The sequence below is a fragment of the Chrysemys picta genome, chromosome 4 (genome assembly GCF_011386835.1).
Source record: "Chrysemys picta bellii isolate R12L10 chromosome 4, ASM1138683v2, whole genome shotgun sequence".
Lineage (NCBI taxonomy): Eukaryota > Metazoa > Chordata > Testudines > Emydidae > Chrysemys > Chrysemys picta.
The window spans coordinates 57675574-57797469 of NC_088794.1; the positions used below are offsets into that span (position 1 = coordinate 57675574).

Below are 121896 nucleotides of genomic sequence, written 5' to 3' on the forward strand. Positions count from 1 at the left end.
AAGTGTGAATTGGGAGTGCTTTGTTCCAGGTGGGCCTTGAGTGGGCCTGACTGGTATATAAGGGCAGTCAGCAGCGAACCAGCTGAGCGGCGAACAGCAGAGGCTAACAGCAGGAGTTTGCCTGGGAGCTGTCCAAGAGGAGGTACGCTAAGTGCTGCATTAGGGGGGCTGTGTAGGTGAGTATCTGAGTGCCTGCTGCTGGGACAGTTGGTCAGTTTGACCGTGTGCTTGATTGCTTGCTTGTTTGTTTGAAAAGTGTGAATTGGGAGTGCTTTGTTCCAGGTGGGCCTTGAGTGGGCCTGACTGGTATATAAGGGCAGTCAGCAGCGAACCAGCTGAGCGGCGAACAGCAGAGGCTAACAGCAGGAGTTTGCCTGGGAGCTGTCCAAGAGGAGGTACGCTAAGTGCTGCATTAGGGGGGCTGTGTAGGTGAGTATCTGAGTGCCTGCTGCTGGGACAGTTGGTCAGTTTGACCGTGTGCTTGATTGCTTGCTTGTTTGTTTGAAAAGTGTGAATTGGGAGTGCTTTGTTCCAGGTGGGCCTTGAGTGGGCCTGACTGGTATATAAGGGCAGTCAGCAGCGAACCAGCTGAGCGGCGAACAGCAGAGGCTAACAGCAGGAGTTTGCCTGGGAGCTGTCCAAGAGGAGGTACGCTAAGTGCTGCATTAGGGGGGCTGTGTAGGTGGGCCTTGAGTGGGCCTGACTGGTATATAAGGGCAGTCAGCAGCGAACCAGCTGAGCGGCGAACAGCAGAGGCTAACAGCAGGAGTTTGCCTGGGAGCTGTCCAAGAGGAGGTGGGCCTTGAGTGGGCCTGACTGGTATATAAGGGCAGTCAGCAGCGAACCAGCTGAGCGGCGAACAGCAGAGGCTAACAGCAGGAGTTTGCCTGGGAGCTGTCCAAGAGGAGGTACGCTAAGTGCTGCATTAGGGGGGCTGTGTAGGTGAGTATCTGAGTGCCTGCTGCTGGGACAGTTGGTCAGTTTGACCGTGTGCTTGATTGCTTGCTTGTTTGTTTGAAAAGTGTGAATTGGGAGTGCTTTGTTCCAGGTGGGCCTTGAGTGGGCCTGACTGGTATATAAGGGCAGTCAGCAGCGAACCAGCTGAGCGGCGAACAGCAGAGGCTAACAGCAGGAGTTTGCCTGGGAGCTGTCCAAGAGGAGGTACGCTAAGTGCTGCATTAGGGGGGCTGTGTAGGTGGGCCTTGAGTGGGCCTGACTGGTATATAAGGGCAGTCAGCAGTGAACCAGCTGAGCGGCGAACAGCAGAGGCTAACAGCAGGAGTTTGCCTGGGAGTTCGCGTGGGGAGAGCGCACTGAGGCTTTCATCTGCAGGTTTCTCTGAGTAGTTCCTGCAAGAGGTGAGGAAGCTCCTAAGAGGACGGTGATATGGAAGGTGAGCGATCAGCTGTTGTAACCTGCACAGGTTGTGCCATGTTTGTCTTTCTTCCGCAGGACAGAAGTGACTTTGTCTGTACAAAGTGCAAGCTGGTCTCCATATTGGAGGAGAAGGTTCGAGGGCTGGAGAAACAAGTATCGACTCTGCGTTGCATAAGGGAAAACGAAGATTTCCTGGACAGACGTCAGGAGATGCTTCTACGGCCACAATGTTCTGAAGATTCAGAGCAGGCGCAGCAGGGACAGAAGGATTGTGAGGAGGTTTGGCAGCATGTGACCTCCAGAAGAAGAAAGAGGAGCGTCCATGCACCAGCAATGGAGATACAGGTGAGCAATCGTTTCCATGTTCTCTCTACAGGTGCTAATGCGGAGAGTGGACTAGATGGCCCATCTGAGGGAAGGGAGCAGAAGGAGACTCCACCGATTGGAAGGCAAAAGATGCACTGTCCTAGGGATGGGGGTTCCACGACCACCACTCCCAAGAGGAGGAGGAGGGTGGTGGTGGTCGGGGACTCCCTCCTCAGGGGGACTGAGTCATCTATCTGCCGCCCTGACCGGGAAAACCGAGAGGTCTGCTGCTTGCCAGGAGCTAGGATACACGATGTGACGGAGAGACTGCCGAGACTCATCAAGCCCTCGGATCGCTACCCCTTCCTGCTTCTCCACGTGGGCACCAATGATACTGCCAAGAATGACCTTGAGCGGATCACTGCAGACTACGTGGCTCTGGGAAGAAGGATAAAGGAGTTTGAGGCGCAAGTGGTGTTCTCGTCCATCCTCCCTGTGCAAGGAAAAGGCCGGGGTAGAGACCGTCGAATCATGGAAGTCAACGAATGGCTACGCAGGTGGTGTCGGAGAGAAGGCTTTGGATTCTTCGACCATGGGATGGTGTTCCAAGAAGAAGGAGTGCTAGGCAGAGACGGGCTCCACCTAACGAAGAGAGGGAAGAGCATCTTCGCCAGCAGGCTGGCTAACCTAGTGAGGAGGGCTTTAAACTAGGTTCACCGGGGGAAGGAGACCAAAGCCCTGAGGTAAGTGGGGAAATGGGATCCTGGGAGGAAGCAGAAGCAGGAGAGCGCAAGAGGGGAGGACTCCTGTCTCATGCTGAGAAAGAGGGACGATCATTGAGTTATCTTAAGTGCCTATACACAAATGCAAGAAGCCTGGGAAACAAGCAGGGAGAACTGGAAGTCCTGGCACAGTCAGGGAACTATGATGTGATTGGAATAACAGAGACTTGGTGGGATAACTCACATGACTGGAGTACTGTCATGGATGGATATAAACTGTTCAGGAAGGACAGGCAGGGCAGAAAAGGTGGGGGAGTTGCATTGTATGTAAGAGAGGAGTATGACTGCTCAGAGCTCCGGTATGATACTGCAGAAAAACCTGAGAGTCTCTGGATAAAGTTGAGAAGTGGGAGCAACAAGGGTGATGTCGTGGTTGGAGTCTGCTATAGACCACCAGACCAGGGGGATGAGGTGGACGAGGCTTTCTTCTGGCAACTAGCAGAAGTTGCTAGATCGCAGGCCCTGGTTCTCATGGGAGACTTTAATCACCCTGATATCTGCTGGGAGAGCAATACAGCGGTGCACAGGCAATCCAGGAAATTTTTGGAAAGCGTAGGGGACAATTTCCTGGTGCAAGTGCTGGAGGAACCAACTAGGGGCAAAGCTTTTCTTGACCTGCTGCTCACAAACAGGGAAGAACTAGTAGGGGAAGCAAAAGTGGATGGGAACCTGGGAGGCAGTGACCATGAGATGGTCGAGTTCAGGATCCTGACACAAGGAAGAAAGGAGAGCAGCAGAATATGGACCCTGGACTTCAGAAAAGCAGACTTTGACTCCCTCAGGGAACAGATGGGCAGGATCCCCTGGGAGAATAACATGAAGGGCAAAGGGGTCCAGGAGAGCTGGCTGTATTTTAAAGAATCCTTATTGAGGTTGCAGGAACAAACCATCCCGATGTGTAGAAAGAATAGTAAATATGGCAGGCGACCAGCTTGGCTAAACAGTGAAATCCTTGCTGATCTTAAACGCAAAAAAGAGGCTTATAAGAAGTGGAAGATTGGACAAATGACCAGGGAGGAGTATAAAAATATTGCTCAGGCGTGCAGGAGTGAAATCAGGAAGGCCAAATCACACTTGGAGTTGCAGTTAGCAAGAGATGTTAAGAGTAACAAGAAGGGTTTCTTCAGGTATGTTAGCAACAAGAAGAAAATCAAGGAAAGTGTGGGCCCCTTACTGAATGAGGGAGGCAACCTAGTGACCGAGGATGTGGAAAAAGCTAATGTACTCAACGATTTTTTTGCCTCTGTCTTCACGCACAAGGTCAGCTCCCAGATTGCTGCACTGGGCAGTACAGCATGGGGAGAAGGTGACCAGCCCTCTGTGGAGAAAGAAGTGGTTCGGGACTATTTAGAAAAACTGGACGTGCACAAGTCCATGGGGCCGGATGCGCTGCATCCGAGGGTGCTTAAGGAGTTGGCGGGTGAGATTGCAGAGCCATTAGCCATTATTTTTGAAAACTCATGGCGATCGGGGGAGGTCCCAGATGACTGGAAAAAGGCTAATGTAGTGCCCATCTTTAAAAAAGGGAAGAAGGAGGATCCGGGGAACTACAGGCCAGTCAGCCTCACCTCAGTCCCTGGAAAAATTATGGAGCAGGTCCTCAAGGAATCAATTATGAAACATTTAGAGGAAAGGAAAGTGATCAGGAACAGTCAGCATGGATTCACGAAGGGGAAGTCGTGCCTGACTAACCTAATTGCCTTCTATGATGAGATAACTGGCTCTGTGGATGAGGGGAAAGCAGTGGATGTGTTATTTCTTGACTTTAGCAAAGCTTTTGATACTGTCTCCCACAGTATTCTTGCCACCAAGTTAAAGAAGTATGGGCTGGATGAATGGACTGTAAGGTGGATAGAAAGCTGGCTAGATCGTCGGGCTCAACGGGTAGTGATCAATGGCTCCATGTCTAGTTGGCAGCCGGTTTCAAGTGGAGTGCCCCAAGGGTCGGTCCTGGGGCCGGTTTTGTTTAATATCTTTATTAATGATCTGGAGGATGGTGTGGACTGCACTCTCAGCAAGTTTGCAGATGACACTAAACTAGGAGGCGTGGTAGATACACTAGAGGGTAGGGATCGGATACAGAGGGACCTAGACAAATTAGAGGATTGGGCAGAAAAAAACCTGATGAGGTTCAACAAGGACAAGTGCAGAGTCCTGCACTTAGGACGGAAGAATCCCATGCACTGCTACAGACTAGGGACCGAATGGCTAGGTAGCAGTTCTGCTGAAAAGGACCTAGGGGTCACAGTGGACGAGAAGCTGGATATGAGTCAACAGTGTGCTCTTGTTGCCAAGAAGGCTAACGGCATTTTGGGCTGTATAAGTAGGGGCATTGCCAGCAGATCGAGGAACGTGATCGTTCCCCTTTATTCGACATTGGTGAGGCCTCATCTGGAATACTGTGTCCAGTTTTGGGCCCCACACTACAAGAAGGATGTGGAAAAATTGGAAAGAGTCCAGCGGAGGGCAACAAAAATGATTAGGGGTCTGGAGCATATGACTTATGAGGAGAGGCTGAGAGAACTGGGATTGTTTAGTCTCCAGAAGAGAAGAATGAGGGGGGATTTGATAGCAGCCTTCAACTACCTGAAGGGGGGTTCCAAAGAGGATGGAGCTCGGCTGTTCTCAGTGGTGGCAGATGACAGAACAAGGAGCAATGGTCTCAAGTTGCGGTGGGGGAAGTCCAGGTTGGATATCAGGAAAAACTACTTCACTAGGAGGGTGGTGAAACACTGGAATGCGTTACCTAGGGAGGTGGTGGAGTCTCCTTCCTTGGAGGTTTTTAAGGCCCGGCTTGACAAAGCCCTGGCTGGGATGATTTAGCTGGGAATTGGTCCTGCTTTGAGCAGGGGGTTGGACTAGATGACCTCTTGAGGTCCCTTCCAACTCTGATATTCTATGATTCTATGATTCTATGATCATACTAGGAGCTGACAGAGAGGTAGATGTGGTGTCTGGAGAGAGATGGATACAATAATAATGGTACACCTGGGCCTCAGATACCATAGTTCCGGGAGGATCAGCAACCTTCCTACAGCCAGCACCTGCAGCTCCTCATCAACCTTCAGAGGACGTACATTACAAGTTGTTCAACTGGTGTGAGCTCCAGAAAGCAGCTTTCCTAGTTATGCAGCCCCAAGAGGAGAGGAAGGAAAAATGCAGAGTGCCTGGAGCAGAGTGAGAACCAGTCAGATGCTGGGGCTGATAGCGTTTCTCTCTGGTGGTTTTATGGGGCTTCAAAGGTTATGTCTTTGATTAAGTGCTTTGATGGCCCGTTAAGAGAGAGGTTCTCCGCTGACTTTGCTCTCTTCCTGTTTACATGCCTCAGGAGCTCGACAAGCTGAGAATAGGAGCACTGGATTAGCCTTCCCAAACTGGGCCACTTGCCTATCAAATATGATATCCTGGCTCGGACCATAGCCTGTACTTGATGCTTCTCTGGAAGGTAAACTCCACCAGCCCCCATCCTGCATTTAGGGCCCAATCCTGCTCCCACTGAACTCAAAGGGAGCTGGATCGGCCTTTTAGAGCAACTGGGCCATGATAATCACCGGGAGGGGATGGGGATAAAATTCTTCTTGACCTGTATAGGTGACCAGCTTGTGCCCTGGAGCATGAGATTCCATTTCCCTTTGTTATCTTAGCTTGAAAAAATGAGCCTATCTCTTAAAAGCAAAAAAAGTCCACTCAACAGTAAGTGACTCAATGATTTCCTGTGACAGCGAGGTCAGTTTCACTATACGTCGCATGAAGAGCTATTTCCGTTTGCCAGCGCTAAGTTTGATAACTCTGTGCTTGTTCTGTTGCTATGGTACAAAGCAAAAAAAAAAAGATTGATTCAACCTCCAGCATTTTTCATACTTAGAATAAAGTTTCCGCTCTTGTTGGACGGGTTAGGAAGAGGGACGTTTTATCCTGCTTATTCCACAGAGTTTGCGCATAGATAGGAATGTTCCCAACATGCAGGGCATTTAGCGCTGGGCGTTTGGTTTGGAGCCCCATGTCTCAGAGCACGACCCAATGATTCTGAGCACCGCCTCCACTTGCACAGGGGCTACGGGATAGCACTAGAAACTGGCTGTGTTGGGGAGCAGAATGAATGGCTTTGGGAAGGTTGGCGTAATGTGGAGGAATGGGGCAGGATCCCTTTAATGTTTGTGATCCCTCTAGTGGTGCTGACTGTGTGCGGGGTGGGTGTCTCTGTGTGTGAATAGTTAGGGTTTGTCCACACAGGAAGCTATTCTGGATTAGCTATTGGAGTCATTTTTGTCCAATAGCTGTTGTGGTCAATTTCCCCATGTAAATAAGGCCTTGGTGATCATGACTATCTGAGACCCAACCATGCCCATGTGGTTTTTCTCAGATTGTTCTGTTGTATGAAAAACACTGGGTCTAACAGCGAGACTCCACACCCTGGAGCCGTGTGGCTGAGCTGCCCCCTAACCTAGGGCGCTTTCATAGAATCATAGAATATCAGGGTTGGAAGGGACCTCAGGAGGTCATCTAGTCCAACCCCCTGCTCAAAGCAGGGCCAATCCCCAACTCAATCATCCCAGCCAGGGCTTTGTCAAACCGGGCCTTTAAAACCACTAAGGATGGAGATTCCACCACCTCCCTAGGGAACCCATTCCAGTGCTTCACCACCCTCCTAGCGAAATAGTGTTTCCTAATATCCAACCTAGACCTCCCCCACTGCAGCTTGAGACCATTGCTCCTTGTTCTGTCAACTGCCACCACTGAGAACAGCCGAGCTCCATCCTCTTTGGAACCCCCCTTCAGGTAGTTGAAGGCTGCTATCAAATCCCCCTCACTATTCTGCAGAATAAATAAGCCCAGTTCCCTCAGCCTCTCCTCATAAGGCATGTGTCCCAGCCCCCTAATCATTTTTGTTGTCCTCTGCTGGACTCTCTCCAATTTGTCCACATCCTTTCCGGGGGGGAGGGGAGGGAATGGGGGGAGGGGCAAAACTGGACGCAACACTCCAGTTGTGGCCTCACCAGTGCCAAATAGAGAGGAATAATCACTTCCCTCAATCTGCTGGCAATGCTCCTAATAATGCAGCCCAATATGCCGTTAGCCTTCTTGGCAACAAGGGCACATTGCTGACTCATATCCAGCTTCTTGTCCACTGTAATCCCCAGGTCCTTTTCTGCAGAACTGCCACTTATCCAGTCCGTCCCCAGCCTGTAGCAGTGCATGGGATTCTTCCATCCTAAGTGCAGGACTCTGCACTTGTCCTTGTCGAACCTCATCAGATTTCTTTTGGCCCAATCCTCCAATTTGTCTAGGTCACTCTGGACCCTATTCCTACCCTCCAGCGTATCTACCTCTCCCTGCATCTTAGTGTCATCTGTGAACTTGTTGAGGGTGCAATCCATCCCATCATCCAGATCATTATTGAAGATGTTGGGAGGAAAAAACGGCCCCAGGACTGACCCTTGGGGCACTCCACTTCACACCGGCTGCCAACTAGACATCAAGCCATTGATCACTACCCGTTGAGCCCAACAATCTAGCCAGCTTTCTATCCACCTTATAGTCCATTCATCTAGCCCATACTACTTTAACTTGCTGGCAAGAATACTGTGGGAGACCATATCAAAAGCTTTGCTAAAGTCAAGGTATATCACATCCACCGCTTTCCCCATATCCACAGAGCCAGTTATCTCCTCATAGAAGGCAATCAGTTTAGTCAGGCATGACTTGCCCTTGGTGAATCCATGTGGACTGTTCCTGATCACCTTCCTCTCCTCCAAGTGCTTCAAAATGGACTCACTGAGGACCTGCCTCATGATTTTTCCAGGGACTGAGGTGAGGCTGTAGCTCTCCAGATTCTCCTTCTTCCCTGTTTTAAAGATGGGCACTGTATTTGCCTTTTTCCAATTGCACAGCTTTAGTCTCTTAATATGGTTTAATGGCACATGAATCAAACTAATCACACAAACAGAAAAATCAAAAATCTGCAGTGTACTACTGATCTGGATAAACTTTTCATCCACGTTAAAAAGAATGCAGCCGTCTTCTTTCGTATGGCATTCGAGAAGCAACAGGCTGGGATTATAATTGAATGTTAAGATTCTAAAGCCATTCTAATGCTTTTAGAGTATCTGTGCGGATCCCTTTGTCCCACCACTGTAAGCATGAACAGGGCAATTGTTCTGTGATACATCGCAGGGTTTCAGAGTAGCAGCCGTGTTAGTCTGTATCCGCAAACAGAACAGGAGTACTTGTGGCACCTTAGAGACTAACAAATGTATCAGAGCATAAGCTTTCGTGGGCTACAGCCCACTTCTTCAGATGCATAGAATGGAACATATATTGAGGAGATAAATATACACACATACAGAGAGCATGAACAGGTGGGAGTTGTCTTACCAACTCTGAGAGGCCAATTAGGTAAGAGAAAAAAACTTTTGACGTGATAATCAAGCTAGCCCAGTACAGACAGTTTGATAAGAAGTGTGAGAATACTTACAAGGGGAGATAGATTCAATGTTTGTAATGGCTCAGCCATTCCCAGTCCTTATTTAAGCCTAAATTGATTGTATCTAGTTTGCATATCAATTCCAGCTCAGCAGTCTCTCATTGGAGTCTGTTTTTGAAGCTTTACTGTTGTAAGATAGCCACCTGCAGATCTGTCATTGAATGACCAGACAGGTTAAAGTGTTCTCCCACTGGTTTTTGAGTATTATGATTCCTGATGTCAGATTTGTGTCCACACCACCACTGAACAAAAACACTGACCCAGGAACCTATCATTGCAACAAAGCCCGATGCCAACTCTGTCCACATATCTATTCAAGTGACATCATCATAGGACCTAATCACATCAGCCATACCATCAGGGGCTCGTTCACCTGCACATCTACCAATGTGATATATGTCATCATGTGCCAGCAATGCCCCTCTGCCATGTACATTGGCCAAACCGGATCGTCTCTATGCAAAAGAATTAATGGACACAAATCTGACATCAGGAATCATAATACTCAAACTGTCTCCTATTCTTATCGCAGGGTTTGTACCTCAACATGTGGTTGAATGCAGTTCACTGCCTACAGGGAAAGCAAAATCCTGGGACTTAAAGGACTTCCTGGTCATAAAACAATGGCAATAATGGCCCATACCTTACCTCAAATAGGCCCATCACTGTGAATTACGCAGCTTGACATCGAGGGCCTATCCATCCCAAAGTGCGATTACACCACAATGATCCTGCAGATTCAACACACCCATGTCCTTGTGCTACAAGAAACACACCTGGAGAGCGAAAACCACCAATCGAACGGAAAGAAAGCAGTAAAAACATTATAGACAGGGCCAGTTCCGGGCACCAGCCCACCAAGCATGTGCTTGGGGCGGCACCTGGAGGGGGGCGGCGCAGCACGGCGCTCTGGCCCGAGAGCGGGGCCGCGACTGGGCTCGCCACCCTCCCCACAGCGCTCCAACCGCCGGGGAGAGCGGAGCTGCAGCGGGCTCGCCGCCCTCCCCCGGCGCTCCGGCCGCCAGCGGAGCCGCGGCGGGCTCGCCGCCCTCCCCCCAGTGCTCTGGCTGGTCGGGGAGAGCAGGCCCGCGGCCGGGCTCGGCACCCTCCCCTGCCACGTTCCCCGCGGGGGGGGGGGGGCAACGGGGGAGCGGTGGGGGACGGGGGGAGGCTTTTTTGCCTGGGGCGGCAAAAAAGCCAGAGCCGGCCCTGATTATAGCTTTTAAATCAAGTCCCCATTTCAACATCCAATTATGTGAATGCAAACATCCTTTTGTTCCCCAGACAACTGAGACACACCCTAATCCTACTGGTGGGGTAGGAAGTAAGAAAAACAGAAGGAAGGGAACAGGACAGTACAAAATTCTCAATCCCAGTATAATACTGAACAAATTACAAGATCTGAAAAATTAGATCCTTTATGAAAACTCAGACATTCAGAAAAATACACTATAGATAAGAGATGCTGTCCTCCACCTTTCCCTTGTTTTTTTTGTACTTACTGGGTGCAACTCTGCTATTGCAATAAGACTGGTGGGTTTTCTCTGTTTCTGAAAGAAACTGTTGCAACAGTCAAGCCCTCAGTATAGCTTCCAGTTGCAGCTAGGGAGGCAAGGTCCAGGTTACTTTGCAAGTATGAGCTGCTGAGGTCAGAGCCTTCTACAATATTATTTCTGTTCCCTGCCATAACCACCATGGTTTGTTGGGGATATTCATGACCAACAGCTCCAGGCTGGGATTCAGTCTGTATGATTCCAGGTTGGAAGGTACTGTCAGGAAGAGTTTCTGTTTCCTTCCCTGCTTAGGTTGATTTGTTCTGCTGATTCCACAGGATCGCTTGAGGAAAAGACCTCACTGACGGCCACAGGGTTGCTGGCCCCTTTAAAGGGAGTCAGGGCCCACCCTATCCACAAGGACCTCATTTAAAGAGAACAAGCTCAACTAGGCAGCTAACTGACTAAGAAGCACCTGGGCCTGTTACAAAGCCAACAGGGGTAAGTTGCATAGAAGTGCTCAGCGGGAGCACCCCTAAGGAAAGGCAGCTGCTGTTGTCCTCGCTGCCAGTGCCTGTTAACTTCTGCAAGCAGACAGGTCAAAGCCGTGAGTAGATGGATACAGCTGGGGAGAAGCTGAATAATCCAGCTCCCGGAGGAGAGCTGGGGACTCCTTATCTGAGGAGCATGAGTTGATTTAGCTGATGACCCAGCTCCGGGAGGAGGGCTGAGGACCCCTGGTTCAAGAAACTGAGGCTGTGAATTATAACCCACCTCCAGCAAGGAAGGCCGTGGGCCTCCTGTGTCCAGGATGGAGAAGCCTGACAGGAAATCCCCTCAGCCCTGAGAAGGAGAAGGGGAACAGTGTTGAAAGATTCTGGGTGCAAGTGGCTTATTTCTGAACCCTGAGGGAGCTGAGGGTGGGGTTCTTGCAGAATCACACTGTGCCATTAGTGACAATGATTTGGGACGGCCTCTTCTTACACTGAATGTATCTTTTTTTTCTGCTGAGTCATTCCACCCACTGTTCCTAAGTTTAATGAAAAGTGAGGACTCTCCTGTTCCTTATGAGCTGGGTTTTCTTTAAACAAATTGCAGCAGAATTGTAACCTGGAATCTAAACTGACCAATACGAGGGCTCTGACCCTTTTGGTTGTGATGCTCTTTTTCAAAACGGGACCCTAATATAACAGAAGCGGTGATGGCTGCCTGAGTCTGCAGGCAGCCTGAGATGATAGCTCTCTGTGACAGGAGTGTGTCTTGTTCCTGTTCATCTCAATGGAATGTTAACTCTGAAGTCTAATGATAATGACATCTATTTCACTGATGAACTCTTTGGCAGAACTATCAAGCGAATGTGCTGTCAGGGGTAGTGACAGATATTGCAGTGGCGTGCTGTGGGCCAACCAGCTCCTGTTCATGGCAGCTCAGGTGTGTGGTGAGGAATCCAAACCTTTATCCCCTCCAAATTCATAGTCAGCCCCTGACACCTATCCTCAGTATTGGAACTGGAGATAATGCCTCCTTCAGAATACCAGAAACTTCAACTGCCTCCTAGCTACTGAAATCACCTCCCACACAGTCCTTGGGTGTAAAAGACTCAACTGTTTCCTGTGCAGCTGCCAAAATCTACAGCTTCCCCCTCCTCCACCTGACAACTCCTATGACACAGCTAGTTTTGCAATACAAAAATTAGGGCTGTTGATTAATCGTAATTAACTCACACAATTAACTCAAAAAAATTAACTGTGATTAAAAAAATTAATCATGATTAATCGCACTGTGAAACAATAGAATACCAATTGAAATTTATTAAATATTTTTGGATGTTTTTCTATATTTTCAAATATATTATTTTCTATTGCAACACAGATTACAAAGTGTACCATGCTCACTTTTTATATTATTATTTTTATTACAAATATTTGCACTGTAAAAATGATAAACCAAATAATAGTATTTTTCAATTCACCTCATACAAGTACTGTAGTGCAATCTCTTTATCGTGAAAGTGCAACTTACAAATGTCAATTTTTTTTGTTACATAACTGCACTCAAAAACAAAACAATGTAAAACTTTAGAGCCTACGAGTCCATTCAGTCCTACTTCTTGTTCAGCCAATTGCTAAGACAAACAAGTTTGTTTACATTGACGGGAGATACTGTTGCCTGCTTCTTATTTACAATGTCACCTGAAAGTGAGAACTGGTGTTGGCATGTGTCATAACTATAAAGGGAAGGGTAACAGCTGTCCTGTGTACAGTACTATAAAATCCCTCCTGGCCAGAGACTCCAAAATCCTTTTCCCTGTAAAGGGTTAAGAAGCTCAGGTAACCTGGCTGGCACTTGACCCAAAGGACCAATAAGGGGACAAGATACTTTCAAATCTTGGTGGGGGGAAGGCTTTTGTTTGTGCTCTTTGTTTGGGAAGTTGTTCGCTCTTGGGACTGAGAGGGACCAGACATCAATCCAGGTTCTCCAAATCTTTCTGAACAAGTTTCTCATATTTCAAACTTGTAAGTAAACAGCCAGGCAAGGCGTGTTAGTTTATCTTTGTTTTCTCAACTTGTAAATATACCTTTTACTAGAGTGTTTATCTCTGTTTGCTGTACTTTGAACCTAAGGCTAGAGGGGGGTCCTCTGAGCTCTTTAGTTTGATTACCCTGTAAAGTTATTTTCCATCCTGATTTTACAGAGATGATTTTTACCTTTTTCTTTAATTAAAAGCCTTCTTTTTAAGAACCTGATTGATTTTTCCTTGTTTTTAGATCCAAGGGGGTTGGATCTGATCCACCAGGAGTTGGTGGGAGAGAGGAGGGGGGATGGTTCATTTCTCCTTGTTTTAAGATCCAAGGGGTTTGGATCTGTATTCACCAGGGAATTGGTGAAGAGTTTTTCAAGGCTTTCCAGGGAAGGGAATTAGCTTTGGGATGGTGGCAGCGGACCAGATCTAAGCTGGTAGTTAAGCTTAGAAGTTTTCATGCAGGCCCCCACATTTGTACCCTAAAGTTCAGAGTGGGGAAGCAGCCTTGACAGCATGGCACTTTTGTAGCCGGCATTGCAAGGTATTTACGTGCTATATATGCTAAACATTCATATGCCCCTTCATGCTTCAGCCACCATTCCAGAGAACATGCTTCCATGCTGCTTGTTAAAAAAATAATGCGTGAATTACATTTGTGGCTGAACTCCCTGGGAGAGAATTGTATGTCTCCTGTTCTGTTTTACCTGCATTCTGCCATATATTTCGTGTTATAGCAGTCTTGGATGTTGACCCAGCCCATGTTCATTTTAAGAACACTTTCATAGCAGATTTGACAAAATGCAAAGAAGGCAGCAATGTGAGATTTCTAAGGATTGATACAGCACTCGACCCAAGGTTTAAGAATTTGAAGTGCCTTCCAAAATCTGAGAGGGACGAGGTGTGGAGAATGCTTTCAGATGTCTTAAAAGAGCAACACTCAGTTGTGGAAACTACAGAACCCGAAGCACCAAAAAAGAAAATCAACCTTCTGGGTGGCATCTGACTCAGATGATGAAAATGAACATGTGTCGGTCCTCTCTGCTTTGGATCGTTATTGAGCAGAACCTGTCATCAGCATGGATGCATATATTTTGGAATGGTGATTGAAGCATGAAGGGACATATGAATCTTTAGCACATCTGGCATGTAAATATCTTGCGATGCCGGCTACAACAATGCCATGTGAATGCCTGTTCTCACTTTCAGGTGACATTGTAAACAAGATGTGGGCAGCATTATCTCCTGCAAATTGTTACCAAACTTGTTTGTCTGAGCGATTGGCTGAAGTAGGACTGAGTGGACTTGTAGGTTCTAAAGTTTTACATTGTTTTATTTTTGAATGCAGTTATTTTTTGTACATAATTCTACATTTGTAAATTCAACTTTCACGATAAAGAGATTGCACTACAGTACTTGTATTAGGTGAATTGAAAAATACTATTTCATTTGTTTTTTACAGTGCAAGTATTTGTAATCAAAAATAAATATAAAGTGAGCAGTGTACACTTTGTATTCTGTAGTTGTAGTTGAAATCAATATATTTGAAAATATAGAAAACATCCAAAAATATTTAAATAAATGGTATTCCATGATTATTTAACAGTGCGATTAATTGCAGTTAATTTTTTTAATCGCTTGACAGCCCTAACAAAAATCAGTGGCATGTTGAAAATAGGAGGGCAGCGTGACACAGCGTGAGCCCAATTCACAGCTAGAGTAAATCAACATAGCTCCGCTGGCGCAAAGCTGATTCATAAATCTGAAAATCATTATGGTCATCTAGTCTGACCTCCTGCATAGCACAGGCCAGTGTTTCCTCACTCAGACCAGCTGAGGATCCACATCAAATTAAATCGCTGTTACAAATGATACTGGATTGACTGGAGAGAAAGTGCTGCTTAATCCCAGAGTGCTTCCTTCGTAATGGAGGTCACACAAAAGCTTGGATATTCATAGATTCATAGATTCTAGGACTGGAAGGGACCTCGAGAGGTCATCGAGTCCAGTCCCCTGCCCGCATGGCAGGACCAAATACTGTCTAGACCATCCCTGATAGACATCTATCTAACCTACTCTTAAATATCTCCAGAGATGGAGATTCCACAACCTCCCTAGGCAATTTATTCCAGTGTTTAACCACCCTGACAGTTAGGAACTTTTTCCTAATGTCCAACCTAGACCTCCCTTGCTGCAGTTTAAACCCATTGCTTCTTGTTCTATCCTTAGAGGCTAAGGTGAACAAGTTTTCTCCCTCCTCCTTATGACACCCCTTTAAATACCTGAAAACTGCTATCATGTGCCCTCTCAGTCTTCTCTTTTCCAAACTAAACAAACCCAATTCTTTCAGCCTTCCTTCATAGGTCATGTTCTCAAGACCTTTAATCATTCTTGTTGCTCTTCTTTGGACCCTTTCCAATTTCTCCACATCTTTTTTGAAATGCGGTGCCCAGAACTGGACACAATACTCCAGCTGAGGCCTAACCAGAGCAGCGTAGAGCGGAAGAATGACTTCTCGTGTCTTGCTCACAACACACCTGTTAATACATCCCAGAATCATGTTTGCTTTTTTTGCAACAGCATCACACTGTTGACTCATGTTTAGCTTGTGGTCCACTATAACCCCTAGATCCCTTTCTGCCGTACTCCTTCCTAGACAGTCTCTTCCCATTCTGTATGTGTGAAACTGATTTTTCCTTCCTAAGTGGAGCACTTTGCATTTGTCTTTGTTAAACTTCATCCTGTTTAACTCAGACCATTTCTCCAATTTGTCCAGATCATTTTGAATTATGACCCTGTCCTCCAAAGCAGTTGCAATCCCTCCCAGTTTGGTATCATCCGCAAACTTAATAAGCGTACTTTCTATGCCAATATCTAAGTCGTTGATGAAGATATTGAACAGAGCCGGTCCCAGAACAGACCCCTGCGGTACCCCACTTGTTATGCCTTTCCAGCAGGATTGGGAACCATTAATAACAACTCTCTGAGTATGGTTATGCAGCCAGTTATGCACCCACCTTATAGTAGCCCCATCTAAATTGTATTTGCCTAGTTTATTGATAAGAATATCATGTGAGACCGTATCAAATGCCTTACTAAAGTGTAGGTATACCACATCCACCGCTTCACCCTTATCCACAAGGCTCGTTATCCTATCAAAGAAAGCTATCAGATTGGTTTGACATGATTTGTTCTTCACAAATCCATGCTGGCTGTTCCCTATCACCTTACCACCTTCCAAGTGTTTGCAGATGATTTCCTTAATTACTTGCTCCATTATCTTCCCTGGCACAGAAGTTAAACTAACTGGTCTGTAGTTTCCTGGGTTGTTTTTATTTCCCTTTTTATAGATGGGCACTATATTTGCCCTTTTCCAGTCTTCTGGAATCTCTCCCGTCTCCCATGATTTTCCAAAGATAATAGCTAGAGGCTCAGATACCTCCTCTATTAGCTCCTTGAGTATTCTAGGATGCATTTCATCAGGCCCTGGTGGCTTGCAGGCATCTAACTTTTCTAAGTGATTTTTAACTTGTTCTTTTTTTATTTTATCTGCTAAACCTACCCCCTTCCCATTAGCATTCACTATGTTAGGCATTCCTTCAGACTTCTCGGTGAAGACCGAAACAAAGAAGTCATTAAACATCTCTGCCATTTCCAAGTTTCCTGTTACTGTTTCTCCATCTTCACTAAGCAGTGGGCCTACCCTGTCTTTGGTCCTCCTCTTGCTTCTAATATATTGATAAAAAGTCTTCTTGTTTCCCTTTATTCCTGTAGCTAGTTTGAGCTCATTTTGTGCCTTTGCCTTTCTAATCTTGCCCCTGCATTCCTGTCTTGTTTGCCTATATTCATCCTTTGTAATCTGTCCTAGTTTCCATTTTTTATATGACTCCTTTTTATTTTTTAGATCATGCAAGATCTCGTGGTTAAGCCAAGGTGGTCTTTTGCCACATTTTCTATCTTTCCTAACCAGCGGAATAGCTTGCTTTTGGGCCCTTAATAGTGTCCCTTTGAAAAACTGCCAACTCTCCTCAGTTGTTTTTCCCCTCAGTCTTGATTCCCATGGGACCTTACCTAACAGCTCTCTGAGCTTACCAAAATCTGCCTTCCTGAAATCCATTGTCTCTATTTTGCTGTTCTCCCTTCTACCCTTCCTTAGAATTGCAAACTCTACGATTTCATGATCACTTTCACCTAGGCTGCCTTCTACTTTCAAATTCTCAACGAGTTCCTCCCTATTTGTTAAAATCAAGTCTAGAACAGCTTCCCACCAGTAGCTTTTTCAACCTTCTGAAATAAAAAGTTGTCTGCAATGCAGTCCAAGAATTTGTTGGATAGTCTGTGCCCCACTGTGTTATTTTCCCAACATATATCCGGATAGTTGAAGTCCCCCATCACCACCAAATCTTGGGCTTTGGATGATTTTGTTAGTTGCTTAAAAAAAGCCTCATCCACCTCTTCCACCTGGTTAGGTGGCCTGTAGTAGACTCCTAGCATGACATCTCCCTTGTTTTTTACCCCTTTTAGCCTAACCCAGAGACTCTCAACACTTCCATCTCCTATGTCCATCTCTACCTCAGTCCAAGTATGTACATTTTTAATATATAAGGCAACACCTCCTCCCTTTTTCCCCTGTCTATCCTTCCTGAGCAAGCTGTACCCATCCACACCAACATTCCAATCATGTGTATTATCCCACCAAGTTTCAGTGATGCCAACAATGTCATAGTTGTATTTATTTATTAGCACTTCCAGTTCTTCCTGCTTATTCCCCATACTTCTCGCATTTGTATATAGGCATCTAAGATACTGGTTTGATCTTTCCTCCCAGTTTTGTCCTGACCCTCCTTTCTCTCTGCCAATATAGCCCACACTCCCTCTCATTTCTGACCCATCTCCCAGGTCTCCATGTTCCCCACTTACCTGTGGGCTTTGCTCACCTGTCCCCGTCGAACCTAGTTTAAAGCCCTCCTCACTAGGTTAGCCAGTCTGTGTCCAAATAGGGTCTTTCCCCTCCTCGAAAGGTGAACGCCATCTCTGCCTAGCAGTCCTTCCTCGAATAGCATCCCGTGGTCTAGGAAGCCAAAGCCCTCCTGGCGACACCATCTTCGCAGCCAGGCATTCACCTCCATGATGCATCTGTCTCTGCCCGGGCCCCTACCTTTGACAGGAAGAATTGAAGAGAATACCACCTGCGCTCCAAACTCCTTCACCCGTACTCCCAGAGCCCTGTAGTCACTCTTGATCCGCTCAGTGTCACACCGCGCAGTATCATTTGTGCCCACATGGATGAGTAGCATGGGGTAGTAGTCAGAGGGCTGGATAATCCTCGACAATGCCTCCGTAACGTCTCGGATACGTTACGTCTCGGATACGGGCTCCCGGCAGGCAGCATACCTCCTGAGATGAGATGTCAGGGCGACAGATGGGTGCCTCCATCCCCCTCAGCAGAGAGTCTCCGACCACCACTACCCTACGTTTCCTATTCGCAGTGGTGGCAGCAGACCTCCCAGCCTTAGGGGTACGAGGCTTCTCCTCCTTTACTGTAGGGAGTGATTCCTTCTTTCCTGTATCAAGAAGAGCATAACGGTTACCTATTACCACGGCAGGAGGGTTCGGAGCAGGGGTGGAGCACTGCCTGCTGCCAGAAGTAACCAGCTGCCAGTGTCCACCCTGAGCCATCTCCTCCTCCACCAGTGGTGTATCAGCAGTCCTGTGTACTGGGACAGCTACCTCAGCTGTTTCCACATGGACACTGTCCAGGAATTGCTCGTGGATTTGGATGCTCCTCAACCTAGCCACCTCCTCCTGTAGCTCTCCCACCTGGCCTATTGCCAAGGCTATTCTGATCATCCATTTGGACCTTTGCCTTAGCACTCAGTGATTCCTCCATCAAGCCCATAACTTGTGATTGCGCTAGAGCGGATCTTTTAGAAAGAGACATCTGCTCTTGATTTAAAGATGTCAAGTAATGGAGAATCCCCACCCCACAAGCCGATCCAGTAATTTATTACACACACACCCGTCTTTGAAAAATGGGCACCTTTTAATGAATAAACATCCTTTGCTAGGTTGTGTTTTCAGGGGAGAGGAATAGCTCAGTGGTTTGAGCATTGGCCTGCTAAACCCAGGGTTGTGAGCTCAATCCTTAAGGGGGCCATTTAGGGATCTGGGGCAAAAAGTCTGTCTGGGGATTGGTCCTGCTTTGAGCAGGGGGTTGGACTAGATGACCTCCTGAGGTCCCTTCCAACCCTGATATTCCATGATTCTATGTTCTCTCCCAGGTGGAGGACCAGTGTTAAAGCTCAGTAGGGACCATGTCTCATGGCGAATGGAAGAAAATACTCAACATGGGCAAGGTATGTCATGAACGTGCTGCACAGGCTCCTAAGAAGCCAGTTGGTCAGGATGAATTCCTGGAATGTGCAGGAACTGCTGGTTTTTGGGAAGTGATCCTAATTGCATTCCCAGCAGGCTGTGATGTGCAGGATGGGGGGGAATCGGACTTCAAAAGCAGACAGAACAAAGTGAATTACCAAGTAAAATAAAATAGAACATGCAAGTCTATGTCTAAGAAAACTGAATACAGATAACACCTTACCAGTTCCAGTAAGCTTCCTTTTACAGACTAGTCTCTTGCTAGTCTGGGTCCAGCAATCACTTACACCCCCTGTAGTTACTGTACTTTGTTCCAGTTTCTTTCAGGTATCCTTGGGGGGTGGAGAGGCTCTTTCTTTAGCCAGCTGAAGACAAAATGGAGGGGTCTCCCGCAGGCTTAAATAGACTTTCTCTTGTGGGTAGAGCCCCTCTCCTCTCTCCTACACAAAGTCCAGCTCCAAGGTGGAGTTTTGGAGTCACACGGGCAAGTCACATGTCCATGCATGACTCAGTTTTTACAGGCAGCAGCCATAGCTTACCTGCTACCTTGACCGTCCTCATGTAGACTTCTTGTGTGGATTGGAGCCTCCTAAGATCTATTGTCCCTTATGTGCTTCTTGATTGGGCACCTAATTTGCACATTCCTGACCAAATGCTTTACAAAGGCTACTTAGAAATCAAGCCAGTACACAGTCAATATTCATAACTTCGAACACAAAAATGATACATGCATACAAATAGGATTAATATATCCAGTAGATCATAACCTTTGCAGAGATATGTTACATGGCATATGTAGCATAAAACATATTCTAGTTATGTCATATATACATTCATAAGCATACTTCCATAAAGCCTTATGGGGTACACCGTCACAGTATTAAAACCAGATGAGCTTTCATTGGCTACATTAATTAACCCATGTGGTTAGATCGACCAATGACCTTAAAAGGGAGAGCAAGCCTCATGCTTTAGGCCTTGTGTGATTTGCCGGGGAAGGAATAGTTGCCTCTCTGAGCTAAAGCACGGCCCAGTATGTTTAGAGGAAGTTTCACCTCCTATGAAGCACCAGCTGTGAAGAGGCATACAGGACTAGGGGGAGCTCTGGTCTTGTCCAGGCTGATAGCTCCTTTAAACAAGAATGGGAAGAGCTGCTTTCCAGCTCCTGACTCCTGCGGCGATTCATACGTTCTAAGGCCAGAAGGGACCACTGTCATCATCTAGTCTGACCTGCTGTATAGCACAGCCCAGAGAACTTCCCCAATATAATTCCTAGAGCCGATCTTTTGGAATAACATCCAATCTTGAGTTAAACTTTGCCAGTGATGGAGAATCCACCACAGCCATTGGTAAATTGTTCCAGTGGTTAATTACCCTCCCTGTTAACAATTTACACCTTATTTCCAGTCTGAATTTGTCTGGCTTCAACTTCCAGCCGTTGGATCATGTTTTGCCTCTGTCTGCTAGACTGAAGAACCCATTATTAAATATTTGTTCCCCATGTAGATACCTATTGACCATAATCAAGTCACCCCAAACCTTCTCTTTGTTAAGTTAAGTAGATCGAGTTCCTGGAGTCTATCACTAGAAGGCAGGTTTTCTAATCCTTTCATCATTCTTGTGGGTCTGTTCTGAACCCTTTCCAGTTTAAATTTGAAGCAGTATTTGTAGAACAAGGGAAGTAGCTGTATAGGAGGATACAATGGGAGTTCCAATATGAGCGTCCAGTCACCTTACTTCCACCTTTTATAGGACACAGATCTATAACAGCAACTCCGCCAACTAAAAAAGCAGGAGGGGAAATTCAGAAACATTCCCTAACTGCTGAGAATAATATAGATTTAGGCACAGTTCCAACTGGCATGAACTTTACTATGAATAACGGCTCAGAGCCATTCTCTGTAGTATTGTCCAAACGTTATGTAAACATAAGTCAGGAATTCACAAATCCCAAATTATTAATACTAGAACTGGGGAACTCTGAAAACCAAATGTACCCCAAGAAAAGGTCCTTCAAACCAAAGCACTCCAAAAATGTATTACTCAAGGAGCTTGGTTTATAATGGGTCCAGATTTAAAGTGTTTGTAAACTTATTCCCTGAAGATTGGATAATTAACACTCATTATCCTAACTGTTCTAAATGAATTGCACAATATAAAACATATTGGGTCTGGGATGTGACAAAAAGAGACATGGTTAAAAAAAAAAAACATGCGGAAAACACTAAATACTGGAATAAAATTGAAAAACACATGGAGCCTCTCTACCCGAAGGGAAAAAATAAAAAAGACTTTAAAGCAACTGATGCAGTCAGCACACACTGGGGAACAAGGGGAAATAATAAATCAAGAGATGGGATATTCTGTGATGAAATTAAGTAACTTGTTGGAAAAAAGTAGTCTGAATATTGTTAAAGAAATAAGGAATATTCACTCAGAATTATCCTGGGGACAAGTGTGTAGAAAAGCCCAGGAAATCTTGGGAGAACAATGAAAAGATATCTTGAAACAGAGCCAAAAAGGAACGTGGCCCCAAACTCTTAACTGCGCATTATGTTACTATTCTTATATTAATCAAGCATTCCAAGATACCTGAAAGGTGCAAGTGCATCCATGTACCATACACCAGGGCACTCTTGTCCTTTCCGGTATAGCCAATGGAAAGGCACAGGAAGTGTATCCAGTAATAGATGCCAGCGCCTGGGGAAATAAACCGGGCACTATGAAATAGTACCAGAAGAAAATGAATTATGGTAAATACCTGAATTAGGATTGAAGCAAATAATAAAAGCCCAATAAAAAAGGGGCACCTTGGTTAAAAAAGGAAATTGACATTTAAAATGAAAAGGAGGTAAACCCCCCATAAATGTTTGGAATTTGTAAATGTCCAGACTTCCCCCCCATGCAGAGTGTGCGTGGCTGACAGGACAGCCGGCCGGATCGTGCCACTCGCACAGGGCTCCGGCAGCCAGAGCCCCTCCTCCACTTCCTCCTCCTCTCCCCTGCAACTTGAGACCACTCCCCTCCTCTCTCTCCCTCCCTCCCCCTCCCTGCATTCGCAGATCGCCGGCAGGCCGTTCGCCTCTGGCCTCCGGCAGTCTGGAGCTCCTCCCCCTGCTCCCCCTCCCCTGCTGCCCAGCGCGCCGTTCTGCAGCACTCTGTTCTGAGCGGCACGGTAAGGGGGCCAGGGGGTCAGAGAAGGGGTAGGGAAGTTCTGGAGGGGGCAGTCAAGAGACAGGGAGCAGGGGGGAGGGTTGGATGGGTCAGGAGTTCGGGGGGGGCTGTCTGGGGGTTGGGGGTGTAAGGTTTTGGGCAGTCAGGGTACAGGTAGGGGGTAGGGTCCTAGGGGGGCAGTTAGGGTGGGGGGGTCTCAGGAGGGGGTAGTTAGGGGACAAGGAACAGGGAGGCTTAGGTAGGGATGGGGTTCTGGAGGGCAGTTAGGAGCAGGGGTTCCAGGAGGGGGCAGTCAGGGGACAGGGAGCGGGGGGGGGTGTTTGGGAGTTCTGGGGGGGGGCTGTCAGGGGGCAGGGAGCAGAGGTTTAGATGGGTCGGGAGTTCGGGGGGGGCTGTCAGGGGGTGGGGAGTGGTTGGATGGGGCGTGGGAGTCCCTGGTGTCTGTCTGGGGGTTGGGGTGTGGATAAGGGTTGGGGCAGTCAGGGGACAGGTAGGGGGTAGGGTCCTGGGGAGCCAGTTAGGATGGGGGGAAGGTCTCAGGAGGGGGCAGTCAGGGGACAGGTAGGGGATAGGGTCCTGGGGGGCCAGTTAGGATGGGGGGAAGGTCTCAGGAGGGGGCAGTCAGGGGACAAGGAGTGGGGGGGGAGGGTTGGGGGTTCTGAGGGGGGCGGGAAGTGGGAGGGAGTGGAAGGGGCAGGGGCGGGGCTAGGACAGGATGGGGGCGGGGCTAGGGTGGGGCTCCTCCCGTCCTCTTTTTTGATTGTTGAAATATGGTAACCCTAATCACTCTTAATGTATAGCTCTTAATGACTAACATAGGTGTTATGTGCTTAATATAACCCTTTATCGCTTGTGTAATTCCTTCTCAATAAACTGCTGTGTATTGAAGATAATTACCATGGACCTTTTTCACTGGTATGATAGTAATCTGCTCCACCGGGAGCCAGTAAAGATCCATTTCAGGGGCGCCCCCTGTTGTCAACAATCAACATTCATCTTGAACTGTGGACACCAGAACTGGACACAGGATTCCAGCAGCGGTCACACCAGTGCCAAATGGAGAGGTAAAATAACCTCGCTGTTCCTACTCGAGATTCCTGTTTATGCATCCCAGGGTCACATTAGCTTTTTTGGCCACCATGTTGCACTGAGAGTCCATGTTCAGCTGATTATCCCCCGCGACCCCCAAATCTTTTTCAGACTCATGATGGGGGATGTTGGGAGGTCCGATTGCGACTGCATAGCTCAGCAGTGCCAGTAGAGACCACACAGGCTGTTGCTACGGCCCCCTTGAGATGCCAGCTTGTTGCAGTGGCCTCCACACTCAAATGAAAGCTGGGGAAATTCACTCCTGTGCCAAGGGCCTGGGAACCATTTAAATCCCACTTAGGACTTACTTTGCGAGCTCAGGAGAGACTTGCATGTGGGCTGGTGCCGGCCCTCTGCTCGGCAGTGAATTTCACTCTGACAGCAAGCAAGGCAGAGAGGTCACGCAAGGAGTGCTGAGAGAATTGATACAGAATGTCCCCTTAAGGCTAGTAGGGCCCAGGGGTCAGCCCTACCCTGTCCTGTGGTGCGTCCCTTTAAATTTTTGGGAGGTCTTGTGGATGCAAGGACCTAGGAAATAAAAGATATGGGAAGAGAGGAAGCAATCTTGGGAATAAGTAGTATTGGGAGGGTGGGAAGAGGAGAAGCCCATTACTGTTTCTTTAAGGGCCCAGAACCGGGAGACTTTAGAGTGGGCGGGACAAGCTTCCCCTCTATTCCAGCCAACTGGGATGATCTTTGGGAAGAGGACCTGTATATATGCTGCCTCCTCTCTCATATGAGGAAAGCCACCAGCTGGGGAAGGTGCCGGCAGGCCCTGCCAAGCCTAAAGTTGAGGAACTGGTTGGGGGGAAAGGAGCCAGCTGGAGGAGCTGGTGGTGGCCCCTGTAGCTGGCCTGAAGTACAACCCAGTGCCAGGAGGAGGACTGGGGGCTCCTGAACTGGGGGAAGGCAACCCATCAGGATTCTACTGTGGACCCACAGTGGGTGTGAACTGGAGAGACTAAAAGAAGTGATGTGCACTCTGTAAAAAAGGGTTCATATACCAGACCCTGGGAAGGGGGCATTTTGTTTGAAGCAATCTGGTCTGAGTAATTGAATGGAAGAGCCCACGCGGGTGCTGAGGGCGGTGCATCAACAGGACTGTGAAGGGGTGTTCTCGAGGGTGGCCCCCTATTACAGATGCAGATGGGACTAGTCTCCTGCCATCTGGAGACCTCTAATGTGAGATGCCACCAAAGACGAGGGCTGATCGGTGCTCGTGATGCTGGCATTCTGACACCCTTGCCAAGTCTGATGGAGCCTGGAGAAGACTTGCATCTGAAACTGACTAACTGGAATTCTCTCTGTGTGGTACACTACTAATTGGTTTTAATCTTCCTGGGCCTGCTGCCCATCAGTACTGGAGAGTTCCTGAGCATTGAGGGAACTGGGAAGTAAAGCTGCTTCTGCAGTAGCCCCAGACTATTGTCCCAATAAAACACTTAGTGTCAAGGTCTTTTTCCCCATGTGTTGCCAACTGTCATGATTCTGTCGTGAGTCTCAGGATAATTATTGTCTTCCTTAAAGCCCCAGCTCCTGGAGGAAGAAGTGGATATGTGATGATTGTAGCCTTCATTCTTACAGAAAAAGTCAGTTTCTTGCCCTTGTGGCTGCAGAGAAAGCGTCACAATGTGACCCCAGTGCACCCTAAAGGCTCAAAAAGCAGAAGGCAAATCCAAAGAACACAAAATCTATTATTTTTACATAATCTCATGGATTTAAAGCCAATCTCGTGGGTTTTGGTGAGCCTGACTCATAATATTTGAACATCTGAGGTTGGCAATCCCGCATGTGCCCTCCCCAACTGTACAGTTGTGAAATCAAGGGGTCTGCTGCCCTTGGGAGGGCTGAGTGCCCCCTCACTCGGGGTGTAAATCAGGAGTAACTCCATTGAAGTCAATGGATTTATAATGCCATAGAACTGGTATGCGAGCCAAATCGGACCTGAGTCTAATGCACGGTCAGATCAGGAAAGGAGCCATCCGTGGTCCCTCTTATCATGGGTATTTTATTCTTGTCTCCATCTTGGCTGTGCTGTGTGTTTTTTTAATGCTTTAGAGTTAAAAAAGAAGTTTTTAAAAGAGCGGAGGGACGGAAATGGAGAAGAGAGACTGGGCTGGGGGAGCAACAGAGAGTCCTGTGGCACCTTTAAGACTAACAGATGTATTGGAGCATAAGCTTTCATCTGTTAGTCTTAAAGGTGCCACAGGACTCTCTGTTGCTTTTTACAGATCCAGACTAACACAGCTACCCCTCTGATACTGGGCTGGGGGAGGTAGGAATGGAGGGGAAGAGACGGGAGGAGAGATAAGATGAGTTGGCGAGGATGAAAGGAACTGGAAAAGGGAATGGAGGAGGAGAGAGGAAGAAAGGGAACATAGAGGAGGAGCGGGGAATGAAGGAGACCTGGAAATGGAGGGGGGTTGGAGAAGGAAGGTGAGGGGATGCACAGCAGGAGGGTGGAGAGACCCTGACCCCAGTGCAATTCACTTGTGGTGGACCTAACCCCACTCCTCCTTAAGGAGGGTTCTCCTTGCTCTCGGTCCCCTCTCAGTACACCCACAGAGCAGCCACATCTCCCTTTGTTTATGCTTCCCTGTGACTCACTGGCCGAGCTGTTCTCGGCAGCCATCTGGCTCAGCCAGGGACGGGCTCATGTGGATTCCATTCCTCCCTTGCTGGGTGCACTGGGTCAGTGTCTGGGAGGGCTCCTCTGGGAGGCTTGCGCTGGTTGTGAGTAGGCCAGGCACCCACCGCAGTGCAAATCCCTCAGGGAAGGCCTGAGCCTTATTGCTGCTGGAGCATCAAACCTAAACCTGCCGGGATGGGGGCCCAGTGCAGTGCAAACAGGACCTCCACCCGCTCGCCAGCCTGCAAACACAAGGATGCTTGACGCACACTGGGAACAGGGAGGTTGGGTGATGTGGAGTCTGTTGTGGGTTCAAGCCCAGCACAGTAGTGACTGGAAACTGTCGACTCTTCTGCCTTACAGGCAATGAGTTGATGTCTTAGTTTAATGCCCAGGGGATGTATCAACCTCACACCAAGCATGGGGGCTGATTTTGCAGCCCCTTAGTGCTAGAGGCAAAGGGAGTATTTCTAGCCCCGTTTTACAGATGGGGAGTGGAGACATTAAGTGACTTGCCCAAGGTCGCACAGTGTGGGAGGCAGCTAAGTGGTGCCTGGCTGCTTCTTCTGGGCAGTAGGGGGCGCTCTAGCAGGCAAGTGTGTTTCCTTGAACTAAAGCTATAGGAAAAGCAGGCAAAAGAATGGAAGGGCAGCCCCGGGAACTGCTGCGGGAGGCCTGGACGAGACAAGGTGGGGGAGCCTTGACTGAGGTATGGTGCTAGCTAAGCAGCAGGGGCCTGGGCACTATAGCGGCAGGTGCAATTGAAGTACCATAAATGACACGGAGAATGGTATCCAGCGTAGCCATTGCAAAAGTGGGTACGGTATTTGAATATGCAACGACGGGGAGGAGCTTAGAAACAGGGCCATTTGCTTGGCTGATATTGACCAATTGCAGCTGGGCGTGTTTTATAATGAGCCGTACAGTGCAGGGGGAGCTGAAGCATCTAATAGGGCTGCACAGCACCTGCTTCCCCCACCTTCTAGGGATGCGGCTCCTCAGTCAAGAGGGGGCGCGCTCTTCTCCCCCACCCCCACCCACACTACAGTTGAGAGCCAAGTCCTTTGGGCCCTGCCTGCTTCCCATCACATGGGCCCAGACCTCCCAGGGCGAAAGCAGCTGCCTGCTGCCATAGGACGGTGAGAGACGCTCGAGTTCTAAACCCAGCTCCTGATAAAGGACCCTGCTCCGGCTGACTCCAGACAGATATTGAATACCTTGGGCATGGGAAAAAGAGCCTAGATCAGACAGACTCAGCCCATCCTGGGAAACCTTTGCTCCTCGCTCTCCCACAAACACACCACAAGCCCAGCAAGAAAGCTGAGAGGGCAGAATCCTCCTGGAAAGGGGCTGGAAACAGGATTTCCCTTAACTAGATGCTTTCACGTTCTCACAACTGCGCCAACATCGCTGGTTCGAAACTGGCCAAGATCAGCAGGGGCTTTTGGGAGGCCCATGTGAAATGATTTGGTGGTTTGGGGCCAGGTCCTGAGCTGGTGCAAACTGGCACAATAACCTTATTGAAGTTAATGATGCTGCCTTGCTTTATACCAGCTTATGATCTGGCCCTTTAACTCCAGTTCCTAGAGTGCAGAGCTGGTTGAAATGTCTCAATCAATGTGGGGGGAGGGGAGGGGGGGATGGCTTTTTGAGCCAGCTGGACATTTTAATTTGGGGCAATTTTTTTTAAATAAAGGAAACCACATGGTGGGGGAAGAGAATTTTTCTGTTTGTGAAAAATGATTTTTTATTTGTACAGGGTTTTTTTTTTTTTTCAAACACAGACATTGTTTTGTATGGCTCCTGGCCATAAGCCCCAGCCACTTCCATCTGAGACACTCCAGAAGATTGCACCTTTGAGCAGCCTTTGATCCAGGCATTGGTGAGCTCTGCACCTGATTATGACAACTCAGAATACCTTGCAATGAAGCTCCACACCCTGAAAAAGCAAAATGCAGCAGCAATTCTGCTTAGCAACCCAGGTAAGCATGCATGCATCACCTCAAGGCTCTGCTCTCTGCATTCACTCCCCTATGAACAATGCAAGGGCTCTGCCCAATAACCAGTGACCTCTGTGAGATCAACCCTTGCTACCTCTCCCTGCCTTACCAGGACAGCTGTGTTCCACTGGCACAGTCAATGGGATGACACTGACCAAGAGGGGGAGGCCTGTGGGGATGGGAGACAGAACTGTTCTAGCAGCTGAATATAGAGACTGTGGAACTCAATGTCACAAGAGATCGGAGCTCACAAGCATCATTGCCTTCAGAACTAAATGCCAAGCTCGCTGCTTAGATTTCCCTCAATACAATTTTTATACACACACATATAGACAACATACACTGTCTCATACAGTCACTTTCTCTCACAAACACACACAAATAAAACCCCCCTCTAACCAAGCCAGCTGCTTTGCCTCCAGGCTGGGAAGGAACGAAGCGGGAGAGTGAGATTCGTATTCTTATTTCTATTTGAAAACTTGGATGGTGCTGAGATGCTGAAATGCCGGGGGCCATAAAAGCAGCTGGAGAGATGGTGGCAGTGCAGACCCTGGCATGGAGAACCCAGGCTGGCGAGAAAGCTCCCAGTGTTGGTGATGTGGCTGTATCAGCAGAGGAGACTGGGGAGAGGCTCACCATTACTTCCCATACAGAACTGGCTCATGCCCAGGCACACAGCGCATTAGTCGTGACCTGATTGCCACCTTCTGGTGCATTGTGTCAGAGCTGGAATTGGAAGTGGAATGCTGCAGTGTGGGGGTGGGAGGAGACAGCCTTGCAGACGCTGTATCGCGACCCCCCAGCCTGATCAGGGACAGACCTACAAGGCAGCAACTGTCCTCTCGCCCTGATCCCAGGTCTGAGTCCTGAGATCTGTCCTGCTCGCTCTACTGCTAGGTAGGGTGACCACCTGTCCCTAATTGGGTGGGATAGTCCCAAAATGTACATTTCCAGTCCTGGTCCAGGGCTGAGTGACTCTGGGGCTGCATTTGTCCCAGATTCCCTGCAGCTCCATGCCACACCTGCCCGACACTCACGGGTGGCACCAGCCTCTTCCTGATGGGGGTAAGGGGTGCTGAGGCGGTAAGTAGCTGACCAGAGACCCGGGCTGCTGTGGGGAGCCCCAGAGTTCCGGACACTCCACCTGCCCTGGGCACTGTGCTCTGGAGAGTGGGGACACAGGCTGGGAGCAGGTGAAGGATTCTGTGGCTCCCCACAGCAGCCTGGGGTCCCTGGGCAGCTCTCACCATTACCCAGCTCCAGCCCCTGGCCTGGCCAGAGGGCTGGGCCTCAGGGGAAAGAAGAGGAGCAGAAGGTGGGGCCACAGAGGGAGCGGGACTCCTGCATGTGTCCCATTTTTGCATTTTGAAAAGGTGGTCACATTACTCCTAGGGAGGACCAGGCCTCCTCCCCCCGCCCCATTCTACTCCTTACCGCCTTATTCCCAGTGCTTAATCTGTGCCAGGCCTGAGCCCCGGCACCTCTGGGTTCGCCACGTCAGTTATGAAAGTAAAAAAATTGCTTGAGCCCTGGCACCTAATTGCTTACAAGTTAAGCCCTGCTTACTTCCACCTGCCCCTCCCAGATCCCCAGCAGATGGACATCCCTCAGCTCCAGCAGGAGGTCAGTCCCCCCAGGGAGGCTGGGATTTTGCTGCTGGGTCACCCCACTGATCCAGATGAAGTGTTGCTTGGATCTAGCAGCTGTGGGCGGACAGGACCGCGGGGCGGGGTTCAACACAAAGGTCAAGGAGCTTTTTCCTGCCTGTCCTAACAGCGTGGTTGCCTAGCCAGACAGTTTCCTAATCAAAGCCATTCCCAGGCCCAATGGGCCCTCCCTTCTATGCCTTCAGTTTGTGCAAACACAGCCTGCTCCTTTCCTTCCCCGTGTTGCTAAACAGCAATAGGAGAGACTCATGCCTTATCAGCCGCTTGGTAAGCAGCAGTATTCGTGCTCCCTGGGCAATTATTAACTGGAATTCCAGGCAGCAAGCACAGCGTGTGTGGGCACCACGCAAACAGCCTCACACACAGTCACACACCTACACAGATGCAGAGTGAATGAGCTGAAAAACAGCCAGGTCTGTTCTGCTCAGCCGGGCTCAGTCTTCCCGGCTTGCCACCTTTGCAGCTGGAGTAAACGTATCAGACCATGGCATCAACCTGTCACGACGTGGAGCAGTGGGGGAGGCCTTTACTTTATGCTAAAGCACCACTGCGGTGCGTCCTGGGGTGGCCTTGCCACGATGCAAGACATGACATCGTTGGGTCACGAGAGGGTGTCCTCGTGCACAAGGCAGTGGTGTCCCGGTGCACCACAGCCTAGGGCCAGCATGCTGCAGGATGCAAATGTCAGAGCATCACAACTCAGGCCCGTACATACCATAAATAAACTTTAAAATCCCTACCAAAAGGGTCTCCCTACAGACTACTCAAGAAATTCCGGGATTGTTATTGTGATTTCTATAAACACCTGGGCGGGGCCACTTAGCTAATATGGGGGGCGGGGGCACATAGGTGTCTAGACAGAACACGGAGGTGAAGACCAGACTGAATAGTGTCTCCAGAGCAATAAACGAACACCCAGGGGCTGTGTATCTAATCGCTTATGGCACCCAGATGTCAATGATACGACCCAGCACCCACAAGCAGCCTCGTGCGTCACCAAGCAGGACGCAGTGACTAAGTGTTACTTCCTCCCTTGTGTATGGTAAAAGGTGACCAATGATTGTCACAACACACCAGTGTACCAAAAGGGTCGGTTCTCAGTTGAACACAGGGGGCTGGATCTTCAGGAGGGCTCTGCACGGAGGGTGCTGAGCAGTTTGGAAAAGCTGGCCCTCACTTAGGTGCTTCACACCTAATCCACCATGTTTGTACAGGTAGAGCCAGGTCAGTGAGAGATGATTTTACACCGAAATGGTTATACCGATAGGTCCCCTTGTACAGCTGTAGTTATACCACTACAGAAGTGGCCCAGTCTACTTGTGATGGGCTTTCTAAGGAGAATTCGCCCAGCTCAGCCCACCTGTGGTCATTAAAGCCCAGATCCACAAAGGTACTTCAGCTCCTAACTCAGCTGGGGCTAACTGCTTAGGGGCGCCACTTGGCAGCTAATTGACTGGGGAGCACCTGGGCCTGAGAAAAGGCTACCAGAGCTCAGTGCCGGGGGTGCTCCTAAGGAGATGATGCTCCCAAACAGCAGGCCCAGTGGCTTTCCAAACCTCGGAGGAAAGGACGGGGTAGGGGAAAGGGATCAGCTGGCAGCACCGAGTCACTCCCCAGCCCCAGGAGAAGAGCTGGGGACTCCTGCTCCAGAGCGAGGGTAAATGTTTATAACCCAGCCGCAGGAGGAGGGGCTGTGGTACTCCTGCATACAAGAAGGGTAAGACTACCTGCCCAAGGGTAGATCTGTGGGACTCCTGGATTTAGGCGAGGAGGTCTGTCAGAATTAGTGCCCAGACTCCCAGAAGAAAGGTGGATTTAAGGGGCTCCTTTAAAAAAGAGCTAATCAATATCCCCCCCCCACCCCCCCACCCCCGGAGGGATCTTGATTGAAATACTTTGTTCTGGGAGTAAATCATTGTAAGACTGGGAGCAGAGCCTGGTGGGCCTGCGGGGCCATCCTGTGCCACAAGAGGGTGTGCTTGAGGGCATTGACCTGCCCCTACCAGTATAGCGTATTCCCCTTTCTGTAGCTATACTGCTCTGGGCACCTATAATAATATGTTCTTCTCTGGCACTTTTCATCACTAGGCCTCAAGGCACTTTACAAAGGAGGTCAGTATCATTATCTCTGTTTTACACTGTGGGGAAAGTGAGGTGGAGAGAGGTGTGAATTGCCCAAGGCCATCCAGCAGGCCCATGGCAGAGCAGGTCTCATGAACCCTAGTCCAGTGCTCTATGCACTAAGCCACACTGCCCCTTTATGCTGTTATAACTGTATCCACACCAGGGGAGGCAGGGGGACAGACCTTGTATGGTTAAAGTTGTACAACTTGCTAGTGTAGACAGGGCCTAAAAGGGCGGTGAGCTCTTGAAAATCCAGCTCCAGTGGTAGATGCTGAGCCCTCAAAAACCTGATCCTGAGCTTGCTGGGCCTGTCATGCTGATGGTCAGGGCTGATGATCACGACGCAGGAATGGATGGAAATCTGACGCTCTGTGCCTGCGTTCATCCCTGTTACTCAGGCGAAGTAGCACCTTACTCCACGAGGAGCCCTAGAATCCAGGCTTATGAAAAAAGGTCCCATGAACAGAAGGTCTCCTCATGATTAAACAGGGTCATGGGAATTGCTGATAAAGACCCCTCTCCTAGCTAGAGAGAAATGAGGCGGGGGGAGTCCACCTATCCTGAAAGGAGATTTCCTCCTCTAAAATGACTTCCTTTTTGTAGTATTACATGGGCTCTACCAGGATTAAAAATGTCCACACGATCTTCTTCTGCTTATGCCGCTGTGGGTTAGGATCATTATCCGATGCTGAGCTCTGCCTATCGGCCTCTCTGCTGTACTTTGACTGCACGCCGGAGCAGACTGGATCCTTTGTTCAGGGATGCACATGAGCCTTCGCGTCCTCTAGCTCAGGGGTCGGCAACCTTTCAAAGTGGTGTGTCGAGTCTTCATTTATTCACTCTAATTTAAGGTTTTGTGTGGCAGTAATACATGTTAACGTTTTTAGAAGGTCTCTTTCTATAAGTCTATAATATAGAACTAAACTATTGTTGTATGTAAAGTAAATAAGGTTTTTAAAACGTTTAAGAAGCTTCATTTAAAATTAAATTAAAATGCAGAGCCCCCTGGACCGGTGGCCAGGACCCGGGCAGTGTGAGTGCCACTGAAAATCAGCTCGCGTGCCATAGGTTGCCTACCCCTGCTCTAGTTGTTCCCAAGCAGACACCACTCTGGCTCACTGCTGCTCTCTTCTGGCACAGACTCTCCACTCACCTAGCTTGGCCAAGGGTGGTAGGATGCGGACTGTAGGCAGCTCTGCTCGGAGGCCTGAGTTCACTTCTGGGAGGTTTATGGGGGGTGGTGGTCTGGGGGAGGGAAGGGGTAATGCGGGGAGGGATGGCAGTGGGGTGGGGTGTGCTCTTGGGGGGGAAGGAATGATGTTAGAGAGGGATGTTGCTGGAGGAGGAGATGACGGGGAGTTTTATCCTCAGTGAAGGGGCCAGGAAGAGTATGGATATGTGCGAATCTGATCTAAACTTGCGCTACAGAGGAACACAAGCATGGTGCAGTAGAAGCCCATCGTAGCCTGTCTCTGACAGTGGGCCGTGCTCCTGTAATGCTTCCCACAACACCCCTGCTGGGAGAGGCCAGAACTTGGAGCATCTGCAGATTCCCCCGGTTCCAGTTCTGGCTCCCCATTTCCTCTAGCACCTCATGTTGGGGGAGGCTAGCCTGGGCTCCTGGGATTTATGAGCTCTGCACAACCAAGACTTTGGCCTGTGAGTTTGCTCAGCCTGTTAATGTTTAATGAAAGCCGGGGAATATCTAAGGGAGCTTGCAACCACTCTGGGCAGAGAGCAAAGCTTCTGTGGTTTGTGCTCCAGCTAGTAATCTGGAGATTACATAATTCTGCTCCCGGAACTGCCTTGCATGGGGAGGCGTCTGCTCAGCAGCCCACATGGCACCAGGGCATGGGGCCGGGCCCATGCTGGGATCCAAAGCTAGAGCTGGGGGAGGAGGGCTTGCCACATGCCCCTCCCAGGTGAGACCGAGCACAGGGAAAAAGGACTTTGGCATCTCCCTCTGAAACTCGTCCAGTCCCCATGGCCTCCTGCCAGCCAACCCCAAGGCATTCCAGTTTCCTGCTTAGCTGTGCCTGGGTGGAAGGAGATACATTGCCTACCCAGAGCTCTAGCCAGGGGGAAGTAGAAGGCCCATAGCTGGACTGAGGTGTTTAGCTGGCAAGGTGCCCCCGGAGGGTACCAGTGTTTGGGGCAAGGGTGGGAAGCACCAGGAGTGTCCCATTGGTTAGCTGGGTAGATGCTATCACCCCCATGCAGCCTCTTTTCTGCCCACTCTGGCTGCCTCCCTCCCACTCTCCCTCTGCCCCAGCCGTAAGAGGATCGAAACAAAACCCAGGAGACAGCTGGCTGCCTGGGCCAGGACCTCAGGTGGTGTAAACCAGCATACGCTCAGTGGAGCTTGCACCAATCTACACCGCACCAATTTACACCAGCTGAGGATCTGGCCCAGAGGCTGTATTTCTGGTGACACAGGCAGGATTCCATTCCCTCTGAATTCTCTGCCATGCAATTGGGTGCTAGGAATATTGGCAGCTGCCTCCCCCAGCTCTCTGCCTGGTTCCCTTCCAAGGGGAGGGATTCAGTGGAGCAAATGAAGCTGCCTTTTCTTCTGACACTTCATAAGGGTGTGGCACAAACTGGACTACCTTTAACCCTCGCTTATCATGACAAGGTCAATACTCATGTGTCATGGCAGGGGTCACTATGTCGGATGTCCTGAATCTGGTGGCTACTGCTACAGTATCCACTCCCCCCGGCCCACCCTTACATCCACATCTCTTAAAAATGCATCCCATTCCCTCTCTGCTTTCCACCTCCCTGTCCCAACCATACTGTGTCTTGCTTTCACTCTCAAAGAGGTCACAGTGGAGACAGGAGGGCATCTAGAGAAGGCAACAGGTTTAGAACTAGGAGGCACTTTGTTTTTATGCTACACACAATTTATCCTGTGGAACTTCCTGCTACAAGATATCAGGCCAGATCCTCAGCCGGTGTAAATTGGTGTAGCTCCATTGACATCCACACAGCAACAATGATTTATGCCAGCTGAGGGTCTGGACCATTGAATCCAAGGGCTTGGCAGGGTTCACGCAAGGATATACCCATGTCTGGGAGAGATTTTCAAAAAGTGTGTACGGGATTAAGAAGCGCAGCTGTCAGATCTCCCCCTAAATTGGTAATGAAAACATGCACAGTTAATAAAGATCAGATCAAAATGATAAGGGGTTATAAATCCTCATGCTTCAGGGCATACTCCAACCACTAGCCGACAGGGGAGAGGAAGAAATGTCTCCAGTTGCTGGTTATTCTAGAATTGTCCACTAAGAGGTATCCTGCATCATCCTCTGAAGTATCTGGCACTGATCCTTATTGAGCTTAAATGGACCCTTTCTGATGTGCTACGGTGATTCCTGTGCTCTTATGCTTTGCTACACGCTGCTCTCTTCCCCCAAAGGACTCTGGGAAGGATGCCGTTGCTTCAGCTGCAAAGGGACTTTCCAGTGTGCAGCCCTGCCAACCACAAACATTCACAAAGGATGACTCAGGCCTGCAAGCCTCATTGGTTGAAAACTCCCGACATTTTTTTCTTCTTCAAAGAATAGATGTGAGACTTTTCTGGCTTCTGAGCCTTTTGGGGTCTGATTTTTCTAGCACTTCCCTGCAATCACAAGGGGAAAAAGGATTATTTTTAAAAGAAAAAAGCAAGCAAGCAAGCTGAGATTCCCACCTAATCACCTGACTTCAGGAGCTCGGGCTTTAAGGAAAACACCAGAGAGCACACAACTCTTGATGACAACACCAGAGCTGGCAATACTGGTAGCATGGGGTTCTGGGATTGTAAGAGGCCCTAGAGATTAAAACTCCAGGGAATCAGATCAGGCCAGGTAGAGAGCATGACAGAGAGAGTCTTGCAGCTTGTCCTGCAGCTTGTCTTTGTGCTGATGCTTCTGTGATAACAATCTCCGCGGCTTGCGGGCTGCTGCTGTGGTTCTAAGAACAGAGCTCTGCCACCTTCCTCCAAAGCGCTCCAGTGGCTTTATGCTGACTTATTTTCATAGAGGGGAAAATACAAGTGGTTTTGAATGGAAGCTGTTCAAGAGACACAATGGTTACTTGAGATTGATCCCCGCAAAATATGGGGGTTGCCTGAAATGGAGCCCGGGTCTGGCTCTGGCTTTTTGCAGAATCAAAGCTGAGCAGATGTGAACAAAGCCCAGCTCTCACCAGCTCCTCCGCAGCCATGCTGCCAGTGTCAAGAGAGAAGGTGAGGACTCAATGGGCCGTGGGATCCTGAATTGTCCAGTCTGGGTCAGGGTGGAGGGATGCTGAAGAAATTTCCAACCTGATTCCTCAGAGCCTAAAGCTTTGGACGAACTCTGGGAGCAGCCTTTGAATTCTCCAGGGGCTTCTCCAAAGAGATGGGACATGCTGCAGGACTGGTGGACAGCCCCTTGTTCTGTGGTATCAACAGGATGGGATGTAATGGGGTCACCCCTAGGCTGTTTCAAAGCACTCTCCCCAAGTAAGGTTCTGGGCCTCTTTAGTGCCTCTGGGCACTAAAGTGGGCCCCAGCCTACAACCTCCCTCCCCCAGTAAACACAGCTTCAGTAACCCCCCCACATCAACTCAGTCTGACCACAACACACCACCCAGTCTACTGGGTCCCCTTCCCCGCTATGTTCCCTTTGACTTTTTCTGCAGAACTCCAACCTCCAAGAGCGGAAGGTGCAGATAAATATCACCCAGAGAGTAAATATAACCCTGACGTTTTCTTAAGAGTGCTACGCGCCCCCTCATAAATGTAATGTCCTCCCAGCGTTTCTGTTAAAATATAAAACATTCACTCTATCCATTTGACTTATTAACAGTTGGCCCCAAGTTCCGGCTCTTAAGCAGTTGTCCTCAGCTGAGTCACCAGTTCTGATACCGAGGATGGAAACTTCTGCATCTCTCCACAGTAAGCAGGAAATCTACTAAATTAACATAATAAACTATTCAGAACTATAAAGCATGTTATTACAGCAACATCCATACTTTAAATCAATATCACTTCATTTGCCGATATTCCATCAGTCTTGGATAGAATGCAGAAAAAGGTGCAGGAATAGGTATTTCGCACGCCCTATGACAAATATGAGGATAACCCCAGGGTTCATTCACCACTCCAGGAGTTGGATTTAGACACAGATAAGTACATGTCTCTAAATGTTCATATGTCTTCCCTCCCTAGTTGGATGACCTTGCATGTTGGGTCCCTCGCTAGTTTAAACTAGAGTAATTGGTGGATTCTCCATTAAGTCTTTAAATGATGATTTGAGGATTTCAGTAACTCAGCCAGAGGTTATGGCTTACTACAGCAGTGGGTGTGTGAGGTTCTGTGCTCCGCGATGTGTGGGGGTCAGACTGTTCGGCGGTCAGACTGTTATATGATCGTGATGGTCCCTTCTGGCCTTAAATCTATGAGTCAGTAGAAAGCTCTCACAATCTGTCCTCTTGTGTGCTCCTGGTTTCAGGTTCCACAGGTTTGTTTTGGCATTCAGGTCTTTCACTATCTGGTGTGAATGTCACATCAATCTGATCAGCAGTTTCCATGTTTGCAGGATCAACAACATCCTCATTTCTCAGACATGGATTGAATGTTTCTGCCTCTGGATGCAGTCTCTGTTTCAGGGGTAGTATTTGCTCCATTGCACGATGTAGTTCATCTTTGCTCTCGCTGTCAGAATCACTGGAGTCCAAATTCCTGTCCTGGTTTTGATCTCTTGTGGCACCGGCTTGTCTTGTTCTCCGTGTCTCCCACTGGGTAGTTTAGAGGGCAGCAATATACCAAGCATACGAAGTCACAGGGAAGTAAAGAGACATCTTTCTTTATGCAAACTTTACTTTTCTGTTGGCAGCTTTTCCTGGAACAAACCATAGCATGCTACAGCTGCACTCCTGGGAAACCAGGCCCAAACGTATGCAAAAGTTAAACATCTACTAGGCCCTGCCTACATCCCAAAGTCCACAGGCACAGAGGCCAGCTCCAGCCAACCAGAAATGTTATTTCAGAAAAAACAGGGGGAGAGAATTGTGTCAGCATGTGACTATAATTCTGGAGGGGTGTGTGGGGGTGGTGGAAGATATAGTGTTGCAGATAGACCTATGAAAAGCACCCAGTAGCAGCTGCGTAGAGAGGTGCAACTGCGCCACCTGGGGGCCTTGCCCAGCAAGTGAGCCCTGAACCTGCACTGTGTGTTACCACACACATTGGCAGCTCGCTGCTGCAGGCTGATAGTGCCCATCCCAGTAGCTGGGTGCCTGCGGGGATCTGGGCATTTGTGTGCCTTGGTGTTTATCTGAAATTGCATGTTTCACAGGGTTTTTTTATGCCGCAGGGAACTGTCCGGGCAGCAATCTGGTCTTCTCAGGCTATTTCAGTTGCTGGACTGTCTGTGAATCTGGGAAATCCTTTCCTTGCCCTTAGATATTGCTTATTTCTACATAAGAAAGGCCATATTGGGTCAGACCAATGACCCATCTAGACCCAGTATCCTGTCTTCTGACAGTGGCCAATGCCAGGTGCCCCAGAGGGAATGGACAGAACAGGGAATCATCAAGTGATCCACCCCCTGTCGCCCATTCCCAGCTTCTGGCAAACAGAGGCTAGGGCAGGCCCGGCTCCAGGCACCAGCTTAACAAGCAGGTGCTTGAGGCGGCCAAGGGAGAGTGGCGGCACCTGCAGCAATTCGGGGGCGGGAGGTCCCTCACTCCCTCTAGGAGCGAAGGACCTGCCGCTGAACTGCCGCCGCCGATTGCGGCCTTTTTTTTTTTTGCTTGGGGCGGCAGAAATGCTGGAGCCGGCTCTGGGCTAGGGCCACACCATTCCTGCCCATCCTGGCTAATAGCCATTGATGGACCTATCTTCCATGAACTTATCTAGTTCTTTTTTGAACCCTGTTATAGTCTTGGCCTTCACAACATCCTCTGGCAGAGTTCCACAGGTTGACTGTGCATTGTGTAAAGAAATACTTCCTTTTTTTCGTTTTAAACCTGCTGCCTATTAATTTCATTGGGTGACCCCTAGTTCTTGTGTTATGAGAAGGAGTAAATAATACATCCTTATTTACTTTCTCCACACCAGTCACGATTTTATAGCCCTCTATCATATCCCCCCTTAGTCATCTCTTTTCCAAGTTAAAAGGACCAGTCTTACTAACCAGTCCTCACATGCAAGCTGGTCCATACCCCTAATAATTTTTGTTGCTCTTTGCTTTTCCAATTTCAATATATCTTTTTTGAGATGAGGCGACCACATCTGCACACAATATTCAAGATGTGGATGTACCAAGGATTTATATAGAGGCAATATGATATTTTTGTCATATTATCTATCCCTTTCCTAATGATTCCCAACATTCTGTTACCTTTTTGACTGCCACCGCCCGTTGAGCAGATGTTTTCAGAGAACTAACCACAATGACTCCAAGATCTTTCCTGAGTGGTAACAGCTAATTTAGACCCCATCATTTTATGTATATAGTTGCGTTTATGTTTTCCAGTGTGCATTGCTTTGCATTTATCAACATTGAACTTCATCTGCCATTTTGTTGCCCAGTCACCCAGTTTTGTGGGATCCCTTTGTAACTCTTCACAGTCTGCTTTGGACTTAACTATCTTGAGTGGTTTTGCATCATCTGCAAATTTTGCCACCGCACTGTTTACCCCTTTTTCCAGATCATTGTTGAATAGCACTGGTCCCAATAGAGACCCTTATTTACTTCTCTCCATTCTGAAAACTGACCATTTATTACTACCCTTTGTTCCCTTTCTTTTAACCAGTTACTGATCCATGAGAGGACCTTCCCTGTTATCCCATGACTCCTTACTTTGCTTAAGAGCCTTTGGTGAGGGACCTTGTCAAAGGCTTTCTGAAAATCTAAGTACACTACATCCACTGGATCACTCTTGTTCACATGCTTGTTGACCACCTCAAAGAAATATAGTAGATTGGTGAGGCATGATTTTCCTTTACAAAAAACATGTTGACTCTTTCCCAACAAATCGTGTTCATCGATATGTCTGATAATGCTTTTCTTTACTACAGTTTCAACCAATTTGCATGGTATTGAAATTAGGTTTACCTGCCTGTAATTGCCAGGATTGCCTCTGGAGCCTTTTTTAAAAATTGGCGTCACATTAGCTATCCTCCAGTCATCTGGTATAGAAGCTCATTTAAATAATAGGTAACATATCACAGTTATTCTGCAATTTCACATTTGCGTTCCTTCAGAACTCTTGGGTGAATACCATCTGGTCCTGGTGACTTATCAATTTGTTCCAAAACCTCCTCTAATGACACCTCAATGTGAAACAGTGCCTCAGATTTGTCACTAAAAAGAATAACTCATCCTCAGCCGTGAAGACCGATGCAAAGAATTCATTTAGTTTCTCCACAATGGTCTTATTTTCCTTGAGTGCTGCTTTAGCATCTCAGCTGTTTGCCTCCATAAGGCAAACAAAAGACTCTAGGTAAGAGATAAAATCCAAATCCTGAGCCACGCGGGTGCTCCCTGATTCTCCTCAAGGGATGAGGGATTCAGACCTGTTCCCAGATATCTCCCCCAGCCCAATAGCAGAACTAATAGGGGGAAAAGAGGGTGACTGCCATCCCAGTGGCCTTTTGGTGTAAGGGTGGTGTGTTATCCATCATACTATGGAACTGACAAAAGGAGGTGTATGACATGACTTTTCACAAGGGGCTGGAGCGTGAGCCCATCCTGCACTCACTCACCAGTGACAGCGCCTGTCCTGGCTCTGTGACATGGCGCACAGGGTAGTGTGACGCTGCGACCCCGTGTTCCAGGTCGGGATGTCACTCACGTAGAGTTGGCCTGGCCACCCCTCCGTCATGACCAAACCAGAGTGGTGTTGCAACCCTGTGTGCCAGATTGGCGGGGGATGTCCATAAATTACATAACACACTCTAGGGGTGTGGGTCCTTCCTTTTGCACCTTTGTTTCACTGTTACAAGTGTGTGTGTGTGTGGGGGGGAAGCCTTGAAAAATCACCAAAAAAATTGGCTGTCGGGGACTGTCCATAAATTGCATAACAGAGCAGGAAGCCAGGCCCAGCTGAGCAGGGCAGGAACCATCAGTGCAGGGTGCATGCAGGGTGGGCTCGCTCTCCAGCTCACCACCAATGACCCATCACCCTGCACTGACCAAGTGCTGAGATCCCACCCACGCTTTGGGCTGGCCCAGATTTCTCAAGGTGCCAAGTTCACCCAGTGCCCCCCCCACTCAGCACCCCCCAACCCTGCAACCCCCCAACTCTGCAACCCCCCTCAAACCAGCAGCGCTCCCCCCATACGCAGCACCCCCTACGAATGGGAAGCCCAATGCTAAGCTCAGCCCCCCAGTTGCTCCCCGGCCCCAGTCACACACCCTAGGCCCAAACGAGGGGCAGCGTCAGGGGTGGGCAATGGGACCCCTCCTCGAGCCGGACCCATCGCCTAGCCCGAGCTCGTTCGCTCCCATTCTTTTCCGCCAGGGGGCGCCGCTCGACCCTTAACGCGGGCACCTGCCCGCTCTGTGCGTACGGCGTCGCCTGCCCGGTCCGTGCGTGCGGCGTGACGCTAGGCACCGCCCCGGGCGCATGACGTGTGCCGGGGGCTAGCCCCGCCCCCTGCCGGTGCGCGCGGCGGCCGCAGTCTCCCGCTGCAGAGTGCTCGGAGCCGGCGGGGCCGGAGTCTTCTCAGTGAGCGCTCCCGAGTGGGTCCGTCCGACGCCGGCTGCTCCCGCCCCGCCCCCGCTCCGGACCCCCCGGGCGGCGCTGCTGACCCCTCCCGACCCGGTTCGCCCCCCCCCCCCCTCCCCGCAGCTCCAGGATGTCGGTGCCGGATTCCGCCGTCGGGGACGAGATGAAACAGGCCAAGGAGATCGAGGACGCCGAGAAGTATTCCTTCATGGCCACGGTCACCAAGGCGCCCAAGAAGGTACCGGGGGCGCGGGGGGGTCCGGTCCGGGGGTCCGGTTCGGGGGGGGGCAGGTCCGGTTCGGGGGGGGGGTGAGGCCTGGGTCCGGGCTGGGGGGGCAGGCCGGGTCCGGGGCAGAGGGAGGTCCGGCCTGGGGGGGGGAGGAAGCCTGTCCCGTGTAGGAGGGTCTGGTTGGGGGGAAGGCTGGTCCCGGGGTAGGGGAGGTCTGGTTCAGGGGTGGGGTACGGATTGGAGTGAGGATGCAGTTCAGCTCCCCAAGAGACCCTGTTGGAGGCTGATCCAAGGCTCGGTTTGGGAGGGCCTGGAGATGGGGGGTGGGTAACCGTAAAAGCCTGTGAAGGGGCAGTGTGTTCCCTGTGAGTGGGGACTACAGGTCTCAGGTAGGGTGACCAGACAGCAAGTGTGAAAAATCAGGACAGGGGGTGAGGGGGGTAATAGGAGCCTATATAAGAAAAAGACCCAAAAATCGGGACTGTCCCTGTAGAATCAGGACATCTGGTCACCCTAGTCTCAGGGGAGCTGGCCATCTGCTGTGCCTCCCATGGGTTGCACTAGGGGACGGGAGGAGAACAGGAGCCCGTGGGATGTGGATGGGGGAGCTGTTTGCAGGATGAGGTGTCCCGGCGTTGTAGGGAGGATGCCAGGTACAATGTACAAGGCTTTGTGGGGAAGGTGCTAGGGAGAGTTGTGATGGCCTGGTACAGATATCTGTCAGGGGGGAGGTGGGCAGGTTTGGGGGTTGGTTAGAACCGGGCAGGTTATCTGCTGTGACCCTGAACTCAGGATCAGTAAGAGGACAGTGTTGCTGTGACTTGGAAGGGTGGATTTGTGGCTGCATGGACTGGGGCATGATAGCAAGATGTTGGGTGACCCAAGGGATGTGATGGAATATTTAAGGGGTATTTAGAGAATACAGCAAGCCAGGCATTTTGGGGAGCAGGACAGGCATGCTCTGTACCTTTGTGGGTGTCGTGGACAAGTTTGGGCAGCTAATGAGAGGAGGGGTTTGATGACAGCTTTGAGGGAAAGACCAATCTGCAGGCGGGTTTGTGGGAATGTAACTCAAGCTTCCTGGAGTGCTTGCTGCACTCAGCATTCCCCTCTTGTCCATTCACCCTTAAAGTGACTGAAATTCTCTCATCTGCTCCTCTGTGCTAGCAAAGGTGAGAGCCCTCCTGTAGACTGGTCACTGTGCTTTTACCACTCCGTCGTTGTCTAAATTCTGTCCGAGTAGGATTAGATAAGGGGGTAGTCAGCTCTTTGCTACAGCCACCATTGGTAGTTGCACTACTGGTGAATTTCAGATCTTTGCGTGTGTAGATGCAGCTGAGACTCTGGGATTTAGACTTGCTGTGGAGGTCCCTGCTGTGTTGAATATCATGTTCTCCCCGAGGTTGCTGCCACATGCTTCAGTGTTAGGACTTGAACAGAGTAAATGGGAAAAACACCAGAGCCCTCAGCCCCTGGAAATGCAAAGCCTTCCGGCTGAGAATTTTTTGATTGTTGACATAGGTGCTGGAATTTTAGAGGGTGAGGGTACTGGTTTCATCTAGAGGAGGCCACTTAAAATCATTTGCATTTGAGACATCCCCTCCTGCCTAATCTCCTCAAATAACTAGCATTCAGCTGCCAGTGACAGAGGAACTCAATGGATATCTGTCTGTTTATGCAGACTGTGGATGTAGCCCAGAGGAAGGAGCAGAAGAATGCAGAGGCTAAGAGCTGCTGCTTTCCAGAGGTGGTTCTGCGGCTGCAGTCATGCTTTTGAGAGAACTAAAGCAAACTCTTTTCTTTTGATTGTTGTTACCTCCTTCCAGTCTTGCACGATGGATTATGAAAGTAACAGTCTGAGGCTTGTGACCACATAAGCCATAATGTGGCAGTGATATGGGACAGACGAATATACTGTAACACTTAAGCAGCCCATGGGGCTGGGGGAGTTGCTGTGGTGGTAGTGTGGGAAACCCCTTTAATGTGAGGATGGGGGGTACATAGGGTTTAGCTCAATCCAGTGTTCTTGTGGGAGAGGCTCTGGGAGGGCTGATATACTTGGGTGTATGGGAGGTAATAGTTGCCCCTTGAAACTACTGCCTTAGTTCTAGGCCTGTTTCATAGCTTGATGTGCAGTTAGCAGGTTGCAATGCTGCCAAGGCCCTGCCGGGAGCACTTCAGGACATGCAATGAATGGCCTTTGAGGCGGATAACATCAGTAGCCAGTGAAATCTTGGGTGGCATTGCCATCAGTAAGAATGAATGCTTCAGGCCACCACTTTCCCAGCCCACCCGGTGATTGTGAATAGCACTGATAGCAGAGGCGTTGGCAAAAACTCCAAAGTATACAGTGCTAAGTGCCTAGAGCTTATCTCAGAGCTCAAGGCATTTTCAAGTTGCCTCATAACAAAATCATAACCATTAACAGGCCTCTTTCCTTCTTGAGACTTGTATTTATTTCTATTAATGCAAAGCTGATGTGACTTGTGTGTCCCTTTTTTGAGCTTTGAAACTGCCCCCCCTTAGCTCCACATCTCAGGCAAACAGTTGAGAGTGACTCCCTGTATTGGCCAGGAGAGAGAGTCCAACAGCAGGCTTGCTCTGAACAAACCATTTTCTAAAGGCGGTGGGCATGAAGATCAGACATAGGGGGAGGATGGGAATATCTCCAGGATTTGAGAGTGCTGGTACTGGCTCTGTCTCCTTTGTACTAACCATTCTAAAACAGCTTTTCAAAGAGCAGTCTTGTGTCACTTGCTGAGAAGTGCAGTGAAAGTGCTGACAGGAATAAGCATCTCTTGGTGTTCATTTGGACAGGCTGCAAATGTGTTCAGTTTCCCAGGCTGAGTGCCTCACTTGAGAAGCTGGAGGGATCATTAGCAAGAAGCAACTCTGATAGGAACTGGGCTGTGGGAAGAGCCCCATCAGTGGATTTTCTGCAGAAGTAGATGTGTTCCTCATGTTTGATCAGCCCTTTCTGGCAGCCTGAAAGAGCCGGATGGTGAGATCCCTGTTAGCTACATATCCTGGCCTTGAGGAGCTCCTGTTTCTTCTCTTGTCATTGAGTTGGTAAAGGTTAAAAAGTGAAGCAGCAGGAGGTAAGTGATTAAGAGATTAAATGTGATCAACTCTGGGTTTAAATACAAGGCCAAAGAAGGCGAGGTGAACTGGCATTCGACCCTGCACAGAAATGGGTGGTCTTTTCCCCCCCCAGTAGATTGGGGGAGCTAGTTTAGCTGAGGCTCCCTCTTGACTGCAGTCTACTTAATGGAACTACTTTTGCTTTGTCTTTTCTGTTAGCAAACTAACACCAGCTTTGTTCTCCAGTGATACTACCCCAGTGCAGTGGGCAGCTGAAGAAAGGCAGAGAGGTATACTTAGTCTAGGACATTAACCAGTGTGTTCTGTACTGTAGTGCCTAGATGTTAGTAGGAACTTTAGAAACAGATGGACTGCCACCAGCAGGTTTCCCTCCAGCGGTGAATTGTGTTGAGGGTTTTATAGATACATCCAGAACAGTATTCTTGAAATGGCTCAGGAATCTTACCCTGTTAGCAAAGAACCGAAATAATCTCTTCCCTACAGCTCACTGTCAAATGAGGGGCTGTTCAGTATAGGGTGCCTAGTTGTTTGAACTGTTTTCATTAGGAATACCAGTTTCCTCAAGTCCCTCCTATTCAGTGAGCAGGGCTTTCTGGGGCTTTGGCTTATAGACTATTTCAGTGACAAGTGATTGTATATTCAGGTCGGAGTGATATCTGCTGTTAGAATTCATCCCACCTTAGATCAAAGTAGGGAAAATGTGCTGAGACAGTAGTGATGGGTAGAACATCAGGGAGCCCTGACCTTAACTAGGGCTGACTACAAAGCATAGTATCTATCCAGGGTTTCTATCATGGACTCAAACAGCAGCAGCTTAGTGACATATCTCTGCAGTATCCTCTTGTCACACCACCTATGAATAGGGCCCTACCAAATTCAGGGACCATTTTGATCAATTTCACAGTCGTAGGATTTTAAAAATAATAAATTTCATGATTTCAGCTATTTAAATCTGAAATTTCACAGCATTTATAGGAATTCTGATTCAAAAAGGAGTTGGGGAATGGGGGGCACAAGATTAATTTGTGTGTGGGGGTTGCGGTACTGCTACCCTTACTTCTGCGCTGCTGCTGGCGGTGGCGCTGCCTTCAGAGCTGGGCAGCTGGAGAACGGTGGCTGCTGGCCGGGAACCCAGCTATGAAGGCAGAGCCGCCAGTGCCAGCAGCAGCGCAGAAGTAAGGATGGTATGGCATAGTATTGCCACCCTTACTTCTGCGCTGCTGCCTGCAGAGCTGGGCCCTCAGTTAGCAGTTGCCGCTCTCTGCCAAGCTCTGAAGGCAGTGCAGAAGTAAGGGTGGCATGGTATGGTATTGCACCCTTACTTCTGTGATGCTGCAGGCATGGCACTGCCTTCAGTGCTGGGTGCTTGGCTAACAGCCACCACTCTCCAGCTGCCCAGATCTGAAGGCAATGCAGAAGTACTGCGGACCCCCCCAATAACCTTGTGACCCCCCCCTGCAACTCCCTTTTGGGTCAGGACCCCCAATTTGAGGAACACTGGTCCCCCCTGTGAAATCTGTATAGTATAGGGTAAAAGCACACAAAAGACCAGACCTCACGGGGGGAGACCAGATTTCACAGTCCGTGATGCGCTTTTCATGGCCGTGAATTTGGTAGGGCCCTACCTATGAAGCTTAACAGCCCAGCTTACACCTTGATCTACCTTGCCAGGTGTGAGCTACTTTTCATCAGGTTGAACTGCAGTCAGTTATGCTTATTCATGCAACAGAACTGAAATGTTTTCACATTTCACAAGGGCTAAAAGCTGTCTCATGCTCCCTGCTCTATCAGGCAGACGAGCTCCCAGCACCTGCCCAAGGCTCTGTCCTCCTTGACCTGAGAAGCAGGTAAGTGTGGTATTGTTCTCTCCCCCCCCCCCTCCCCCGCAATGAAACCAGCTGCACTGGCTCTGTGGGTTTTTTGCTTCTGAACCTGTGTATGATGGCATCAGTGGAATCCCGCTGAGGCTGTGTTCTAGGGGTGCCAAGGAGAATACTAATGTACTGCTGCAGCTTTGCAGTGGTACAGACTCAGAGCTACTCTGTGCATGGTGGGGGAAGGACAGAGCCAGGGAAGACTGGGGGCTGGAGGGAAGGGAATGAGGCACTGGGAGGACTGAATTTGGGGTGGTTGGGGGGGGTGGATATAGGTGCAAATGGGATCCAATTAGACATGATTTAAATCCCTCTGGATTGCACTCAGTGCATAGAGCTTTTGTGTCTATTGCTAATTTTTGAGGTCACTTGCACAAGCTGCTCTGGTGCTTTCCCTGGTGCTGGCTAGGGCCTGTTTGCTCCTGGCACATTAGTCCTTCTGTGGATGAGGTTAGCTGTACCCTTCCCAGGGCAGAATTGCCACATGCTACACAGCGCCTTTCCGTAAATACAAGATTACTCCCAAGGGGTATGATGTACTCCATTAAGTCCGTGCTGTCTGTCTGCAGGATACCAGTGAATCAAGCTACTCTGACAATCTGGGAAGGAAATGTGTTCTGGGATGCATTTCTGGCGTCTCTCGAGTGAGCCAGAAATTAGAGATGGAGACGACCACTTAGCTCTCCTGCCAGCAATAAGATTTTTCCCTCTAGGATCAGTACACTTTGGGGTTTCCTCCTTTCATCCCTGGAGGCTGTCACAATTTAGCCAATAGATTTCCTTATCAAAGCTTTTCTTAAGAGTCATTCTGAATTTCTTTCTGACATAGATTTGCTGGGATTAAATTATCACCCATAAATCCTCCCCCACTCGTCAGTTACTTGGAGATGGTTCTATCTCCACCATGTCACTTCCATAGGCTATGTCTACAGTGGACAGTTAACCCAGGTTATTGGCCTCCAGTCTGAGGAGTTGGGTTAGCCTAGCCCAGATGTGAGCATCCTCACTGCAAAGACCTATCTGTCCACTGTTTGCACACTTGCCGGTGTGTGACTTGGAGCATATCCCATGGTTCTTTGTGCTGAGATGCTCTAGGATTCTTTCCTAGTCAGTTGTGTCAATTGCGAGAGAACTTGTCTGTCCTTCTGGGGGAATTGTGGGAAGCCATTTCTTTCTGATCTTCCTGCAGTTTGTTTGTTTGTCTGCTGACAAGGCGCCCAAGCCTGGATGCAGTATTCCAGGTGCTCTTCCATGAGAGACGCAGAGAGAGGAGTTGTCACCTCCCCGGTTCTGTACTGAGATGCTTCCATATGCACAGCCAGGAGTTAGTGGCCTTTCTTCTAATTGCTGTCTGCTGTAAGTTGCTCTCAGCATTACTACTTTCTAGGTTATTCCCACTACTGCACAGCTGTATTTTTTGTATAATTTTTCTGTAAGTATTAACAGCACTCTTCCAAATTGAATCTCATTCTGTTACCTTCCGTATTTCTGATATTGCTAGAACCCTTTATATTTCTGCCAGCCCTGGTATTCACTGCTCCTGCTGGTGTGTAGTATTGTCCATACATTTCATTAGCATACTCTTTACCTCCTTTCCAAATCTGTAATGAAGAACTGAAATTGGACCGGCCCTTGCTGTGTTCCCCATAGTAACCTACTGTAGGTTCCCCCAGGGGGCTGAGCAGATCCTTCTGTGCATCTTTGCTATGTTTGGGCTGAGGTGAGGGGTGATTACTTTTATCAAGTCCTATCAAGAGGCCCTGAGCTCTTCCTGATGGGATTCTTCCAAGGGGAATTCTACTTGTTTCCCTCCAGTGATAAGAGGAGAAAGTGATCTGATGCTTTGGATTCACCAACATAGATTTTGAAATAATTCTATGTAAGTTTAGGGGAGGAGGACCATAGCTGATGTGGAGAACCTGAAGGGGGCCCATTCTTGCACACCAAGATGATGGCGACTTTTGGGATCCACTTGAATGAAACATGCATCCTTTCTGCTTTGTCCTTTGGACTGACATTCCAGGGATCCAGTCCATTCGTTCTCCATATATTCGCTGCTGTGGCCATTGGAAATAGGCTGAATTTCCAACTTTGACACTTCAGCCACTAGAAGGGTGATTAAAATCCTCCCTGTATTCCCTGTCCTCCTTTGCAGCTGCACTGTCAGGAGTCTCAAGAGTCTCATTATAAAAATGGCAGTTCTAGGTGATTAGGGATCACAGATCATGCAGGTACAACCCTTTTTGAATAGTGCAAGTTTCCCTGTCTGCTCCATCATGATTACTGTTATCAAGTCCTGTCAAGAGGCCCTGAGGCTCTTCCTGACGGGAACCTGGTTCTGGTACAAGCAGTGCCCGTTCTCAAATATAGGAGATCTAGTGGTGATAGTTTTTTAAAACTCTTCCTGAAATGGACGGTTGTTTTGCAGTATGGAACAGGCTATAACAATACTTTCTTTGGGATCCTGACAATTCTTTCCACAGTTGGATTCCAGCTTGGACAGTGTTTACATCCATTTGTTCCCAATTGCTAAGGTTTCTCAATCTTGCTATGGGAATCTGCTCTCCGGGGCCAGGTTTGAGCTGACTGTTGGAGATAAACATTTGACATTTTTAGCAGTGCATTGTCTATTCATCTGTTTTACATACAGAGGATCCTGTTTTCAATGGCTACCCAGTGGAGTGGCAAATCAGTTGCTTAATGGAAGGGACTTAATAAAGGGGGAACAGAATTGTGCAAATAGAACTATGCTTAGTATGGTTGCCTGGTTTTCAGAACAGGATGTTGTCTAATATAGAAGGCCCCTTTCTTGTATGGGTTTCAGTGCGTTTATAATATATTTATATGGTCTCCAGTGCATGAGATGTTACATTTTGTGATAAAGTTCTTGAATTTCCCATTAAGCTCTCTGATCAGTTGAGCATTCATAGGTGTTTTGTAATGGAGAGAATCAAACCCTAATACAAAATGTGCTCCAAACTGAGGGGGCAACCATATGTAAGTAGGACACTGAAAAGGTACTCACCTCATTTGAGACCAGCAGTGGACTAGAACTTAGCAGGTTTGAACAATGCCACCGGTGTAGACTTAATGGCTTTATCAGTCCATAAGCCATAAAGCTAAGCAGGCCTTTATGAAAGTTTACTTATGCTCCGACCGTATTCATTTAATTGTCATTAAAAATGTCCCTTTTTCCGAAGGCTAAATGTAGCTCAATGTTCTCCACCCAAGCTCAAAAACAGTTGTTGACCTGGACTCCATGGGACGCTGGCAACGTGGCAGCAGAAGTTAGGCAGAATGTGGAGGCTCCAGACAGAGAGGTGGTTCTCGGCCTTGCAGAATGGATAGAGTGAATTCTGAGCAGCAGTCTTGGCAAATTTGTTCTTGAAATCGAGGCTGCCTCTGCACTAGGAAAATAGCTTCTGCTGCACCTGGAGTCTTGAGGGATTTGTGCCTTTGAGAAGGCACGACACGGATGTTGCTGCTATTCATGCCGCTCGTGGGGCTACCCAGCTGCCCTGTCACATCGGGCCAGTTGAACTGTGAATTTTAATTACACTGTCTGATCAATACTGTGACCTTGGTAACGGGCTCGTTGCTGCTGTAGAATCTGTTTACTTCAGGTTTGTAGCAGAGAAAGGACTTCACTGGCCAGGGACATGATGTTCTGATTAGTCAAACAGGCAGCATTGTAATGCAGGGTGGGAAGCCTGCTGCTGCAGGGGAAGTGCGTATTGCCTCAGTGCTGCCTACTGTTATCCTTGAGAGAACCATCAGATCCCAGTGCTATCCTGGCTCTCACAAGGGAGTGGTTTAGTTCATAAATACCAGAGTGAGGCAGCAGGGGCCTGTACCAATGGGGGATCTGTCTCTTTTCAGGCTTCTCGGGGTGGGGGAGGTGGCTGGAGCCTGCCTAAGAGCAGCCTGGAGGCAGTTCCCTTTGCTCCCTCTTGCAAAGATTCTCTTTGCGTTCCTTTCATTGAGGGACTTGGACCTTGGTGCTGTGGAAACTCTGCCACTTGACCCTGATGTTTTCAGGAGTTCTCCCCCTCCCTGCCCTTCATCAAAAGTCAGGATCAGAATATTACACATTCTTTTCTGGTACCACAGGGAGAAGATTAATTCCAACCTGGGCATGTTTGGAATGAGAGCATTTTGCCAATTCCTATTGCACTTGGATCAAGAGACTGTATGCATATAATGTGGCCGCAATCTTCCCGTGTAAAACAACCTATTCGCCAATAATCTCCTAGATGCAGTTCCATGGGCTATTGTATTTCATCCTGTCATCAGGTGGAGGCAAGATAAAGATTGACTCCTGATGACCCCTCTTACTTAACTGACAGGAAACCGGGCTGATTCATTCCTCAGCTGGTGGAGGAATTGCAGTGCAAGGCTGGTGGTTCTTCGAGTATATGTCCCTATGGGTGCTCCCTTGTAGCATGTACGTGCGCCTGTGTGCTCTTGACTGGAGAATACAAAGCAATGGCCGTGGGCCTCCCCTGAGCAGCACTTTGTGCTCCCAAATGAATCATAGAATCATAGAATATTCGGGTTGGAAGAGACCTCAGGAAGTCATCTAGTCCAACCCCCTGCTCAAAGCAGGACCAACACCAACTAAATCATCCCAGCCAAGGCTTTGTCAAGCCGGGCCTTAAAAACCTCTAAAGATGGAGATTCCACCACCTCCCTAGGTAACCCATTCCAGTGTTTCACCACCATCCTAGTGAAATAGTGTTTCCTAATATCCAGCCTAGACCTCCCCCACTGCAACTTGAGACCATTGCTCCTTGTTCTCTCATCTGCCACCACTGAGAACAGTCTAGCTCCATCCTCTTTGTAACCCCCCTTCAGATAGTTGAAAGCTGCTATCAAATCCTCCCTTACTCTTTTCTTCTACAGACTAAATAACCCCAGTTCCCTCAGCCTCTCCTCGTAAGTCATGTGCCTCAGCCCCCTAATAATTTTCGTTGCCCTCCGCTGGACTCTCTCCAATTTGTCCACATCCTTTCTGTAGTGTGGGGACCAAAACTGGACACAATATTCCAGGTGTGGCCTCACCAGTGTTGAATAGAGGGGAATAAACATTCCCTCAATCTGCTGGCAATGCTCCTACTTATACAGCCCAATATGCTGTTGGCCTTCTTGGCAACAAGGGCACACTGCTGACTCATATCCAGCTTCTCCTCCACTGTAATCCCCAGGTCCTTTTCTGCAGAACTGCTGCTTAACCAGTCGGTCCCCAGCCTGTAGCGGTGCATGGGATTCTTTCTTCCTAAGTGCAGGACTCTGCATATAAGCAAGCATGGACCCACCACCACTCGGGTCCTTCTCAATTGCCTGAGTAAGTGGTTTATTTAGATCACTTAGGTCAGCTGCAGCAAGGAGCTTTGTTGCTGAAATTCTGTCTGTGTGTGGTATCCCACTGACCTAAACAGGTACAAGAGCTGGTTCTGGGGCATGAGAGTAACAAAACCAGAGGCGATTTGATCTGCTGAATTAAGTTAGTAAAGATGCTGATTTGTTCCTGTAAAGTGTGGTTGCTGCCTTAGGAGATGGAAGATCTATTCTTCATCCCATAGACAGCAGTGAATGGTGGGGAAACCTGCACATTGGATCCCAATGATGGACCTCGCTAGAGACTCTAGCCCTCCTGATAGTGAGGAATAGCTGAATGAAGGGTGAGTCTTGTGTTTCAGAGAGAGGGTGTTTACCACAGAGTGGCCATGGGTTGCAGTCTGTCTGGGATAGTCTTGTTGCCAGTCAGGCGCATGCTCCTGGAGTTAAATGTAATTTTTCGGTCCCAATGAGTTGCACACAGATTGCACTGGATGTCAATGAGACCTCAGCACTAGAACATACCTTCACCTTTGCCTGAACTCTGCATTGATGGTCTGCCAGCCAAGATGCAGTTTCAGCTCTCTCGCCAGAGCAGTGCTCAAATGGTTAGGCCTGGCTAGACTTTTATCTTTGTGTAACACACATATTAAGGTTATGCTGCTCATTCTGATGCTGACAGGCTGCTGTGGAAGAGCCGCTTGCTTCTAAACTGGCACTTTGCTTGTCTTTCTTTATCTTTCTGCTGGTACCAATCACAGCGGATTGGCCCAAAATCACGTCAGTTGTATGTTTTTTGTCTTGGTCCCGTTTCAGGCTGTTGATATTGCAGAGCTTTGTTCTTCATTTTTTCATTTGTTTTACAGTTTTCCTGAGATAGGAAAAAGTACAAGGATATCATAATGCTCAATGTCCTTTACATCCTATAGGCTAAATAGTCATAGGAGGGCCATTGAAGTCTGCTTGGTATTGAAGCTCATACAGCTTTTTGTTCTGTTTGTATACCCCAGGTCCCGTAGGGTCCTGGTCCATGCCCTTATCGCAATACATCTAAGGCCCAAAAGGTTACGGTAAATAACTTGTACTTGTGTCTACCCTGTAAGACTCTATGAAGAACTGGAGAACTAATAAGCTTATAACATGGATACCAGGGAAATGAAGTCCCATTACTTGGGAAAGGAAGTGACTTAATCGCACTGTTTAAAACTTTTTTTTCTTTTTGGTTCTACCTATATAACTCAAACACCGAACCCAGCTGGGAGAAAAGTTATTTTGTTAAAGATTCAGCACCTCTCCTCCCTTCATCTAACTTTCTAGCCCATCTCTGGGTCTTCAAAAGAGAGAGCAGATCCAGGGAGACCCAGACTTGATATGCTTGAAATCTCTAGAGAGTAATAACAAATAATCAAGTGGGAAAGATCTCTTTACAAATTCAAGGTGGTTTTTCAGCCTCATAACCCAAAAGGGCCCAGATGCTCGTATTTTTTTTCCTTTGCACGTCACCTTTAAACACATTCCCTGCTCAGGTGCTGATCAGCATTATATTGCAGGTACCTTCCATGCTGCTGTCACCATTCAGCCTGAATAAGAAATATAGCAGGTTTGGCAGCCTGAAGTAAATGATCCCCAAACAGTTATAAATTAAATACTTAAAATTGCATTAATGCAACACTGATAAGACTTTACTGCCTCAAGGTAAAGATTCAATGATTATTGCAACAGCAAACTCAGCCCAACCCCCTGGGGTAATTGCAGGGCTCTGTATTGAACCCCGGGGTCTTGGAGTCAGGAGACCTGACTGCTGCTCACCAGCAGTGTGACTTTGGGCTCTCCTAGCTAGGGTGACCAGACAGCAAGTATGAAAAATCAGAACAGAGGGTGGGGGGGTAATAGGCGCCTATATAACACACAGCCCCATGTATCAGGACTGTCCCTATTAAATCGGGACATCTGGTCACCCTACTCCTAGCTTAACCTTGTGTTAACTCAGTTTGCCCACTTGTGAAGAGTGGACTGATGCAGTTGTATGCATGTGTGCAGTGTTGTGTAAATGCTTTGGGGGAAACTAACGCTGTGGTTGGAGAGCAAGTGTGAAATCTTCAGTTCAAAAGGCAGCTTTTATAAAAAGCTCTTAGCCCCTGACAGCTGGAGCTTAATGACAGCACTTTCCTGGACCTCTCTAACAAGGGAGTTGGTACTGCAGTACGACACTGATGTAAGAACTGAGTAAAAGTCCCAATTCGACAGTCCTTCTGGCTGTGTGTGTAATATCCAAGTACCACTATTTATTTAAAGTCACTTCGCTTTTAGTATTTGGCATAATGGGTAACAGTTCCAAAAGTGACTGTGTAAAGGAGCTTCGGGATACTGAGCTCTCCTCACCCACTGACTTTGGTGGGTGGTGGTTTCTGTTTCTGAAAAACAGACCCTTTATTTCAGGTTGGGCTCTTCCAAAGATCCAGAGGGAGGTAAGTGCCCAACTCGCAAAATTTACACTTCACTCTCTTGGGTCTTGTTGACATTCAAAATTGCACTGGTTTAACTTTAAATTGGTTTAAAAACGGATTTAGTTAGAAGTGGATGCTCTATAGGCTGAGTTTAAATCAGCTTAGGAGTTGGCCTACACTGTTGCACTCATTTAATTGAATTGCTTTAAACTCTCACCTGCAGTTGCAGCTTGTCTTTGAATATAGGCGAGGTCTCAGTCTCCTTTCACAATCCCAGCCTGGGCGTTTAACCTTCAGGCACACTTTTAAAAATTGATCCCTATATGTATAATCTGTGCAATCTCCAGCTCTAAAATCCTTCCCAGAGTCCAAGGGCTGTATACTTTATCTCTCCTTTTGATGGCAAAACTTTGCCTATGCTCCTTGAGGAACGAGTTACTTTGACCCTGAGTTTTTTATAAAGCAGTAATTGTTATTGTTCTCAGTTACTATTTAACCATTAGACCCTTAAGATCACATTTATTTTATTTAATGTTGTGTTCCATTTATTATTCTCTTAACCACCTCTTCACATGTATCATTATATGACAATTAAAAACCAGAAGCCGTTTTTCACCCCATTAACCTTTGTAACTTGCCTGCTTCTTTCAAGAGCGTCTTAATCTCTGTTGGGCTTCAGATTCTTGTGAAAGCCTTTAACCCTCGTCTTGAAACAGATGGAGATTTCTCTTTAATGCTCACTGGCACAGAAGCCCTTCCTTTCAGTGAGGAACCCAGACAGATTTTAGGGTTTTATTTGCATTATCAGGAGTTTAGTACCCTTTAGTTCCTGGTTGGATGTGGCATAGGATTCCCAAACTAGAGTCTGGCAGCTGGCCATGATTCCTGCTCCATAACCAATGCCATGTGTGCTACAGAAAGTAAGTAGGTCTCTGAGCAGCTTTTAGCTGCAGTGACACAAAATCATAGCAAAGAGGCCTTCATGTTAAACACCGAGACCTACCAGTGTCTGAAATGGCAAGTGTGCCTTCGAATTAGCACTACTAGGAGTGGAGCAGTAGAAGGCCCCAGATTGCAAAACTGCTAGGCAGTCATCCTAGCTTTGGCTGTGATTTGTCTGAGCAGGGCATTCTCAGATACTTTTAAGGACTATTCAGATGATCCCTTCAGGAGGTTGTGGGAAAACAGAATTGGGTAACCCCAGCTCCACAACTAGGGCAGAGTGGGCCTAAGGACACTGGCGAGCAGCTCAGTCTTTTCGGGGGGAGAGCAGATATGGCTAAGTGCTAACGGTCAGGAATGCTGCCCTGGCACAGCACAAGCAATATTTCATGTACTTGTCCCTTAACTAAACCAGCTTTGTGGTAGTTGGATGGAAGTGTCATCCATTCAGGGCTCCCACTGATACTGACAAAGGAGGGTCAGCTGCAGTTCCTGTTTCCAGTGCCAGCAGTTAGCCCGGAAGAGTCTGGAGTAGGAAACGTACTAAAGATCTGTGCCATAATGGGTTGCTGTTGAGGCTTCTCAGGGTGCTCCGGCCACGTGAAGCTACCAGCCCCTTCCATTCAGAGAAGAGCAACTCTGAGGACTCTGTGACAAATTATAGTTCCCTGTTTTCAGGATTGGGGAAGAGAGCAGCTGATACATTTTTATTGGTTTAACCTAGCAATAGATACTTCACATCTGACCCTACTTGGATGGTATTTAATGAACTGCTTTCTGGAGAGAGAGAGAGAGAGAGAGAGACAGTCCCTGTTAGGACATGCCATGGGCAGGAATTACCTGGAGGACTGGACTCACCTGGACAAGATGGATCAGTGGTAGGAGTGGGTCGTGAACATTACCTCAGTAGAAAAGTACAGTAGGTGACTATGCACAGAGTGCCTGACGCATAGTATTTTAACTGGACTCTCATTCGAAGTGGAGTTAGGATGATCTCAGATCTACATCCTGAGAATTGGTTACTCTGGTATGCGTAACGGTGTCGTTGGAGGATGGGAGATGGCCACGAATTAACCTGCTAGTCCGCTCCTGTTCTTGACCTAGAAAAAGAAGCTGCATAGCAGTAGGGTGACCAGACAGCAAGTGTGAAAAATCGGGACGGGGTGGGGGGGTAATAGGAGCCTATGTAAGAAAAAGACCCAAAAATCTGGACTGTCCCTATAAAATCGGGACATCTGGTCACCCTACATAGCAGCCAAATTTCTGCCTGTCTGGGGATTCACCAGGCACTTGTATGCCTGAAATGAATAGTAACATTCCTCCTTCCCTTCTTCCTTGTGGCTAGAGTTAATAAACATGATGATTTTCTTCCGAAAATACGTGAATTCAAACAATCACCGTTTAAAAGCTTCTGAACTCACAAGCACAGTGAGAGCCTGCTGCTTACGAGAAAACAATTCCAACCTCCCAGGAGGAAATCGTGCCATGGAAATAATCTTTCTGTAGAATAATTAATCACTGACGGTAGTAGTAGCATTTCAAGACAGTTTTCCAGGCCTGTTAGAATCAGTAACTGTAAATACGAGTTACAGAATCAATCTGCAATTTTCTAAGTTTGCTGCTGGGCTTTGTGCCATAAAGAGGATGGATGCAGGTTGATACTGAGCTTTTTATTCTGATAAAGTTTACAATCCTAGTTTCGGAATGAAAAAATAACACGTAAAAGAACAGGTAGTCTCTCTGCATCATGGATGTGGCCTGCTGAGCAAAGTGTGCAGCCAACAGTCTCCAGATCCACTGAGCTATTGTTAGGGCGAGCAGATTAAGTCAAGGAACACAGTGCTCACAATTGTGTCCTGATCTCTTTGTTGTTGGGTTTCTGCAGCCTCCAGAGGCAAGGTCCCAGGATCTCTGATCCTGGGGCAGCAGTTACATTGTTCTCTCAAGCAAGTGGAGAAGATGCCTAATTCCCTGGCAATGCCAGAGTCCTGGAAGGACATGCAGACCCATTTTCTCCTGGGTGGCGATGTCAATCTGATGCTGTATGTTGTAAGGCTTTGTGTGTACTCTTGGTGTGATTAGTCTGACAAGTGATTATAGAGGAAGCTTTTGAGATTCCACGTTTGTGTCTTGATGGCATTTTCTCAGCTGACGAATAGAAAAAACACCCTTTTTTTAATCTCCCAGCCACACTAAAGCAGCCTGGGATATGACAGACTAGCAGGGTTCTTTCTGGTTAGCATGTTATCACCAGTAATAAACCTACTGACAGCCAAATTTATCCCATAGGCATTGGCTTGACCAGGAAAATACACTTTTTATCACATGGTAACATCCTAATGTAGCCAAAGCAGTATTTAGTTTTCCTGTGTTAGCAGGTCGAGGTTTGTCCTCGGGCCTCTGTGGAGTTTACCTCAGCCAGCCAACAGATGTGAAAACTAAAAACCCTTGTCCAAACACTGAATTCCCCTCTTGCTAAATTGTCATTGGACATTTGCCGGATATTTTCTCCCATTCCAGTTATTGAAATTGCTGTAGACGCACTTTCCCACAGTATGGAACTCACTCAGACTTGCTAGATACTAGTAATTGAGAGTACTTACCCCCTCCCCCTCCTTCGCAATTGGTGCTTTGGGATCGGTTTGTATTTTCCCTTAAACTCCAGTTCATTCTGGGAGAATGGGCACTGGGGCTGGTTTCTGGGTGCATTTATAAGAACCATATGTATAAAATTAGATCTGTACAGAAGTTACATGCAGCAGCTCAAATGTAGCCCATTGTTCCAGGAAAGGTGATTTAATTGCCTAAATGCATTCATAATCTCAGAGAACTGTAGGACCCCTAGTATGTATCAGGGACAAAATCCAGATGGCTTTTCATCCCATGAAGGGTGACTATGTTGCTGGAAGAATTGGGGGTGTAGGTCTGATGAGTTGCTGGTTGATTTGAGCAGTCAGGTAAAACTGCCAAAGAAACTTACCAGCCAAGGTACAGAACCTACTTGCCTGCCTTTTGCCATGCTCATGAAAAACTAAGGACATTTTACTCATCTGTCTGATCAAGATTTGCCATGAATGAATACAGCACTGGATTAGGCTGTGGCAGTGCAGAAGCAGTTAACATTGTAGTAAGACTGTAGTGTGCCATTGAGTTTGGTCTGTAACACAGCTGCACAATGACCAAGAATGGAAGTATCTAATAGCATAGCTGACCTGCGTTTCCAGCATTAGTTTCAAATGGCTAGGTGAGAACGGGGGTCATTTTGACCTTTCAGTCTTAAGACACAGCACTGTATCTGCAGAGGTCAGAATGTCTTTGACTTCTGTCCTTCTGCCATAGACCGAGCAAAATTAAATACCGTTTGCATTGTTGCACTTAGAAATACCTGGAAAGCATTGGAACTGCTTGAAATACAGTGGAACTGCACTACGTCTCACTGATTGCGAGGAATTGTACCTTTCAGCTATTGACACGTGTAATTAAAACTAAGGCCCCAATCCTGCACTTGAGGTGTGCCTATGCTCGTCGGGGCCTATAAACGTTGTTCAATGCTTCATACTAGACCTCTAAATATACTGTGGCAGATTTAAACATTGACAGATGTGAATCTTTCTTTTTAGCAGTACCCCCCCTGAAAGAACTGAGCTTGGTGTGGTCCAGTGGATCGATCACTGGAGTGGACTTGGGTTCTAATCCTGACTCTGCCACTGTCTTGCTGGGTGGCCTTGGGCAAGTTGCTTCCCCTCTCAGTGCCTCAGTTTCTCCATTTGTAAAAAGAAGGCCATGCTGACCTTCCTCTGTAAAGTGCTTTGAGCTGTATTCATAGAAAGCTCTGTGTAAGAGCTAAGTATTGCGTTGTTCTGCCTACTTAGCACTGACGTGCTGGGATTAAAAATATTTTCCTTGCTATTAAATGCTGTGCTCCACCCTGTCGGAAAAGCCACTTCCAGCAGAGTGAGAAGTTTGGGTTCCAATAAAAGACATTTTAAAGATTGTTTTTGGCCTTGGAAGCCCAGAGCTGCCTGTATCCACAATGAAAAGGTGGATAGCCGCGCTTTCCAGCCCTCTCTGGGAAGAACCAGACTAGCTGGCTTGTGAGCCGTACAGGCAAACCTAGCCCATCCAAAGGAGATGGCCTGGGTGGCTGCATTCCACAGCAGTGCAGTGCAGGAGAGACTCTGCACAGTCAGTATGTAATTGGAGTTTGAGCGATTACGAAGAGGATTTTCCCCTTAATGCCAGCTAGAGAGACCGGCACATGAACCAGTAGGATGGCTGGAATTAACTGGAGGACATCACTGAGTGTGCTGTCAGACCTGGCTCTTACCCTGGCTTGGGTAAACTCGCCTCCCCAGCCCCCTTCTCAGCCAGTTAGGAAACACCCCGTTAGTTTGTTGCAGATGGGGTTTGAAGAAGGGTTTAATGCTGGAATAATTCATTTGATTAGTAAGCTGCTTGCAATGTTTGATAATATTTTTAGACGGGGCAGATTTTGCTAAGCTGCAGAGTTCAGATGAGCTCCGTTAAAGCCGGTCTGGGGATTACTGTGGTTAATTCAGCACTTGGTTTCTTTAGCAACCGATTTCCCTGTATCCAAACTCGCTTTTTTAGAACTGAAAAATCTTGGTGCAGATGCCAAGACAGGAACCCTTTTGAGAATGAAAATGGCATTTGCCTACAACATGATGCAAAGGAACTGCCAGTGGGGGCAGCATTAGGAATGGGAAAAGGGGGTTGGGTGTATTGGTGGGGATTATCCGTGCAGCATTGGTGACTGCAGAGGGGCTGTGTGGGTTAGTGATGGACCATCATGTAACCTCTCCTGCTTCTGGTCAAATCCCAAACAAGCTTTTTTCAAGAGAATATTCATGTGGAGGAGGGTTTAATTTGAAATCACTAGATTTCACTAGACTAGTGAACTAGAAAGAGGCTTTTCCCATGACTCTGTTGATGACCATGCCATAGTTACAGTGAACTTGGATGATTTTGGGGATGAGAGCTTCAGAAGCAATGGCCCAAGCATATGCCAGGCACTGATGAAATGAAGCAGTTACCTGCTCTTTTCACAAAGTACATGTATATGCTTTTCTCCTCCCATGTTCCTAGCCCTGAAAGCCTCTCCCGCCTTTAACTCAGTCTAAGAACATTCTCAAACTAACATTTTAAGCTGTTTTAATGTCTGCAGTTGCTTTGGAGGGCACCCCCCTCCCATCTTGGTTTTAAATTCTTGTGGGAAGTGGGAGCTAGCATTTTTAAAGCTGCTAATCTTTCTCCCTAAAGATAAGTCAGTAATGTTGTGTATGAGTTCCCCCTCCAATCAGCTTGAAAAACCCCACACCTTCTTTGAGGAAGATTGTTGCAGGCAACAGGCCATGAACAGAGTCCAACAAACTGGTCCTGGATTGAAAATTTAGTGCATTCTTTAACATCTGATTGTCAGCCTGCCAGCTCCTGAGCTGCACATAGAGTACACTAACTCTACCTGTTTGTTCTTTATCTGTCAGTAACCAGATATTCTAGGACATTGCTGTTGTGATGGCCTCTTTATTATTTTCCACCTAAAATAAATCAGTGTAAGATAACTGCAAAAGCAAACTGTGTAAACTATATTTAACTACTCCAGTAAACCAAATTCATCCTGCTGCACGCACGTCACATGATGTCTGCTGGTAAATCCAGACTCGAGGACATACCAAACTGCAACAATCCTGATAAGGAAAAGCAAGCTAAAAAAAGTTACTTTCTGCAATCACAGCTTTAAAACATACAGCCGCCTTGGTTGGGTCTAAGATTGTCTTAATCTGCTTCTAGTGCAAGTGGGTTGTGCTCTGGTTTCTGGATGCCAGTACTACTGTTTCACTAGCCTGAGGGTTCCTTCTTAAAAGTTAGCACTTATTATGAAGAGCAGTGTCAAGGTAAATTACAAGAACATAGCATGGAAGTTTGAAATGGCTGTTACTAGAGCCCTGTGTGGATACCAAATTTGTTCCTGTGTCCGATCCACAGATATCAGCATCCACAGATTTGCAGGGCTTTAGGGTATGTCCAGACTACCTGCGTATGGGTGGGTAACTATCGATTTATCGGGGATCGATATATCGTGTCTCGTTAAGACGCGATATATCGATCCCTGAACGTGCTCAACATCGACTCTGGAACTCCACCGAAGCGAGCGGCGGTAGCGGAGTTGACGGGGGAGCCGCGGCCGTCGATCCCACGCCGTGAGGACCCAAGGTAAATCGATCTAAGATACTTCGACTCCAGCTACTCCATTCACATAGCTGAAGTTGCGTATCTTAGATCGATTTCCCTCCCCCCCCTCCCCGCAATGTAGACCAGCCCTTAGATATAAAATTTAGTTCTTCATCCATCTGCGATCTGCAAAAATGGTCCACGGATTTGCAGGGCTCTAGCTATTACTTTGCCTTGAGCCCTTGTCTGTTATGGACAAACGGAGGTGTCACACACTTCATGTGGTAAATGTAAGCCCTGTCTACTAGTCTGAAAGCCCTGGCTGTTAAAAACTACCATGCTGAATATGTTTGTATAACTTAATGGTGGCCAAATTGTTTTCCCTGCTTGTGTGGAGAAAACCGCCATGGTTCAACCTTGGTAAGGAGTGAGCTTTTGTTGTCCAATTCCCACCATTGCTAGCACAGGTTCAACTCTACTCGGGTAGTAGCAGTGGGAGCCAGACTGTAGATGACTTGCTGGTGTCCACTAGCATTTTAAATAGTCACTTAGATGTTGGGCCGAGTGGCTCTGGACAATGTGGTGATTAAAACTCCAGTGGCCAAAGGAGCCCTCTCTTCACGAATGCTCCTGCTCTTGCTACCACAATACAGCCTACAGTGGTAGTGACAGAAAACTATTGGCAAAAATCCCTAATGTAAACACACTATAGGGCCTAATGATTCAACAATCTTCCTCCAGTCACCTCAAAAGAACCTGCATCCTCTTAGAAGGAATCAAGTTTTAGCCTTGAATTTGATTATGACGTCTCTGTCCATACTGACAAGAATAAACTGGTATGACATGGTTTAGCCACAACCATGTTTAACCATTACTGTTCTTGTGCGGTCATTGATTAGAACTTGTTCCCAAGAAGGCATCCTAAAGTAACTGTACCTACTTGAGGGTCGATGTCATTTTCAAGAATCTTATCACAAGGTTCTTTCACTGCTTCAAATCCCATTCATTGTAAATTACAGTCCTGGACAGCGCAGTAAGCCTGGCAGTTGAGTAATGGTGGCAAATAAATTGCTCAAGTGTCTCCTGTATGACAGTGACAGTGCAGACTGAGCAATCTGTCCCCCGTTACTGTAGCGCCTCACAATATTTTATTTCTTTCATATTACTTAACCTCTCTGCCTCAGTTCCCTATCTGTAAAGTAGGGATAATCTCTCAAGCTGGGAAAACAAGCCTTGCAGGTGTTTGTCCTTGTTATGCTCTTCCTGTATTCCCACTTACTGAGGGTACATCTACACTACAGGGGGGAGTCGATTTAAGATACGCAAATTCAGCTACGTGAATAGCGTAGCTGAATTTGACGTATCGCAGCCGAATTACCCCGCTGTGAGGACGGCGGCAAAATCGACTTCTGCGGCTTTCTGTCGGCGGCGCTTACTCCCACCTCCGCTGGTGGAGTAAGAGCGCCGATTCGGGGATCGATTGTCGCGTCCCAACGGGACGCGATAAATCGGTCCCCGAGAGGTCGATTTCTACCCGCCGATTCAGGCGGGTAGTGTAGACCTAGCCTGAGAGTGGGATGTTCAGATATATTGAGTCAGATTAAAACCCTTTTCAACCAAGCCCCCCCCCCCCCCAGGGAAAGTCCCTTCATGTTGGCCCTGGTACAAACACTTCAGCTGCAACTCTTATTCACGCAACCTGCAACAACATGCACCCTTGCTACTGTTTATCTTAGCTATTTCTGTTCTGTTCATATTCTTATACCATGCCCATCACTGTGGTATCTGAGCACGTAAGATGCCTATCCCCTTGGAATCTGGCTGCGAACAGACCAAAATTGTTGTACACTTGGTTTTTAGCAGTGCTTCCTGCAGGATTTCTCTGGTTGGAGCAACACAGCTGCTCACTGGCCTGAAGGGCTGTGATAGTGTTACTCCCATTGTGTATTTGGGCTCAGTGGGTGGACAAGTTCTCCTTGGGGTGGGTCACCTTGGATTAAACATTTGTTCTTCCCCACCCCTGAGGTCCATCTCAGTTTGTACCTCCCTGCTTCTGAAAGCATCCAAGGAAGCTTTTGGTTTTAACGGTTTTGCAGGTCTAGTTTGCTGTGTAGAACCCCCCTAATACCACCTGTCTTGACTTTTTAATATTTTCTTCAGGACTCTCTTCTAACTGTGCTGCACCCTGGCTCAGTGGGGGGCTTTGTTAATCTGCACTCAGGATGATATTTCATCCCTGCTAAGAGGTACAATTAAATCACATGCCTCACAATCAATGAAGGGGTCAAACAGGACCAGGGAACGCGTTGTGGGGTTTATCATCAGATATGGGACTCTGTGCTCCACTTCTATAGGTTGCAAAAGCAAACCAGTATTTACGGACTCTTCAAAGCCAGTTTTATTTCCCATTTAAAGAGGTTCTGGGGAAGAGATTTTCAAATACTGTGCCCAAAACTTGCACTTGTTTCCCTTTCACATCTTCCTTATCACCACTCAAGGTAGAGAGCAAGAATGTTCTCACTCTGATCATACAGTTCCAAAAGCTGAATTCTGAAGCAGTTTGGGACTAACCCTGGCACTTTCGTTCTCCTCTCATACTAGGATTTTATGAGAGAGAGCAGGCAATAGAGTCCTGAACTGAGTCTCGCTGCTGGATGAAGTGGAAGGAGAGGCCAGCTAAGAGCTCTGATTACAATTGAAACATCTGTAATAATAGCAGAGGAAACTGAACATTAATACAATGTCAACTGCTTTTTGTTGAAATGTTCTTACTTTTCAGCTTTTACCCTGGTGTGCCAGGTCCTCCTTTAATGTAATTTTGGGGCTTGCAGTGTTTTTAGTCCATGGGATGCTTCTTCCCCCCTGGGGTAAATGTCTTTTGAGGCCCTGTTCACACTTCTACCCTGACTCTTGCCATTGCATCTTCACTTGCTACCCAGGCTAACCAAATCAGTGCACAATGTGACGCTTTAGTTTCAATGCGTAATCTGCTGTACGAGTGACACCTGTGCTTTTGTCACCAGCGGGTTTGCCGATAAGGGATGATCCCCCCCCCGTGTTCTGTGTTTGAAGGATTACTCTAACCATTCTCGGTTTGGGTCTCAGGGAGCCTGAGAAGGGTTCAAAGAGATGTTTCAAGGTGTGCAGGGCCGTATGCTGGATCCTTGCTTAACCTGGGGTGTCGGGTGACTAATCGGCATTAACCTGCTGCTGACAGAAATGACTGAAGAGAGAATAGCCATTCTTGAGCAAAGTGTGACTTTGGTTCCTTGGGAGGCAGAGCTGTTAGCTCTGGTAAGGGAACATTGTGTAATGCTCGTTTGTTACTGCAGCAGTGGGGACAAAGAAGGGAGCCCATGGGCAGAGCAGAATGAGTCACTAGAGCGTTTCCTGCGAATTTCTGTTGTTAACTCTTACTCCTTTGCACTTCTCAGCAAATCCAGTTTGCGGATGACATGCAGGAGTTCAGCAAGTTCCCAACCAAGACTGGCCGCAGGTCCTTGTCTCGCTCCATCTCGCAATCTTCCACTGACAGCTACAGCTCTGGTAAGTGTGGGCCTAGCCTCGCTCTGGTTTCCCTGCTACAGTCCCTCCCATCTGGAATTGGAAGCACTCAGCGGGGTGTGGGGTGGGGTGCAGTATGCGAATAATTCTGGGAATTGCCTCCAGCTTGGATACTGGTCACGTTTCTTCACTAAGCCAGAAAGGCTTTTGTCTTGCCAAGGCTTCTCTTCCCCAGGTGCTGACTCAAAAGCCCGTGCGAACACCTGAAACTGACAAGTCTGTCCGCATTCTATTACATCCTGAACTCTTTGAGTGGTCCTTACCTTCGCTGTTGGAGTGGGCTTTGCAATGAAACCAGACATCCTGAAAACAAGAACATTTCTCTTGTCTAACGTGCAATTAAAGCCAATCTATTCCTGGGTTAGAGACTTTATGGGCTTCCTTCTTCTCACAATTCAAAACAACCACTTTAAAATTGTTTTGACCATTTTCAAGGCGTTTTGAAAATCTTAACAAAGCAGATCCACTTATAGAACATTTCATGTTCTGCTAAATCGTAAAACCACCTTGTCCATGTTGGCATTTACACTCATGAATGATTAACTTGTTAACAGAGCTGTCTTTAAGAAATTAGAGAATTTAAATGCAAAGTTCTTGTTAGACGTTTGTTTTCCCTTGCAGTGTTGGCAACATAGACATTGCAGCCTTGTGCTAGCTCATGACAGACAGGAAGTGAAACTGACTAAAAACGCAGCTGGTAGAAGGTAATTGGCCTGTTGAGCCTCTGAGATTCTCATGTTGTGTTTCTTTCCTGGTTTAGCTGCATCCTACACAGACAGTTCTGATGATGAGGTCTCCCCACGAGAGAAACAGCAAACCAACTCCAAGGGCAGCAGCAACTTCTGTGTGAAGAACATCAAGCAGGCAGAGTTTGGGCGCCGGGAGATTGAGATAGCTGAACAAGGTAACGGGATGTCTTCCGAGCCAATTGGGCTGTATTCCTGGTTGGTACCATAAACCAAAACAGGGTATATCCTGAAACCTCCAGTTATGGTCAGCAAATATCTTGATGTTCTCCTTGAGGCATCAACAAGCCATGTAGGAAAGAACTGAACTCCTCCGACAGGTGGTGTGTTAGTGACAAGCCATGCAGGGTTTTAAGTACCCAGTCTGGTGAGCAGCAGGAATGTTCTGATGGATTTTGATGGGGAAGTTCGACATGTGAAGATCTCAAACCACTTTCCAGAAAGAAAAACTGGTGGCACCAGCAGGCTCATTTCTTTAGATCTCATGAAAAGTGGTGACTTGTATTTTAAAGTGGGATTTGATGGAGCTTGGCTGGTTCAGGGAATGATTAAGGATGTGCCTTCAAACTCTATCCACCCACGCATTGTCCAAGCCACAGAAAATGGAAAAATTCCCATTGTAAAGGTGCTTGCAGGATGACCGTCTTGGGAGGAAGGAATGTATTATAATATGCTCTTACCTTAAATACTTGCTTTAAAATGCCCCACTCTGTTCCTGGGTGTGTACCAGTCTGACTAGATGGACAGGTAGGGGTGCAGGAGTTGGCCTGGTGTCCTGGCAAAGAGGCCTGTGTGGGGAATAACCACTGGTGGACAGAGACCTCGTTAAAAACCCTCTGTTCCTTTCACAGACATGTCTGCTCTGATTTCACTCAGGAAACGGGCCCAGGGAGAGAAACCTTTGGCTGGAGCTAAAATAGTGGGCTGTACACACATTACAGCACAGACTGCGGTGAGTAGTCCTTGGGCTCAGGGCTTTGTGGGTGGAGGGGAGGAGGAAGAACAGAGACTGGCTTTTCCTGTTCTCTGTTGTCTGTGCGGATAGTCTTGGGAACTTTCTCAGCCCTGGGGGAATACGAGGAAGTGTTTCAATATTGCATAAACACACATGAGCAAGTTGTCCCCATTTTCACACTTCCTAGAGGGGTGTGTGTAACTGCCCTGCAGCTGCATTTTCCAATATGGCTGCTCCAGGAGCCCAATCAGCAGATGTTTCCATTCTTCAGTGCAAATGGTCTATGGTTGAGTAACACTGTTCCCTTCCTGCTCTGTGCTGGAGTTCCCTAAATCCAGACGGCCATTACAGCTTCCTCTTGGGCTGACTGTCGGTTTGCCTCTCTCCAGGTGTTAATTGAGACGCTGTGTGCGCTGGGGGCTCAGTGCCGCTGGTCTGCTTGCAACATCTATTCCACTCAGAACGAGGTGGCTGCTGCCTTAGCTGAGGCTGGTGAGTACTGTGTGAGCAGCAGGAGGGGAGAGAGATAAGCGCAACTTACGCCGGTTTCGCATTGCGCTGCCAGTGTTTTTGTAAATACCATGCTCACCCAGACTCCTGACTGCCACTTCTCAGCCCCGTCTCGAGAAACATTCCAGGGATTTCACAGAGCTCCAGGACTACTTAGGCGTGACTAGATTACCCCTAAACAAAGGGCGAGTTTGGATACTCTGGACAGCTTAGCAGTGCCATCTCTGCTCCTGCCTGTTCCAAATTAGTTGGCAAGCCAGAGGCGGTTGCTTTTACTTCATCATACATTTCTCTGGTGCCTTTCAAGGAATCCCAAACCGCTTTGCAGACTGGGTGTAGGAATCATGCTTCATCCACCACGTCAGTGCAGTCATTTCTGGGGTGGGAGACAACAGTTATTCAACAGTGCACTGGAACGTGGTTCAAGAGCTCAGGGCAAGTTTATACCACTGGCTTGCCCTTGACTGAGCTTGCTGTTCACCTCTGTTCAGCTGCACCTGTTCTCAGCAATGTTAGTGTAGACTTAGGGAGCCGGCGGGGGGTTCAGCAGCACAGGAACCATCTCGCATGTGTTAGGCCCGGGCTGCGGTGTCTGCCGACCTCGTTCAGCTCCCTCCCAACAGAGCAGCAGCAAATGTCTTTATTTGTCTCCTCCCCAGGTGTTGCTGTGTTTGCCTGGAAGGGGGAGTCGGAGGATGATTTCTGGTGGTGTATTGACCGTTGTGTTAACATGGATGGTTGGCAGGCCAACATGGTAATGGGAGGATTTCCCAGCCTTTCCTCTGCTCCTCCCATACAGAGTATTCCACTGCCTGGCCTCCTCCCCCAGAGCACTACTTTGGTTTCCAAGAGCTGTTGTTAATGGAAAATATATTAAATTACCTTGTGGTTTTCACTGTCCAGTCGTCCTCTTGTATGACCAGTCCCTGGGTGTATCAGTGGAGCGTTTTTCTGTCTCTGCATTGAACGGGGCTGAATGCTGGTCAGGAAGGGGAGTTTGCAGAAATTGTGAGCTTCTCATGCTGTGTTTTAGAGCCTGTGGCTAGACAGCCAAGGTAAACTGGCTGTGGGGAGGAGAGGAGACTTGCAGGGTGTATGACTAGGCAGAAGTCTCAAGAGGCCTATAGATATTATATGTATTGGGGTCTAAGCCACGCCCAAATAGTCTGATTTAACTCCGTGACTGGAGTTCAAACCAGGCCCTGTGGTCCGCAGCTCAGCAGTACATCCTGGAAGAGCCATGCTTGTGGGTCCCATAAAACTCGCATGCAGTTCATAGGGGTGGCCTGTCCAGTTTCTTGGGATCTGCTCCCTGACTGGCATCTGTCTTCCTCCCTCACCTAGGAAACAAGCCCGATAGCAAAGCTGTGTCTAAGCCTTTCCCCTGGGATGGTTACCTTTTGAGTTGGGCATAGACTTCTCAGCTCCTGTGTGAGCATGTGCAATGTTTAGATACTATTAATGCCTCTCAGGCCAAAGATTGGAAGTGGTATACAAGCAACCCTTCCAGTCCCCCTGTGAGTCAGTAGTTATCCCATTTTACAGAGGGGAAACTGAGTCAAGTTACATGCCCAGAACCACACAACAAGTCTCACACCTGGGAATAGAACCCAGGAGCAGAAATCCTATTTTAATGGGGCTTTTCTGTTGCTGCCAGTACCCTGGTTTGCTGGCAGTGGAAGGACTGAATGTCCTTTGCTTTTCTCTGCTTGTTCCATAGATCCTGGATGATGGTGGAGATCTGACCCACTGGGTTTATAAGAAATATCCCAATGTTTTTAAGAAGATCCGTGGCATCGTAGAGGAAAGCGTGACTGGTGTGCACAGGTAATGGACCCAAGGGCAGCCAGAATCTAGCCCTTTCACCACTCTCTTGTTCATGGCAGGCAGCTGCTGATGATTTTATTCTCCATGGTATCTGCTCTGGCATGGTAGCTAGAAGAGACTAGCAGTCAATGTACTTTTTCTGATTATGTGAGGTAAGGCCTTCAGGTTTCCCTGACCCTTACTGTTCACACATGCACTATGATTGCCTCCAGGAAATGACAGAAAATCATAAAGGGCCTTAGGCTCTGATGTCAAGGTGCATGCTTTAGCTCTGCAGTCACTTCCTCTGCTGTACATGTTTGGCCCTGGATTGCATCTGTCCTGAGAGCCTGAGCAGCTGTGGATCTGTGTGTTCTGTGGCAGTTTGCATCCTGGGCTGCCAGCTCCCCATCACTAGTGTTAGGCTAGGAGGTTATAGTGGTCCCATCTTTCTCGGGGGCATGGTGTTAATTTGGAACCCGTTTGCTTTGCTGTGTGCAGATCTCTAGTTTGTCTAATGGAATGGTTTCTGAAGTGTCCTTTCTCCCTGCAGGCTGTACCAGCTGTCCAAGGCTGGGAAACTGTGTGTCCCAGCCATGAATGTCAACGACTCTGTCACCAAACAGAAATTCGATAACCTGTACTGTTGCAGAGAGTCCATTTTGGATGGGTGAGTCTGATCCTTCAGGATACACAGCTATTCCTTTCCTTTAACTTGTGCCGATAGATTGGTCTTTCTCTGGCTTCAGTGGCATTTAAATCAGACTCTGTCGTGTCCTAGTTGAATGTTGCAGTGTCTGGTCACATGATGGGCTGTCGCTTTGGAGTATCACCCGATGCAGACTGCTCTGTCTGGAACACTCAGAGACTGACTAATCCCAACACAGGTCTGTTTCTGTCTTGTAGCCTAAAAAGGACCACAGACGTGATGTTCGGAGGGAAGCAAGTGGTAGTGTGTGGCTATGGTGAGGTGAGTTCCATGTATGAACATGAGGCAGCATCTCTCCCTGATGTATAGGCAAGACCCATCCTTTCCCCAGTGTTCATTATCTGTCTTTGACTAGCAATGACCTCTTACCCTTGCTAAGAGTAGGAGCATTAGGAAGAGTTCATACATAATAGAAGGAAATAGTGTCTCTCTAGACAGTTTTCCCTATGTCAGTGCATGGCTGACTGCTGATCCTGGAGGAAATTGTTTTCAAATCATGGGAAGGTGGATGCCCACTCTGTCGTGCTTGTGCAGGAAAGCCTTGCTAGAAGCTGCTGAGACATTGTATACAAAGTTTCTCTGTTTCCCAGCTTGCTTGGAGATTTGCCTGAATTGCTATTTCAACACAGGCGTTGCCGGTAATGCTCTTGCATGCCAGTGTCAGAGCCATAGGGGTAATGGTGATTGGATTGGTGTGGAATGGAGCTCTGGACTGACTGCATCCCACACTGCTATATCTTGGCTATATAAAGCAGGTCTGTTATAATGAAGTGATTCTCTTGTTGAGTGGTTTGAAACTCCCTGATGTCTACAGAATTCCTGGATGTACGTTTATGGGGCGGGTGGGTCGTGCATCTTGCTTGTAAATCCTTCTGGAAGAGCCGGCACAAAGCAGGGATCTGACACCTTGCCCCGTTCACATGCTGTGTGTATGTGTGTTTACCTTACAAGCTGAGTCCACTGCAGTGGAGGCCCTGGCGGTAGCAGTAAATGCTCTTCTCCCCAGGAATATGCGTACTAATTTGTTTATACACCAAAGGAGCCCAAACTTTGCCCAACCAAAAGGCTGTGTTGGCAATCTGCCAGGGACTCGAGGGTTGCATGTAATTTGCCTGTCTGCTTGGAGCAAGCTGCAACATTGCATGCTGGGGGCTGTAGTCCCTCAGGGTGGCTTTGCCAGATTAAATATGAGATGCCAGAAGCTGAACTATGGGGCCATACTGACTACCCCATACATGTGCTAAATAAAATGGGGGGGTCTGTTACAAAGCTATAAACATACCCATGTTCTCTTTTTTTAAAAAGTGCAGTTGGAGGTTAATCCCGGCCTAGGTCTGTGTTTATTTATTTTAAAAAGAGAAGTTAGCTCTGATCTCTCCTCTCTGAACCCTTGTACCTGCTGGATGTTATGCCTAGGCCATGAATGCCAAGCAGGTGATCTTGAAATGACACTTCCGGGAGGGGAAGACTGGGCTGTGAGGGGCCAAGTGCCTGTTGCCATGCATACTGTAAAGCTGATGCAGCCCATTCCTGCTCCTGAACCTTGGCATTAGGCAGATGTCTGCAATGAGACTCTTGCTCGTAGCGCTGCCATCGGTGTAAACAAACAGGTGCAGCTCGTCCATGTGGACCTACTGGGCCCTGTGTCTGGAGGCTCTTCATTGCATTGCAGGTTGGGAAGGGATGTTGCGCAGCTCTGAAAGCCCTCGGAGCCATAGTCAACATCACAGAGATTGACCCCATCTGTGCTCTCCAAGCCTGGTAAGAGATGAAGTGTTAAATGCTGCTGAGTGGAGCACCTGTTCCTTTACTGCCTGTCTGGTCTTTGAGCTTCATCGGAGGGCTGACTTGAAGTCAGGCTGCTCAAGAAGATCCTTCCTCCACCCGGAACCTCATAACCCATGGCTAGTCTCATGAGAAAGTATACGTCTCTCGGGGACCTTCCATCATTTGTGCTACCATTTGAGTGCATGTATCCTTGGCCAAGGACAGCCAACTGGACTTAGAGACCTAAGTGACTTAACATTAGCTAAGATAGAAGAATGGCATGGGACTCCATAATCCTCTTGATGCCATGTTGGGTGTGCACTCCCAGTTCTCTCTTACTAGCCATGGCATTCACAACCACAAGCTTTCACACAGGCCCCTTTGCACATTGTCCATCTTGCACTTACTGCACTCAGGGTATGGGTGGGAAGCCTGCTACTCTGATGTTACCTGATCAGGGTAGATTTTTAGCTAGTCTGTTGCATTCCCTCCTGGCTTCACCTTTCCAGGCTGTGCTGTGCAGGCAGGCGGGGGTGCTACAATCCATCTTCTCACTCTGCCCTTTTCCTTTCGCCAGCATGGACGGCTTCCGGGTGGTGAAACTCAATGAAGTGATCCGCCAGGTGGATGTGGTCATAACCTGCACAGGTACGGAGATTTGGGGAGAAAGATGGGGGGTGATGCTGGGCCTGTGTACTTGGAACAGGAATCTCTATAGGACTTCCCTGCTCCACGCAAATCAGAAAGTAGGTGATGGGCTCCAGTGACTGTGCATGGAAGATGTACTGATTCCTGTGCTTAGACACCTCAGTCAACATATTGCACATGCAATGTGGGGGGTACAACTTGTGACCTTGGGCTCCCAAAACTCCCTGCCCTCTATGTGGGGAGCTAGAGCAGCTCCTCTGCTAGTTTAGCCTGTGGAGGGAGCTGATCATGCCTGAGCAGGTCTCCTCTGGCACTTAACGTAGCTGGGGCAGTCATGAGCATACCAAGGGGAAAACTGGAGTGGAGGGTGAGGGAAAAATCCAATCCACTGCTGTGTTGGTGTCAAAATGTGAGCTCCACCTGCTGTCCTCAGTGCGTCCAGGTGAGTCAAAGGGACTCCCCCTTACCTTGGGAAGGGTGAGATTGTAATGTAGGGGGTGCACTTTTTTCTTGCCATTTTGGGTTCTCGTTGCTGCCTGAGTGACCTCACCTTCCACAGCCACCAATGGGAGCTCACCCTGGGGAGAGGCACTAGGAACTGATCTCCCCAATACCACAGCCAGCTCATGTGCAGAGACCACACCCATGGCCCTCTGATCAGCAGAAAGCATAACCCCTCCGCTGCCAAGCGCTCCAGCCAGCTCTGCCCTAGTGCGTGTGTGGGCCCAGTGCACCAGCCAGTCGTGTTCTGGCAGAGCCTGTGAACCTTGTGCCTGGCTTTGGGGCAGAAATCTTCAGCACCAGCCATAGAGAGAGGGATCAGGAGGCACAAGTTACAGCTGTTTGGGCTCATCTTAGCTTCCCCCTCTTTCTCTATAGGAAATAAGAATGTGGTGACCAGGGAACACTTGGACCGAATGAAGAACAGCTGCATTGTGTGTAACATGGGCCATTCCAACACTGAAATTGATGTGGTGAGTCTCTGCTGCTTACCTGCCCCATCAACCTTTTCAGCAGCAAGCCCCTGGCTCACTGTTAACCTCAGACTAACCTGCTTCTGGCAGTCCTATCCTCCATGCTCCTGGGTTACTTCCTTCCCCCTGGGACCCACTTGCTTTGGATCACAGGTAACTGACTCCTGCTTGTTTCTCCCCTCATAGACCAGTCTCCGTACCCCGGAGCTGACCTGGGAGCGCGTCCGCTCACAGGTGGATCATGTCATCTGGCCGGATGGCAAGCGGGTGGTCCTGCTGGCTGAGGTATGTCCTGGAAGTCAGGACTGAGAGGCTGCAGCCGAGTATCTGGCCTAAAGCATCACATGGCAGGGGGTCCTGTGTCTGTTCGTAGAGTTTCTGCAGCCCAGGAGATGACATTGTGGGCAGTGGTTTGAGATTGGGATGTAGCTCAATACAAAGACTATAGAGTAACTACAGAGCAACCTGTGTGGCTGGGAAGGACTTTGAGCCTGGGGGGACCCTGTAACCATGGACTACTGCAGTCACAGAGCTTTCTTGGTTTGATTTTTCTCAAAGGGGTGCAGGGTTACCTATCATATATACTGGTCTCTCAGCAACACAGTTACTAGCTGGCTTGCTCTTGCCCATCCATGCAAGCCAGACCCAATATCTGTCTTGATTTGGGAAGGACCCAATGGCTACAAAACACTGCATTTCTCTTCCCTTTCCAGCTGGTCACTCCCACCTTCCTGGGCACAGCACAGGCCTTGCAGTTGGAGTGACTCTGTCTCTCCCTTTGTCAGGACCACACCAATTCTCTGACCTTTAGCTAAGGACAGGAACTGCTCTCACCCATTTGGGTGGGAAGTTAGGGCCTCCAGGATAGCAGGACACTGCACCTTCTCAAATAGCTGGGCAAGACCTGCCCCTGCCCCAGGGAGTGAGACTAGATATGGAGCGTGGACCCCTGGGAGGGGTCAGTAACGAGGTTGGGCTTTTTGGCTTCATCAACTAGTAACCCAACTAAATGGGTGAATCTGAAGCATCGGGGGTAAAAAATTCCCCCCATTTTCATAACTCTAAGCCGCCCCAGTGTAATGAGTTCACTGTCCTCAACGTCTTCATCCTGTTGTCATTTTAGGGTCGTCTTCTCAATCTGAGCTGTTCAACAGTTCCCACCTTTGTTCTGTCTATCACCGCCACCACTCAGGTATGTAACTGGAACCATCAACACCTGCCCGCCTTGCCTAATGCTGTATCTCGAGGTGTGGGCGTTAGTGTTTCAGGGCCTCGTGTGGTCTTGGGGTTCGACATAACCACTGAGCAGTAGGAGACACTTTCTGTAACACACAAAATTTCAACCACTTGAGTTTGCATTTTAAGTTGTTAGAGCATTTATTTCTTTGAACTTTGGGTAAAATAAATTCTCAAATCTGTTTTTTTGGCTCTGAGGTTAAAATGATTTAAATCATCCTTGGTAGCAATATTACCTCGAATGGACAGCCATCACCACCACCCCTTGTGTTTCTTGGCACGTGGCTCTCTCTGTAAACAGGATTATAAACAAATACAGCTATGCGTTCGGCTCTTTGCCATACACAAAATCAAGGCAGTCCCTGGCCCGATCTAAGAGAAATGCAGGGAATGCAATACACTGGGGAAATCCAGAAGTGGCAGATGGTTAAACTTGTTATAAACGAAACTCTACCCATGGGCATTGCAGAAGGGAGTTTTGGTGTTATAGACCAGTAGCTGCAATCCTTTCCCTTGATGCCGAGTTATTTTCATGCCAGTCGAAACACGTACAATGCCAGCATTTTGGACCAGCTGCTGTAAATTGGTGGAGCTTCAGTGACTTCAAGGGAGCTCATATCAGCTGCAGAGCTGGTCATTTCTCTTTTGAAAGGACACTGTCAGATTAAAATGAATGTCCATTTAAAAAGAATTTCCTTGCCTGTGACTGATTGCCTTAGATTTTTACAAAAGATAATTTTATCACTGATTTACTTTTCCACCATGTCAGAGGGCTGTATTTTTACCTAGCATTCAGTTGGGGCACTGAAAACATGTTGGTCAGTTTCTCTCTGGTTCTCCAGCACCAGGGATCCTGCAGTAGTTGAATCACATGGAAAGGAGGTGAGGTTATCTTCCAAAGGGAATCATTTATCAGGGATGGTATTGTAAAGGGTTTTTACAAAAGCTAGAGCTTGGACCTCACTGTCCTGCATTGCATATGGCTATTCTTGTGTGCCTACATGTCGTCAGTATCACAACATCCACACGTGTCATGGTCTGGCCTCTGGTCAGCTCTTCTCTGGCCCCATGCTGTTGGTGAGCTCTGTACTGGTGACTGACTTGTCCTTTCTGATCTCTGCAGGCTCTAGCTCTGATTGAGCTCTACAATGCTCCCGAGGGACGTTACAAGCAAGACGTGTACCTGCTCCCTAAAAAGATGGGTGAGTAAAGGAAGCTACTTGAGCCCCGAGTTGAAGTGGTCCCCAACCAACAGAGCTGTGAGGGATCTGATCAGGGCCCAGCAAAGCTGTTAGAGCAGTGGTTCTCACCCAGAGGTATTTAGAGGTCTTCCAAGGAGTGCATCAACTCATCTAGATGTTTGCCTCGTTTTACAACAGGCTACATAGAAAGCACTAGCAAAGTCAGTACAAACTAACATTTCATAGACAGTGACTTGTTTATACTGCTCTGTATACTGTACACTGAAATGTAAGTACAATATTTGTATTCCAACTGATTTATTTTATAATCATATGGTAACAATAAGAAAGAGAGCCATTTTTCTGTAATCACCGGCTGTGCCACTTTTGTTTTTTTATGGCTGGTTTTGTAAGCAAGTAGGTTTTAAGTGAGGTGAAACTTGGGCTACTAGACAAGACAAATCAGACTCCTGAAAAGGGTACAGTAGTCTGGAAAGGTTGACAGCCACTGTGTTAGAGAAACCACAGTCTCCCCAGACTCTGCAGAGATCTCTGGTCCACGTTTCCTGCTCCTATAAGGAGCAATTTATGCAAGCTAACTGTGCATGATTGTTTGGCAGGGATTGCAGGAGGCAAGAAGTTTGAGGTGATGCATATGCACTGTCAGTGAGTTGCCTGTTTTGTGTAACCAGTTGGATTGGACCTGTTGCCTTTCGCACCCAAACCTTTTCCTGACACCAAAGAGCTAGTGACAGCTTGTCCTACCTAGCAGTTCTTTAAGCTAGATGCCCTGTCTGATTGTTCTTCCGACTGAGTGGGAGAGTCAACAAGATGCTTTTAAATATTGAGGCCGAGACTCTTAGCGGTAAACTGAAGGTGATTCCAAGGTCAGGCTGCCTTACACATCAGCTCAAGGTGTGGTGGTGGAGTGAGTGAGCTGCTCTGTACAGAGCAGAATGACTTGAGGCTATAGTTCTCCCCTGAACATGCAGTTTCGATGCGTCAGCCAGCGTGAATGTGTTCAATCGACACTAACCATGTTAACATAAACCCAGAAGAATAGTCTCTTTAAAAACAATTCTTCCAGGGCCTGTGTGCAGTTCCCACTTGTGGGATTGGTGTCCTCAAGTAACGACACAAGTGGGAAGTGCAAGAGATGACTACTGAAGAAACATTTGCCAGTAAGTGGCCTTTCTTGGCACACTTGAGGCATGGCTAAATACATAATTTCCCCAGTGGCCTGTAACTGCCCTGATCAGTCATTTAAATACCCACTTATTCCTCTAATGTATTGTAATGGGGTTGGCACCCACCCCTCGTGAACGCCCCCTCTGGTTGGATGTGTCTGTGGTCTTTAAACCAGTCCTAGCCCTGCCTTCGGGCTCTGTCCCCCACCCCTCCCCGGGCTTCCTCACTGCAGGCAATGGTTTTGCCCTCTTAGTCTGTTTTGGCCCCAGTCTTCAGCTGAGCCTCCTTGACAGTTCAGTCCCCTTCTGGGGGTTTAGTGCTGTCTAATTGTAGGCCCTTCTCCAGTGGCCTATGGGGGGACCTGGGCCCGCTCACTACTCCGGGCCCCGGCTTTCACCAATGTCTTACCCTTAGCTCAGGGCTCTTCTAAGCTCAGGCCCAGTAGTCAGCCAGGAGCTCTCCCGTGCTCCCCCTGTCCCTACTAGCACTGGGCTGTCTGTTCTATTGCACTTCCTTCAGCCAGCCACATCATCCACGCTCCTCCAGCTCTAGTGAGGAACGGCCTTGTGTTTGGTTCTGGCCTCTGTAGCTCCTTTTTATATGGTCCTCCTGGATGCTGATTGGCTGTTCCAGCAGCCCCTCTGATTGCTTCCTTGCAACCACTCTAGGCTGCTTGAAGGACCTCTTCACTGCTCCTTTCCTGGGATGGGTGTTGTAGGAACCTGACACCTCCAGCAGGGGCCTTTGGGCCTAGTCCACCCCATCTCATGCATGTTAACTCTGAGTGGTGATACGGCTTTTCAGGGCTGTTAGTTTATTGTATCACTTAGAGCACAGTGTCTGCCATGCTGGAACACACCATTGATCAATCTAATCTGGCAGCGTCCAGTGCCGGCCCCAACAGAGGAAGGCATATAACTCCTATACCTGAGGTATCACTCCATGGAGCAGTTACTTCCTGACCTTACACTGGTGATGCTTTTATCCTGAAAGATGAGGACTGAGAGCCCTTGTAGTTTTCAGAGCTCATTCTGCTTGTCTGTTTATATCCCTCTCCCCTGCCCCTCCATCTGTCAGGTCTAGATAGTAAGCTCTGCAGGCAGGGATTGTCTATTACTCTGTACAGTGCCTAACACATTGGACAAGTACTACCATAATGAACATGTATAATAATAATAATCCAGCTGCAGATGCTTTCCGTATGAAATGTGCAATCCTTTTTCCAATTCAAGCTTACCCTGTTTGCCCCATTGCATTAATATTAGATATTTTTTGCAGGTGGGGTAGAGTTTGCTCCATGCTAAAATTGAAGAGCCTGAAAAGTTAGCTTCTAAAATGACTTGAGCTCTGGACCCAATCACTTGAATACGCTCTTTTTTTCCTGAATTCGTTACACTGGGAATCAGTGAACAAGTTATTAAAATCTGTGCAGTTTGCTCCTAGCCCTAAGCCCTGCCCTACTAAGATGTACCTTGGTCTTAAATTTGATTGCACCTCTGAACTCCTCGTTAGATTTTACATTGGCCTTATCCTGAAGTCTAATCCCATCTGTTCTCTCTAGCGTCTTATACCTTGCCCATCACTGTAGTATCGAGTGCCTTCCAGTCGCGCATTAAGTGACATGACTTAACATCTGTCACGTGTTTGTTGGTACTGTTGAATGTGCTCCTGTGTGCAGGGTCACCAAACTCAATTGCCCATGGTTTCATCTTTACTCTTTCCAGATGAATACGTTGCCAGCTTGCACCTGCCTTCATTTGATGCCCATCTGACAGAACTAACAGATGATCAAGCGAAATACCTGGGACTCAACAAAAATGGGCCTTTCAAGCCCAACTATTACAGGTAACATCTGTGTGAGGGGGATAAAGAATCCATCTTCTGGTACCTTCTGAGGCCTCTTCAAGCAGTAGCAGCATGGGTTGTGCCTCTTGATTGCAGTGGCATGTGGGTATGGCGGTATCGTGCTGCTTCTCGGGGCGGGGTAATGTCATCTAGGTGGTTGGGACATGGACCAGCTGTCTGCTTAGCTAGTTCTGGGTTGGATGATAGTCGCCCAGACTGTGAGTACCGCTGGTGTTTGGCAGGGTGGGGAATGCACAGCACTGGAGAGGGACAAGTACTTCCAGATACATGGAGGTGATGGCTGCTCTCTGAAGGTGCCAGGTGTCCCACCAATGGTGTGGCTTCTAGCACGGTATCTGTTGCCTGATTCTGGTCTCCTTTCCTTGCGTTTCAGATACTGATGGACCATAACACTGAAGGACCAGACCACACGAGACAACTTTAGAGAAATTATTTTTAAAGATCATTTTATTTTGTTTTACTCTTTTCTTTTTTTTAAAAGCTGTTGTTGTTTTTCTTTTATCTGTCTGATTTTAATGTCACTTCTTTGTTTTACATTTTCACGTGATCGCATCTCTCTGTACGTCTGATCTTGGCAGACAACCTGGGATTTGCTTACTGCTTTATGACTGAAACCTGGCAGTGGGGTTTCAGACTTTCACAGATGGGAAGGGTTTCCTTTCCTGACTATGAAGGGCAATTCATTCCCACAGTGGCTTTTTACCTTTCCAGTGCACCTTAGTCTTAGTTGGGATATTTGCAAACACTGAGATGCTGTACTGTTTTTTTCTGTGTGGAATTATCTGCAACTTCTAAATTGCCTTAATGAGCCCAGTTTTTAGCTGCTAGATCAATGCTCCTATCCCTGTCTTGGAGCAGAGTGGCACCTAGTGGCCAGTTAGGGTAAAGGTGTGTGACCCCAGACCGGGTTTCCTATGTGAATTTGGGATGGTGCCAGGTAAGGCTAAGCCCAAGTGGGTGTTAACTAGTCTATTTCAGGGTGCTAATCTGAATTTGAATGGGGATCACCTACCCCTCAGACTCCTTGTCTCTCCTAGGTTTTAAACTGCATCTTATTTAATTTCAGACCATTTTTCTTTATTAAAGCGCTATTTTAAAGGAGAAAGTGTTTCCAAGTGGAAACACTGTGGCATAGTCGGGCAGCAGAGAGCATGCTGCAGCCTCTTCAGCCATGGGCAGGCCTGACCAGAGAGGGGCCAACATATGGCACCTCCTGTGAACTCCTCCGGGCTTCTGAGCACAAGTGTGTTGAACACAGATGACCCTTTCTGCTCCTGTCCCCTTAATGTGTAGAGTGCAGGGGATGTTCTGATGACGTAGCAACTTTTCCATCAGCTTTAACGGTGAGCTCTCATGTTGAAATCAAAATCCTCCAGTCAGTGGACCATTCTGTAAAGCACTTAGCTCCACTCAGAGCCAATGACTCTTGGAGGTGGAATCCCTGGCCAGCTGCACTGCTGTCTTCTAAAGCGTTCAGCCAATCACCTCTTCCTTCCCCAGCCCAGAAGTTGGCAGGTTGTCTTATTTCATCTGGTTCCCCATGTTATGGTCTCACTATGGAAGGGCCTGATGCCCCATGGTTTTCAGGTCTGTGTTCCAGGCTTAGCTCAACAAAGATCACAGCACAACAATTCAGATTCCAATTCATTGCTCAGTGACATGTAAAAGGGAAGGAGTTTCAGCTGCAGCGGCCTAAAGGCCCAGCTCCAGCTAACGAGGGTGTTTCTTCTGAGTTTATGGCATCAGTCCAGCACTTCACGAATGTACAGGTACAAAGACAATCGAGATGCTGCAGTTGGGCGTAGCAAACACCCTTGACCAACCCTGTGCTCCCTTGCCCCCCTTGCCCAAGTACACAAGATTCATTCCTAGCACCACTTCTGAGGAACCTCCCTGTGTTTGTTTATGGGTGACCCCGGCTGCTTTCCCTCTCTGGGAGTGAACAGCTCCTTGCTGATGAGAACAGGGGTGGGATTAAGATTTCATCCTCCAAAACCTTGCAGCACTTCCAATTATTCCCCCTTATTCCTCCAGACTCTTCTTCACAACCTTGCCCCTCTCCTAGATAGATTCTTGATTTCTCATTGACTCACTGCTGCATTGGGCTGACTCAGACTGCCAGGGCTGGTTCCCAATGACCTTACCGAGTCTGCCCATGTACCCCCCTCTGCTCCCCATAACCTGAATTTCCAGCAAGATGCAGCTGGGTTTGGAGTGATGAGCCCAGGATCCTTTGGGGGCCCTGCTCTCCTTTCCTTGCTCAGGGAAGAGGATGTGGCCAGGAGCACAGGGAAGCTCCCGCTCAATCATTGCTCCAGTCTAGGGGGTTTGCCCCATGCCACAACTCCTGGCTTTCTTTGTCCCTCTGCACTTCCTGCTCGCATAGAAGTTCTAGTATCCCAGAGCAGGCTTGGTTCTCCCACACTAAGCCAAACAGAGTCTATGTACCATCCTAAATGTTCTCCGTCGTGACTGTCGGGAGGGGCCCCTCTGTTCCATTTGTCAGTCTCAGTGTTACAGTGTCAATAGGAATCTTAGCTTAAGGGCTCCATCTCTGTATAAGCCATGTAACGAAAAGGACATAGGGGAACAATTGGTCTTACGCCTAGAGAAGCCTTGATTCTGTCAGAGGGAGCATGTTAGCACCAATCCGGGTGGGATAGGTTTATTTTGTATATGAATGATTTTTAATGGATGCAATATTAATCCTTGCAGATGAGCAATAAATCATTAAAGTCTAATTAAAAAATGATTAGAAAAACACTTCTCTTGCCTTGTGAAGCTTTGTTTAAAGATCTAACGTGGTGGCCTTCAGATCAGTGAATCAGTTGCTATTATTACCTAAGGCACAAGAACAGAGCTACTTGTCTACTTAAAATCATAGACCATACAAACAAATCGTGGTGCACCTCACTTATGATACCTCAGATGGTGGCATGTGACTGCAGTAATTAACTGGTCATGTCCTTGTAGATGCAAGCTTGTCACCCACAGACCTAAAAATCTCTCCCTCTACAGTTGCTAGATTCATGAAAACACTGTGAAACTCTTCTGTGTATGTAGATTAGCACCAGTGAGAGAGGATCTGACATTGGGCTTTGTTACAATCCCACATAAGGATTTTTAACATCCTGTGTATTGGGTTCATACCATGGCCAGCAAATTAAAACCAGCCTCCCTTTGAGGTTGTCATCTTCTCCCCCTCTCCTGCCAAGGGAATCTGCTGTTTAGCTCTGCCTTTGACCCACTGCCATCTGGTTTTGTATTTAACCTGCGTGTCCCTTTAAAATCTTTCTTGAGATGCCTAAAAGCCCAGTGCTTTGCAGTACTGTCACATGGGTGAGGGTTGAGCTGTCACTTTCTATGAAACCATCGCTGATGAACAGACTCCCTGAACTTCCCTTTCCGCTCTGCTGCTTTCTGTATGGATGTGGGATGCTGAGGTACTAGTCAGTCCCTCATTTTGGTGCTCCCTGAAGACAATGGGTTCAAAATCTCAATACTTCCTTTCTCCCTGGTCTTGTTTTACATAGAATGGTTCAAATAAATCTACCAGCTCCCTGGACCTCCTTTGCCTAAGAACAATGTACAGAGGAGCAATGTGCTAGGGGAGAAAAAGTGGGATGGGTGATCTGGTTTGTATTCCTGGCTCTGGTACTTAGTGTGCCTCAGTTTACCTGCTGTACAGCAGGGATAACTTTTACCCTCTGTAAAGCACTAATCTGTGCATAGACAATGCTAAGTTGTTAACAGGTTCCGACTGTACTATCTCAAAGTATATATCTCACAATCCCTAATGAGATACTTCACTGCAGTCCTGTTTGAAATCTAAGCAGCCCCTCATGAACCTCTGTTGCAGTCACATGTCTGCACTGCACATGTCTGTCTGCCCTGTTCTTGTGAGGTTGTAGGATATTGAAACTGACAAGAATCCTGTTCTGGTGATTTCAGAGAATAGTAATTTTGTCAGTTTCACCATCATGCCTACTGCAATTAATTTTGCTGAGTGGGATGCTGAGAACCGTAGGGCCCTGCGCTAGTCCGGCTTGCTGGTTCTAATAACTTATTTTCCATGATGAAAATATGGGCATCCTAAAGCAACCTTTTAAAGAGGGTAGGAGTTTAGGCTTTAAAATGTTAACTTCAGCTATGCATGTGTCCTCTAAAACTATCAAACTAAACCAGGGCTGCTTATAGATGGAGCACTTAAGGCAACCCCTTAAAGCCCTGTCTGCACCTGAATCTTTTGCTGTTGCAACTGCCTGTTGTTCCTGGAAGCTGCCTTGCGTTCATGTGCAAAGCTGCTTCCTGTGGTGAGTAGACATTCCTACCCCCTCTGCCATTGCTCCAAACCAATGCGGTGCAATTAGAGTTCCCCTCTCCTAGGACTAAGTCGCTGGGTTAATCAAACACATAGTTGGCAGGGGTTAAAGATTACACAGGAAATTACTTCCACTGGATGGGACTCAAGAGACCTTAGTTTTAATACCAGCTCTGCCACTGGCCTGCTGGTGACCCTGGGCAAGTCACTTCCCCTTTCTGTGTCTCAGTTGCCCCATCTGTAAAACAGGAATAATGATACTGACGGGTAGGAGTGAAGTGGAGGGGCCCAGCTGTGGAACATCCTTACTCTGACCCTGGCCCAGGCCCATTGCAGGAGCCCAGAGTGATCTTGAGCCAGGGAGGGCACTTAGGACAATAAATGAAATGGAGCTTGTAGAAATGATTGAATAAATAAAGGAAAAGGAACTTCTTTCCCTTGAGTTACCAACCCACCACTCCTCATAGCAGCACCTCAGCCAAGCAGGCAACAGAGCCCTAGCACCTGACTGCCTGGAGACTGAGGACCTGGGCAGGCTAGTGCCAGTCTATAATGCAGGCTCACACAGTGGCTTTGTACCTTTTCAGTGGCCATACTAGGTTTGAATGCTCCTGGCACTGAGGTAACAGACCTGCTCCTGGTAAATGATCCATTCAATATCAGTGCTGCATAAACAGGTAGGGGGAACAAATAAATGTGCAGAAGTGTAAATAGCCACTATAGACACCGCTGCTGCTCTAGAGAGAGGCACTGGGAATTTGGGGGTGATCAGCACACCCAGTATTGAATGTGAACTAAAGCAGCATCCCCCATGCACAGGCAATGCAGCAGCTGCCCCACGGCATGTGGAGAGGGGGCTGTGGCTGTGAGCTTGGTTCAAAATAGGCCTCTGGAAAGCCTGAAAGAATTCTGGACTGAGCTGCATCTAGCCTCAAGTTTCCAGAGGGATGGATGCTTTACCCGTGTAGATCATCATCTGGGAAGCACCGATCTAACCAAAAGGTAACGATAAACCACCCTACAGTGCAGTGAGTGTGAGGGGAAGTGAGCGGGTGATGCAATGACTGGCGGGCAGTCTGGTCTTAATGTCATTGTAATGATTCCCCTCCCAAGGCTCTTGGGAAGCTGTATGGTATGAAAGCCACCTCCAATTTCACTGGCATGAACAAATGCAGCTGATGCCTGGGAAAAGAGAGGGAGGAAAATCGTGGTCATGTCAACTTTTTTGGACTGTGATCAAAGGTGTTTAAAAGCTAGGGGGGGGAAGAGTAGAGCTGGCGCCAAGGAAAGCAAATTCCACCCGCAGCTACCTCCTACCTTAAGCTGTGTCTGTGAAGTCCCTCAAGGGCAAGTGGTGTCATTACCGACCAAGAGGAGGCAGTGGTCTGAAGTCGACAGGTTTGATTCTCCTGTCACTTACCTGGGGTAGCTCCAGAATCTTCAGCCGTTGCTCTCTTGATTGGACTCCTGGTCCTTCACATGAAAGCACTGTTGTTCTAGTCTGCAGATACTAGCTGGCTGTAGGACTGAGTAGGTGAGTAGCCAAACCAGAGGATAAAGGATGTATTACTCCCACCAACTAAGGGAGATTTTCTTTAACGTGTCATTTTTGGAGCTCAAGAAGTAGGATGCTGGGCCTGGCCTGGTTGGGGGTTGTGGCGTTTATCCAGTAATTGGCTTGAGGCTGCACAGTGTTTGTTCGTTACAAGGGCAGCAGTGGGGAAGCGAGGGCAGGACATGCATGCCCTTCTGCTGGTTGAGACACACACAAGGCTGTGGTGTAGTGCACAGAAGTGCGGGGTTGGAACAGCTCTGGTTATGAAGATCCAGCGGCGTATGTCTCCTGCCTGATGCAGGAGGGCACCTGAGCCAGAAGTACGCTGGTATGTAGTGACCTCCCCCCCATGGGACTACCACTCTCCCTCTGACCACGAAGCTGCCCTCCCTCCTCGTGCTGGGAGCAGGACCTAGGAGTCCTGGGTTGATTTGAACTACAAGGTGAATAGAAACCTGGCTAGATCATCGAGCTCAACGAGTAGTGATCAATGGTTCCATGTCTAGTTGGCAGCCAGCATCGAGTGGAGTGCCCCAAGGGTCAGTCCTGGGGCCAGTTTTGTTCAATATCTTAATTAATGATCTGGAGGATGGTGTGGACTGCACCCTCACAAGTTTGCAGATGACACTAAACTGGGAGGAGTGGTAGATACGCTGGAGGGTAGGGATAGGATGCAGAGGGACCTAGACAAATTAGAGGATTGAGCCAAAAGATATTGGATGAGGTTCAACAAGGACAAGTGCAGAGTCCTGCATTTAGGACGGAAGAATCCCATGCACTGCTACAGACTAGGGACCGAATGGCTAGGCAGCAGTTCTGCAGAAAAGGACCTAGGGGTTACAGTGGACAAGAAGCTGGATATGAGTAGTCAGTGTGCCCTTGTTGCCAAGAAGGCTAATGGCATTTTGGGCTGTATAAGTAGGGGCATTACCAGCAGATTGAGGGTACATGATCATTCCCCTCTATTCAACATTGGTGAAGCCTTATCTGGAGTATGGTGTCCAGTTTTGGACCCCACACTACAAGAAGGATGTGGAAAAATTAGAGTCCAGCGGAGGGCAACAAAAATGATCAGGGGGCTGGAACACATGACTTATGAGGAGAGGCTGAGAGAACTGGGATTGTTTAGTCTGCAGAAGAGAAGACTGAGGGGGGATTTGATAGCTGCTTTCAACTACCTGAAAGGGGGTTCCAAAGAGGATGAATCTAGACTGTTCTCAGTGGTACCAGATGACAGAACAAGGAGTAATGGTCTCAAGTTGCAATGGGGGAGGTTTAGGTTGGATATTAGGAAAAACTTTTTCACTAGGAGGGCGGTGAAGCACTGGAATGGGTTCCCTAGGGAGGTGGTGGAATCTCCATCCTTAGATGTTTTTAAGGCCTGGCTTGACAAAGCCCTGGCTGGGATGATTTAGTTGGTGTTGGTCCTGCTTTGAGCAGGGGGTTGGACTAGATGACCTCCTGAGGTCCCTTCCAACCCTGATATTCTATGATTCTGTGATGATTTGTGACTTTTGAAGGGGCGGGTTGGCTTGGCTTGGCTATGCTGCATGCTGATGTGATGGCAGCTCTAGCCTCAGGGGGGCCTTATGGCAAGACCCTGTGAGGTCAAGCCCCCCAGCAGCCAGCACGCTAACTTAAAAGGGGGGTTGCTACAGCTCCTGCTACATCTAACATGGCTTTCTCAGGCTACCCACTCGTCTGCCACACCAGCCATGGCTGCCTCTCTACCTCGTTCTCCCTGGCTGCAGATCTCGCGAGAAGGGCGAGCGAGTGCTTCTCGCGAGATCGCGGCGCGGCCCGGGGAGGAAGGCGGGGCGGGCGAAGATGGAGCCGGGCGGTGTCGGTGGCTGCGGGGGGCCGGGGCCGCTGATCGTGAACAACAAGCAGCGGGGCGGGCTGCTGCCGGCGGGGAAGGGCCGCGAGTTCAACCGCAACCAGCGCAAGGACTCCGAGGTGAGCGCGCGGCCCTGCTCCCTCCTCGGTCCGCCGGGCGGGGGGGTTCGGTTCGGTTCCGGCTCCGAATGACGCTTCCCCCCCGGTCGCTCGGGGCGGGGCGGGGCGGTTGGGTACCGGGTCCAAATGGAGCAGACCCCTCCCCCTTCTGGGTATAAGTGGGTCTGACCCACCCCCGTGGGGGTCTCGGTATCGGGCCAGCCCCCTTCCCCTGGGCCTTGGTAGTGGGTGCCCGGGGCCAGCCTGGATCCTGTCGGGGAGGGAGTCGGTACCTGCCTGGAGCCCCGCCTCTCAGTGGGCCTGGCTATGGACATACAGACCAAGCGCCCATCGGTGCGGTGTCTGTGCGCCAGGCCTGAGGCTGGCTGGCTGGCGGGTGTATAAGAGGGGCAGGGTGTTCAGTGTTGGCCCGCACCTTGGAGCCGCTGCTATGTTTGTGTTAGGGGGAGGGGACATCCAGAGCGGTCCCAGACCCAGATTTCGGGGGACTGACATCCCTGTGTCAGGCGGAGCGATGCCAGACTCAAAAGGTGACATGGTCCATACGTGGGAGATTGAGTCCCAGTCAGAGTGACTTCTTAAAGCAGTGGTTCTCAACTCCCCGGGTGCTTGCAGCCCAACCAGCGCACAGCTCAGGGTCATACAGGTAGTATATATATGGTGTGGATGCGGCCCACATAACACAGAGAGAGCTGCATAGGCGGCCCACAATGATAAATAGGTTCAGACCCACTGCCTTAAAATGGGTAAATGAATGTTGCTGTTTCATTTGATCCCAATCCCAAAGGTGAATCTGAAGAAGTTTTTTTTTTTTACCCACAAAAGCTTATGTCCAAAGAAATCTGTTAGCCTTTAAGGTGCCTCTGGACTCCTCATTGTTTTTCCAAAGGTGACTGTGCATCCTATCCTCTGCTAGCGATTGGCACAAGATTCATGTAAAGCTTAGCCAAGGGAACATATTGATGACTTACATTTGTTTTTTTTAAAGCTACTGCATCTTGCTGCAGTCTTGATCTCTTTCCAACCTCAGTAATATTGCCTCTATTCTCTGTATTATTTATTTATTTACTTGGTTATTTTTGTATTCTGTTAGTACCTAAAGACAAGGATGAGGATTTGGACTGTGGTAGCATCCCAGACTTCCAGAGTGGTTCACATTTATTCTAAATTGATAAAATCTGAGAGCTCCCTGGTCCAGACTAGTCTGCTCCAATTTTAGGATTAAATAAGCATGTGGATATATAAAATTTTACATAGTGCCTTTCACTACAAAGGATCCCAGAGTGCTTTATAGGCTGTATACAAACGGGTCACTCACCACTGAAATGCAATTCAATGGAACATGATTTTTCAACAGCACAGAGCAACAGTACACAATCGGGTAGGAATAAGAAGTGTTGAATATTACACCCATTCAAAATACAGAAGGCACTTTAGTAGGTTACCGTGATACTGTTGATGTGCCGGTAAATTTCATATCTGTTAGACTGAAAACACTGTACTGAACTTGCAACAGGATGAATTTTGAAAGTTATGGAGACTGAATTTTTTTTTACTGAATAGTGACTGATTAAAACTGTTTTTCTTCTGCCATCAGGGCTATTCTGAATCCCCGGACTTGGAGTTTGAATATGCAGACACAGATAGATGGTCTGCAGAGCTGTCGGGTAAGGAAATTAAACCTAATGTTTAAATTAACTTGTTTTTGGCTCAGTGGTCCGTAAAAGAACACGATCGACTCAAAAATAATATATTTTTCATGATTGTTTTTAGCTTAATAACACATTAGTTAATTAAAGCTAATAGGATTTTAACAATCATTATTTTTGCCATATACCCTGCTTTTCTTTTTTGCATTTCCCACCTTGGACAACCAGGCTAGTCAGTTTCACTTGACTTGCTTGTCAGTTTCAGCTTTCAGTTCTCATACTAGTGGATGTAGTGTTTGGATCCCAAATACTTTAGAAACTTACATCCAGATAAACTCTTTCCACTGGAAATAATATTTTAAATACCGAAAATAATTTCTATTGAATTTCACTTATGTAAAACATTGTTCTGAGATCTTTTATGTTTTGAGCATTTGAGTATACATAAGCCCCGTCGTTTTCAGTTTAAACCAATTTTTACTGAAAAAATGTCCAGGTTTTACAAAAAGTATTACTCATTTTTTTCTGATTTTCACCCTACTTTCGTATCATTCAAATATATAAATAATAACTTGTTTTATTAGGAAAATACAATACATTGCGTGAGATTTATGTATTATGATAATACATTAGTCTGTGTGTGTATATGCAAAGCTGACTGTTGAAGTAAGACTATGTGTTAGTCTAGAAGATACACACAATAACAAACAGGCAGGCATAGGCACGCACTTATTTTGTGTATCTGAACGTACTAGTGAATCTCACGCCCACCACTTGCACATTTCAAGCTGTTAGCAGATAGTGGTTTAAAGATTTGGCACGCTAAAATAGGAAGAAAACAAAAATCCGTATCAGAATAAGTTTCAGAATACAAGGAAGTATTCGAAAGTTTAAAAAAAACCAAACAGGAGAAAAGGATGAAGTTGAGTGTACGCGCTGCAAATGGTGTGGCCCAATTATTAAATGTAAATATTTATAGGGCAATAGTTCTAAGTTTACAACAGTAAACCGTTTATTCAAATGAAAAGTTTTATTTGAGGATTAGAGATATGTTGTTTTCTTAAACTCAGACGTGGCATTGTGTTTTGAGTTCTGTTTTAGTTTCTGCAGCAAACCACATTGATGAACGAAATTCAAAGCATTACAGGTCTGTCTCATCTTACGCGGGGGTTCCGTTCTGCGGTTAGCACGTAAAGCGAAAACTGCGTATAGTCAAAATTACATTGAGTTCAGTGGTGGGCGGAATCGCCCGCACTACAGGTACAGTATTAAAATTGTTATTTTTCTCTTTTTTTTGTTTTTGCCGACCGCGTAAAGCTGAAATCGCGCATGTTAAATGCGCATAAGATGCGACAGACCTGTAATCGACTGAATAATTTTTTCCCTGTCTTTCTGTCCGCCAAAATAAATCCCAATATTTACCCAGAAAAATTACTAACATTTTTTGCCCCGATTTTTCACCTGTTTTGGTTGCTGTGATAATAAACACTGATAAATTGTCTGGAAAAAATAAATAAAATAAAAACTGAAAACAAAGGACCCTAAGTGTAGAAAACTTCAGTGATGAGAAATCTTTTAAAAAAAAATTAATATAATTAGTATGAATAGAAAAAACCCATAGCAGCAATTTCCAGGTAACAAGTCAAACCATGCCGATTCTAATGCTCACAGAGTCCAATAAACATTAAGTGTGATATGACTGAAGTGAAGTTCGTGCTCCTTAGTTTCACAGCTGAGAACTGGTTAGTTTTTGGGAGGTGTTTTCTGTTTGGATGCAGAAATGAAATTGACAGTGATGCTCTCTTGGCAGAACTATACAGCTACACAGAGGGTCCGGAGTTCCAGCTGAATCGAAAATGCTTTGAGGAGGATTTTAGGGTCCACGGTAAGAGAACTGTCTTCTCCCTCCCACATCGTACTATGGAGATGATGTCACCTGTAGAACATAGACAGTAGGAGACAGAAGTATTGATGTGCTGCTATCTCTGTGTCAGAAGGAAGGAACCAGCCACGTACATTGATTCCTTGTTTACCTTAGCTGGTGTTTGCTGACAAATGTTGTCAATGTTCACAGGACACCTTCTAATATGCCTCACCTGTGAACTGGAGGGGAAAGAGTAGGTTCGTGTCTGTGGCCTAATCAGCACTTAGGCTATCAAAATGTGCTAGGTGGTTAATTGGTGCTGACTGTGGCTGTGCTGTAAGATGTGGAAGTCTGTCCATTAAGAACAACCATCTCATTTTATGAAGGTTGTTGTCTGTACTGACTTCTGATCACCGCTGATGTGGATTCAAACAGATGAGTCTGATTAATTCTGTCCTGTACTAGAAGGCTTTAGTCCGGGGTGGGCAAACTTTTTGGCCTGAGGGCCACATCGGGTTTCTGAAATTGTATGGAGGGCCGGTTAGGGAAGGCTGTGCCCCCCCAAATAGCCAGGCGTGGCACGGCCCCCACCCCCCTATCCAGCCCCCCCCTGCTTCTTGCCCCCTGACGGCCCCCCAGGACTCGTGCCCCATCCAACCCCCCCGTTCCCTGATGGGACCCCTGCCCAATCCACCCTTCCCTGTGCCCTGACCGCCCTTGGAACCCCTGTCTGTCCCCCGCCGCCCAATCCAACCCCTCCACTCATTCCTGACTGCCCCCCTGGGACCCCTACCCCATCCAACCACCTTCTTCCTGTCCCCGGAACCCTTGCCCCTGCCTGCCCCCCACTGCCCCATCTAACCCCCCCCCCCCCGACTGCTCCCCCGGGACCCCTGTCCCCATTCCACCCCCTTGTTCCCCGCCCTCTGACTGCCCCGCCCCCTATCCACACCCCTGCCACCTGACCACCCCCCCAAACTCCCCTGCCCTCTATCCAACCCGCTCCCTGCCCCCTTACCGCGCTGCCTGGAGCACCAGTGGCTGGCGGCGCTACAGCTGCACCGCCCAGAGCATTGCGCTGGCGGAGCGGCGAGCTGAGGCTGCGGGGGAGGGGCCGGGGGCTAGCCTCCCGGGCCAGGAGTTCAGGGGCTGGGCAGGAGGGTCCCGCGGGCTGTAGTTTGCCCACCTCTGCTTTAGAGTTCCCTCTGCCTGGCCCCTTGATGATCAGACGTACCTATGCTTTGTCCCATGGCTGTGATGAGTGCCCTGTCCAAATTGACAGTCTGGCTCTCTATTTATGCTGAATGCTCTGAATTTTCCTCTCTTCATTTTACATCCGATGAGAGAACTGCGGTTGTAACTGCTTCATAGTTTCATGGCTTTTGGAGAGGGGGAGAAATATACACCCCCGTCCAGCTGTGGGGAGCAACCTCACACAAAACTAGCTGTGTTTGGCTTTTCAGTGCTGGATAAAAAATGGACCGAGCTGGACAACAGCCAGCATCGTACCCATGCCATGCGGCTTCTTGATGGGCTGGAGGTCACTGCCAGGGAGAAGAGGCTCAAGGTGGCCCGAGCCATCCTCTACGTCGCACAAGGTATGTTGCAGTGTCGGCAGAAGAATTGGTCCTGTTCTGAAATCCCTGTTAACTTTTCTGTGTAGAATCTTTATTAAAGGGGCACCCAGGTTAGAAATCATCTGTTTAACACCAGCTTCCCTCCCCATGTCCCTGGTCACACCTGCAGCCGTTAGATCGGAATTAACTTGTTACGATTGCTGCCATCTTACCTGTTGTGCATTCAATGAGTCATTTTCACCTTTATTTCTAGTTGGGTTCCTGTTTAGGGGCTCGATTCTGAAGCATAAGGGGTAGCCCAGGAGGGTCTGGGGCAAAGGTTGATTTAAGCTGCGGAGCTGCATCCTCCAAAAGCGCCTCGAATAATAATAATAATTAGTATGTTGTTTAAAATGCCTTTGCAATACCCATGTTCTTCCTGCACTGAGGGCTGCTGTGGCCCCAGTCAAATTAAGAGCAGCTTGGGCTTTGTCTGCCAGTGGAATGCTCCATAGGCCAGAATGGCTGTGGGGCTGAGCACTGTCCCCACTCCCTCTCCTACCCCCAGGCCTGTCCCCTATGCTGTGGGCAGCATGGGGCCACGCACCTGAGCCTTACAGAGCTGCCACAGCGAGGGGAATTCTCCCTCTGGCGGTTGTATCCATTTTACACTCCCTATATCAGATCAGCGTGTATGGGCCGGGGACGGGGCCAAAATCTGGCCCCAGGTTCTCCTGCACTAGCTCAATGTGGTAAAGTTTGGGTTGCAAATGCTTCAGGGGAAATCTTTAAATCCAAATGCATAATTTTAACTGAAAAATATTTCTCTTAAATACTTTTGTCCAACTTCTAACCAAGTAGATGGGGCACCGGAACGGGAGTTGATCTAATTTCTTTTTTTTCCCTGAGACCTGGAGCAAGTTTCTTCCCCTCTCCGTGCCTGTCTTCCTGTCTGTCATCCGTGGATCAGATTCGCATGGGCTCTCTGAGGCTTGCTTGAATGTCTGTGAAGTGCACTGAGATTCTTGACGGAAAGGTGATCCAATAATAACGTTATTACAGGCACCTTCGGAGAGTGCGGTTCCGAGGCTGAAGTTCAAGCCTGGATGCGATATAACATTTTCTTGCTACTGGAAGTTGGTACCTTCAACGCTTTGGTGGAGCTTCTGAACATGGAGATTGAGTGAGTATCATGGGGCTGGGGATATGAAAAGCTGTGCCCGAAGAGTTTTGGTAACCTGTGCGTGAACTACTCCACCTGGATCTTTTTCCAGTTTGTGAAAGATGCTCACTTCCCAGCAGCTCTCTGCTCCCAATCCAGTTTCCGTTGGAGTCAGCGGGAAGGCTCCTGTTGACTTCAGTGGGGGTCGGATTGAGCTCTGTCTCCAAGGACCAGGGGCAATGTAGGCAGCAGTAAGTTTTGCAAGTTTCAGAGTGCTTCACGCGTGTCCTGGAGATACTGCCTCCAGGTCAGTCCAGTCAATCCTTGGTAAAAAGCAACAGAGGGTCCTGTGGCACCTTTGAGACTAACAGAAGTATTGGGAGCATAAGCTTTCGTGGGTAAGAACCTCACTTCTTCAGATGCAAGGCATCTGCAAGGCATCTGAAGAAGTGAGGTTCTTACCCACGAAAGCTTATGCTCCCAATACTTCTGTTAGTCTCAAAGGTGCCACAGGACCCTCTGTTGCTTTTTACAGATTCAGACTAACATGGCCACCCTTCTGATACTCAATCCTTGGTGTGTCTATTCAGGCTGCCAACTGTGGTGGTCGATTTTGGCTACTAGGAGCTGAAGCCCTCCCCCACCCCGCCTCCAACCAGTGGTCAGTTGGTGGCAGCTGGGCTGGATTTGTACTGGAGATCTCACCTGTGTGCTCTCCAGAACACTTTTATTCTGCAAGGGGAAGAGGAGCAGGGAGGTAACGAATGGTCAGACACCCATTCTAGCGAGAATGGTTCTTCCCGGGGGTTAGTCCATTTAGCCAGTGAGCATGTTAGACGTGGCGCATCCTTAGGTCTGCCCTGAGCGTAGACTGCTAGTGCATTGTTGATGGGCGCCTGGGGGGAGAATCCACTAAGGATGAAGCCCTTTCACGTCGGCAGCGGGCTCCAGAGCAGAGACCTTTGCACTTGAGGGAGGGGTTTCCGAGGGCAGGCCTGGGAGCTAGGAATTCCTGAATGCCAATCCTGGCTCTGACACTGACTCCCTTTGAGGCCTAGGGCAAATCACTGCATTGCTGTGTCTGTTTTCCCATCTGAGAAATGGGGCTAAGTTGTGGGGGTGCGGGGGGAGGTTTAGTGAGATGTTTAAGAAGCGCTGCTGCAGCAAGTACCGAATGTGATTTAGTTTCCCCTAGGAGAGAGTCGTACCCTTTCTGTGGGCCTCTGATCAACTGGGACTAATTTCCTCAGACATGAGGGACTCTGCGCTTGCTCCCTGTGTCGCCGGATTGATTTGGAGGCTTCCAGTGTTTGGCATCAGTAGAGTCTAGTCGTGTCAGATCCCAGTGGCAGCGATCAGCTCTCCTGTGTGGTTTAATTGGTTGTTTACGGTGGTGTTAAATCATCCAAGCTGCGTTTTCCCAGAGGGAGAGGTGGGCAACCTGATCTGAGGGTCTGAGTCTCTTTCCTCCCGCAGTAACAGCGCCGCCTGCAGCAGTGCCGTGAGGAAGCCCGCCATCTCCCTGGCCGACAGCACGGATTTGAGGTGAGTAAATGATGGGGAGATGCTGCTGAATGTTAGGCTTCAGGGTCTAAGCTGAAGGCCTGGGAGTTCAGAAAGGAGCTTTGGCAGGTGCGTTATGGGATTTGTTTCCTTCCTTTGAGAGGCAGTTCAGTCCAGCAGAGAGGGCTAGGAGTCAGGAGAATGGGCGCCATTTCCAGAGTGTTGACTCACTGTGGTCTCTTTGTGCCTCATTTACCCCACCTATAAAATGGGTCTAATGGCACCCGCCTTTGTTAAAGTGTGTTGAGCTTTGGGCTCGAAAGGCACTGTAGACGTGCTCAGCTCATTAGCATCTCTGCAGGATCAAGTACAGCCTGCTGCTGGAGGCTGGATACTGGACTGATGGACCAGTAGGGCTTGCCATGCAGGGTCAGACTGTCTCCTAATCCATGTACACAGTGAGTTACTTCTACTGGGTCAAAAGACGGGGGGCAAAGAGGTGAGGAGTGGAGCACACTCTCTCAGCCTTTTCAGGTTGGTGACCCCTTATCTGAAGTTAGAAATTTTCACTACCCTCTTTTATTTATTAAGAGTAAAAAGTGTATCAATAATGCCGATGCAGAGCCTAGATAATTGGTTAGTTTGTGTGTTACCAGAGAGGGAATCCTTGACCTGCTTTCTGCCTGTGGTACACAATAGTTTCGTCTTCTGAGGGCTGTAACACTTTGGTCTAATTCTGGTTGTTGGCTTGGTGCGGGGCTGACTGGGGGATATTCTGTGGCCTGTAATATACAGTTGGTCAGACTGATCATCTAGGGGACCCTTCTGGCCGTAAACTCTATGACCTTGAAGGACCCTGGGTGGGGAGGGGAAGAGGGTTCAACATCTCGTGATTCCTCCCCACCCCCGGAGGCCATGACCTGCCAGTTGGGTAACACTCCTCCAGAGGGTTTCTTACCCCCAACTCCAATATCTAGCTCTAGTCCCCTTGAGTCTGATCTGTTCCTCGTGCGGGATATGGACAAATGGGAGCAGAACATGACTGCCTTTCTAAGTGTTGCTGGAGCCAGCAGGTCATAGGCGCCTCTGAGACCTGCTCCCCTCTCGGTCATCCATTGGTCCTGTCTGATTCTCTGCGGTTTGCAGGGTGTTGCTGAACGTCATGTACCTGATCGTAGAGACGGTCCGGCAGGAGGCTGAGGGAGACAAGGTTGAGTGGAAGACGATGAGGCAGACTTTCCGAGCAGAGCTAGGTAGGAGCCTCCCCTGGGATGTCCCGGGTGTGTAATGGTGGGGTGGGTAGGTTACAGCAGTGTTCTCTGCAAGGTGATGAGCCGGGGCCTGGAATCTCTGTAGTGGTTCGAATCTGGCCCGTTTGGTAGTGACCAGCAGTCCTCCGCTTACAGCAGTTCAGTGGCCTGTGTGAAGTGAATTACTGGGTCCCATTCCAATTCCCAGGTGACATGGGCCCACTCTGCAGAATCCATTCCCAACGCTCTTCTTGTCTGTCTTGGCAAATCAGCCAAAGCCTGAATGGGCCATGGAGACAGGATTCTTTTGCTGTTAGTGGAGGATTCCTCTGGGGCAGGGTTAAGCTACACCGGAGGGGGCAGAGCCAAGGAAGCCAGCATTCCCATTGCTTGTGCTGTATCTCTGCTGTGGAGTCTGGTCTCTGGGGCCATCCTTGCCCAGCATCAGAGTTATTTGTAAGCAAATACGGTAGATTCTGAACTTCAGAAGGGAGGAGAGGATGAGGGCAGGGGTGAGCAGGTAGGGGATGGGATGGTGAAGTTAGGAACATGCGGAAGCTCTGCCCTGAAAGGGAGGTGGTGATGGGAGGGTGGGCGGCTCCTCAGGTGAGCATGGCTGTTATCGGTGTGTTTGCTTCCAGGGGCCCCGCTGTATAACAACGAGCCATTTTCCGTTATGCTCTTCGGAATGGTGACCAAATTCTGCAGCGGCCACGCCCCACACTTCCCTATGAAGAAGGTGCTGCTGCTGCTCTGGAAAACTGTGCTGGTAAGAATCCCCGGGTGTGAGCAGGGGAGTTGGAACAAGTTTTCTAAAGCCATCATCCAAGTAATTCTTTCTTTGGCATCTAATCTGGAGCCGACTTGGCTGGAAGCAAGTGATAGGGGCTGTCTTGTCCTCTGCTGAACTCGGTACACCCGCCCTGAGATGCAGCTGAGTAATTGTAAACAGGGGATCATCGTGGAGTGGGTGTGTTTCCAGTGGGCTCCTGCAGAGATCGGTTCTGGCCCTTCGCTGTTTCACACTTTTAGCCACGACCTGGAAGGAAACAGAAAATCATCACTGATAAAGTTTGCAAGTGACACAAAAATTGGGGGAGTGGTCAAGAATGAAGAGAACAGGTCACCTGATTCCGAGCGATCGAGATCACTTGGTCAGCTGGGCGTAAGCAAACAGTATGCATTTGAATACAGCTAAATGTAACTGTATTCCTCTAGAAACAAAGAACGTAGACAGAATGGGGGATTCTGTCTCGGGAAGCAGCGACCCTGAGAAAGACTGGCGGTTGTGATGGACAATGAGCTAAACATGAGCACTGGTGCAATGCGATGGCCCAAAGGGCATAAACAGGAATCTCCAGTGGGAGCAGAGAGGTTATTTGACTTCTCTTTGTGATCTCTGGGATCTGGGTATTTGACACTGGTGCGACCGCTGCTGAAATACCGTGTCCAGTTCTGGTGCCCACAATTCAGTCAAGATGTGGATAAATTGCTGAAGGTGCAGAGAAGAACCACAAGAATGATGAAAGGATTAGAAAACCTGCCTTCTAGCGATAGACTCAAGGACCTCAATCTATTTAGCTTAACAAAGAGAAGGTTAATTGGTGACTTTGACCGTCCATAAGAACCTGGGGAACAAATATTTAATAATGGGGTCTTTGATCTACCAGAGAAAGGTCTAATAGGATCCAATGGCTGGAAATTGAAGCTAGATGAATTCAGACTGAAAATAAGGCATACATTTTTAACAGTGAGAGTAATTAACCATTGGAACAAGTGTGTGACAGCTCTGCTCACGGTCAGGGACATGGCCCTGTACCATCCTGGCAATGAGGAACAGTTTGATAACTGGCTAGACACAAACAGTATGTGAGATCACCAGGGTGTCAGTCTGTAATGTAGATAGTCCCCAGTGCAGGTTGTGGCTTGGAACAGGTGAAATTCCACAATCCGTTTACAGGGAGCTATTGACAGGGTCGATTTTCTATTAAAATTCCCCCTCCCTGTGGTGCTAAACACATTGCCAGCTGTCAAAGCTGAAAGCACCTTCCGTGTATGAATAACAAGGGTTATGCTGACTTCCTGGAGCCTTTAACTCCCAGCTGCCCTTGTACTGAATACTGCTGGGTTCCTGTAGCAGATCCTCCATTCCTTCAGAGGAAGTAGAATGGTAGGACCCTGGGGCAGTATCCCATTGCACTTTTCACAGTCCGAGCGCTCCATAGAGATCCTCTCACTCCGTGGTGAGACCTGTCACCAGTGTTATCCCCACGTTACAGATGGGAGGCCTGAGGTACCAAGAGTTTTGGATGCTCAGGGTCATAGAGAGGAGATGGTGTGAGCAGTGGGATTAGAGCTTCTGATGACCAACTCTGTGCTCCCATCTCTAGACCATACCCCTCTTTCCTGAATGACCTCTTGACCAAAGGAAAGTGCGCCCTTCACTTCGCTAGATCTGTGATGTCCTGTAGCTAGAACCCCAGCGGTGCCTTTCTGTCCATTGGCTTTTCAGCTGTCTTCAGACTGAGCAGTCCAGCATCTGACATAGATAGACCCTAAATAACAGACCCCATACGTAAGGTTTATGGGCAGAACTCTTTGTCTCGAGGATCTGTTCACGTGGACTTTCTGTCAGGTGGTGTGGGGTGCTTGGAGCTCTGCCGAGTGAGTGAACCCTGTACGCTGTGTGTCCGGCGGGCGCTTGTACATGCGGTCGCCTCAGTCACAATTCTGGGTGTGTGGGGGGGTCTGTTGCAGTGCACTCTGGGAGGCTTTGAAGAGCTTCAAGCCATGAAGGCCGAGAAACGGGAGATACTGGGCCTCCCGCCACTTCCAGAGGACAGCATCAAAGTGATCCGCAACATGAGGGCTGCGTCCCCACCGGCGTCGGCCTCCGACCTGATCGAACAGCAGCAGAAACGGGGCCGGCGGGAACACAAGGTGAGGCCGAGTCTGGGCGAGGTCAGGGGGGTCGCAGAGGGAACGTCACCTTGCCCTCAAGGGGACAGTGAAATTAACAAGGGTAACACAGAGCAGCCAACTTCTTGCCCTAGGCATGCTGGGGAGTCAAGTGTGATCTTGGGGTGACTTGCGCCCCAGAGATAGTCTCCCCGTGTCAATCTGACGTTCACCTCCTCCCCACTCAGCCGCCTTCTCCCTTGGTTCCAGGCTCTGATTAAGCAAGACAACCTTGATGCCTTCAATGAGCGGGACCCTTACAAAGCTGACGACTCCCGTGAGGAAGAGGAGGAGAATGACGATGACAACAGCCTCGAGGGGGAGACGTTCCCCCTGGAACGAGATGAGGTGATGCCTCCACCCATCCAGCACCCTCCCACCGACCGACTCACCTGCCCAAAGGGGCTGCCCTGGGCTCCCAAGGTCAGGTGAGTTGTCTCCTCAGGACCACTAGGAATGACCTCGTGCCAGGCCCCTGGCAGCGTTTTGCCATCGGCTTGTCTAATGAATGCTGAGTGGCGATGGTTAAAGTGTGAGACAGGTTTCCGCTCCCCCGATGGAGACCAGTATCCTTCAGGATAAAGACAGGACCCTCTAGGAACTGTCCAGCAGTGGGGCTGTCGAGATCAACCACCCCATTGTTACGAGCCTCCAGGGTGGTGGCATTGTCTTGGAGCAATGATGGGTTATCGTGTTCCACACTGGAACTCACCTAGAGGGTGGGGACCCTCCTGGGGTGGGACTTTGAAGTGGAGGCGGAAGCTCTGCTCTCTCTGAATCTCACTTGATCCAGGAGAGCTCTGTTGGGCTGATTTGTTCTTCCTGGTTGTAATTACGCGGGCACTCTCCAGCACGGCAGTGGTGGAAGGTGTGGGCCTGACTGCATGGTAAGTGATCTCCTCCTTCCTGCAGAGAGAAGGACATCGAGATGTTCCTGGAATCCAGCCGCAGCAAGTTCATCGGTTACACGCTGGGGAGGTGAGTTAAAGCAGAGCTCTGGGGCCTGGGCAGAGCCAGTTTGTGGGTCATCCCATTTCAGCCTCACATGCTGACGTGCTGGCAAGGCTACAGCAGATGGGCAAACTCCCGCCTGGCTCAGTGGCTGCTCTCTGCCCTGTAGGAGAAATGGATCCTCTCCTTTCTGACCAGGAGGAGGGGACGTTTTCAGCCTCTGTGTCAGTCTGGCTTTTTCCTCTCTCTAGTGACACGAACACGGTGGTGGGGCTGCCCAGACCCATCCACGAGAGCATCCGAACCCTGAAACTGGTGAGTGCCACCCTCACGGGCTCCCCTCAACACTGCCTGTATGTGCGGATGCCTCTAACCCCTCCCACCAGTTGAGGGCCGACTGTCCACCTTGTCCAGGTGCCAGGCCTCCAGCCTGCCCTCTCTCCTGTTCTCGCAGGGCTGCCCTCTTCTCCCCTGCAAAGTTCCCTGTCTACCCTGGGTCTCCCGAACCAGGTCAGCCCCTTCCCGTGGTGTGACGACCATCCAGACTCCGGGCCACTCTCTGGTCGTCAATGGAGGGTTACCAGAAAGGTCCATTCGCTTTCCTGTTGGAATTAATCCTTTGTGAGCAGGTAGCAAACTACATAACGGTCAGGTGGACAGAACGTGTAATGGTCATAAAATGTTACAGGCACCTGCCTTCACAAGCCCGTCTGTGGCTTCCCCGCTGGGTGGGCTGCAGCTGGTGGGGTGTGCACCGTCAGCGAAGGGACTGGGGGAATCTCCCTGTGCCACTGGCCGGTGGCATTAACCTCCCCTGCTCTGTCTCTGCGCAGCACAAGTACACGTCGATCGCGGAGGTTCAGGTTCAGATGGAAGAGGAGTACCTGCGCTCCCCGCTCTCTGGGGTGAGTGCCACAGGGGCGCGCCCCTCTCTGGGGAGTCCACACATTGCAGGGAGGCAGATCCGTAAAGTGACTCTTTGGGGAGTGCGAGGAGGAGGCTGTGGGGCCTGCAGAACTGCTGATTGGGGTTTCTTTGGGTAGGTGTCTGTCCTCGGGGACCCTGCCAATCCTGTATCCCCTGAGGAGGTGACTGCATGCAGGAGCCTGTCACTGTGTGCATTCAGTTAGCCAGAGAGGTTTGCTCAAGGGTAACCTGCGGGGGGAGGTTCCTCCCCCCTCATGAGCTCTTATCCCTATGTGGCAGCCTGCTGTGTGACTGCTAGGCTGTCCTTTGGGGGATGGGAGGGCTGTGCCCGTGTCCTGGGAGGCCACATTGTGCTCGTGTCTGGTTCTGCAGAGCCAGGCAGGCCCCTGCACCCCAATCCAAATCGGCCACCTTGCGAGGGCTGGAGACGTTCTCAGGGCGCGGTTCTCTCATCTTTGTACTAGGGGGAAGAGGAAGTGGAGCAAGTTCCTACGGAAACCCTGTACCAGGGCCTCCATCCCAGCCTGCCCCAGTACATGGTGAGTTGTGGCCACACTACAGATCCTAGGCCGAGCCCCGTCCCTTCCCACTCCCCCGCCTTGACCAGTACAGCTGGACTTTCCTCTCCAAACTTACATTGGAGTGGGCCTGATCCCATGATCTTAGCCTCTTTCCACTGGTATGTGCCAAGTCATACTGGATCACTCCTTTCCCTGTCCGTTGGCGTGTGCTTGATTGTTCCCTCTGCTGCTTCAGACCCATCTCCTGACAAGTGCCTGATTGCCCCTGCTTGTGAGTATGTCCCCAGTCACATGACTTCTGCCCACCCCTGCCCTTTGGTATGTGCTCCCTCTTTGCAAATTGACACGCACCTTGTGGCATCCTCTCGCCTTTCCCCACCGCGTACCGAATTGAGGGCCATTAAGAACCTCGGCGTCAGCGCCCACAGCCCTGTTCTCTGCCCTCGGAGGCCCTTCCCAGCCTCACCCAGCTCTCGGATGCACTCCACAGATTGCCTTGTTGAAGATCCTGCTGGCCGCAGCCCCCACCTCCAAAGCCAAGACGGATTCCATTAACATCCTCGCGGACGTCTTGCCGGAGGAGATGCCGTGAGTGCCCTTCTCTGGTGGCCTGGAGAAGCCGACGGCGGGGTGAATGGGGGGGTGAGAGAACAGGGGTGACTAGGTCTCTGGTAGGTAGAAGGCCCCTCCTGGCTTTGCATGGCAGCGCTTTAAGGCCTGGCTGGTTGTGCTGGAGCTGGGGAGTCTTCGCCAGCATCCAGACTGCGGCAGGTGACTCAGTTTCCTGTGCTGGGAGCAAGTCTGAACTCTGAGCTAGGAAATGGCCTGAAGCTAGACTCCCTAGATTCTGTCAGGTCTCTCGCGCTAAGCAGGGTTAGGCCTGACCCTTGCTTGGAGGGGAGATCTTTGGCTCACACCCAAGATTGCGCAGGTAGCGGTGCTGGTGACTGTAGCAGGCGCCTTCCCTCTGAGTCAGGACTTGCAGCGCTGGGGGCATTGTGCTAGCAGAGGTGTTCTCTTTCTGCTGAGATGTCAAGCTTGGTACAGATTCCAGGGCGTGTTAGCCCAGCGTCCTGGCCTAATTCCAACTAGTGTGCCAGTCTAAATTGTGGTTTCAATCCGATACGGGATTGGCCTCCCCTGAACATTCTCATGTTCTGTTAGCCGCTGCTGCCGTCCGCCCCAGAGATGGCCGCGTTTCAGCGGTGGGATGGAGTGGCTACAAACTAGGCATAGGGATCAGTTGGTTGACTGGCCACCTTGGGATCTTTGGGGTGAAGTGTATCCTGGAAACCTTATTCGTTAATTAAAGGTAGCATGAGCGTATGGAGTTGCAGGAAAGGCCTTCAGGGGACAGCGGGATGATGGCTGTGGAGAGGGAGAGAAGGGGCAAGAGGCGGTGGGCTGTACTCCCTTGGTAGGATTGTGGTCTGGCTGTCTCTGGCCATCCCCTCTTCTGGGGACTGGTTACCCCCTCCCTGAGACGGGGGCTGAGATTGGGGCTTTGTCCTCCAGGACCACGGTGCTGCAGAGCATGAAGCTGGGCGTGGACGTGAACCGGCACAAAGAGATCATTGTCAAGGCCATTTCTGCCGTGCTGCTGCTGCTGCTCAAACACTTCAAGTTGAATCACGTTTATCAGGTAAACCTGGATGGGGACCCCCGGGTGGGGGACTGCCGCCCCCGCCCCCCCGCACACAGATGCAGCTCACTAGGGGAACACGGAGCACCAGGGGGCGCTCAGGTCTGCTTGCTTATCTGCCTCCCTTATCTTTGCTCTTAGTTTGAGTACATGGCCCAGCACCTGGTGTTTGCCAACTGCATCCCACTCATCCTGAAATTCTTCAATCAGAACATCATGTCTTACATCACTGCCAAGAACAGGTAACAGGGTGCCCAGGGCTTGCTGTACCACCAGGCCCTTCGCTGACCCTGCATCTGCTATGGAGTGGGATTGCTGCACAGTGGGGTGCCCCTACCATCACTAAACCTGCAGCAAGCTACCCAAGTGGGTTGTGGGGTACCTGATGGGGTCCCTCACCATCACTGACCATGCCATGGGGTATCTGGTGGGGGCCCCCCGTCACTGGCCCAGTGTGACGTACTGAGTGGTTGTGGGGTGCCTTGAGGGCCCCCAACACTGCACCCACAGTGGGGTACCCAGTACCTGCTCCCCCTCCCCAAGTGCTGCTCCTGCCGTGGGGCCCATAGGAAGGGAGCTGTTCTCGAATCTCTCCCATCAGACTCCCTTCCACGCTACTGAATCCCCAGCAACGTCCCCTCTCGGTTGTGGCCCAGGCACCAGGACCCGTTCTCAGTAAATGGACGTTGTCAGCTATCCCCAGCATGGGATCCTTCAGGAAGCTGCCCCGGGGGGTGCAGGGGACTCCATAGAGATCTCCCCACGCAAGGCTGGGGCTGTGCATCGGCAAGCAGGAGAGGCTGAGGCCCTCTCTTCTCCTTCCAGCATCTCGGTCTTGGATTACCCTTACTGCGTGGTGCACGAGCTCCCGGAGCTGACGGCAGAGAGTCTGGTGAGCTCAGCCCCCTGCAGTGCCCTGCAGGCTGCCCCCCTCCTGCCTGTCATGTCCTTTCCCTGCTGGGGCCAGAGCACAGAGGGGCTGTAGGGGAAATGAGGAGAGCTCTCTGCAGCACCGGGAGGCCTGGCATGTGGGAGCAAGCCTGTAAGCACCCAGAGCAGGCGGCTGCTGCTCAGAGGGCTGGGGCAGTGCTGGGCTCTGGGCCTTGCTGTGACAGCCCAGGCTTTCCGGAGATCAGCTCCCCGCACATGTGACTGGGATCCAGGTAGCGCTAGGGGAGGGCTGGGTGGGAAGGGACTCCTGGCCTTCAGGTTGGCCCTGTATAGCATGAGCCTCCTCCCACAGGCAGCCCATCCCTGCGCGACACACCCCCAAGCCAGCTGCTCACCCTCCCACCCGGCTTTCATCTCTCTGCAGGAAGCTGGGGATAACAACCAGTTTTGCTGGCGGAACCTGTTCTCCTGTATAAACCTCCTGAGGATACTGAACAAGCTGACAAAGTGGAAACACTCCAGGACCATGGTGAGTAGGGGCCCATTGGATGTCGGGACCACAAGGTGCAGAGACCTGTGTGGGTGGGGGGCTGCGTAAGGCTCTATATGGCCTTAAAAACCTCCGCGTGTGGAGTGTGGGCTGAGTCTTCGATCCAGCCCATGTCCTGATGCCAGGGAGGGGTATGGATGGGCTCGGTGTACATGTGCCTGGCACAGCATTACGCACTGCGTGTGCCCCGTGGCGCGGTGTGACCAGTGTGCCTCCTAGATGCTGGTGGTGTTCAAGTCGGCTCCCATCCTGAAACGAGCCCTGAAGGTGAAGCAAGCCATGATGCAGCTCTATGTCCTGAAGCTGCTCAAGGTGCAGACCAAGTACCTGGGGCGGCAGTGGAGGAAAAGCAACATGAAGACCATGTCCGCTATCTACCAGAAAGTGCGGCACCGGCTCAACGATGACTGGGCCTATGGAAATGGTACCACCCCCACCCTCTGCCCATGGCCTCTCACGTGCCTGATTCATTGGGGTTGGGTTGAGCCCAAGGGAGTGCTTATCCCAGGGGGCATCTGCTCACTTTGCCCAATAGCAGGTCAGGCTGGCACCTGGCCAGGAGCCCAAAGGGCGTCGCTAATTGGCATAAAACGTAACAGGTCTTTAACATACCAGATGGAGGCGAAACATTGCATGCTGGGACCTGTAGTCTCCAGGAGGCTGTCCCTCCATATTACAGATGAGGGCAGCTGCTTGGACAAAGATGGAGCATTGCATGCTGGGAGAGAATGGCATGGGTGGGTGAAGATGGAGCACTGCTGGCTTCATCTCCACCCTAAAGATGTGGGCAGCAGCAGTCGACCTAGCAACTGTGGTTGAGCTGCTCCCGTTTATACCCATCAGCTATCAGGAACTGGCAGCTGTAGGAACTCGCTCCCCAGGGCAGCTGTACCAACCTCCCATTATGGGGAGGTGGCATCCCAACTGCTATATGGGAGCAGCTCAGTGGTACAGTTAGCCCAGTATCCTGTCTCTTGGCAAAAGCCATAAAGCACCTAACTGCCCAGTGCCCTCCCTGACTCCCACTGGTGATAGCTCAAGCCCTGAAGCTTGGGCATTAGGAGCCCTGATCGTGGGATTCCTAATCAAAGGGACTTTTCCTCTTTTGACACTCGTGGGCAGGGGCAGCTGCCTGTCCAAGGAGGGAGAGGGTAGGCAAGGTATGACCAGGAGACCACCTTCCCCAGGCTATATAGGCCTAATGTCCTCCCCCTTCTGCCCTAGATCTGGATGCGCGCCCCTGGGACTTCCAGGCGGAGGAGTGCGCCCTGCGAGCCAGCATCGAGCGCTTCAACTCCCGGCGCTATGACCGGGCGCACAGCAACCCTGACTTCCTGCCCGTGGATAACTGTTTACAGAGCGTGCTGGGCCAGAGGGTGGAGCTGCCAGAGGATTTCCAGATGAACTACGATCTATGGCTAGAAAGGGAAGTCTTCTCCAGACCTATCTCCTGGGAAGAACTGCTGCAATAATGCCTGTGTGACATTAGGGGGCCCTGCAGAGACTTGGAGCTGGGGCTAACGTGCCGAAGGGACGATGCCGGGAATGGTCGAGTTCCTCTTCCTCATCCACTGAAGGCATGTTCCAGGTGTGGCCTATGCTGCCTGGAACAGCTGTTCCTCCCTCCTTCTCCAGATGGCAGCCTGGCTTCATCCCACCTGCTCAAGGACACAGCAGCACCAGTCACAGGCCTTTGCGGGGACCCAACAGCCGCTGCAGTTCCTGGTGAAGCTTGTGCCGACTGGGTTCCTGGGTCGCTTGGCTTCCACGCTGTTCAGTGAGGGGTCTGGGGGGAGGACAGATCTCCTCCATCATCCCCAAGACACTAGAGTCCAATCCCATCCGAGGGAAGCATGTTCCTTGGCCCCACTGCTTGGCTCAGACAGGGCTCTATGCTCTGCCTCCGTGCCGGGGGTTGGATGTGGCTGCCGGTTCTGGTCCCAAACCAGTCACTCCTGCCCACTCAGTGTGGTGCTCTGTCCCCCTCTAGTGGTGGTTGAGCCTCCTACAGCTTTGGCCAACTCATCTGGGGTCTCCACTCAGGCTGCAGAGGCTCCTGCTTTTAAAACCGGAAGTCCCGGGTTCAATCCCCACGGAGGATGACTCACCCAGGGCATGGCATCACTCTAGCCACCTGCCTTTTCCTACCTCCTTCCCTGGCCAGAGGCGGGGAGAGCAGCCTCGGGTAAGGCAGAGGTGTGGGGGGCATAGAGAGGGGCTCGGGAAGAGGGTGTGGGGAGCAACAGGCTCGGTGCTGCCACCTAGTGTGTGCAGGAAGGTGGAGTGGTGGTAGCAGCAGCCTGTGCTCTCACCAATGCCAGGGCTGGGCATAGCCGAAAAGACCCCAAGCAAACAAGGTGGCTGATGCTAGGATGCAGGGGACATGGTGAGTGGAGAAGGGACCTTCATTTGGAGCTGGGCTGCTGTCCCGCCTCACCCCGCTTGGTGGCGCAGGGGAGCTGTACATATCTATAAATAGCCCTGTAACCATTCCTCCTGCGTAACTCCAAATGCCAGGTTTTTAATGTCTTTGTGACTCTTTGCATTAAACAATCTGTTGCGCTTGGACTTGGCTTGAGCTAGGTGTGGGGCTCCTCCATCCTGCAGAGCAGCTGCTCCCTGCCGATATCCAGCAGGCCCCTACAGCTTCCCATCCACCTTCCCCAATTGGGCCTTTTCTGCTCTTGAGGCCACCCCAGTCTCCCCTTCTTCCATCAGGCCTTGAGCCCAAGGCTCTGTGGGCCAGCCTGTCTCAGTAGCTGTGCCCGCAATGGGGGTCTGGCTGTTCTGGCAGCTGGACCAACCTGCTCCTTCCTAGCTTGCAGCTTAGCCCCTCTTAAACACACAAGGTTTTTCTCCTTGGCCAATGACCGTGAGCCAGGCAGGGTTTCCAGTGTCCTCTGATCGCCCCTGGGTCTGCCCATACAGCCGATCCCCATGCCAGGTGCTAGCAGAGCGGGTGAGGTGGGGACAAGGGCAGGCATTAGAAGATTCGGGTGACAAAAGTTGGGGGTGAGTTATTGACCCCTCTCTACATAGCTCTGGTGGGATGCGCCCTGTCTTGCTGTGTCCATGGATGGATAAGATGGTAGTTCCGACCAGAACACTGCAGGTGATCAGGGGGCTGCAGAGATTGATAGCTGAGGGGGGCAAGGAACATAGCTGGGCTAAGTGACCACTGAAGCTGGGCTGGGGACTACATGTCCCCAGTGATGAGGAGGGTGAGGTGGCCAGTGGGCTGGTGTCTCAAAGGTGCTTAGCTAATGTCAAGGGTCAGGTCCTGTAGCAGAGCCAGCTCTGGGTAATCTGACGAGCACAGCTGGCCTGCAGTAGACTGCTTGATTGGCTACCCTGCCTGATTGGCGGCAAGAGTCAGCAGACCAGCTCTTAAACCCAGCAGCCGTTTGGTGGCTGCTCAAAGCATTCGCCCACGGCTGTGATAATTTCTGGGCGTTCTTGTTCCCAGCCCTCTTCCTGCCTCGGACCCAACCCTGCTCCCGCTTTGCCTCATCCAGCTCTGACCCTTGGCTCCTATTCCCAACTTTGGCTCTGACCCATGGCCTCTGGCATCTGACTCCAGTTCTCAGCCTGGGCTCCTATTCCTGGCTCCCAACTCCTGTCCTAACCACTAGGTATGACTCTCACTCCAACCAGTTGGCATGACTGCCCACATCGGACAACGAAGAGGAATAGGGTGAAAGCAATTGTGCGAAATCTGCTTACTTATGAAACCTATAAGCCTGTGGAGGGGCCTCCTAAGGGAAGCAGGGGAAGCCTTGTGTGGGCCATTTGTGGGCATGAGGCACGAGAATGACGAGACTGTGGGGCACTGTCCCATCTTGTCAGGACACCCCGGCTAGCTCCCCTTGTGGTCAGGTGGTGCTGTGGCTGCACAGCCTGTGCCAATGATGCAAGTTCACTGTTACAGCTGTAGCCAGCAGTTTATGGTGTGGAACTCATATCCTCCGTTGTCAGTGCCATGGGGACTGGCAGGGCTGCCAATTGCCTGCCTCTGGCTCCTTGGCCTTCTTCCTGTACCACCCCCACAACTGAGGCAGGCTAGAGCCAGCAGGGATTAAAAAGATGGGGAGGGGGGAGGCTGCGGTGCTAGTGAATGTGGCTGCTGGTGCTTTGAAGTTGAGGTTATAGGCTGAACCAGGCTCTCTTCAGAGCCCCTCTGATGCAGTCCCACGCCCTGTCCTGGAGCTTCCAGCCTGTGGCTGCTGGTATGGACCAGCCCATTCCTGCTCCTGCTGTCTCTGCAGAAGCTGCTGCGGCTGGGGGCCGTGCGAGGAGGCATTGCTTCTGGCTCAGGCAGCGGCTGGGGATGTGGCAGCCATCGCAGGCTTCCAGAATATTTTGTTGTTGGCGAAACAGACAGAATCAGTTTCACAGCCCGGCTTGTGCTGCTTTGCCTTCTAGCCAGAGCCCTTTTGAGAGAAGGGTGGAATGGATGTGGAAAGGTAGGGTCACTGCCCTCTGAATGCAGGGGGGCTACTGTTTTAAAGCAGGTGGGGAGCCTCTGTATACTGCATGATGGATCATGTTGGGTGTCTTCTACATTCCCTGGCCAGAGAAATCACTGCATATTCCAGAGCTCCTCCCATGATCAGCCTGCACATCCCATGTGGTACAGCGGCACCTCCTGAGATTAGAGCCCCAGTATGCGACGTGATGTACATATATGTGCAAAGAGCCGGCCCGTGCCCTAAGCAGCTGATGGTCTATACAGACAAAGGGTGGGGTTCCTGTCCTTGACAGATGGGAACAGAAAGATGAAGGGACTTGCCCAAAGTCCCCTGGACAGGTTAGAGTTTGAACCCAGATCTCCTGGGAACAGGAGATCTCATGGTTCAGGGTTTCAGCTGGCCCCCAGCAGGGGTCAGGAAGGGAATTACCCCCCATGCAGTGTGGAAGGGCTTTTTTAAATACTTCCTCAGAAGCAGCAGGGATGGCAATGGCTGGAGAGGGGACGTTGGGTGGGGTGGGCCAGGGCTCCCAGGTGCTTGGCTGGCTGGTTCTCGTTCACACGCTCAAGGTCTAGCCAATCGCTGGTGTAGGCTTGGGAAGGAATTTCCCCCCAGGTCAGAATGGCAGGGACCTTGGAGCTTTTCACCTTGCTCTGCAGGGTGGAGTGTGGGTCACTTGCTGAGATCATCTGGGTCTGGCTCACTCAATTCCTTGGCATTGTAGGGGCCTGGGGCACTAGTGCATCTTGGTCCCTCTTGTTCTGTCCCTGTGACGCAGCCATCTGGTCACCTATGGGCTGGGATATGTTGGTCTCTGTCTGGTTGGTGGGGGCAGTGTGCAGATGCTGGTGGCCTGTGATGTTGGGGGGGCCAGATGGGATGAGCTCATGGTCATTTTGGGCCTTGAACTCTCTGACTCCTGCACCCAGCCCAGTGCTTTACCCTGCTAGCCCTTACCAGCTGTGCGGATGGCGCTAGTCCCCTTGCTGCATGCCACTGTGCCCCATCCCATAGAGTGCTGTTTGGTAACCTCCCGCTATGCCTTCTCTTGGGAGGTGCTCTGTTTACTGATTTCAGAGTAGCAGCCGTGTTAGTCTGTATCCTCAAAAAGAACAGGAGTACTTGTGGCACCTTAGAGACTAACAAATTTATTAGAGCATAAGCTTTCGTGGGCTACAACCCACTTCTTCGGATGTTTACTGAGTGATCTTTGACCTACCCCTCAGCCCTGCTACTGGGCCTTCGAGCCAAAGCTTGATTCCTGCCAAAGCCCCTCCCCCAGCAGCCCTCAAACATTATCCCCATATTACAAAGGGGAGAAACAGAGACAGCAGGGGACCATGACTCCAGGCAACCATCTTTGGCACAGCTAGGAAGAAAGCCCAGTTGTAGACACACGAGTGCTAAGTACATTAGATATACTGTGAGATAAGCATTGGTTTGCTAAACCCAGGGTTGTGAGCTCAATCTTTGAGGGGGCCATTTAGGGCACTGGGGTAAAAATCTGTCTGGGGATTGGTCCTGCTTTGAGTGGGGGGTTGGACTAGATGATCTCCTGACGTCCCTTCCAATCCTGATATTCTATGATTCTATCTAGCTCCCCTGCTCTCTCTCCCCACCCTCAGCCCTCCTCAACGGCGCAGGCTGGCAGAGCAGAGGGGCATGGCCAGGCCTTGGCAATGGCTCTCCGGAATAAATCAATGGGCTGGCTCGGGGAGGGGCAGGGATGCACTCTGTCCCCTTAGCAGGTGAGGGAGGGGTTGGTAAAACAAGCCCTTAAATCTCCAGCTGGTGGCTGTGTTAAAAGCAAGGCTCGCCCAGGCTGGCATGACCTTCTCACACTCCAGCATGGCTGGGTCAGCGTGGTGGTTAGTTTGGGAGCTTTCTCTGTGGGCCGGGAACTCTGGGGCTGGATTCCAGGAGTGGCTGCATGCATGCTGCAGACACGCACCTGTTTTTCTTGTGGAGTTCACGGCTCAGAAGAGTGGGAGGCAGTGGTGCCTAGGATAAGGGTTCTGAGATCAGGTTCTTCCCACAATGCCCCTCAATCCTGACCCACAGGTCTCCCTCAGTCCAGTTCTGGGCTACATGCACACAGCTCTGCCAGCAGCCCTCTGTCCCAAGCGGCAGGCCCAGTGCCGGGCTCCTCACAGACTGCTCTGTGGATGCTCCTCAGTCATAACCTGCAGCTCCTCCACTTCCGTTCCAGGACTGCTCCCTCCTCCTGCTCTGCCCATATGCCTCACTCCCACTCGCAGCACCTTGCGCTGATCCTGCCCGGCCCACTCGTGCTTTGCCAATGCCCTTGAAGCCTGACCTGTTGTGTCTGCACCAAGTGCCCATTGCAGGCCCGCCACAGCACCCTGGTGAGGGGCTGCACACCTGGCCTCCAGCTCTCTGCAATTCCAGCCACGGCCTCTTTCTCAGCCGAGATTGCCAGTGGTGCCAAACTCCGGTTTGGGCAAGTGCCCAGCAGGGGACTTTTGTCTCTTGGGATCGTGCTCTGTGGCCCAATGCAGGGCTATGAGCGCAGTGTCTGGCTCTCAGGCTGAGATTTGTTTCTCACTGAGATCCGAGGGACGCTCTTCCAGCAGCTGGCTCCACTCCCTGCACCCCTCGCTGCCTCTCTCAAACTGCTGGCAGAACAAGGAGCCTGGCACTTCGTAGACTAAATGGAAAGATTGACGGTCTTTGCAACTGGATATTTTCCAGCTCTGCGATCGCTCGAGCTCTAATCCAGCCAGGCGATGGAAGAAATGGGAATGGCTGGACGGGGAACCAAGGGCCGGCTTGCAGGGGAGAAATTTAGGGTTACCATTCATCCGGATTCCCCCGGACATGTCCGGCTTTTTAAGCTAAAAATAGAGTCCGGGGGGAATTTGTAAATGTCCGGACTTCCCCCCCATGCAGAGCACGCGCGGCTAACAGTGCTGCCGGCCGGCCGGTGTCACTTACATGGGACTCCGACACTCAGCCAGAGAGGGCTCCTCCTCCTCCCCCCGCAGCAGAAATCACTCCCTCCCTGCATCGCAGATCGGCTCCGGCAGTCTGGAGCTCCTCCCCCACTGCTGCCCAGCGTCCGACGAGCGGCTCATGCAGTTCCTGAGCAAGTTCACCGAGACATTAGGCGAAGAAAGGCCAACAACAAGGGGGCCAGGGGGCAGGAGAAGGGGCAGGGAGGTTCTGGAGGGGGCAGTCAAGAGACGGGGGGGTCGGGAGTTCGGAGGGGGCTTTCTGGGGGTGTGGATAAGGTTTTGGGCAGTCAGGGTACAGACAGGGGGTAGGGTCCTGGGTAGGGTTACCATACGTCCGGATTTTCCCAGACATGTCTGGCTTTTTGGGCTCCAAATCCCCGTCCGGGGGGAAAGCCCAAAAAGCCGGACATGTCCGGGAAAATCGGGACATGCCGGGCCGGCCGTGCGGGTGCTCGGGGGCCGGGCTGGGGGCTCCGGGGCCGGGCCGGCGGTGCAGTGCCTGGCCGGGGGCTCAGGGGCACCGGCGGGGTCGGGCCGGGGACTCAGGAGCCGGGCCAGCACCGGCAGCTCGGGGGCCGGGCCGGGGGCTCGGGGGACAGGCCGGCGGTGCCGGGGGACGGGCTGGTGACCGGCGGTGCCAGGCCGGGGGCCCGGGGGCCGGGCCGGGGGTGGTCGGCACCCCAGGGCCGGGGCCAGCCTGGGCCGCGCCTCCTCCCCCCACACTCCCCCTTACCTGCTTCAGGCTTCCCACGACTCAAATGTTCGCGGGAAACAGGGGAGGGGGCGGAGACTTTGGGGAGTGGGCGGAGTTGGGGCGGGGCTGGGGGCGGGGCCGGGGCCCCGTGGAGTGTCCTCCTTTGGGAGGCACAAAATATGGTAACCCTAGTCCTGGGGGGCATTTGGGGGGGGGTCTTAGGAGGGGGCAGTTAGGGGACAAGGAACAGGGAGGCTTAGGTAGGGGGTGGGGTTCTGGAGGGCAGTTAGGAGCAGGGGTCCCAGGAGGGGGCAGTCAGGGGACAAGGGGGGGGGTTGGGAGTTCTGGGGGGGCTGTCAGGGGGCAGGAGTGGGGAGAGGGATCGGAGCAGTCAGGGGACAGGGAGCAGAGGGGTTTAGATGGGTCGGGAGTTCTGGGGGGGGCTGTCAGGGGGTTGGGAGTGGTTGGATGGGGCGTGGGAGTCCCAGGGGTCTGTCTGGGGGTGGGGGTGTGGATAAGGGTTGGGGCAGTCAGGGTACAGGTAGGGGGTAGATTCCTAGGGGGCCAGTTAGGATTGGGGGAGGGTCTCAGGAGGGGGGCAGTCAGGGGACAAGAGGCAGGGAGGCTTAGGTAGGGGGTGGAGTCCTGGGGGGCAGTTAGGGGCAGGGGTCCCAGGAGGGGGCAGTCAGGGGAGTGGGGGGAGGGTTGGGGGTTCTGAGGGGGGGGGGAGTGGGAGGGCCGGGGCTAGGGCAGGATGGGGCGGGGCTAGGACAGGGGCGGGGCTCCTCCCGTCCTCTTTTTTGCTTGCTGGATTATGGTAACCCTAGAGAAATTGGCATTTTGGGGCTGCTGGAATGGAATTTCCCTTGCTCCCTGCCAAAGCGACACCCGGAGATGCTTGTTTTTCTCTTCTTTCCATTCAGCTTCATCTGACACACCTGGTGCAGGAGGGAAGCTGCCCCAGGCTGCATGTTACGGGGTGTGTCCATCTCATGCATAGCATGCCCCTGCCCTAGCCTGCAGCACCCTGCAGGGGTGTATCCCCGTCCCAGCTGCATCTTGCCTCCTCAGTGGCTGTCACTCCTGCCCGTGCCACCTCTTGCTTTGATCAGGACCTGCTGCCAGGATCATGCTCTCCCCCTTCTCCTTGGTGCACCCCAGCCCTCACCGGCAAATTGCAGCTTCAGGGCCAGCATTTCCCTCCACTGCCCCCCGGAACCGTCACTGTGATGCTGTTGGCTGCAAGGTGGGGCTCCCGGCACGGTGCCCCCAGCCATGCTCCATCAGTGCTGCGGCCCGTGTGCACCAGCGAAGGGCCCTGCCCTGGCTGTGGAGTTGCTGCGCAATGATTGATGGTGGCCGGCTTCTTGGGATGGTGACTGTAGATGTTGGTTTAGTTCAGCAGTTGCCTGTAAAGGAAATTAGCTGGCGGAGTAAAGAACGGCTCGAGACAAGCCCACCCCTAACCAAGTGCTCGAGGGTTGTTACGAGCAGGGACATCGATTGCCAAAGGACAAGGGGGGCAGTTGTTCCCTGACCTTTGTTTGCCCCTTCCCCAATTTTTCACCCTCCCCCAGCCTTTGCAGGATATAATCAAATCCCAGGTAATGTTCTATGTGCTGACATAGCTTCGCCCCCAACCAAATTTTTCTGAGACCACGCCAGGGCAGGAGAGGCCTGGAAACCAGAGCTCAGAAGGATGCTAGCAGTGTATAAAGGCAGTGTGTGTGGGGAGGTCCAGTTCCTAGTGATAAAATAGGCCAGACATTTGTTTTCAGAAGCTGGTGGCGTGGACGCTGCTCACCACTGGCCACAGACGCCATCGGGGTCTATTCCAGCTGGATCTGCTGGGTAAGCAGGGTGCAGTGGCCCAGGCTGGGATTCCGGCCCAGGAAAAGTGCCAGCACGAGGAGTGCACTCCGAGAGACTAGCCAGGGGCCCGAGGGGGTGGGTGCAAGGAGCCCTGTAGCTGTCACAGGCCCCACTTGCTTCCTCTATCTGCCCTGCTGGTTGACTTGGCTCTTCTTCCTTCAGCTGCTGAGACAGGAAAGATCTTCTCGTTGGGTTCTGCCCCAGGCCGTCCCAGCCCAGACCCCCGTCTGGAGCTGCTCCCAGCCCCGGGGTATGTGTGTTAGATGCCATGACAGAGCCTTGTGACGCGCCCGTCGGCAGGGCGTTCGCCAGTGCAGGCTGCAGAGGAGGCCGAGGAGTTGCAATGGCTCTGAGCTGCTCTGCGGTAATTCGGCAAGGGCTCCAGTTCTCTAACAAGCAGCAGTTGGCTGCCTGGGGACGCCGAATGCAACTGGCCAGAACATGCCAAGGCTCCTGGGATGCTGGGGGGGGGTGGGGCGGCGGGAATTATCCCTGCGCTGGAGGGAACTGGGGCCTAGAGTGCCTGGAAGAAACATCCGAGCTCAGCATTAAGCAGGGCTAGGCCAGAGAATCACAGAAGGCTCCTAGGGGAGGATCAGGGCTGCTTTGTTTTCCCCAAGGGATGCTCATAGATCAGCTGGGCCGGGGACCTTAGGACCAGGCATGGATGCTCAGGATAGGGCTGGAAGCAGGTTCCCAATGTATTTGGGTCCCGAAGAGGCTGGGCTGTGGTTGTGAAGTGCTTTGGATCCAGGTATTGTTATATCAAAGCTCTGGGGATCAGTTGAACGATTTTGGGTTTGGGGCCAACTCCTGTTTCCCAGTCACCAGAGCTGAGGGAAGCCAGGCGAGATCTGTTAGTTTCTTGAAACCTGAGCAGCCAGATTCCCTGGCTCCAGGCAAATCCCCTGGGGCAATCCCTTCCTGGAGCTGTTTCCAGCCCCCAGACAGTAGGATGGCCTAGCTGAAGGTTTGGGGACAGGTGGGTCAGGTTCAGCAACTGATCCGGGAGCAGGATTTTGAGCTGCCTCCTAAAGGGTCTGCACAGATGAACATCCCCAGCCACAGACCCCACACCCTTCCTTTCCCCTCCCCTGGGCCTTGGAGGGAAAAGCAAGTGCGCCCCATTCCATCCCCATCTCCAGCCTCACAGCTGCTTCGGCAGGTATCCTGCAGCTTCCAGGGGTGCCATCAAAGCCAATGGAGTCTGTGAAGTACTGAGGGATGTCAGCCTCCTGGACACACATTGCTGTGTGTTGGAGAGACACAGCCTGTTCCCTTTGTGTGGGATGGGGGTCTCTGGAGTTTGGGGGTACACAGCCTGTCCTCTTTGTGTGGGATGGGGGTCTCTAGAGCTTGGGGGTACACAGCTTGTCCCCTTTGTGTGGGATGGGGATCTCTGTAGTTTGGGGGTACACAGCTTGTCCCCTTTGTGTGGGATGGGGGGTCTCTGGAGTTTGGGGGTACACAGCGTGTCCCCTTTGTATGGGATGGGGGTCTCTGGAGTTTGGGGGTACACAGCCTGTCCCCTTTGTGTGGGATGGAGGTCTCTGGAGTTTGGGGGTACACAGCCTGTCCCCTTTGTGTGGGATGGGGGGCTCTGGAGCTTCGGGGTACACAGCCCATCTCCTCTCAGTCTGGGTGGATTGCTGGAGTCTTGGGGTGAGCTCTGCAGGGGCGGGCTGGGAGGAAGGCTAATGGGAAGCAGGTGGAGGCTATACAGCCAGCCAGCCCCTCCTAGGCTGGTTAAGGAGGACAGTTCCAAGTGATGGGGATGCCCTGACGGGGGGAAACCTGTCAGGTTCCAGATAAGGCTGAGAAGCAGGTTCTGGGATTACCATTAATATTCATTAAGTGTGAACCCGGCGGTTGTAAAGTTAGCTCTGTTCATTTAGCTGTCACTGCACAGAGAAATATGAGCTGTTCCAGAGCCATGCTGGAGCTTGGCCAGGAGCAAGGCCTGGCCCCTCTCCTCCTTTCTAGCCAGGGAGTTTCTGCTTAGCCGGAGACACTCGAGCTGCCTCAATTTCTTCCCCGCTGGCTTGTCATCTCTGCTCACTAGAGACAGGGCCTGGACTCCAGATTCACACCACTACCCCACAGTGGGATGGTCCAGGTTAACAGCAGTCACTTCTCAGCTACCATACATGCACACAATAAGAGTGCACCCCTGTTCCCAAGATCTTAGTTGAAATGGACGAGGCTGCGTTGTCATCCCCCTCTTCCAAAGGGGGAAACCGAGGCACAGAGTGATTCAGTGAGTTGCCCGGGGTCCTAGAGGGAGTCTGGGAGAGCTGGGAACTGAATCAGGGTTTCCTGAGCCTTTGCCTTAACCATGAGGCTACCCTCCTTCTCCACCTAGATCCGTGGCCTGAGCTCATCTCTGCTGCTCGCCCAACACAATGACGATCTTGCGTTCCGGGGACTCCCAGACGATTCCCTGCGCCAAGGCTGCGTTCACTGATGGGCCCAGGGTGGCACCCAGCCACTTGATGAGAGGAGGAGGGGAGTAGGCGGATGACTTTTCATGAACGTTTGCACTCCCGTTCGCACCTTCCCGACTGGGCGGCCACGTGCGATTCCCACTGTGCCCGATAGAATTTGCACATAGGTGGGCTTGCCCTGTTCTGTGCTGCTGCCCTGCGCGTGGGGGCCGCTCTTCTTCTTCCTGCGTGTGGCCGGATCAGGAGGGGAGCACGTGTGGGGGGGGGGAACTTCTCTAACGACGGGAAGGGACAGATCGGTCGCTGCTCTGCTGAAACAGGAGGAGAAACTCTCAAAGCAGCTCTGCCCAAAGTGGCAGCAGCCTGCCAACACTTGCATGGCTCCAAACAGGGTCTGATCTACACCCACGAGCTTGTGATGAGATGTGTTAATCTGAAGTGCAGAAGGAGATTTCCTTCTTGGATTGAGAGTCACCCAACTCCACTAGAGACACCCCCCGAGGGCTGGAAGCTGCTGCTTCTCTCTCCCCCGTGGTTGGAGCTAAGCTGCTGATGCCGCCCGTCCACAGCTGCTTTGAGTTTCTGCAGCGTTCCAGGCAGAGCTTTTGTGTGTTGGAGGCTGGGATGCATAAACGGCTTTTAGGGAGATTGGAGATGATTCAGCCGGTTATTAATTCTTGGAGTCGGGCCTAAGGCACTCAGCCCGCTTCTCCCTGCTGAATTCCCTAGCCCGGCCGAGATGAAATAGCCCCGCTCTCCAAATTATCCAACTCTGAGCTGGTCAGGGAAGGTTAGGTGCTGTCCATCTGGTACAGATCATGAATCCATCCGGGCCTCCGGTAATGGGGAGGAGAGGGCCCCTTTGTCTTCCACGGGATGTGCCAGGATACGGAGTCCCCGGATGTGCAACCGGGATCCCAGGGAGTGTTTAACCCAGCGGTTCTCAAACTGGGGGTCGGGACTCCAAAGTGGGTCGTGATATTTTAATGGGGTCACCAGGGCTGGCGTTAGACTTCCTGGGGCCAAAATCGAAGCCCGAGGGCATCAGCCCTGGGCAGCGAGGCTTGGGCTTCGGCTTCAGCCCCGGGCGACAGAGCTCAGGTTACAGGTCCTCGGCCCAGGGCCGTAGTCCTTGGGCTTTGGCCCCCCAGCCCGGGGCAGCAGGGCTCGGGCAGGCTCAGGCTTCAATCCCCCTTCCTGGGGTTGTGTAGTTATTTTTGTTGTCAGAAGGGGGTTGCGGTCCCCATACGTGTCACCAAGGGCCAGTGCTGAGCCAGGGTTAGCACCCTGGAGAGGCTCCATCTGTAACCAGGGGTGGCAGGTTTGTATAATTTTGGTGGTGCCCAGGTCCAAGTCCTGCCCGTGCCTCCCCCCACCTCCACGCCAAAGGCTCTGGGAGGGAGTTTGGGTGCAGGAGGGGGTTTGGGGTGCGGGGGGGTGCAGGCTGGAGGGGAGTTTGGATGCTGGGTGTGGGCTCTGGGCTGTGGTAGGGGGTTGGGGTGCAGGGGGGGTGGGCTCTGAGAGGGATTTTGGGTGTGGACTCTGGGCTGGGGCAGGGGATTGGGGTGCAGGCGAGGGTGAGGTGCTTACCTCAGGCAGCTCCCAAAAGCGACCTGCACACCTGTCTGGCAGTGGCTCCTAGGCAGGGGGCCGGGGGGTCTCCACGCACCACTGCTCACAGGCACCATTGGCAGCACGGAGACACACACACACCTTCAGGGCCACAGGGACGTGCCAGCTGCTTCCGGGAGTGGCGCAGAGCAAGGGCAGGCAGGAAGCCGCCTTAGCCCCACTGCGCTGCCGGTGTTGGCGGCAGCAGCCAGGAGCCTCCAGGCCCTTTTAAATCATGCAGGGGCGGCAGGTGGGGCCGGGAGACACTCCGGAGGAGGTGTGTGGGGGCGGCAGGGGGGGCCGGGGGAGTATCCCGGCCCAGAACATTGGTGGAGCTGGGCCCCTGGGCCCTGAATATTCCTGGAGCACAGGCACCACGGGCCCATATAACTCGCCACCCCTGCCTGTAACCACCGTGTGCAGCAAAGGCCTGATCTAAAGCCCCCTCATAGATTGTCACCTGGGGTTTTACCACCATCTTGTCTGACCCTGGTGGTTAAAAGGCCCCTCGACACCAGCGTTCACCCCATTGCTAATATGCCGGGCCACTGGCTCTAAAGCTACACGCGCCTACCGCCCTCACTAACACATTCACCTCCCTCAGCCAACGCTGTAGCAGCCAAAGCCGGGAGAATAGCTGGTTTCTCTCTCCACTAGCTGAACGGAAAATGTCGAGACCATATTTGGAGGAGCAAAATGTTTTGTTGCATTTAGTGGTTATTTTAAGCCATTTAAATAATAGAATAAACCTGAAGGAAAATTTGAAATGACGGGGCGTTTTGAATCAAAAAGAGTGAGTGTGTGTGTGTCTTTTCAACCAGGAAAAATCAGCACAAATTCACGGAATGTTTCGGTCGACCTCAATCTGGATTGAGCAGGACTCGAGATCTGACCCACCCTGCTAGCAGGGTCCTAAAACCCTAGTCTTGAATGCTGGCTGACCCAAGTCAGGCTGATTTCTGTGTGGATGGAAGTGGGGGGCTTGGGCTCAAATCTGAGTCTGGGCTTAGTGTGTAGTGTAGACATAACCTGTGTGGCCCCGGCCACCTCTACAGGGGGACAGAGCGCCGCATTGAGTGTATTATGCTACCACCACTGGAGCTGCACCAGGAGTGAATTAAGCATCTGAATTTCCCTAGTGCAGATGTATAATAGTTGATCCAAAAAGGATAAATAAATTACCTGATCCAAAAAGGAAGTGAATCGGTTTACTGCTGCCATCAACAGCATCTGGTCCTTTACTTCCAGCTGGAGAGACTGGTCCTTAATGTCTTAAAAGGCCCCATTTTAATCCCTGTGCTGTGCATGGTGGTGGTTGTCTCGGAAAAACAGTACAGAAGTGGAGTGATAGTCCCACTGAAATGCAAGGACTTTCACTTGACTTCATGGTACTCTGGGCTCCACAGGACTGGAGTTCCTCACAAGTGGGTGCTTCTGTCTCTGGGTGTCATTTTTCTTAATTTATCTTCAGCTCTTTTAATCTCTCCTAATCCAGCCAAGGTCCCTGCTCTGAAATGACGGCCCTCTCTCCAAGCCAAGGTATGAAACAGAATCTTCTTTACCTGGCCTGGAAGTCCAGACCAGCCTACAGAGTGAAGCAGCACATTTTGGGGTGGAAGGGTGGATTTGGGATTAAGGGTCTGGCCTGGGACTCAGGGGATCTGGGTATAATTCCCAGTTCTGTCACAGACTCACTGCGTGACCCTGGGCAAATCACTGACGCTCCCTGGACCTCAGTCCCCATTGATAAAGTTGATGTTTGCATTACCCCAGTCATGGACCAGGACCCTGTTACGCTAGGTGCTGTACAAACACTAAACAGAGTGATGGTCTCTGACCATAGAACTGACAATCTAAGTAATGGAAATGTCCTTCCTCCCATTTGATTTAGAGTGCAATAATCTCTTCAGAGGCAATCTCTTACTATGTGCATGTGCTGTGCCTGGCACAAGGGGGCCCTGATCACTGGTAGATGGGACTGTAGTGATTTATTTTCAATGGAAGGAATAATTAGGGTGTGAGGGGGTGTCAGGTCTTCTGGGTTCTGTTCCGGGCACTGGCTTGCTGCCTACCCTTTGGGTGTGTTGCTTCCCCCTCTTTATGCCTCAGTTCCCCCTCTCAGTGCTACAGATGGCCAGAGGTTTGGTATTTACTGCCCGTGTTTCTCCTTGCCGCACAGAGTGATTGGCCAGGCCTTGGCTAGTGGTGCCGGAAGAGATTCAGTTCCTTGAGTGACCTTGTATTTCCCCCCAAAAGGGAGAGATTGCCGGGGGGGTGGGGGGGAAGAGGATCAGCGGGCTGCTGATCTTGGAGAAATGTGGTTGTGTTTATTGGGAAATGGAGTCCCGTGCAGCTTGAATTTATTCCCCTTGTAAAGCCTGCCGGGATCCTGGCAAGATAAGGTAGGATTGAGTAGTTAATGCTGTAGAAACCACAAGAAAGAGCTCTGGCTTTCATCTCAGCCCAGAGGCTCAGGTAGCGGCAAGGGGAAGCAGACAGGCTACCGGGAGCATTTCTGACACACAAATCCATCAGGGGGGCTCTGTCCTTGGAATTGCAGCTGCAAACGACAACTCCAGCCCAGGCCCACTGCACTTCCTTGCGGCATTTTAGTCAGTGGGCCGGGTCCTTTTCTGGCTCCTGCCCTTTCCCATCCAACTCCCGCCAAATTTCCTTTGTCAGTCGAACTCCTGGCCTGGCTCTGCTGACTCTGGGCCCCGAGGTCCTATGGAGAGATGAGCAAAATGGAAGTGGTGCCTGTATGCGCCTTACCTCCCCGCCCCTGCCCAGCGGGGTTACATTTGGGGGAGGGATAGCTCAGTGGTTTGAGCATTGGCCTGCTAAACCCAGGGTTGTGAGTTCAATCCTTGAGGGGGCCACTTAAGGGGGGAGGGATAGCTCAGTGGTTTGAGCATTGGCCTGCTAAACTCAGGGTTGTGAGTTCAATCCTTGAGGGGGCCACTTACGGATCTGGGGCAAAATCAGTACTTGGTCCTGCTAGTGAAGGCAGGGGGCTGGACTCTATGACCTCTCAGGGTCCCTTCCAGTTCTAGCAGATAGGTATATCTCCATATATTATTATTATTATTATAGGAAATGGAATGCTGGCCTGGCTCCCAGGCCTCTGTTCTGACCACTGCTTTCCAGGTCCGGAAATAGCTCCCAGAAGTCCTAGTGTTAGAGCAGGGGGCTGGGAGCTCAGATTCTTGGGCTCCACAAAAGCCAGCGGTCCTGAACCCAATGCTGACCCGTAGGTGGTTGCAGACTTTGCTGTGTGATGCTGAGCGAGTCGCATCCCCCTCTCTGTGCGTCAGTTTCCCTGCCAATAAAATGGGGACAATGATACTGGCTTACCTCCTAGGGGGCTGTGAGTCATTAATTAATGTTTGCTAAGTGCTCTGAGAGCCTCAAGTCCTCATCTGTACAATGCGGATAACAGCAGTGCCTTGGTCTGTTTAAATTGTAAGCTCCATGGGGCAGGGACCGTCACCGGGTATGAGCTATGAGAGCATATGTATGTACAGCGCCTAGCGCAATGGGGCCGATCACAGCCAAGTACTCTATGTGCTACTGTAATAC

General features: G+C 50.0%; 2 protein-coding genes and 1 long non-coding RNA gene across 5 annotated transcripts; 2 read left to right on the top strand and 1 right to left on the bottom strand.

Annotated features, from left to right (window-relative positions):
- Window positions 1–34866: 34866 nt before the first annotated feature.
- LOC122173604 (uncharacterized) lies at window positions 34867–37895 on the bottom strand. Its single transcript, XR_006174180.2, has 2 exons — window positions 37020–37895; window positions 34867–35643 (listed from the first exon to the last, which is right to left on the bottom strand). It is a non-coding gene; the product is annotated as an uncharacterized LOC122173604 (long non-coding RNA).
- A 3739-nt stretch (window positions 37896–41634) lies between these two features.
- On the top strand, window positions 41635–81759 carry AHCYL1 (adenosylhomocysteinase like 1). Of its 3 annotated transcripts, none has more exons than XM_008175654.4 (17): window positions 41635–41961; window positions 65281–65392; window positions 66171–66314; window positions 67008–67108; window positions 67501–67603; window positions 68281–68375; window positions 69342–69448; window positions 69981–70097; window positions 70334–70397; window positions 71809–71897; window positions 72481–72551; window positions 73431–73525; window positions 73712–73810; window positions 74649–74717; window positions 75885–75963; window positions 78855–78975; window positions 79370–81759. In XM_008175654.4, exons 1-17 carry the CDS (start codon window positions 41854–41856, stop codon window positions 79374–79376), a joined length of 1581 nt encoding a protein of 526 aa, XP_008173876.1. In that variant the 5' UTR covers window positions 41635–41853; the 3' UTR covers window positions 79377–81759. The 3 variants fall into 3 exon arrangements, with proteins under 3 accessions (XP_008173876.1, XP_008173877.1, XP_008173878.1); XM_008175656.4 differs by lacking the exon at window positions 41635–41961 and adding an exon at window positions 44403–45050; XM_008175655.4 differs by lacking the exon at window positions 79370–81759 and having other exon boundaries at window positions 41660–41961; window positions 78855–78979.
- Window positions 81760–86662: 4903 nt separating this feature from the next.
- Window positions 86663–106820, top strand: STRIP1 (striatin interacting protein 1). The gene is made up of 21 exons (XM_005311569.3): window positions 86663–86828; window positions 88426–88495; window positions 90288–90362; window positions 91805–91939; window positions 92960–93080; window positions 94536–94604; window positions 95709–95815; window positions 96454–96581; window positions 98570–98752; window positions 98981–99198; window positions 99683–99748; window positions 99973–100036; window positions 100555–100626; window positions 101113–101187; window positions 101660–101757; window positions 102685–102811; window positions 102953–103053; window positions 103637–103703; window positions 104127–104231; window positions 104472–104676; window positions 105477–106820. Exons 1-21 carry the CDS (start codon window positions 86700–86702, stop codon window positions 105722–105724), a joined length of 2463 nt encoding a protein of 820 aa, XP_005311626.2. The 5' UTR covers window positions 86663–86699; the 3' UTR covers window positions 105725–106820.
- Window positions 106821–121896: the final 15076 nt, after the last annotated feature.

Bases quoted from the DNA above. Each gene is read 5' to 3' on its own strand.
- STRIP1 (XM_005311569.3), top strand. From the start codon at position 86,700: ATGGAGCCGGGCGGTGTCGGTGGCTGCGGGGGGCCGGGGCCGCTGATC. The intron at 94,605-95,708 runs GTGAGTAAATGA...TGCGGTTTGCAG, and splicing joins GCCGACAGCACGGATTTGAG to GGTGTTGCTGAACGTCATGT. The intron at 100,627-101,112 runs GTGAGTGCCACA...TCTTTGTACTAG, and splicing joins TGCGCTCCCCGCTCTCTGGG to GGGGAAGAGGAAGTGGAGCA.
- AHCYL1 (XM_008175654.4), top strand. From the start codon at position 41,854: ATGTCGGTGCCGGATTCCGCCGTCGGGGACGAGATGAAACAGGCCAAG. The intron at 69,449-69,980 runs GTAATGGACCCA...TTCTCCCTGCAG, and splicing joins AGCGTGACTGGTGTGCACAG to GCTGTACCAGCTGTCCAAGG. The intron at 71,898-72,480 runs GTAAGAGATGAA...TCCTTTCGCCAG, and splicing joins ATCTGTGCTCTCCAAGCCTG to CATGGACGGCTTCCGGGTGG.